The 144,179-nt window shown below is 42.4% G+C and overlaps 2 protein-coding genes, 2 non-coding genes and 2 pseudogenes across 7 annotated transcripts; 4 read left to right on the forward strand and 2 right to left on the reverse strand.

Annotated features, from left to right (window-relative positions):
- The first annotated feature begins 25,061 nt into the window (after nucleotides 1-25,061).
- LOC100415088 (DnaJ (Hsp40) homolog, subfamily C, member 19 pseudogene) lies at nucleotides 25,062-25,641 on the forward strand (annotated as a pseudogene).
- Nucleotides 25,642-29,842: 4,201 nt separating this feature from the next.
- Nucleotides 29,843-37,615, forward strand: GTF3C6 (general transcription factor IIIC subunit 6). Of its 2 annotated transcripts, XM_054254337.2 has the most exons (7): nucleotides 29,843-29,917; nucleotides 30,263-30,332; nucleotides 31,211-31,274; nucleotides 31,366-31,410; nucleotides 32,733-32,835; nucleotides 33,198-33,311; nucleotides 37,253-37,615. In XM_054254337.2, coding segments are annotated over exons 2-7 (609 nt in total). In that variant the 5' UTR covers nucleotides 29,843-29,917; nucleotides 30,263-30,330; the 3' UTR covers nucleotides 37,534-37,615. The 2 variants fall into 2 exon arrangements, with proteins under 2 accessions (XP_054110312.1, XP_002747047.1); XM_002747001.7 differs by lacking the exon at nucleotides 32,733-32,835 and having other exon boundaries at nucleotides 30,263-30,343.
- On the forward strand, nucleotides 33,954-34,054 carry LOC118153392 (small nucleolar RNA U13). The gene has a single exon (XR_004742630.1). It is a non-coding gene; the product is annotated as a small nucleolar RNA U13 (small nucleolar RNA).
- A 6,520-nt stretch (nucleotides 37,616-44,135) lies between the features above and the next one.
- Nucleotides 44,136-88,098, forward strand: RPF2 (ribosome production factor 2 homolog). Of its 3 annotated transcripts, none has more exons than XM_054254336.2 (10): nucleotides 44,136-45,286; nucleotides 47,098-47,230; nucleotides 50,644-50,681; nucleotides 53,751-53,790; nucleotides 59,079-59,160; nucleotides 61,638-61,714; nucleotides 68,186-68,285; nucleotides 75,877-75,979; nucleotides 83,760-83,904; nucleotides 84,746-88,098. In XM_054254336.2, the coding sequence occupies exons 2-10, from the start codon at nucleotides 47,174-47,176 to the stop codon at nucleotides 84,923-84,925; spliced, it is 822 nt and encodes a 273-aa protein (XP_054110311.1). In that variant the 5' UTR covers nucleotides 44,136-45,286; nucleotides 47,098-47,173; the 3' UTR covers nucleotides 84,926-88,098. The 3 variants fall into 3 exon arrangements, with proteins under 3 accessions (XP_054110311.1, XP_002747069.1, XP_078226086.1); XM_002747023.7 differs by having other exon boundaries at nucleotides 44,136-44,226; XM_078369960.1 differs by lacking the exon at nucleotides 50,644-50,681 and having other exon boundaries at nucleotides 44,136-44,226.
- LOC118153256 (U6 spliceosomal RNA) lies at nucleotides 68,418-68,523 on the reverse strand. The gene has a single exon (XR_004742513.1). It is a non-coding gene; the product is annotated as a U6 spliceosomal RNA (small nuclear RNA).
- A 22,304-nt stretch (nucleotides 88,099-110,402) lies between the features above and the next one.
- Nucleotides 110,403-111,057, reverse strand: LOC100386380 (glutathione S-transferase Mu 2 pseudogene; annotated as a pseudogene).
- Nucleotides 111,058-144,179: the final 33,122 nt, after the last annotated feature.

The raw sequence follows: 144,179 nt of genomic DNA on the forward strand, positions 1-144,179 counted from the left end.
ACCATGTTGCTCAGGTTGGTCTTGAACTCCTGAGCTCAAGTGACCCACCTGCCTCATCCTCTCAAAGTGCTGGGATTATAGGCATGAGTCACTGCACCCGACCACTTTGTGTTTTTTATTCACTAGCGAGATTGTCAGAAAAATAAGTAATACCAAAAATAAAATATCAATGGCACTTAAATTTTTGGACTTCAGGCAAAAATTTCAGTAATTCTCCAATTTCAGCTTCAACTTCGTGAATTACAAAATTAACTAAATTCCTCAAGTTTTATTCCTGGCCCTACCACTTACAAGCTCTTTGGACCTTGAATAAGTCCCTCAACCTCTCTGGGATCTAGCCTTTATAAAATGCAAGGAGTCATATTAAGTTGTCTTTAAAAAGTCCCTTTAGCACTAACATTCTATTGTAAGTTCCTTTTTATAAATAGGGAAATAGAAATTCTAATTTTAACTAACTTTGAAGAAGTCACATGATTAGAGAAAAGCCTAATTTTAAAAGAGTGAATTATTAGCTTCAAGTCAGTGAAAAATTAAAGAAAGAAAAAAAAAAAGATAAAAGAGTCAATTAATCATATCCAGACTGGATTCAGACACCAACAAGGAGCCCATTGTAGAAAACTGTCTTCAACTTCCTAGGCACACCTGCCCTCAAGGATCCATCCTTGAGTGATCTGTTGCCAAAGCTCATCTCACTCTATAAGGGGTGGGGGATGGAAGTGCTAAACCCTCTAGTTTGGTCTTAGGAATGCTTTCCATTTGTCAGAGGCTCACAAACCTCCTGGAGACAGGAGCAGGAAGGAAGAAGAGGCGGTGGAGTCAACACAGTCTCCACAGAGACTTGGGACAGGAGATGACTTGGCCAAAGGGTTGTTGCTACAATAGGCTTTGTGTTTCGTTATCCTTTCATTAACCACCCGAAAACTTTCTGGTGAGTGAGAAAACATGTTAGGCTCATTTGAATCCCTGCCTTTTTTATGTGATCTTAATTCTGGGGAAGCTGTACAAAGGACTGAGTTCTGATCCTCTGGCTCATCAGTATTTGGTAATGATCTTAGCTTTCTTGGTGCAGTTTGACCCCACAATAAGGAAATATCCTGGTTTGAAGTGTCCACTGCTCTAAAACAGAAAAAGAGAGAAAAAAAAAGGACAAAATCTATAGGTTGGGTTTTCTACAGTAAGATAAGATTTATAAAGAAATGTACTTTTTTTTCTGAGATGGAATCTTGCTCTGTCTTACCGGCTGGAGTGCAGTGGCACAATCTTGGCTCACTGCAACCTCCACCTCCGGGTTCAAATGATTCTCCTGCCTCAGCCTCCTGAGCAGCTGGGATTACAGGTATCTGCCACCATGCCCCGATAATTTTGGTATTTTTTTAGTAGAGATGGGGTTTCACCATGTTGGCTAGGGTGATCTTGAACTCCTGACTTCAAATGATCTGCCTGCCTTAGCCTCCCAAAGTACTGGGATCAGGTGTAAGCCACCATCCCCAGCCTGAGAAATGTACTATTTTGATGGAAAGTGGATACTTAAAATTTTGATAGGTCGGGCTTGGTGGCTCACGCCTGTAATCCCAGCACTTTGAGAGGAGGAGGTGGGCAGATCACGAGGTCAAGAGATTGAGACCATCCTGGCCAACATGATGAAACTCCATCTCTACTAAAAATACAAAAATTAGCTGGGCATGGTGGTGTGTGCCTGTAGTCCCAGCTACTTGGGAGGCTGAGGCAGGAGAATTGCTTGAACCCAGGAGGCAGAGGTTGCAGTGAGCTGAGATCAGGCCACTGCACTCCAGCCTGGCCCCTGGTGACAGAATGAGACTCTGTTTCAAAAAAAAAAATTCTGATAATGGCAAATATATACATTGGGCTTACACTGTGTCAGGCTCTGTTCCACGCACTTTAAATACATTGACTCAATGTTCACAACAACTTTAGGAGGTAATTATGCTGTTTTGCCCATTTTGTAGATGAGAAAACTGAGGCACAGGGAGATGAGTGTGATCAGATCATACATTTAGTAAGTGTAAGTTTTTGGTTAGATGAATCTAGGAAGTCTAGCTCCAGTGCCTATGCTCTTAACTGCTGATCAGCTACCCTCCTGAGCTTTATTTATTAGTCTTACCTTATATTTAGGGCAATGATGCTCAAACTTTAAAAAGCATCATAATTACTTGAAGCATTTGTTAAAAGTGTATATTTCCGGTCCATATACCAACCCTCCCTCCCCATTCCGATTCTAGTAGGTCTATGGTGTAACTGAATAATTCTTATTATTTTAATATTTTATTTTTATTTTTTATTTTATTTATTCATTTTTAAGACACAGGGTCTCTCTATGTTGCCCAGGCTAGAGTGCAGTGGCTATTCACAGGCGCAATCCCACTACTGATCAGCATAGGAGTTTTCACCTGCTCCATTTCCGACCTGGGCCGTTACACCCCTCCTTAGGCAACCTGGTGGTCCCCCACTTCCAGGAGGTCACCATACTGATGCCGAACTTAGTGCAGACACCTGATTGGCATAGCGCACTACAGCCCAAAACTCCTGGACACAAGTGATCCACCAGCCTCAGCCGCCTGAGTAGATGGGACTACACACATGCGCCACCGCGCCAGGCTATTTTTTATTTTAAGACAGGGTCTCACTTTGTCACCCAGGCTGGAGTGCAGTGGTATGATATTGGTTCACTGTAGCCTCAACTTACTGGATTCAAGTGATTCTCCCACCTCAGTCTCCCAAGTAGCTGGAACTACAGGTGTGCACCAACACACTTGGCTAAGTTTTGTATTTTTTTGTAGAGATGGAGTTGCATCATGTTGCCCAGCTGGTTTTGTACTCCTGAGCTCAAACAATCCCACCACCTTGGCTTCCCAAAGTGCTAGTATTATAGGCATAAGCCACCATAAAGGGCTGAATCTCTCTCTTTATATATATACACACACACACATATATATATATTTTTTTTTTAATTTAAATTTAAATTTTGTTTTGAGATGGAGTCTCGCTCTGTCTCAGGCTGGAGTGCAGTAGGGCAATCTCAGTTCACTGCAACCTCTGCCTCCCAGGTTCAAGCAATCCTGTCTCAGCCTCCTGGGTAGCTGGGATCACAGGCATGCACCACCACGCCTGGCTAGTTTTTGTATTTTTAGTAGAGATGGGGTTTCACCATGTCGGTCAGGCTGGTTTTGAACTCCTGACCTCGTGATCCACCCACCTTGGCCTCCAAAAGTGCATGAGCCACCGCCTGGCTGGGATCTATATTTTTAACAAGCATTTCAGTGATTATATTACAGGGTGTCTAGTACCTGAGAAATACTGATTTAGGCAAAGAGGGTTCTTTCTTGTAAGAGAAAAAAACTTTTCTTTGTAACTCACTTACTCAAGAAGTATTTATTAAGTACCCACTATAAACTTACAATTGTATTAATTGTAAAGTTGGTATGTGTAGACTGAAAAGAACTTGTGGACTAAACTGTTTGCAAAATACAAAGTAAAGCAGAGTGCACAGTGCCTCATGCCTGTAATCCCAGCAATTTGGGAGGACAAGACGGATGGACCACTTGAGGTCAGAAGTTCGAGACCAGTCTGGTACACATGATGAGATACTGTCCTTACTAAAAATACAAAAATTAACCAGGGGTGGTGTGTGTCTGCAGTCCCAGCTACTCGGGAGGCTGAGGCTCAAAAATCCCTTGATCCCAGGAGGAGGAGGTTGCAATGAGCCAAGATTGTGCCACTGCACTCCAGCCTGGGTGACAGAGGGAGACTCCATGTCAAAAATAAAAATAATAAATAAATAAAGCAGATTGTAATCTGAGCCTGAATACCAGATTGTTTACATCAGTGAGTTAATTAATGAGACAAAGCATCAGAGGAACATAACAAATGATGCTGGATTTGGAAGAAGAATCTTCTGCATGAACATCTGTTAGCACCAGCCCTTCCTTTGAGGCAATACTCAAGATGTATATGGAGTAATAGCAGAAAGTTAGCTTTTAGGGTCAGCGAGATCAGAATTAAAATTTAGACCTTATGGCTGAGTGCAGTGGCCCATGCCTGTAATCCCAACATTTTGGGAGGGCAAGGCCAGAGGATTGAGGAGTTTAAGACCAGCCTGGACAACATAGTGGGATCCTTGTATCTACAAAAAATTTTTAAAAATTAGCCAGGCATGGAGGCATGCACCTGTAATTCCAGCTACTTGGGAGGCTGAGACAGGAGGACTGCCTAAACCAGGAGTTCAAGGCTGAGTGAGCTGTGATCCTGCCACTGCACTCCAGCCTGGGCAACACATCAAGACCCTGTCTCAAAAAAAAAATTAGACTTTGTCACCTCTTGCCTATGTGAAGCCTTGGACAAGACATATTTGTCAGCCTCCATTCCTCCATCTGTAAACTGGGGATGGTAATAATCTACCCTCAGGTTCCCTGTAAGAACTAAAACAAAAAATGAAAATCAAGGATTTGACAAACTTCCTGATTTATGATAGTTACTTAACTGGTGGTCATTATTATTAGGTATCTTACTGGGAAAATAATGAGGTAAACCCACAGCCCCCCAAGATGAATAGGAAGAGACTGGAAGGCCAGGCAAGGTGACTCACCCTGTAATCCCAGAACTTTGGGATCGCTTGCATGTCATCCTCCCACCTCAGCCTCCTGAGTAGCTGGGACTACAAGCGAATGCCACCATGCTCAGTTAATTAAAAACATTTTTTTTTTGGTAGAGATGAGGTCATGGCATGTTGCCCAGAATGAGCTCAGACTCACTTGAGCAATCCTCCCACCTCAGCCTCCCAGTGTCTCAGTGTCCAGGTGTGAGCCAATGTGTCCAGCCTGAAAATTTTTTATTTGTAAAGACTGGAGCAGGCACTACTAGCTACCCTCCCTCTATTCATTGTCCCTTTATTTATTTATTTGTTTTGTAGAGATGAGGTTATTTATTTTTTTCTATCTGAGAGAGCAGCAATATTGCTAACTATAGAACTACATTTTCCAACCTCCTTCACAGCCCAGTGTTGGTCAATGGGACATATATGAAAGTCTACTGGATTCTCCTTTTTAAATTTAATTTCTTTTTCATTCTTTTTTTTTTTTTTTTTGAGACAGAATCTCACTCTGTCTCCCAGGCTGGAGTGCAGTGTTGCAATCTTCGCTCACTGCAACCCCCACCCCGCAGGGTTCAAGTGATTCTCCTGCCTCAGCCTCCCAAGTAGCTGGGATTACAGCATGCGCCACCATGCCTGGCTAGTTTTTGTATTTTTAGTAGAGACGGTTTCACCATGTTGGTCAGGCTGGTCTCCAACTCCTGACCTTAAGTGATCTGCCCATTTTAGCCTTCCAAAGTGCTGGGATTACAGGCGTGAGTTATTATGCCTGGCCTCTAATGGACTTTTTCTTTTCTTTTCTTTTGCGATGGAGTCTCGCTCTGTCTCCCAGGCTGGAGTGCAGTGGTACCAACTCTGCTCACAGCAACCTCCGCCTCCCAGGTTCAAGCAAAAACAATTCTCCAGCCGGGCGCGGTGGCTCAAGCCTGTAATCCCAGCACTTTGGGAGGCTGAGGCGGATGGATCACGAGGTCGGCAGATCGAGACCATCCTGGTTGGCATGGTAAAACCCCGTCTCTACTAGGAATTACAAAAAATTGGCTGGGCATGGTGGCGCGTGCCTGTGGTCCCAGCTACTCGGGAGGCTGAGGCAGGAGAATTGCCCGAACCCAGGGGGCGGAGGTTGCGGTGAGCCGAGATCGCGCCATTGCACTCCAGCCTGGGTAGCAAGAGGGAAACTCCGTCTCAAACAAAACAAAACAAAACAAAATAATTCTCCTACTTCAGCCTCCCAAGTAGCTGGGATTACAAGTGCATGCCCCGTGTAGATGCCCACCACACCCAGCTAATTTTTCTATTTTTAGTAGAGACAGGGCTTTGCCATGTTGGCCAGGCTGGTCTTGAACTCCTGACCTCAGGTGATCTGCCCTCCTCAGCCTCCCAAATGCTGGAATTATAGACATGAGCCACCATGCCAGGCCTGGACTTTCTATTTTATTTTCTCCTTACAGCTTACTTCTACTTCCCTGGCACAGGACATGGGCTGGGGTGCAGAGGCCATCTTTTGATCAGAAGAGACAATGAGCAGAACAGAAGACAGAAAACATAAGATACAAGAAGAAGAGACACTGGTGTCATGATGGAGGCACTGCCCCTTGAGACTACATACTCCAATTACCTGTGTGAGAAGATTAAACTCACGTGGTGAAAAAAAAGAAGAGAGAGACTTAATCACCAAAAACTGAGAAGCAAAAGTCGGGCTGGTGAAGAAAATGGCATTAGCAAAGGTCCAATGGCAAAAAGAATAATAAGGCAGGATGTAAAGTTTTAACAGATCATCTTGGTTGGAACAAAAGGGCCATTTGGTGGGAGAAAAGGAAGAGTGTGAGGTTGGATAAGGTGTGGTGGGTTCTGATACAAGTCAAACTGTCCTAACAAATGAAAACACGGGCAACACCCTAAGTACAACAGTTTTGTTCTTGTAACTTTTAATTCCTTTCTTGAAATGTGTTGGTAATAAAACATTAACTCAACAAGACCAAGCTATTTATTATTTTTTTATTTTTATTTTTGAGACAAGGTCTTGCTCTGCCGCCCAGGCTGGAGTGCAGTGGTGCAAACACAGCTCACTGTAGCCTGGGCTCAAGTGATCCTCCTGCCTCAGTCTCCCGAATAGCTGAGACCAGGAGCATATGTCACCATGTTCAGCTAATTTTTAATTTTTTGTAGAGATGGGGTTTTGCCATGTTGCCCAGCTGGTCTCAAACTCCTGGGCTCAAGCAATCCACTCCCGTTGGCCTCCCAAAGGGCTGGGATTATAGATGTCAGCTTTCGCACCCAGCCCTAGACCAAGCTATTTAAATAAGTCATATTTTTTGGACAGACTAAAGGGCAATGCCATCAAGATGACAAAGCAAATAAAATGGCATAGGCAATTGTCAGGGATGGAAGGGAATTTAGAGATATCTCTTTTAATTCAACCTGTCTTTGCCCAGATAAGAGGTTAAGAATCCTGGCAGTATAGGATCCTGTCTGAAGTTTTGACAATGCCAGACAAGGCTGCTGCCTTGTTTACTAACAGTTGATGGTATCTTTGTGTTTACAACTCTACCTGAACTGCACAATTGTTATTCTCTGAAGATCAATATGAAAAATATGAAACATATAAAAAATTAAATCAGCAAAAGACAAAGACACTATACACAGAAGATGGTGAAATTAAGGATGGGAAGTTTAGTCCTGGATTGGGGCAGTGGCTGAGAGAAACAGAGGAGAGATCAAGAGACATTCCAGTTGAGAAAGTATTACCTGTACTACATTTTCAGGGTAACTGCCTGAATAAGGAGGCCAATAAGAGAAAAGAAAAATAAAGATTTCCAACTGTGACTTCAGCATCAGAAGTGAAGGTTAAGTTTAGAAGTGGTGGTTGTTTAAGGGGAGAGGTGACAGAACATGTTTCATCAAAAAATAATTCTTGGCCAGTCACAGCAGGTCACACCTGTAATCCCAGCAATTTGAGAGGCTGAGGCAGGAGGATCACTTGAGTAAAGAAGTTCGAGATCAGCCTGGGCAACACAGTGAGACCCCATTTCTTAAAAAAAGAAAAAGAGTAATTCTTTAAAAAGTAATCATTTGAGGCCAGGTGCGGTGGCTCATGCCTATAATCCCAGCACTTTGGGAGGCCAAGACAGGACTTGGTCAAGAGATCAAGCCCATCCTGGACAACATGGTGAAACCCTGTCTCTACTAAAAATACAAAAATTAGCTGGGTGTGGTGTCACACGCCTGTAGTCCCAGCTACTCCGGAGGCTGAGGCAGGAAAATCGTCTGAACCTGGGAGGTGGAGGTTGCAGTGAGCCGAGATGATGCCACCACAGTCTAACCTGGGCAACAGAGCAAGACTCCGTCTCAAAAAAAAAAAGAAAAAGTAATCATTTTGCAAGATGAAGTAGTTCTGGAGATTGGTTGCACAACATGGCTATACGTAACATTAATGAACCATGTACTTAAAGTTGGCTAAGACTGTAAACTTTATTTTTAAAAAGAACTAAAAAGCGCCCTTTTTTTTTTTTTTTTTTTTTTTTAGACAGGATCTCACTCTGCCACCCAAGCTGGAGTGCAGTGGCACCATCTTGGCTCATTGCAGCCTCCCTCCTCCCAGGCTTAAGCACTCCTCCTGCCTCAGTCTCCTGAGTAGCTAGAACTACAAGCCTGCACCACCACGTCCAGCTAATTCTTATATATTTTTTTGTAGAGACAAGCTTTCACCAAGTGACCACACTGGCCTTAAACTCCTGATCTCAAGTGATCTGCCCACTTCTGCTTCTCAAAATACTGGGATTACAAGTGTGAGCCACCTTGCCTGGCCAGGCCATACTTTTTTTTTCCTTGACATGGAGTCTCACTCTGTCTTCCAGGCTGCAGTGAAGTGGTGTGGCCTCAGCTCACAGCAACCTCTGCCTCCCAGGTTCAAGCAGTTCTCCTGCCTCAGCCTCCTGAGTAGCTGGGCTGGGATTACAGGTGTGCACCCTGAAGCCTGGCTAATTTTTGTATTTTTAGTACAGATGAGATTTCACCATGTTGGCCAGCCTGGTCTCGAACTCCTATCCTCAAGTGATCTGCCCACCTCCCTCCCTAAGTGCTAGGATTATAGGCGTGAGCAGCCAAATCTATAATTTTTAAAGTAATTCTATTTGTTAATTTAAGCTCAATCTACTTTGAAACTATACAGGTTAAGTATCCCTTATATGAAATGCTTGCGATCAGAAGTGTTTAAGATTTCTGGCCAGGTGCAGTGGCTCATGCCTGTAATCCCATTTTGAGAGTCCAAAGTGTGTGGATCCCTTGAGCTCAGGAATTTGAGACCAGCCTGGCCAACATGGCGAAACCCCATGTTTACTAAAAATACAAACATTAGTTGGGGCTGGTAGTGTATACCTGTGGTCCCAGCTACTTGGGAGGCTGAGGCAGGAGAATCACTTGAATACGGGAGGCGGAGGTTGCAGTGAGCTGAGATTATGCCACCGCATTCCAGCCTGGGCAACAGAGTGAGAGCCTGTCTTTAAAAAAAAAGTATTCCAGATTTCTGATTTTTTTCAGATTATTGCATATGTATAATGAGATATCTTGGGGATGAGACCCAAGTCTAAACACGAAATTCATTTATGTTTCACATACAGTTTATACACATAGCCTGAAGGTAATTTTATACAATAGTTTAAATAACTTTGTGCATGAAATAAAGTTTTCTTTAAAAAAAAAAATTGAGATGGGATCTTGCTATGTTGCCCAGGCTGGTGTTGAACTCCTGGGTTCAAGTGATCCTCCGGCAACAGAATCCCAAAGCACTACACTGGGAAAACAGGCTTAAGACATATGCTGGTTGAAGCAAAATTTTTTTTCTTTTTTCTCCTTCTTCTCCTCTGAAACAAACAAACAGAAACAATTTTAAACATTCCAATCTAGGAACATGGGATACTTTTCTATTTATTTAGTTCTTTTTGTTGTTGTTTTTTAAGACAGAGTCTCTGTCACCCAGGCTGGAGTGCAGTGAAGTAATCTTGGCTCACTGCAATCTCTGCCTACTGGGTTCAAGCGAGTCTCATGCCTCAGCCTCCCAAGTAGCTGGGATGACAGGTGTGTGCCACCCAGCTAATTTTTATATTTTTAGTAGAGATGGGTTTTCACCATGTTGGTGAGTCTGGGCTGGAACTCCTGGCCTCAAGTGATTAACCTGCTTTGGCTTCCCAAAGTGCTGCAATTACAGGTATGAGACGCCATGTCTACACTGAAACCGAGTTTTGACTTTGACCCGTCACATGAGGTAAGGTGTGGAATTTTCCCTTGAAGCGTCACATTGGCACTCAAAAAGTTTTAGATTATGGAGCATTCTGGATTTTATATTTTTGGATTAGGGTTGCTTAATCTGTATCAGCTTTTCAGGTTTTAGGAACAGAGATTTACTCCTGCCATCTCAAGTAGCAGGAAGTCTCTCCCTATACATATTTTATCAAGAAATGAGGGTCTTGCTATCTTGCCCAGGCTGGTCTCAAACTCCTGAGCTCAAGTGATCCTACTGTCTTAGCCTTCCGAGTATCTGGAAAGAAGTCTATTTTGAGGATACACATGACAAGAAAGATGAGAATATCACAGGAACTTAAGGACAGCAATGTTTTAAATGAAAGTTGCCAGGAAATAAAAGAAAAAAAAAAAGAAGGATAGTAATGTGGTTAGAATGCAGTTGGGAACTAAAATAAACGTGGAAGTGGACAACAAATTCTACACACATGTACAGACTGTGTTAAGTGTCACTCTCAGCTGCGGCAGTCATGCAGTACTCCCCAGCCCCGAGGGCGTGTAGCACCATTTCTCTCTGTCTCTATGACTATGATATGACTAAGCTTCTGCTTAGTCATAATTCCAGTTTACTCATATCATAGTCTTTCTATAACCACTTACAACCACTTTCAGCTTCTCTCCCCACATTCCACAGACTGATTCTATCTGTATATTCAACTTCAAATTCCTTTTTTCTTTTCTTTCCTTCTTTTTTTGAGACAGAGTCTTACTCTGTCACCCAGGCTGGAGTGCAGCGGCATGATCACAGCTCACAGAATCCTTGACCTCCCAGGCTTAAGCAATCATCCCACTTTAGCCTCTTGAGTAACTGGGACTACAGCTGTGCCACCATGCCTGGCTAATTTTTAAATTTTTTTTGTAGAGACAGTGTCTCACTATGTTGCCCAGGCTAGTCTTGAACTGGTGGGCTCAAGCAATTCTCCTGCCTCGGCCTCCCTAAGTGCAGGATCACAGGCATGAACCACCATACCCAGCCCAAATTATTGAAAGAAAAAAAAAACTGGCTGGTCTTGGTGGCACATGCCTGTAATCCCAGCACTTTGAGAGGCCAAAGTGGGCAAATCACTTGAGACCAGGAGTTTGAGACCAGCCTGGCCAACGTGGTGAAACCCCGTCTCTACTAAAAATACAAAAAAAAAAAAATTAGCTGAGTGTAGTGGTACGTGCCTGTAATCCCAACTATTCGGGAGGCTGAGGCAGGAGAATCACTTGAACCTGGGAGGTGATGGTTGCAGTAAACCGAGATCCTGTCACTGCACTCCAGCCTGGATGACAGAGCGAGACTCTGTTCCCCCCGCCCACCAAAAAAAGAAAATAAAAAAGAACAAAATTTGTCTGGCTTAGTTCAGTTTTCAAAAAAAGAATTTTTTTTTTCCTGAGACAGAGACTTGCTCTGTTGCCAGGCTGGAGCACAGTGGTGCGATCTTAGCTCACTGCAACCTCCTACTCCCTGGTTCAAGTGATTCTCCTGCCTCAGCCTCCTAAGTAGCTGGGACTACAGGCACGCACCCCCACACCCAGCTAATTTTTGTATTTTTAGTAGAAATGGGGTTTCTCCATGTTGGCCAGGATGGTCTCGATCTCCTGACATCGTGATTCTCCCACCTTGGCCTCCCGAAGTGCTGGGATTACAGGCGTGAGCCATTGCACCCAACCTCAGTTTTCAAAATTAAATATGCATCAGAACCTGGTCAACACGGCAAAACCCGTCTCTACTAAAAATACAAAAACTATCTGGGCATGGTGGTGTGTGTCTGTAGTTCCAGCTACTTGAGAGGCTGAGGTGGGAGAATCACTTGAACACAGGAGGTGCATGCAGTAAGCTGTGATCACACCACTGCACACCAGCCTGGGTAACAGAGCAAGACCCTGTCTCAAAAAAAAAAAAAAAAAAAAAAAAGTGCAACAGAATCATCTGGAGAACTTAAATCATAAGTTGTAGAGACCCTTCCCAGCATTTCTGATTTAGTCATCTGGGGTACAGCTTGCTACTTTGCATTTCTAACAAAATCCCATGTAACGCTGACTACACTGATCTGGGGACCACACCTGAGAACCACTGGTCTGGTTAATCATCATTTTATCTGTTTGGACAGAGCAATTGGGGCAAGCTACCTCATGTTGTCAGTACCATATTTCTGAACTGACTCTCAGGCTCATAACTGGAGATTTTCTTCCTCCTCATTTAGGCAGTCACCCAAGTCTTATGGTTTATAACTGGAATGTCTCTGACCTCTCTATCTTCCTCAGTCACTGCCCTCTTCCAGGGTCTCATTTCCCCATACCTGGATCACAGAAAAGCTTCCTGTTCTAAACTTCCCCAGACACACCGCTTCCAAATTACCTTCCCACTAACAGTCCTCAAAGGCTTATGGTTTCCCTGAAATACATCAATCAGCCACCTTTGGGTATCACATTAAGTTAAATTGTGGAACACCTCTAAACTTTTGCTTTTGAGTCAATAATATCTATTTATTTTATTTTTATTTTTTGAGACAGAGTCTTGCTCTGTTGCCCAGGCTTGAGTGCAGTGGCACAATCTTGGCTCACTGCAACCTCTGCCTACCAGGTTCAAGCCATTCTCCTGCCTCAGCCTCTCAAGCATCTGGAATTACAGGTGCATGACACCATGCCCAGCTAATTTTTGTATTTTTAGTAGAGATGAGGTTTTGCCATGTAGGACAGCCTGGCCTTGAACTCCTGGCCTCAGGTGATCCGCCTGCCTCAGCCACCCAAAGTGCTGGGATTACAGGCATGAGCCACATGCCTGGCCTTAAGTCAATAATATTTAAATGTTTAAATTTGTTTTTCCATATTGACATATTTTTTTTCTTTTTTCTCTTTTTTTGGAGACAAGGTCTTGCTCTGTCACCAAGGCTGGAGTGCATGGGTGACATCACAGCTCACTGCAGCCTCAACGTCCCAGGCTCTAACTATCCTGCTGTTTCACCCTTCCAAGTATTTGGGACCACAGGTGTGCGCCACCACATCCAGCTAATTTTTAAATTTTTCATAGAGATGGAGGGGGAGTCTCACTATGCTGCCCAGGCTGGTTTTGAACTCCTGGGCTCAAGTGATCCTTCCACTTGGCCTCCCAAAGTGCTGTGATTACAGGCATTAGCCACCACACTTAGCCTTATATTTCCTTTCTACCATGATGACCTTTTACCCTTTCCCTTAAGGAACCCTATCTGAAATTCAGAACCATGTTTTAGGAAAAAGCTTCAACTTTTTTTTTTTTAATAAAGGTGACTCTGGAACTGAAACTTAAAAAAAATATTTTTGGCCAGGTGCAGTGGCTCACACTGTAATCCCAGCACTTTGGGAGGCCAAGGCAAGCGGATTACCTGAGATCAGGAGTTCGAGACAAGTCTGGACAACATGGTGAAACTGTCTTTACTAAAACTACAAAAATTAGCTGGGTGTGGTGGTGAGTGCCTGTAGTCCCAGCTATTTGATAGGAGAATCACTTGAACCCAGGAGGCAGAGGTTGCAGTGAGCTGACATAGTGCCACTGCCCTCCAGCCTGGGTGACAGAGTGAGACCCTGTCTCAAAAAGAAAAGAAAAGAAAAAGAAAAAGGTTATGCAGATTTTGCAGTCTTCTCCATCTATTTTTGGAGAAGATTTAATATAAAATGTTAATGGGTGCAGTGGCTCACACCTGTAGTCTCAATATTTTGGGAGACTGAGGCAAGTGGATCACTTGAGGTCAGGAGTTCAAGACCAGCCTGGCCAACATGGTGAAACCCCTTTCTCTACTAAAAATACAAAAATTAGCTCAATGTGGTGGTGGGGCCTGCATTCCCAGCTACTTAGGAGGCTGAAGAAGGAGAATCACTTAAACCCAGGAGGCAAAGGTTGCAGTGAGCTGAGATCATGTCACTGCACTCCAGCCTGGGCCACAAGAGCAAAACTCCATCTCAAAACAACAAAAACAAAAACAAAAAAACTCCACTCACTGCAACCTCCACCTCCAGGATTCAAGTGATTCTCCTGCCTCAGCCTCCCACGTAGCTGGGATTACAGGCATGTGCCACCACACCCAGCTAAATTTGTAGTTCAATAGAGACAGGGTTTTACCATGTTGGTCACACTGGTCTCAAACTCCTGACCTCAGGTGATCTGCCTGCCTCGGCCTCTTAAAGTGCTGGTATTACAGGCATGAGCCATTGTGCCAGCCAAGTGCTTTCTTTTGAATTCAAGTCCTTCAAAGACAGTACTTTTCTCTGATTTCTAACACTACATTACTTTCTAGCAAACTGGAATACTTTAGTGTGCTCTCAATATTTAATTGAATCCGATTATTGGCAACTGGTGTTTACTCCTACTATTATCTAGTACAGTGGTTCTCAAAGTGTGTTCCCTAGACCAGAGCATCAGAATCACCTAAGAACTTGTTAGAAAGGCATATTTTCTGCAGTGGCTCATGCTTGTAATCCCAGCACTTTGGAAGGTTAAGGCAGGCGTATTGCTTGGGCAACATAGTGAGACCCCTGTCTGGGCAACTAGTGAGACCTGAGCAACATAGTGAGACCCCTGTCTCTATTAAAAATACACAAACAAGGCTGGAGCGGTGGCTCACGCCTGTAATCCCAGCACTTTGGGAGGCCGAGGCGGGTAGATCACAAGGTCAGGAGATTGAGACCATCCTGGCCAACATGGTGAAACCCTGTCTCTACTAACAAAAATTAGCTGGGCGTGGTGGCACACGCCTGTAGTCCCAGCTACTTGGGAGGCTGAGGCAGGAGAATTGCTTGAACCCAGGAGGTGGAGGTTGCAGTGAGCAGAGATTGAGCCACTGCACTCCAGCCTGGTGTGTGGCAACAGAGCGAGATTCTGTCTAAAAAAAAAAAATACACACACACACACACACAAATAGCCAGGTATGGTGATGCATGGCTAGTCAGGAGGCTGAGGTGGAAGGATCACTTGAACCCAGGGGATGGAGGTTACAGTGAGCAGAGATTGCACCACTGCACTCTAGCCTGGGTGACAGAGTGAGACCCTGTCTCAAAAAAAAACCCTCCAAAACACGAAACATATTTTCTGTCTCATATCAGACCTGTTGGGAATCCATGAGGCCTATATGGGGTGCTAGAATGTAGGGATCTATGAGCCCCACATTGGGCACCAGAATGTAGGGAGCCAGCCCTACATCACCTGTGGGTACCCCAAGCTCGGTGGCAACAAAGGATTGAGAAAAAGACAGATTAAGAGAGACAGTGGGACCAGAGGGCCATCACTTATTACTTTGGAGGAAACAGTGAAGGCCCCAAACTCTGATCATCCACACTATTTATTGATTATAATTACTTTGATCTGTAGGGTGCAGGTGGAGTGATGGTGGAGTCAATCAGTGAGCCAGAACTGGTGTATCATTCTAAAGACTGATAACAGTGGCAGTTTGGGAGTTTCATAAAATAAGAACCTGTGGTTATCTTTAGCCTATTATCTATGTGCAGCTGATGGAACTCCGGCCTTACAAGAACCCTACAAGTCTGGCTACATCACAGTGCTATGAAGGGGTTTTATGTCCTTGAGCACAATGTTTATGGTAACAGAGTTGAGGTCACCCTCCACCGGAACATGAGGCATGGAGAGGACTTCCTCCTCAGAGGCCTCCTGTGGCCTTCCGCAGTTTGTTGTTCTTTGTTTATATGTTACTCATAACCAGTGTATGTAGGCACTCTGTAAGTCCTTTCTCCTTTGCTGTTTCCCAACAAGACCTGCTCAATCAGAAACTCTGGGGGTGGGGCTTGATCAGTCTACATTTTAATGAGCCCTTGAGATGATTCTGATGCAGCTGAAATTTGAGAACCACTGGATTAGCATTTATTTTTCAATCTAAAACAAAATAAGATAAATTTAAAAGCCCTTATTGTCCTTAAATGGACTATAAACTACTACATAAGTATAACATTTTGATTTTTTTTTTAAAGATGGGTTTCACCCTGATGGCCAGGCTGGTCTTGAACTCCTGACCTCAGGTGATCTACCCACCTCGGCCTCCCAAAGTGCTAGGATTACAGGCATGAGCCACTGTGCCTGGCCAAAATGTTGACTTTTTTTCTTTTTTAAAAATTATTTTTTGCTTTTATTTATCAGCCCTGCAGAAAAACAAAATGTTGATTTTTTAAGACAAAATGTTGGATTGGGTGAGATGGCTCATGCTTGTAATCCCAGTGCTTTGGGAGGCTGAGGCAGGAGGATTGCTGGATCACAGGAGCTCAAGACCAGCCTGGGCAGCATAGTGAGACTCCATCTCTATAAAAATGTTTTAAAAAGTAGCTCGGCATGATGGCATGAGCCTGTAGTCCCAGCGGAGGCGGTGGCAGGAAGATCGCTTGAGCCCAGGACATCAAGGCTTCAGTAAACTATGATTTTGTCTCTGTACTCTAGCCTGGGGGTCAAAGCAACACCCTGTCTCTGGAAAAAAAAAAAACAAAAAAACAAAAACAAAACTCAAAAACAAGGCAGAGGCAAGAGAATCACTTGAACCCATGAGGCAGAGGTTGCAGTGAGCCGAGATGGTGCCACTGCACTCTGGGCAACAGAGCAAGACTCTGTCTCAAAAAACAAACAAAAAAAGAAAATGTATTCTAAAAGAACAGATTAAACAATTTTTAATTCATTTGTCTCCTCCTAGTGGCAGGCTTTTAAATATAGAGCACAACACTGTACTTATTTCTCATAAATTATATTTCTAAAATATTTTTGTGATTCTTGTATTTTTGTTTGTTTGTTTTTTGTTTTTTCTTTTGAGACAGAGTCTTGCTTGTTGCCAGGCTGGTGTACAGTGGTGCCATCTTGGCTCACTGCAACTTCCAACTCCCTAGTTCAGGGGATTCTCCTGCCTCAGCCTCCCGAGTAGCTGAGATTACAGGCCTGCACCACCACACCCAGCTAATTTTTGTATTTGTAGTTGAGACAGGGTTTCACCATGTTAGTCAGGCTGATCTTGAACTCCTGAACTCCGGTGATCCACCTGCCTTGGCCTCCCAAAGTGCTGGGATTACTGGTGTGAGCCACGCCCAGCCCCTTACAGGATTTTGACGCCACCCAGGCGTTTGTCGTTCACACTCTCACTGCCACTCCCTTTCTTGCAATACCCCAGGAACCACACAAGATCTCCAGGATACAATAGCCCACTCTGCCACCAAATCTTTTTTCTTCTCTGAGACAGGGTCTCTGTGATCCAGGCTGGAGTGCAGTGGTGCAGTCACAAGTCACTGCAGCCTCAACCCCCTGGGCCCAGGTGATCCTCCCAGCTCAGTCTCCCAAGTACCTAGGACTACAGGCATGCACCACCATGCCCAGCTAATCTTTTGTAGAGGCAAGGTTTTCCCATGTTGCCCAGGCTAAACTCCAGGGCTCAACTGATCTGCCCGCCTCAGCCTTGTTAGGATTACAGGCATGAACTTCCGCACCCAGCCCCAAATCTCTTTTCAATGAGCACTTTGAGGCTTCAAGCTTACAGGTGAGAGCAAATCTTTTTGACTCTTTGGTTTTTGTTTTTAAGACACAGGGTCTCACTCTGTCACCCAGGCTAGAATACTGTGGTGGGATCATGCTGACTGCAGCCTTGAATTTCTAGACTCAAACGATCCTCCCACCTCAGCCTCCCTAAATAGCTGGGACTACAGGTGGGCACCACTTCTCCTGGTTACCTTTGACTTTTCTTTCTTTTTTTTTTTTTAAACAGAGTCTTGCTCTGTTGCCCAGGGAGTGCAGTGGCATGATCTTGGCTTACTACAACCTCCACCTTCAAGATTCAAGCAATTCTCCTGCCTCAGCCTCCAGAGTAGCTGGAATTACAGATGCCTGCCACTACACCCAGCTAATTTTTGTATTTCTTTAGTAGAGATGGGGTTTCACCATGTTGACCAGGATGGTCTGGAACTCCAGACCTTGTGATCCACCCGCCTCAGCCTCCCAAAGTGCTGGGATTGCAGGCATGACCACCACACCCGGCCACCTTAGACTCTTAAAACCAATATGATTTTTAAAAAAACCCAACATGATAAAGGCTGGGCATGGTGGCTCATGCCTGTAATCCCAGCACTTTGGGAGGCCGAGGCGGGCAGATCACTTGAGGCCAGGAGTTCAAGACCAGCCTGGCCAACCTCTACTAAAAATACAAAAATTAGCTGGGCATGGTGGTGCACACTTGTAATCCCAGCCATTTGGGAGGCTGAGGCAGAACTGCTTGAACGTTGTGGTGGAGGTTGGCAGTGAGCCGAGATTGCGCCACTGCACTCCAGCCTGGGTGACAGAGTGAGATTCCATCTCAAAACAAACAAACAAAAAACCCAACATGATAAGGTTTAAATTTTTCAAAGGCTTTTAGTGATCTGGCAGGATAATTTATGGAGACACAAATGCCCTATATTTTCCCCTTTATCCCTTCCAGGCAGGTAGGTAAGCAATTTGTATTCCTTTATCTGGAATATTTAAAGAATAGAAAGCTAGGCTGGTGGGGTGGCTCACGCCTGTAATCCCAGCATATAGGGGAGGCCAAGGCGGGTGGATCATGAGGTCAGGAGTTTAAGATCAGCCTGGCCAATATAGTGAAACCCCGCCTCTACTAAAAATACAAAAATTAGGTGAACATGGTGGCAGGTGCCTATAATCCCAGCTACTTGGGAGGCTGAGGCAGAAGAATCACTTGAACCTGGGAATGGAGGTTGCAGTGAGCCAAGATCTCGCCATTGTACTCCAGCCTGGGTGACAGACAAGACTCAGAAAGAAAGAATGAAAAGCAGTGGTTCATGCCTGTAATACCAGCACTTTGGGAGGCTGATGCAGTCGGATACTTGAGGTCAGGAGTTTGAGACCAATGTGGCCAATATAGTGAAAAACCGTCTCTACTAAAAAGACAAAAATTTGCTGAGCATGGTGGCTCATGCCTGTAATCCCAACTACTTGGGAGGCTGAGGGAGGAGAATCAGTTGAACCCAGGAGGCAGAGGTTGCAGTGAGTTGTGACTGTGCCATTGCACTCCAGCCTGGGTGACAGAACAAGACTCTGTCTCAAAGAAAATAAATAAATACAATTTAAAAAAATAATAAAGTAATAATAAAATAAAAATTGAAGAATTAACCAGGCATGGTGATGCATGCCTTTAGCCTCAGCTACCAGGGAATCTGAGGCAGCAGGAGGACTGCTTGAGCTCAGGAGCTCCAGTGAACTGTGATCACCCCACTGCACTACAGCTTGGGCAACAGAGTGAGACCCTGTATCTAAAACAAAAAATAAAAACTGCAGGAGGAAATGGAGATTTCCTTAGGCTGGGAAATAACTGATATGTCTCTTCTCTCCCAGCAGTGCCCTGAAGTCGTGCCAAGACCTAACCTAAGAGTCTAACCTCAGAAAGGCCAGACCTCTAAACTTCAGGGTTTCCAAACACAGCAGGGATTCCCACGCTTTACTGAAACATAATGTCTGAAATTGAAGGGTTTGTGTGGCTTCAAGAACCACGGGAATCTCAGTAGTAACCAATATGGATTAAAGACTGAAGAGGCCTCTTCAAATACTGTCTGATCTGGTGGCATAAAGGAGAGGAAATTGACTGAGATTAAATTTTCCTGCCAGCTTGATGTGATACAGGATCAGAGTCAAGCTTAGTTTAAGGAAAGTAAGGAAACATGGTTTTTCTTAAATATCCAAGTTTGTGGTTGCAATTCACACCCCAGGAAATACAGTGAGAAACAAAGCAAAAAGAGATGAAGAACATAGCAATGGACACGTTTACAGAACCAGGGTTATTGATCCTAATGTCATGAAAGTCTTGCCATAGGATGATGTGGCTGACCCAGTTTTATCAGATGTGTGGCTCCCTAGCTCTTTAACTCCCCTTCAACTCTGTTAAGGCTGAATGCTCAATCCCATTTTGCTGACTCTAACTAGCCTGATACAGAGGTTGGCATCTCTACCAGGTCAGTTAAGATTCTCCTGCTTCGGCCGGGCGCAGTGGCTCAAGCCTGTAATCCCAGCACTTTGGGAGGCCGAGGCGGGTGGATCACGAGGTCAAGAGATCGAGACCATCCTGGTCAACATGGTGAAACCCCGTCTCTACTAAAAATACAAAAAATTAGCTGGGCATGGTGGCGCGTGCCTGTAATCCCAGCTACTCAGGAGGCTGAGGCAAGAGAATTGCCTGAACCCAGGAGGCGGAGGTTGTGGTGAGCGGAGATCGCGCCATTGCACTCCAGCCTGGTTAACAAGAGCGAAACTCCGTTGCAAAAAAAAAAAAAAAAATTCTCCTGCTTTCCCAGAAAAGACAACAGAGTGTAGTTAGTCAGGTAAGTTCCCTAATTTTCTACGTGTCAGTTTTCTGAAGTGTACAATGGAAGTTAGACTAATGAGGGCTGATATTTAGCTTGTATGCACTGGCAAAAACATACCAGTTGTTAAATTAGAGACATTTTTCCATATCAGTCAGTAAAAAGAAACTGCTGCAAGCCTTTAGCTCACTCCAGGCCTCCCCAGGATCCAAGTTTCCCAGGACCCTACCCCAGCATGGCTGAGTGGTTGTGCCCTGCTAGTTAATTGTTAAATAATATTCTTGATAATTCATTAAATGTCATTCCTGATAATAATTACCTTTTGAGACTGTCATGAGGCTGATTACCTATATGTCACATTTTGTAGTTTATTTTTAAAGTTAACTGGCTTCCAAATTAACTTGCCTTGGGGAGGTCTTATGATTCATGGCAACATCCTGTCCCTAAGTCAAGAATCTGTGAGCTCTTCAAATTGTTGACATACTGATTAATGCATAACCTACTGACACTGAAAAGGACACTGACTTCTGATCATAAAGTTTTACTGATTGTCTTGCACATAGACATTTTAACCTGCATGTTGTAATCTGTAGCCAGTGACTGTAACTTCTGTATTATATGTACTCTCCAACAATTTTGGTGTAAAGAGTACTCTTCCCTTTTCCTTCCCTCCCTCTTCCTTCTTCCTTCCTTTTCAAAGGCTGTCCTTTGAAAAGCCTGTTCCAGTAACTAACTTGTAACAGACTTCAGAACACTCCTAACTCTGTAGGTGTGTCTTCCCAGTTCAGTCCTCACAATTTGGCTTCCAATAAACGTTTATCAAATTATTTCTGCCTCAGCAGCCTTAGTTTCAGTAGACAAGGCTTAAAGCGGGTTCAGATAAAGCAAGCTAATAACACTTGACCCTTATCAACTTTTCTTCCTCTCAGACATGGGTCCTCAAGCCATCTTTTTTGAGTCCATAGCCAAAGTACATTTCTATGCAGTCACCATGGTTCTAGCCCTGATCTAGCTTTCAAAGAGTTTTCCTTGATTACTCCAAGCTGATTTTCTCTTCTCTGTTCAGTTTAAAACTGTTTCTATTCTTCTTCTTTAAAAAAAAAAAAAAAAAGCCTGGGCTCAGTGGCTCACGCCTGTAATCCCAGCACTTTGGGAAGCTGAGGCGGGTGGATCACGAGGTCAGGAGTTCAGGACCAGCCTGGACAACATGGCAAAATCCTGTCTCTACTAAAAATACAAAAATTACGGTGGCTCAAGCCTGTAATACCAGCACTTTGGGAGGCTGAGGCGGGTGGATCACGAGGTCAAGAGATCGAGACCATCCTGGTCGACATGGTGAAACCCCGTCTCTACTAAAAATACAAAAAATTAGCTGGGCATGGTGGCGCGTGCCTGTAATCCCAGCTACTAAGGAGGCTGAGGCAGGAGAATTGCCTGAATCCAGGAGGCGGAGGTTGCGGTGAGCGGAGATCGCGCCATTGCACTCCAGCCTGGGTAACAAGAGTGAAACTCCATCTCAAAAAAAACAAAAACAAAAACAAACAAACAAACAAAAAATACAAAAATTAACTGGGCGTGGTAGTGCATGCCTATAGTCTCAGCTACTTGGGAGGCTGAGAATCGCTTGAACTCAGAAGGCAGAGGTTATAATGAGCCAAGACTGCACCATTGCACTCCAGCCTGGGTGACAGAGTGAGATTCCATCTCAAAAAAAAGGCCAAGATACATTCATATACCATAAAAATCACCCTTCAAAAATATAAATTTGTGGCCGGGCGTGGTGGCTCACACCTATAGTCCCAGCACTTTGGGAGGCCGAGGCGGGTGGATCATTAGGTCAAGAGATCGAGACCATCCTGTTCAACAAGGTGAAACACCATCTCTACTAAAAATCTAAAAATTAGCTGGGCATGGTGGCACATGCCTGCAGTCCCAGCTACTCGGGAAGCTGAGGCAGGAGAATCGCTTGAACCCAGGAGGTGGAGGTTGAGGTGAGCTGAGATCGTGCCATTGCACTCTAGCCTGGGTAACAAGAGCAAAACTCTGTCTCAAAAAAAAAATAAATAAATAAAAATATACATTTGTGTTTTTTTGGTATAGTAACAGAGCTGTGCAACTATCGTCATTAATTTCAGAACATTTTCATCACCCAAAAAGAACTCCAGGCTGCTCTACCTATGGAGTAGCCCTTCTTCATTCCTTTACTTTCTTAATAGACTTGCTTTCACTTTACTCTATGGACTCTCCCCAAATTTTTTCTTGTGTAAGGTCCAAGAATCCTCTCTTAGGGTCTGGATCAGGACCCCTTTCCAGTATGGTGTTCCTGGTGAACCATGAAGGGACTAAACTGAGGAGACCCCCCAACCCAAAGGAGATAGACTGAAGCACCAATTGGCTGACTTTGAAATCAATAATTCCTTTGAGCTTTACGACTTTTAAAAATTGAGTAAAGTCTACTCCTGTGAACTAACTTTGGAGCATTTGTTTCTCCCTACCTGTTTTCTCCAGAATTGGAAACTAGATAATCTTTTGTCATAACTCAAGAGTTAAGAGTGGCCCTCGTCATACTGATGCTTTCTGACTCAGCTCCTCTCTACCCTGAATACAAGAGACCCTAGCAGGCAGAAATATAATTGCCCCTATTCAGCCTGAAAAAGTTACAGAAAATGGATCTTCATCCCTCTACAACCCTTAGCATTAAGGGTTCCTTTGTAAAAGGGAGGGGTGAAATTTGTCAGAGGTGTTTGAACTAGAGCAACTCTATCTTATACAGGGCTGGTTAAAATAAGACAGACCTACTGGGCTGCATTCCCAGGAGGTTAGGTATTCTAAGTCACAGGATGAGATAGGAGGTGTGAAGTAAAGAAGCCGGATAAAACAGCGTGAAGTAAAGAAGCCGGCCAAAACCCACCAGAACTAAGATGGTGAGGAGATTGACCTCTGGTCCTCCTCAGTGCTCATTATATGCTAATTGTAATGTATTAGCATGCTAAAAGACACTCCCACTGGCACAATTGACAGTTTACAGATCCCATGGCAACTTCCAGAAATTACCTTATATTATCTAAATGGGGGAGGAACCCTCAGTTCTGGGAATTGTCCACCGTTTTCCTGGAAAACTCATAAATAATAAGCCATCCCTTGTTTAGCATATAATCAAAAAGTAACTGTATTATCAGCAGAGCAGCCATTCCTTTATTCATTTACTTTCTTAATAAACTTCCTTTTACTTAAAAAAAAAAAAAAAAAAGAAACTCCGTATCCAGTAGCAGTCACTCTTCATTTTGCCATCCTCCCAAGCCCTGGCAACCACTAATCTTCTCTCTCTCTCTCTTTAAAGATAGAGAAGAGCTATCCCTATGTTGCCCAGGCTGGTGTTAAACTCCTGGCCTCAAGGGACTCTCCTACCTTTGACTCCTAAAGTGCTGGAATTATAGGTGTAAGCTACCAGGCCCAACTATTTCTCTTTATAGGCTTGCCTATTCTGGAGAGTTCATGTAAATGGAACCATTCAGTATGTGGTCCTCTGTGTCTGACTTCCACTTAGCACACCATTTTTTTTTTTGTTTGTTTGTTTGTTTTGGCAGGGTCTTTCTCTATCAGCCAGGCTGGAGTGAAGTAAGAGGCACGATTGCAGCTCCTTCTAGCCTCGAGCTCCTGGGCTCAAGTGATCCTCCTACCTCAGCCCTGCAAGAACCTGGGACTACACACATGTGATACCGTGCCTAGGTAATTTTAAAAATTTTTTGTAGACACAAGGTCTCACTATATGGCCCAGGCTTCAAACTTCTGCCCTCAAGCAGTCCTCCCTCCTCAGCCTCCCAAAGTTTTGGGATTACAGGCATGAGCCACTGCACCTGGCTCCTTTTAATCTTTTTAAGAATTCTGTCATTAAGAGTAGATTGTATTAAGAATGGAGTCCCTCTGTTATATTGTGAAAATTCCTCCCAATCACCAAAAGACTTCTTTGTCTCCCTCTTTCAAAGCTGATGCTGATGGGTTGTTGTGCCTAATAAACTCCTGTTTTGAGTCTGAGAGAGGTTTTAAACTTTTAGCTTATTTTCACAGGTTTCAAGCTCTAGACCATGAAGTCATTATTACTATGATGTCTTCCTTCCTTCCAAGAGAATGATTTTCCAGTCTACGTGCCACATTATAATATTAAAATTATTGGCTGGGCGCAGTGGCTCACGCTTGTAATCCCATCACTTTGGGAGGCTGAGGCAGGTGGATCACCTGAAGTCAGGAGTTCAAGACCAGCCTGGTCAACATGGTGAAACCCTATCTCTACTAAAAGTATAAAAATTGGCTGGCATGGTGGCAGGTGCCTATAGACCCAACTACTTAGGAGACTGAGGCAAGAAAATCACTTGAACCCAGGAGGCAGAGGTTGCAGTGAGCAGGGATGGTGCCACTGCACTCCAGCCTAGGTAACAGAGTGAGACTGTCTCAAAAAAAAAAAAAAATTATTTCACAGATTTTATATACACATATTTTTGTAAACACACAGAATATCTTTGAAAGGATATACAAGAAACTAGTATAAATGGTTGGGGATGGGGTAAAAGGTTCACTTTTTGGCCAGACGCAGTAGCTCATGCCTGTAATCCCAGCACTTTGGGAGGCCGAGGTGGGTGGATCACTTGAGGTCAGGAGTTTGAGGCCGCCTGGCCAACATGGTGAAACCCTGTCTCTAATAAAAACACAAAAATGAGCTGGGCATGGTATCGTACACCTGTAATCCCAGCTACTCAGGAGGCTGAGGCACGAGAATTGCTTGAACCCGGTGGGGGGGCACAGGTTGCAGTGGGCTGAGACTGTGCCACTGCAATCCAGCCTGAGTGACAGAGCGAGACTCCATCTAAAAAAAAAAGGCCGTGCTCTGTCGTTAGTGCGTGCGGTCGCAGGTGCGTCGCTCTCTGCTCCAGGTGTCCGGGTGTCGGCCGCGATAGCTGCGCTGGGATGAGCCAGGCTCCCGGTGGAAGCAAGGGAACCCTGCCGCAGCAGCCATGGCCAGTACCATGGTAGCAGTTGGACTGACCATTGCAGCTGCAGGATTTGCAGGCCGTTATGTTTTGCAAGCCATGAAGCATATGGAGCCTCAAGTAAAACAAGTTTTTCAAAGTCTACCAAAATCTGCCTTCAGTGGTGGCTATTACAGAGGTGGGTTTGAACCCAAAATGACAAAGTGGGAAGCAGCATTAATACTAGGTGTAAGCCCTACTGCCAATAAAGGGAAAATAAGAGATGCTCATCGACGAATTATGCTTTTAAATCATCCTGACAAAGGAGTATCTCCTTATATTGCAGCCAAAATCAATGAAGCTAAAGATCTACTAGAAGGTCAAGCTAAAAAATGAAATAAATGTATCATGAATTTTAAGTACTTATTACTTTATGTATATGAGTATTAACTTTTTATAATAAAATGCCTCAGAGTTAAAAAAAAAAAAGGCTCGGGGGATGCGGGAGGGTGTTGCAAAAACATGCGCCCCTTTCCTTCTCTCTTTTAAAAAAATGTAAAAAAAGACTCACTTTTAACTGTGTATTCTTTTGTAACTCATTAAAAGTAAATAAAAATAATAATTACTTCATAAATACCGAACGATAATAACCTTTGCTAGAAGTATGATGCTTGTTTTATTTATTTATTTATTTATTTTTGAGTTTCGCTCTTGTTACCCAGGCAATGGCTCGATCTCGGCTCACCGCAACCTCCGCTTCCTGGGTTCAAGCAATTCTCCCGCCTCAGCCTCCCGAGTAGCTGGGACTACAGGCGCGCGCCACCACGACCAGCTAATTTTTGTATTTTTAGTAGAGACGGTGTTTCACCTTGTTGACCAGGATGGTCTCGATCTCTTGACCTCGTGATCCACCTGCCTCAGCCTCCCAAAGTGCTGGGATTAGAGGCGTGAGCCACCGCGCACGCCCTGAGGCTTATTTTAAAGGGACATCTTGAGTCATAACACACTAATCTTCCAAAATGCACATATTTTCATTCCTCTGTAGCAGGACAAGCTGCAGAATCTCCCGGACACCAGAGTTAAAGAAGGAAGTGGCTTTTATTCGGTCGGGAGTATTGGCAGACTTGCCTCCAAAGAAATGAGCTCCCTGACAAAGAAAATCCTAGCCCTTTTAAAGGCTGATAATTCTAGAAAGTACATGTGAGAGGGTTGTGATGGACGAAGTAGGTTTGGGGTACCTGACCAGGTTGGGGTTTGAGCAAGATTAAGCAAGAACAATGGAGGGTGTTTCTCCATACTATGCCTTCAATCTTTAGATCCAGTGCGATTAAGGGTGGTGCCCGGTCTGCTAGCCTTTACTTTTTTCTAACACGGTTTACAACCTAGCCTAGAATGCAAGATGAACTTGCACTAGGGAGGGATTACTTAAATTCCTTAGCCTCTGTACAACTCTTCTTCCTTTTTTTTTTTTTTGAGAGTCTCACTCTGTCACCCAGGCTGGAGTGCAATGGCATGATCTCAGTTCACTGCAACCTCCACCTCCTGGGTTCAAGTGATTCTCCTGCCTCAGTCTCCCCAGTAGCTGGGATTATAAACCCTTGCTACCACGCCTAGCTAATTTTTGTATTTTTAGTAGATAAGGGGTTTCACCATGTTGGTCAGGCTGGTCTCGAACTCCTGAGCTTGTGATCCACCCGCCTCAGCCTCCCAAAGTGCTGGGATTGCAGGCATGAGCCACTGAGCCTGGCTGCCTCTGTACAATTCTTAAATGGCCTTTACTTTTAGTTAACTAGTACTTATGTTATGCTTATTATTTAAACTAGTCTGTTCATTTTATTTTCCTTTGACATTTAAGCCTTTGCTTCTGCTGTTCCCTCAGCTTGGATTGTCCACTCTTCCCTATACTCCCCATATCTCCCCAAAGTCTGACAATTTATGTAATTTTTCAATTTACTAAGCATTTTTAGATATACAATTGAGTTTTTGCTTTCCAAGCAAAGAAGACACACTAAGTATAAATATTTTCTTTCTTTCTTTCTTTTTTGATACGGAGTCCTGCTCTGTCACCAGGCTGGAGCGCATTGGCGCAATCTCGGCTCACTGCAACCTCTGCCTCCCGGGTTCAAGCGATTCTTCTGCCTCAGCCTACCGAGTAGTTGGGACTACAGGCATGTGCCACCATGCTCGGCTAATTTTTGTATTTTTAGTAGAGACAGGGTTTCACCGTGTTGGCCAAGATGGTCTCAATCTCTTGAGCTCGTGATCTGCCCACCTTGGCCTCACAAAATGCTGGGATTACAGGCGTGAGCCACCGTGCCCATCCTAAGTATAAATATTTTCATCCTCATATAACAAGAAAACTGAGGTTGGAAAAGTTCACAATTATTAAGTTTCAGAGCTAGAATTCTAACATAATTCTCACAGGTCCAGTGTTCCTTCTACTTTTTTAAGCTACGAAATTCTATACATTTAATTAGGCAACTGGACGAAAATATACACAAAAGAGTGTTTACTACAGTGTTATTTACAATATCCACAAATTGTAAATAACCTATGTGTTAAAAAATTGAGGATCAAGTTATGGCACACTCATACAACAACCGTTGTGTAAAGACAGGTGCTGTGGCATGTACCTGTAGTCCCAGTTAGAAAGCAGAGGTAGGAGGCCCCCTTTGAGCCCAGGAGTTTGAGGGTACAGGGAGCTACGATGGCACCACTGCACTCCAGGCTGGGTGACAGAGCCAGACCCCGTCACAAAAAAAGAAAGGAAAGAAAAGACAGAGGAAAGAGAGAGAGAAGGAAAGAGACAAAGAAAGAGAAAGAAAGAGCATCATACTAAAATCAAGAGGAGACCTAAGATGAGGAGACCTAAAACCTAAGATGCTTAGGTCTCCTAAGCATATAAACCCATCTTCCCCTTGACTTCCACATTTCATTTCAATAGGAGAAGTAAAGGCTGGCAAACCGGTGCCACCTTAATCACCCTCCTATAAATCTCAGGCATGGTATGGAGGAATCTTTCAGGAAGGCATTGTTTTTACTTAAACAGGATCAAATCCCCACCCCAGGCCTACTCCATGGACCAAGACCCTTTCACATGTAATTTCTAACGTTGTAAACCCAAGACCCTTTCACGCATAATCTCTAGAGTTGTAAAGCTTTATAAGGGCAGGGTTTTTCTTTGTTAGATGAGCTTGGCTGTGAGGCAGCTATGCTGCCTTGCTCCCGGTCGGTCGAATAAATCACCCCTTCCTTTCCAGTTCTGAGAGCCGTTCCTGCTTTAAAAAGATTTATATAGGCCAGGCGTGGTGACTCACACCTGTAATGCACTTTGGGAGGCCAAGGCAGGTGGATCACGAGGTCAGGAGTTCAAGACCAGACTGGCCAACATGGTGAAACCCTGTCTCTACATTAAAAAAATAAAATAAAATAAAAAACATTTATACATTACTACTAATAATAGATTAAATGCACTTTTTTTTTTTGAGATGGAGTCTCACTGTTGCCTAGCCTGGAGTGCAGTGGTGCAATCTCGGCTCACTGCAACCTCTGCCTCCTGGGTTCAAGCGATTCTCTTGCCTCAGCCTCCCGAGTGGGTGCGCCCCACCACACCCAACTAATTTTTTGTATTTTTAGTAGAAACAGGGTTTCACCATATTAGCCAGGCTGGTCTAGAACCCTTGACCTAGTGATCTGCCCACCTTGGCCTCCCAAAGTTCTGAGATTACAGGCGTGAGTCACCGTGCCCAAACTAAATGCACTTCAAATTCTTACCATGTGCTGAATATTGGGCTACATTTATTTTACATGTATTATCTTATTTAATCCTTACAGTAACCAATCTGCCCAAAGCCTTGCTGTTAATAATGCCGCAGAACCTGACAGGTATTAAAATGCAGAGCTCACGATCTTAACCACTAGATCACGCTATCATTAAGTACGAAGACCGTTTCTTTCATAATCAGAAACATCTATGGGATACTTTAAGAAAATTCTGTTCAAACTTCTCTTGCCCAGGTCTCTGTATTTCCGTAACAAACTGTACCTCTTACAGTACTTGCTTGGGTTCATTTATACACCTCTAACAGATCCTATGCTCCTGCAGGCCTTAAATGTAAGCCCACTTTCTATTTTTCATAGGTCCTGGTGCAGTGCTTTTTACTGTGCAGGCGCTCATTACTTGTTAAACTGCATGTGCCTTTAACTTGGCTTGGGGGACGTTGAATAGAAGATCAGCGCTCACACAGTATTAAGAATTTCTTTCCAAGAAATGTACTCGCGTCAACACAAGGTCTCTCTGTCCATGATCCCCCCAAAACCATGGTTTCTTTGCTTTCACCTTGATCCCCTCTGCCCTGCCAGTCCTCCCCACCAGCGGGGCCGGGAGCCTAGCGACTCCCTAGGTCGCAGGTCCCCACCCTTGCGTGACCGAGCGGCCTCCGCGGCCGACGGCAGCCCACTCCCGCCTTTGCTCTCAGGCACTTAGCAAGGAGGCGGCCGTGGCTGGTCTCCGCTAGGTCTCCGCCGCCGCGGACGCCCGTAGCCACCCGCCCGCCGGAAGCCGACATCTCGGGTCCGGGCAGGAGCGGTTTGCGCGGCGAGGAGCAGAGCGGCAGGAACTCAGAGAGCTGCTCCGCATGGGAGCCGCTGCCCGTACTCAAGATGGCGGTTCCGGGCGGGCGTGGCCAGTGACTGGGAGGCGAGGCGGCGAGTGACTATGGCGGCTGTCGACCAGCGGAGTCTGGAGGACGAAGAGGAGGAGGAGGTAGTAAGCGCTACGCCGAAAGCCTGCACCGCGGTGGCGGTGATGCCTGTGCCGGCTGTGTGTGGGGAAGGGAGTCGGGGCGCTGCCGGCGGGAGGGAGGCCCCTTCGCGCCTCAGTGGCTTCTTGCTCCTGGGCGCGGGGAACCGGGCAGCGTGGGACCCCAGCCCTAATCGTCACCCCCTACTTAGAATGGGAAGTACTGGGAAGTTACCTTAGGTAGCGTCGCTTCCTCTTGTTGAAAACACGGTCCGGTTTTCACGAAGAGGGGATTTTTGGCTTCTTTTGCTAATTGCCTCCTCCTGCCCGCTCGCGTGCTACCATGTTAACCCCTCTTTCTTTCACCAGGAGCAGTTGGTTCTGGTGGAGTTATCAGGAATCATTGATTCAGACTTTCTTTCAAAATGTGAAAACAAATGTAAGATTTTGGTGAGTTTTCTAGACTTGGGGGATTGTTCCAGAGTTTCTTTAATGAATGGTAAAATACCTTTCCACAAGTATTGATACATTTATCTCACCTTACAAAGCAGTGAACTCTAAGAATAAGACGTACACTAAGTATAATAATTAATTCATATATAATTAAGTATAATGTAGAAGTCCAGGGGGGACTATGGGAGCAGATAGGAGAAAATGTCTAACTTTGCTTGCCTGTCTCAATGTGTGGCTGAAGAGAAACTTAAAGATTTGGAGGAGTTAACATTTTGGTATGGAACAGTATGTGTATTCCTGTCATCTCAGCGCTTTGGGAGGCCGAGGTGGGAGGATCACTTGAGCCAGGAGTTGGAGACCAGCCTGGCCAACATAGCGAGACCCCCCTCTCTACAATAATAATAAAAAATTAGCTGGGCATAGTGGCATGTGCCTGTGGTCCCTGCTGCTCAGGAGGCTGAGGTGGGAGGACTGCCCAAACCCTCGTGGTCAAGGCTGCAGTGAGCCATGACATGCCACTGCATTACAGCCTGGGCAACAGAGCAACACACTATCTCAAAAAATAGAGAGATGATGCATACATTAGATAGACTCTTTGCACTAATGTTGACAAAACTTCCTCTGTTCTTAGCTTACTCTTGAAGAGGATGTTGACTGAAATAGACCTTGTTACTTTACTATGAATTAAGGAGTCTTCAGGTTGCAGCTGCTATGATCAGAGCAGTTATAATTTATCCCGTACTTGGTAGGAGGAGATACTCTAGAGGTTCCCCAATTTTGGAGATTAGTTTCCTTGGTAGCAAGGTTACAATGTTGAAGTCTTTTTCTAATTATGTTTTTTAATGATCTTTTATTCTGTTGTAGGGCATTGACACTGAGAGGCCCATTTTGCAAGTGGACAGTTGTGTCTTTGCTGGGGAGTATGAAGGTAGGAGGATGTCAGATTGGTGGAACTCCTGTTATGGGCCTTTCAGAGATGGTAGCTCTTCTCAACAATTTGCCTTCATATTTTTCTGCAGACACTCTTGGGACCTGTGTTATATTTGAAGAAAATGTTGAACATGGTAAGTGATTGCTAGCCAGCCCTTTTTAATATGAACTATTTCAATCATACTTAAATACAATAAACATTAAATATCTCATGTATCCGTTGTCTAGCTATAGCATGTCCTACTATTTTGCCAAACTTGACTCAGATTATAGTTAAAAAAAAACATTCCAGGCTGGGTGAGTGAGCTCAATCCTATAATCCCAGCACTTTGGGAGGCTGAGGCAGGCAGATCACTTGAGGCCAGGAGTTCAAGACCAGCCTGGCCAACATGGCAAAACCCCATTTCTACTAAAAATACAAAAATTAGATGGGTATTGTGGTGTTTGCCTGTAGCCCTAGCTACTCGGGAGACTGAGGTATAGGAATTGCTTGAACCCGGGAGGTGGAGGTTGCAGTTAGCCAAGATCACACCAGTACATTCCAACCTGGGCAAGAGAGCTAGACTGTGTCTCAAAAACAAACAAACCCCATTCCAGATATATTTGAAGTCCTTCTGTATCCCTTTCCAAACTTATTTCTTTCCCTCTGTCTTCAGAGATGATCACTCTCCTGAATTTATCTTTTTTCTTTTTTTGAGACGGAGTCTCGCTCTGTTGCCCGGGCTAGGGTGCAGTGGCACAATCTTGGCTCACTACAACCTCTGCCTCCCAAGTTAAGGCAATTTTCCTAACTCAGCCTTCCCCAAGTAGCTGTGATTACAGGTGCCTGCCACCATGCCTGGCTAATTTTTATATTTTTGGTAGAGACAGGGTTTTACCATGTTGGCCAGGCTGGTCCCAAACTCCTGACCTCAAGCAATTCACCCACCTTGGCCTCTCAAAGTGCTGGGATTATAGGTGTGAGCCACCACTCCTGGCCAAGGAATAAAAAAAGGGCTACTTCATAGGCAGAGCAGCCTACTTTCTAAAGTGTGGTATCAGTTTATACTCACAGTAGCAATATATGGAAGTTGGTGCTTCATATCCTTGGCACAAGGGCCTCATCCTCCCTCCTGCCTAGGCATACAGTTTTCTGAAAGTTTCAACTCCAGGCAGCAGGTTGGCAGCAATTTATTTTTTCAGCCTTTCATGACTGAGAATGTTCCTACTCCATACTTTGGCTACAAGTAGTAAGTCTGACTTTAGTCCTTCATTTTGAGTGGTAGAATTTTAGATCCCAATACCCTATGGGGTACAATTCCTGGCCCCAATTTCCCACTTGAGGGATGAAGCCTGTTAGACCTACACGTAAATCCCACTCATAAATCTGTTTCTGTACCATGGAGATGTTTGTTACTTTTGAATCCAGTAGTGCTTTCAACTGTTTATATATATATACTTTTTTTTTTTTTTTGAGATGGAATTTTGGTCTTGTTGCCCAGGCTGGAGTACAGTGGTGCGATCTTGGCTCACTGCAACCTCTGCCTCCCAGGTTGAAGCGACTCTCCTGCCTCAGCCTGGTGAGTAGCTGAAATTATAGGCATATGCCACCACACCCAGCTAATTTTGTATTTTTAGTAGAGATGGGGTTTTTCCATGTTGGTCAGGCTGGTCTTGAACTCCCGACCTCAGGTGATCCGCCCACCTCAGCCTTCCAAAGTGCTGGCATTACAGGCATGAGACACCATGTAATGGTGTCTGTTAATGTATTTTATCTGTCATTTTTCTGTGCTTGGAGCAGAAGGCATTAGTTATACCTTGAATTTACTACACTATCTTGACAGGAAGTAGTTTAGTCTGACTCCCTGGAATTACTAAGGCTTCATCATTGTTTTATTTGATGTCGTAAGCAGTATACTAATGGAGTTCATTTCCGTTCTAGCTGATACAGAAGGCAGTAATAAAACAGTGCTAAAATATAAATGCCATACCATGAAGAAGCTCAGCATGACAAGAACTCTTCTGACAGAGAAGAAGGAAGGAGAAGAAAACATAGGTTAGTTTCATATTCTCTGAAAATAGGCGATCCAGTATTATCTTTAACAATGATACACTGATGCCAGGACAGTCCTTGTACTTTGCAGTAATAACTATACCTAATGTTTTCTTTTTTTTAAGACAGAATCTTGCTCTGTTGCCCAGGCTGGAGTGCACTGGGACACTCAGCTCACTGCAACCTCCTCCTGAGCAGCTGGGATTACAGGCACCCTCCATCATGCCCAGCTATTTTTTTTCAGCAACTGCATCTGCAATAATTTAATATTTTTTAGTAGAGATGGGGTTTCACTGTGTTGGCCAGGCTGGTCTCAAACTCCTGACCTCAAGTGATCCACCTACCTCAGCCTACAGAGTGCTGGGATTATAGGTGTGAGCCACTGTGGCTGGCCTTATAATTATGTTTAATATATTAAAATTGAGGGTTCTCCATGTGAAGTACCAAGCGTAGAGTTAAAATTCAGTTGAACTTAGATAAAATTGAGGGCACTGGGGACGTAGAAATCTTCATCTCCTTTGCATTGGAAAGAACTGAGGAGTTTTCAAAGAAGCTTGATATCTAAGCCCTTGGGAATTCAGCAGTTCTTCTGCTGTCTCACTCTCTTCCTTCCCCATCCCCCTCTTTAATTAAAAATTTCCTTGTATCTTTTTGTAGTTCATAAGTGTGGTGATGTGTTTACACTTATTTATAAGATGTGCCTCCCTCAAACCTTGTTATGATGTCAGCATATTACCTGTCTGACGTGTGGGGGGAAAAACTTCCTTGTAAGTGAAGTGAATATGATCACAATAGTTTGAATTCCCAAGTTGAAATCCCCTGGAAACTTTTTGCAGCTGCAATAGCCTTCCCCAAAAAAGGCTCACAGCTGGAAAAAGCTTTTTTTTTTTTGAGACAGTCTTGCTCTGTTGCCCAGTCTGGAGTACAGTGGAGCCATCTCAGCTCACTGCAACCTCCCACTCTGGGTGCAAGTGATTCTCCTGGCTCAGCCTCTGGAGTAGCTGAGATTATAGGCATGCACCACTATGCCCAGCTAATTTTTGTATTTTTGTTAGAGACAGGGTTTCACTATGTTGGCCATGCTGGTCTTGAACTCCTGACCTCAGATGATCCACCCACCTCGACCTCCCAAAGTGCTAGGATTACAGGCGTGAGCCACCACCCCTGGCCAAAAGCTGGCTTTAAATGTAGGAAAGACTTTAGGACCACAGTTGTGTTAGTCCTAAGTCTAGTTCTTTTTAAAATTTTTTATCTTATTTTTTTGAGATAGGGTCTCACCCCGTTACCCAGGCTGGAGTGTCGGGGCCTGATGTCATCTCAATGTGACCTCTGCCCTTCATCCCCCCACCTCAGCCTCCCCAGCAGCTGGGACCACAGGCGCGTTCCACCATGCCTGGCTATTTCTTTGTTTTTGGTTGTTGTTTTTTGTTTTTTTTGAGATGTTTTGTTCTTGTTGCCCAGGCTGGAGTGTAATGGCACAGTCTTGGCCCACTGAAACCTCTGCTTCCCGGGTTGAAGCGATTGTCCTACCTCAGCCTTCCTAGTAGCTGGGATTACAGGCATGCGCCACTATGCCCGGCTAATTTTGTATTTTTAGTAGAGACAGGGTTACTCCATGTTGGTCAGGCTGGTCTCAAACTCCCAACCTCAGATGATCTGCCTGCCTCGGCCTCCTAAAGTGTGAGCCCTGCACCTGGCCTTTTTTAAAAAATAGAGACAGAATACTATGTTGCCCAGCTGGTCTCCAACTCCTGGGCTTAAGCAATCCTTCTACCTCAGCCTCCCTAAGTGTTGGGATTACAGGCATGAGCCACTTCACCTGGACTTTTAGTCCAGTTCTCAGTTCTTTTTCTTTCTTTTCTTTTTTTTAATAGACATGGGGTTTCACCATGTTGGCCAGGCTGGTCTTGAACTCCTGACCTCAGGTGATCTACCTGCCTCGGCCTCCCAAAGTGCTGGAATTACAGGTGTAAGCCACTGTGCCTGGCCTGAGTCTAGTTCTTAATTTGCATCCACTTATTCTTCTTCACTCGCTGGTCACCACATACTCAAGACTTTTAGACTAGTGCTTTTTGCACCTGAAGCAGACCCATGGTTGTGGAGCTGAACAAATAATCATTTGATGGTTTAAAGGTTCACTGCTCAACAACATATTTGAAATTCTAGTAAATAAGATTTTCATGGTAAGTATAGCTTAACAATGAATAAACATTTAAAGGTACATTAATCTTATAAAATTAGTTACATGACCTATATACAACTATATAATAAAACTTTGTTCTTACCATGTGTATCCCCAAACTATGCCCTCTTTTAGGAACCTTGTAATAATTGTAAGAAGAAAGAAGTACTAGGTTCTAGAATAAACCTGAAAGGCTAACATGTATCACAAGCTTAGGTATTGTTGAGATATTCTTATTAAAGGAAGTTATGAGTTTCCTCCTCCGAGTTTTTAAAAATCTGATAGATCTTTGGGAATGTTTGGGTGTTTTGCTTAGTCAAAAAGTGAGCAACCAACAATTCAAGTCTGCATTAGTTATCTACTGCTGCATAACCAATTACCCCAAATGTAACATCTTTAAATGACAACAAAAAAAAAACCAGTATCTTACAGTTTCTTTGAATCAGGAATTTGGGAACAGTTTAGTTAGGTGGTTCCGGCTCTAGGTCTCTGATGAAGTTGAAGTCAAAATGTTATTTGGGCTGCAGTCATCTGAAGGCTTGAGTAATGCTGAAAATCTGATTATAAAATGGCTTATTCATATGGCTTAGGCTTATAAATTTGTTTTGCTTGTTGGCAGGTGGCTTCAGTTCCTCCTCGTAGGACTGTTGTCCTCCTCACAGGACTGTTCGAATGTCCTCCTGATATGGCAGTTGGCTTCTCTGAGATAAAGTATTCCATGAAAACAAGGTAGAAGCCACAATGTCTTTTATGAACTAGACTTAGAAGTTCTTGGCCACAGTCTTGGCCAGGCGCAGTGCCTCATGTGTGTAATCCCAGCACTTTCGGAGGCCGAGGTGGGTAGATCACCTGAGGTCAGGAGTTCAAGACTAGCCTGACCAACATGGTGAAACCATGTCTTTACTAAAAAATACAAAAAAATTAGCAGGGCATGGTTGTGGGCACCTGTAATTGCAGCTACTCGGGAAGCTGAGGAAGGAGAATTGCTTGAACCCAGGAGATAGAGGCTGCAGTGAACTGAGATCATACCATTGCACTCCACCCTGGGCGACAAGAGCAGAAAACTCTGTCTCAACAACAACAACAACAACAACAACAACAACAAGTCACAGTTTTGGTTGGGCACAGTGGCTCTCGCCTGTAATCCCAGCACTTTGGGAGACTAAGGCGGGCAAATCACTTGAGGTTAGGAATTCCAGACCAGCCTGGCCAACACGGTGAGACCCTGTCTCTACTAAAAATACAAAAAATTAGCCGGGTGTGGTGGCAGGCACCTGTAATCCCAGCTGCTTGAGAGGCTGTGGTGGGAGAATTGCTTGGACCTGGGAGGCAGAGGTTGCAGTGAGCTGAGATTGCGCCACTGCACTCCAGCCTGGGAGACACAGCAAGACTCTGTCTCAAAAAAAAAAAGTTGTGGGAAAGTACTAAATTTCTTTAAAGGCATGAGATGGCAGAAAGTGCTCAAATTGTTTCTCAGAATGAGCTGAGAACTGAACTCTGGAAAAAGGCATGGAATAGTCATAGAAGTTGGTAACTTGTAGTGATTTTGGTGGTACCTACCCAATAGGCGTTCCAAGGTCTCCAGATGAGATGGAAATTATATTTTATCAGTGGTTACAGATACCATGTTCCTTGGTGTATGTTGGGCTTTCAGTTTGACATGTATTCATAGGATAGAAATTTAAATTAAAGAAGAATATACTTTACTAACATTTTTTTTTAATGTGTCTTTTTTGGTTTATTCCTCACCCCTCAAAATTAGGTGGGGTGGAATGGCTGCAAATAAAGGATAATGATTTCTCCTACCGACCCAACATGATCTGTAGCTTTCTACATGAGAATGAAGACGAAGAAGTGGTAGCTTCAGCCCCAGATAAACCTTTGGAATTGGAAGAGGAAGAGATTCAAATGAAAGACAGTTCAAACCTGAGTTGTGAGCAGGAGAAACCACTGCACTTGGAAATAGAAGATTCTGGTACTCTTATTGATATACCTTCTGAGACAGAAGGTTCTATTTTTATGGAAACTCAAATCCTGCCTTAGAAATCAGTCCTAGATAAAACGTTTCTCATAATAACTTGTCAAGTACTTTTTAGAGTTCTTACATAAAAATAATTGCTGTGTAGCTTTCAGTCTTTTAATATTTTATTGCATTTTATTGGCTATACACACATATCCAGTCATAACACAACTTATTTTACCAGAACCATTTGGGACCAGACATGAACTGGATTTTTAAAATACAGTTTAGGCCGGGAGCAGTGGCTCACACCTGTAATCTCAGCACTTTGGGAGGCCAAGGTGGGAGGATCACTTGAGCCTAGGAGTTTGAGACCCACCTGGGTAACATAGGGAGGCATACAAAATATATATTTTTTTTTTTGAGAGACAGAGTCTCACTTTGTCACCAGGCTGGAGTGCAATGGCGTGATCTCGGGTCACTACAACCTCTACCTCCCAGGTTCAAGTGATTCTCCTGCTTCAGCCTCCTGAGTAGCTGGGATTACAGACATGCACCACCGCATCCAGTTAATTTTGTATTTTCTGTAGAGATGGAGATGGGCTTTCTCCATGTTGGTCAGGCTGGTCTTGAATTCCTGACCTCAGGTGATCCGTCCACCTTGGCCCCTCAAAGTGCTGGAATTGGAGGTGGGAGCCACTATGCCCAGCAAAATGAAATATTTTTAAATTACTTTAGGGACCCTTCTGAGTCCTTTAATTCAAGGTTTTATTAAGGTAAGTATATAAGTTTTCCTTTGATGCTGTTACAAATACTACTACAAACTCAGTAACTTAACACAGATGTATCATCTTGCAGTTTTGTAGGTCAGAGAGGTGACGTGATTTTTACCTGGGCTAAATTCAGGGTGCTGGCAGGAATGCCTTCCTTTATGAAGGTTTTGGGGCAGGGGGCAAATCCATTTCCTTGTTTATTTAGTTGTTGGCAGTTGAAGGATCAAAGTCTCCTTTTCTTGCTGTTAGCTGAGGGTCATTTCTATCTGCTGCAGGCTGCTTTCATTCCCTGGCTCATGGTCCCCTTTTCTTCAGAGCCTACAATAGTGGGTAGAGTCCCTCTTCCATTTTGAATCGTTCCTGTTACTTCTTCCGTCATCCCTCTCTCTGACTTAACCCTTCTGTCTTCTATATTTACTGTTAAATGTCTATTTGATTACTCTGGACCCTCTTGGATAATCTCCCTATTTTACAGTCTGTAATTTTTTTTTTTTTGAGATAGGGTCTCGCTCTGACACCCAGGCTGGAGTGCAGTGGCGTGACCACAGTTTACTGCAGTCTTACACTCTCAGGCTCAAGCAGTCCTCCCATCTCGGCCTCCTGAGTAGGTGGGACTACAGGAATGCACCACCATGCCTGGCTGGGTTTTTTTGAGATAAAGTGTTGCTGTTGGTGCCCAGGCTGGAGTGCAGCGGTACAATCTTGGCTCACCACAACCTCTGCCTCCTGAGTTCGAATAGCTGGAATTATAGGCATGTGCCACCATGCCCAGCTAATTTTGTATTTTTAGTAGAGTCAAGGTTTCTCCATGTTGGTCATACTGATCTCAAACTTCCTACCTCAGGTGATCTGCTTGTCCTGGCCTCCCAAAGTGGTGGGATTACAGGCATGAGCCACCACACCTGGCCACCTGGCTGTTTTTAAAAAATTTTTTTGAGAGATAGGGTCTCATTCTGTGGCCCAGGCTGATCCTGAACTCCTGGGCTTTAGTGATTCTCCTGTCTTGGCCTCTCAACGTGCTGGGATTAAAGGTGTGAACCACGGCGCCCTGACAAAGGAGTCTAACATTAATTCCATCTGCAAAGTCTCTTTTGCTAGGTCATTTAACATACACAGGCATAATACCAGGGATTAGGGCATGGAAATCTTTGTTGCCTGTTTTTAGTCTACCACAATAAGTATTTAATCTAGGAACAGAAAAAGAATTTTGAAGTGCTTAAGGATAAAGGAACAATTCCAAATATTCCAGGTGTAATTTTGCCCCTTTCCCATTCGAAAGTGGATTGGAATTCAGCTGTACTAGTCATTTTACTATGGCAGTAAACTAAATCTGTGCTAGTTTATGTTTTTTAAGTAAATTATTCACACCCTTTGATACTTTCTTACAGGTTGAGCTGTGTAAATTGCCAATATTTGATTGTTTCTGACTACAAAGAAAACAGGAATTTCCTATAGTTTAACCTACTGCTAGTAAGTTAAGACATACCTGACATTAATTACATCTCACAATTGATGATTTAACTATTTTACTTTCTTTTTTTTTTTCTTTTTCTCTGGAAGTCTTGGCTCTTCTGGGTGATTTAACTATTTTAATAGATTAGAGAGCTAATGTTCTGGGGTGAAGAATTTCTTTGTTTTTGTTTTTGAGACAGAGTCTTGCTCTGTTGCCAGGCTGGAGTGCAGTGGTGCGGTTTCAGCTCACTGCAACCTCCGCCTCCTGGGTTCAAGCAATTCTCCTCCCTCAGCCGCCCGAGTAGCTGGGACTACAGGTGCGTGTCACCACGTCCAGCTAATTTTGTATATTTAGAAGAGACAGGGTTTCACCATGTTGGCTAGGATGGTCTGGCCTCATGATCTACCCACCTCAGCTTCCTGAGGTGCTGGAATTTGAAGGCGTGAGCCACCGTGCCCAGCCCAATTTTTTTTTTAAACAAGTTCTGGCTCTATTACCCATGCTGTAGTGCAGTGGCACAATCTGGGCTCACTGTAACCTCTGCCTCCTGGGCCTAAGCCATCGTTGCATCTCAGCCTCCCTAGTAGCTGGGACTATAGGCATGTACCACCATGCCCGGCTTATTTTTGTATTTTTGTAGAGATGGGGTTTCACCATGTTGCCCAGGTTGCTCTTAAACTCGTGAGCTCAAGTGATCCCCCTGCCTCGACAACGTGCTGTAATTACAGGTGTGAGCCAGCATGCCTGCCCCAAAGAATTTTTTTCTTCAAAAAGTTTGTATTGGGAAATGACTTACCTTGATAAAAAGCAGTATTTTCTCTTTCTTTTCTTTTCTTTGACAGAGGTTTGCTCTGTTTGCAGTACAATGGTATACAATGTTTGGAGTACAATGGTGCATCTCAGCTCACTGCAACCTCCACTTCCTGGGTTCAAGCAATTCTACCTCAGCCTCCTAAGTAGCTGGGATCACAGGCATGCATCCATATGCCTGGCTAATTTTGTATTTTTAGTAGAGATGGGGTTACTCCATGTTGGTGAGGCTCGTCTTGAACTCCTGACCTCAGGTAATCTGCTCACCTCAGCCTCCCAAAGTGCTGGGATTACAGGCGTGAGCCACCGTGCCTGGCCAAAAGCATTTTCCAATCATAAGCATATATATTATGTCTTCCCAATTTCTATATGACTTTTTTATTTTCTTATTTTCACTCTTATTGTCCAGGCTGGAGTGCAGTGCCACTATCTCAGCTCACTGCAACCTCCACCTCCCAGGTTGAAGTGATTCTTATGCCTCAGTCTCCCAAGTAACTGGGATTACAAGCACATGTGACCATACCCAGCTAATTTATGAGACTTTTTTTTAAGTTTCAGCTTTTAATAAAAAGCTTATTGTTCTTCCCATATCTATGTTTAGGAGAGAATGCTAATTGCCTGACCCAATTATCTGTTCTCCCTTTTTGGCTTTGTGTCAGAATCCCAGAATTCACTCAGGTTAGCAATATGCTTAGCTTTCCTTGCAGATACATGTGGTCATATGACTAAGTTCTGGCATTGACATGGAATAAGAAATGCTGAGTTGTGGGGAAAAAAGAGGCAGAAAAAAACAAGTGCTGAGTGGTGCTTCTGGGAAGTTTCCTTAAACTTAAAGGCTTAAGAGGAAGCAGGTGGGCTTATCTGTTTCTGCTGAAACATAGATGTGGTAGCTAGAGCTCCAGCAGGATTCTTAGACTTCAAAGTAACCTTGGAAGCAGAAGCCATGAATGGCAGAGCAGCAATAGAGAAGACTGGATCCTGATATGTGAGATTACCCTGGACTGCTAAGAGTAAAGGGTTAATAAAACCCTTTTTCTTTCTCCCTGGTGAAATGACCTGAGTTTGCCTTTCAGCACTGTTTCTCTGGAAACCTACTAGGCAAGGTAATAATGGAATGTCAGCTATAATATTAGGCAGTATTGTTTATGATTAAAAATGAGCCCTTAGCTGGGCGCCACAGCTCATGCTTGTAATCCCAACACTTTGGGAGGCCAAGATGGGTGGATCACTTGAATCCAGGAGTTTGAGACCCAACCTGAGTGGCATGGCAAAACCCTGTCTCTATAAAAACACAAAATTAGCTGGGCATGGTGGTGTGTGTCTGTAGTCCCAGCTACTTAAGAGGCTGAGGCAGGAAGATTGCTTGAGCCTAGGAGGTGGAGAGTACAGTGAACTGAGATCACGCATGCCACTGTACTACAGGGAAAGACCCTGTCTCAAAAAAAAAAATAAATAAATAAAAAATAAAATAAATGAATTTGTGGTAATTTGTTACTATAGAAATAGGAAATTAATACCAAACCCTCTTACATTGCTCATGGGAACTTAAGTGGTACACGTGCTTTGGAAAACAGTTTAGCAGTGCCTCAAAACATTACACTTAAGAGTTAGCAGGCTGGGCACAGTAGCTCAGGCCTGTAATCCCAGCAACCCAGCCTCGACTAAAAATATAAAATTAGCCAGGCATGGTGGCATATGCCTGTAATCCCCGCTACTTGGGAGGCTGAGGCAGGAGAATCGTTTGAATCCTGAAGGTGGAGGTTGCCATGAGCCAAGATCAGGACATTGCACTCCAGCCTGGGCAACAAGAGCAGAAAACTCCGTCTCAGAAAAAAATAAAAATAAAAAAGTTGGCATATGACCCTGCAATTTGACTCCTAGAGAACTGAAAACATATGGCCACACAAAAACTTGTACACCAATATTCAAAGCAGTTAGCCGGGTGTGGTGGCATGGGCTTGTGGTCCCAGCTATTCAGGAGGCTGAGACACTAGAATTGCTTGAACCTAGGAGGCGGAGGTTACAGTGAGCTGAGATTGTGTGACTGCACTTCAGTGTGTGTGACAGAATGAGGCTGTCTCAGAAACAAAACAAAGCAAAACAAAACAAAAAAACAAAGCAGCATAATCCATAGTAGCCAAAAAATGTGAATCACTCAAATGTACTTCAGTTGGCCGGGCATGGTGGCTCACACCTGTAATCCTAGCACTTTGGGAGGCTGAGGCGGGTGGACTGCCTGAGCTCAGGAGTTCAAGACCAGCCTGGCAAACATGGTGAAACCCTGTCTCTACTAAAAAATATGACGATCATTAGCCAGGTGTGGTGGTACACGCCTGTAATCCCAGCTACTTGGGAGGTTTAGGCACAAGAATTGCTTGAACCTAGGAGGTGCTGAGGGTGCAGTGAGCCTAGATCACACCACTGCACTTCAGCCTGGACGACAGAACAAGACCATGTCTTAAAGAAAAAGTACCAAACTGATGAATGGATAAACAAAATGTATATCCATACAAAGGAATATTATTCAGTCCTAACAAAATGGAATTACCGATCCATGCTACAAGACGAATGAATGTTAAAAACAGTAAGTGAAAGAAGTCAGACACAAAAGGCCACACATTGCACAAATCCATTTATATATATATTCAGAATAGGCAAATCCATTGAACATAATGTAGATTATTGGTTGCCAAGGGCTGCCAGGAGGGGGCAGTGGGGTGTGGACTGCTGTGTGTGTGTGTCTAGGGGGTTCTTTTTGAGGTGATTAAATGTTCTGGAATTAGTGGTGATGTTTGCACATCTCTGTGAATACACCAAAAACCACTGAATTGTATACTTTAAAAGGGTAAATTTCATGGTATGTGAATTATGTGGTAACTTGAAAACTGAAGAAAAATCACGATCAGCAGTATATTTTTTATTCAAAGCAACCACAGGAGAAAGAAGTATATTTTAAATGCATCTTTTATGTACTAAAGCAACTGTTACACTGATCGCACAGTTGTCAACAGTGCCCATTTCACATTAATGTTTTTACTAATTATGTGAGTACCTACCATGCAATCAATCTTTCTAACGCCCTGGGAGTCCCTTAAGAATAAAATCTAGTTTCTGAATACCTGATTCCAGGTATACACACTAGCGTGTACATGAAACTGCGAGAGTCTTAGGTTACTTTTTTTTTTTTTTTTTGACACGGAGTCTCGAGCCGTCGCCCAGGCTGGAGTGCAGTGGCGTAGTCTCGGCTCACTGCAACCTCCGCCATCCCGGTTCAAGCAATTCTTCCTGCCTCAGCCTCCCGAGTAGCTGGGATTACAGGCGCCCGCCACCACGCCCCGCTAATGTTTGTATTTTTAGTAGAAACGGGGTTCACCATGTTGGCAAGGCTGGTTTCGAACTCCTGACCTCAGGTGATCCGCCCGCCTCGGCCTCCCAAAATCCTGGGATTACAGGCGTGAGCCACCACGTTCGGCCAGTGTTACTTAAAAGTGTTACCTCGCACTTGTAATTCCCGGGAAAGAACGGGGGCAAATATTTGTAGCCAAGGGAACAGGGCGCGATTCCAATCAAGATGGCCGCCAGCGTCTCTAGGCACCCTCGGCGTGGCCGTCCCTGGAAGTGGCGTCACGTGGAGCTTCCGGTTCCGCCTGTTCCGGCGCACGTAATCGCCAGGGGCACGTGCATTCACCCAGTTAAGCGTTGCAGGTAGCGGTAGCGATGGACGCTCTGGATCGAGTAGTGTGAGTGCGCCGGGTCTCCGCCCCGGGGAACGTTAGGGTGAAAGGGTCCTGTGATGGGGTGGTATTGCCTCGGCCTCTCACCCTTCCTGGGTCACCTGTCTTCTTGCCTGGTTGGGGTCCAATCGATCACCAGTCAGGGTCTTCCTCAGCGCGACCTGCTTGCCAGGGAACCGGGGAAGCTTTCAAGTGGGGACCGCGTGATGGGAGGTGGGATAGAAGCGTTGGCCGCTTTTATCCTAGCCAGTTGAGAAACGTCTGGCTTCCGAAGTGTGAGACAGATGGTAGAGTGAGGGGTTAAAAGCACAGCCCTCAGAATCCGACAGATCTGGGTGACAGTCGGCGCGTCCATTTAAAGCGCTGTGACTTTGAGTCATTAAATGTCTCTAAATCTCAGTTTACTCTGTAAAAGAGCCCTCATCATAGTCATACTTCATAGAGCTGTGAGGGTTAGTTTCGAGATTATATGTAGAGCTTTTGCTGCAGCACGTAGAAATGTTCATTGGTTTTCTTTTCCTTCCAACTTTGTACACTTAGGTTATCCTTGAATGATACCTGTTTTAAATTTGTTCAGGAATATTTATTGTGCTAAACAGCCCTGCTGTTATTTGCTGTGGTTTTCTTGCTATTTACCTAGGTCAACATATATCCAAAACGACAATTGTAGCCATTCATTCAGAGATTTTGCGCACCTGCCTCTAGCTGTTTGGACTAGAAAGAAAACTAGTTTACTAGGTATTGGGACTAGTTTACACTTTAACTGGGGACTAGACAGCTTATAAAATGTTAATTGCTATTTGCATTTGTTGCTGTTAAAAGATAGAAATAGTTTGTATCTTTATCAACCGGTAAATGATTAGAAACTTTATATGTGACATTATATCTGGAGGAGGATTTTTCGAATCTACATGGGAAACTAAAGTGTGTGTATTTTCTCTTTTTTTTCCCAAAGTGTCTATGGGACTGGACGAGGGAGGGTCATAATTATTTGAGAGGAGGAATTCTTCCAGTAGATGGCAGAGACTGTCTGAAAAGCAAGGTGCTCATTGTAGAGGAAGCAGAGGTGAAGCCCATTTTTTGAACAGAAGTGTATAAAAACATGCCACTCCTACTGTCACATCATAAAGTCAGAATAATGAATTTATTTTCCGTTCATATTTTACAGGGTAATTGGTCTAGATGAATTTTTAAATCTAGCTTTTTAAATTTTTTTTTAAATTTTTGAAACAGGGCATCTCTCTGTCACCCACGGTGGAGTGCAGTGGCCTGATCACAGCTTACTTCAGCCTTGGCCTCCCTGAGATCAAGCAATCCTACCTCAGCCTGCCAAGTAGCTCAGACTATAGGCGTACACCATCACAGCTAGTTATTGTATTTTTTTAGCTCAGACTATAGGCGTACACCATCACAGCTAGTTATTTTATTTTTTTGTAGAGATAGGGTTTTGTGATGTTCCCCAGGCTGGTCTCGAATTTATGGGCTCAAGCAATCTGCCCACCTTGGCCTCCTAAAGTGTTTGTATTGCAGGCTGTGAGCCACCACCCACCCCTAGCTCCTTTTAAAGATTGGCCTGTTTACTTGCTGTGTGATCTTGGGCACATTACCTGTCTGTTCAATTGCCTCATCTGTAAAGTGAACTCTTAGGATCGTGGTGATTAAGCCTTAATAGAGTGACTCCATGTAAACATCAACCTTATTATTCCCTATTGTTGGCATTGTTGACGTTCACAGCCATGATGTTGGAGTGTAACAGGTGTATACTTCCTGGCAGGCATTGTGGTCTTAAACCTGAAAGAAGGCTAAGCGGTCATTAGTCTTATGTTTAGTAAATGTCCACAGGTTGATCAGCAGTTGATGCTCAGTTCTTTGTATTAGGGTACAGGATGCAGTTAGTTTGAAGAAGAAAGAAGAGTAAAAATAGTGACAGTATTTACTTGATCCCTTTATTTTTTACTTAAAAAAGATTTGAAAAAGAACAGTAATAAAAGAACGGGAATAGAAAAATGAAAGCTTTTCTTTTTAAACTAACAAAACACTTATTTAACAGTAATAATGACATATCTTTTACTAATATCTCCCAAAAAAGTGAGCTTTTGGCCTGGCATTGTGGCTCACGCCTGTAATTCCAGCACTTTGGGAGGCTTAGGCAAGTGGATCACGTGAGGTAAGTAGTTAGAGACCAGCCTGGCCAACATGGTGAAACCCTGTCTTTACTAAAACTACAAAAATTACCTGGGTATGGTGGTATGTGCCTGTAATCCCAGCTACTTGGGAGGCTGAGGCAGGAGAATTGCTTGAACCCAGGGGACGGAGGTGGCAGTGAACCGAGACTGTGCCATCACTCTCCAGCCTGGGCAATAGAATGAGACTCTGTCTAAAAAAAAAAAAAGATTTTGTTTAAGGGTGGAATCCTAAATGAAAAATATGTTAGGCCAGGCGTGGTGGCTCATGCCTGTAATCCCAGCACTTTGGGAGGCCGAGGCGGGTGGATCACGAGGTCAAGAGATCGAGACCATCCTGGTCAACATGGTGAAACCCCGTCTCTACTAAAAATACAAAAAAAAATTAGCTGGGCACGGTGGCGCGTGCCTGTAATCCCAGCTACTCAGGAGGATGAGGCAGGAGAATTGCCTGAACCCAGGAGGCGGAGGCTGCGGTGAGCCGAGATGGCGCCATTGCACTCCAGCCTGGGTAACAAGAGCGAAACTCCGTCTCAAAAAAAAAAAAAAAAGAAAAGAAAAGAAAGAAAAATATGTTAATGTCTCATTTAAAAAAAAAAATCTCAGTTTTTAAGAATTTGGATATTCATTAAGTCATGGCTTTGCAATGTGAGGAAAATGTTTAAATAGTTATGAATTGTGCTTTTCTAAACAGAAAGCCCAAAACGAAAAGAGCCAAGAGATTCCTTGAGAAGAGAGAACCGAAACTCAATGAAAATATTAAAAATGCCATGCTGATCAAAGGGGGAAATGCAAATGCAACAGTGACACAAGTACTTAAAGATGTGGTAAGTATATATACTTAATCTTTAAAAGGTATTGAAGTCATTTTAGAATTTTCAGCATGCTGGGTTGGGCTGCCGGATAAATACATAGATAAACTTGCCTTAAGAACTACTAGTCTTAGAGAAGAGCTAAAGTTGAGGGGTTATTGACCTTTCGAGGCACCGACTACTAGTTTTTCTTAAAGCAACTAGTTTTCTTAGTAAATTTTGTTTTATTTTATTTAGTAACACAGGTGAGTCTGTTAGGGTAAAGGTCTTTCTTAGTACATATAAACTGTTTTCAGTTGCTAGAATTTGGCTTACATTTTAGGAAAAAAATTCATAAAGCAAAATAACTGCATATTGCTGTATATTTAGTCATTCAACACCACCAGTTACTGTGCTAGTGCTGCAAATTAATAGGTGAGACACAGTCCTTTCAGTGAGCTTAGAGAGATAGACGTGCATCGTGCTATACTGGAAGCATGGACAGGGTAGGATGGGAAACAGTTAAAATCACGTGGGGGACCTCTGCACAGGGAAGGTTCCCCCAGAGATAACACTTCAGCTTCATTTTGAAGGGGAAGTTGGAGGAAGAAGTGGGAGAGAAAGAGAAGACCCTCTGAGGCTGTGAAAGTTTATGCAAAAGGGAGTATGAAGGAGCATTGATGCATTTGGAGAACAGTAAATAATTGAGCATGGTTAAAGGATAGTGGGCTAGAAGAGGAGGCATGGGTCATATAGTAACATGGAGTTTGAATCAATCTGAAAGCTCCATGTAGTCATTGAAAGATATTAAGCAAGAGATACCATCAGTCCTTTTAATTGGCTTGATTAGAAAGGGTTGAGAGCAAATGTAGGAAACTAAGCCGTTGCTGCCAACCAGGTGAAGAGCATCTGGAGTCCAGTGGTGGCAATGAAAATGAGAAATGACCAGAAAGAATAGATGTTGAGGGTAGAAGAGTTGGGAACTAGTGAGAAGTGTGACTTACAGGATTTTGGAATGAGTGCCTGATGGGCAATAATGCCAATTAGAAAATGTATCAAGTGGGGGAGGTTTGGAGGGAAAGGTGAAAGGTTCAGTTTGGGACATGTAATTTAAGTAATGAAAATAAAAGCTTTGTTTTTTTCTACCTCTGTAGCCTAGTGTCTAGCCCAGTGTCTGGACCTAGTAGGTACTCAATAAATATGTAATCAACGAATGAAAGGCATAGTGTGTGGAGACATCTAGTAGGTTATTTGACTATTTAGGCCTTGAGTACAGCCAATAGATCTTTGAATTAAATTAATAAATCAAGTAATTGAATACATTTTGTTGTTGTTAATGAGATGGAGTCTCTCTCTGTCCCCCAGGCTGAAGTGCAATGGTGCCATCTTGTCTCACTATAACCTCGGCCTCCTGGGTTCAGGTGATTCTCCTGCCTCTGCCTCCCGAGTAGCTGGGACTACAGGCTCATGCCACCATGCCCAGCTAATTTCTGTGTTTTTTTTGAAGTAGAGATGGGGTTTCACCATGTTGGCCAGGCTGGTCACGAACTCCTGACCTGAAGTGATCCACCTGCCTCGGCCTCCCAAAGTTCTGGGATTACAGGCGTGAGCCACCACGCCTGGCCTTGAATTCATTTTTTTAAACTTAACTAAACTCTGTGCCTGATAAGCATAGTCAGTTCAGATGTCTGAATGTCTTATGTATGCCCATCCCTTTTTTGAAATGTTTGTCTCAGTGTCATTGTGTTGATGGGACACTGGCCCTCTCCTTTCACTATCCATCAGCAAAATGACCCTGCATCTTTAAGCTTTAAAAGCAGCACAATAAAGGCCAGGCCTGGTGGCTCATGCCTGTAATCCAAGCATTTTGGAGGCCAAGGCGGGCGGATCACCTGAGGTCGGGAGTTCAAGACCAGCCTGACCAACATGGTGAAACCCCGTCTTTAAAAATAAAAAATAAAAATAAAAATAAGAATAAATAAATAAATAAATAAATAAAAGCAGCACAATATTACAGATTACTACAATAATTAAAATTCATCATGATGACTCTGAGTTATCAAGAAGAGATAGCAATATTTATTACACAGAAATAGGGAAATAGTTGGCCAAGAATCATTGAAAGTTTTAGTACTTAAAAAGGTAGATTTTACTGTTGCATTTCCTTTGTTCACAAACTGATAGTTGATGAATGATCTCTGTACCTTATTTTTCATTGTTTTCCTCATTTACTCATTTCTCTAATGCAAGGTAGTACCTGATGATATCTTTGTTATTCTCTATGGTAAAGCAGTACTGACATACAAGTAGTAAATGATTATAGGCCAGGTGTGGTGGCTCACACCTGTAATCCCAGCACTTTGAGAGGCTGAGGTGGGAGGATTACTTAAATCTAGGATAACAGCCTGGACGACAAAGTGAGACCCTATCTCTATAGATTAAATTTTTAAATATAATAAAATACAGCCTGGTCAGCATAATGAAACCCCATCTCCACTCAAAATACAAAAATTAGCAGGGCACGGTGCATGTGTCTGTACATGAGAGGCTGAGATTGGAGGATCACCTGAGCCCGGGAGTTTGAGGCTGCATTAATCTTTAATCACACCATTGAGCTCCAGCCTGGGCGGCAGAGTGAGACCCTGTCTCAAGGAAAAAAAAAGAATAATTATTAGTGGATGGTTAGGAGTAGGAAATTAAAAAGAAGAATGTTGAATAATGGGCATTTTTTAAAGTGCTGTGTTTAAACTCTGGCTAGTATTCTGATTGTCATCATTGTGACTGTTTCTGAGTTTTCTTATCTCCACCCAACAGTGTTTCAGTCTGTCAGCCTTTCCTCATAGAATTTAGGTTTTGTGGTTTTGTCTGCTTTTTTTTTTTTCCAAGACAGGGTCTCACTTTGTCACCGGGGCGGGAGTGCAGTGGCGTGGTCACAGTTCACCACAGCCTTGACTTCCTGGGCTCAGATGATCCTCCCGCCTCAGCTTCCCAAGTATCTGGGACTACAGGCATGCATCACATCTGGCTAATTTTTGCAGTTTCTGTAGAGGCAAGGTTTTGCCATGTTTCGCAGGCTATTCTCGAACTCCTGGGCTCAAGCGATCTGCCTTGTCTTCCCAGTGTTGAGATTACAGGCGTGAGCCACTGCACCTGACATTGTTTCCCTAGAGAGAGAATGGACTAAGTCAAGTTTAAAGAAATGAAGGAAATTGTTTAAGTTTGATACACTATGGAAAGGGCATAGAAACCTTTATATTGAAAGTCTAATACGGGAATGCTAAGCTTATGTCACAAGTTATTGTAAGTGATCAGAAGGGAGCCAAGCAGAAGGCATCAGAACCAGATTCAGGGCCCAGAGCAATGTTGTAGAGTGACTGTTATGATGCTTATTTTTATTTCTGCTTTTCAGAATGTATTTTGTTTTGAAAACTATAAATTTTGTTTTACAGTATGCACTGAAAAAACCATACAGTGTACTGTATAAAAAGTAAGTCATGATTTCTTTTACTGTATTTTAAATGTTTTGTTTCATTATAAAAGTAACCACTTTATGGAAGATTTGGAAAACAATTTTTTTAAAGATACTAAAATTCCTTACAGTTTTTAATATTATAATTTTTTCTTTTGATCTTTTTTTCATTTATATTGAATGTCCTTGCATAGTTGTAACCGTAGCATATATATTGTATTTTGAAATAATTATAAATTTACAGAAAGGTGCAAAAATGACGAAGAATTTCTGTATACCCTTCACCTGGCTTCCCCTAATGTTGCATCTTGCATAACCATATGGAGTGATCAAAACTAAGAAATTAACACTGATTCACTCATGTTAATCAAATTACAGACATATGGTTAGCACCAGTTTTTCCTTTTTTTTGACATGGAGTTCTGTTGTCGCCCAGCTGGAGTGCAGTGGCATGATCTTGGCTCACTGCAGCCTTCATCTCCTGGGTTCAAGTGATTCTTCTGCCTTGGCCTCCCATGTAGCTGAGATTATAGGTGTGGGCAGCCATGCCTGGCTAATTTTTGTAATTTTTTAATTTGAGATGGCGTCTTGCTCTGTTGCCAGGCTGGAGTACAGTGGCCTGATCTCAGCTCACTGAAACCTCCAACTCCCTGGTTCAAGCAGTTCTCCTGCCTCAGCCTCCTGAGTAGCTGGGATTACAGCCACCGCATCCAGCTAATTTTTATATTTTTAGTAGAGATGGGATTTCACCGTATTGGCCAGGATAGTCTCCATCTCCTGACCTCGGGATCTGCCTGCCCTGACCTCCCAAAGTGCTGGGATTACAAATGTGAGCCACCACGCCCAGCCCAGTTTCTTTTCTTTTCTTTTTTTTTTTTATTGAGATGGAGTCTGGAACTATCACCCGGGCTGGAGTTGGCGTGATCTTGGCTCACTGCAACCTCCACCTCCCAGTTCACTCAATTCTCCTGCCTCATTGTCCCGAGTGGCTAGGATTACAGGCACACACCATCACACCCGGCTAATCTTTTTATATTTTTAGTAGAGATGGGGTTTCAGTATGTTGGCCAGACTGGTCTCAAAGTCCTAACCTCATGAACCATCTGCCTCAGCCTCCCAAAGTGCTGAGATCGTAGGTGTGAGCCACTGTGCCTGACCACTTTTTCTTTTAATACTCTTTTCTTTTCCAGGATCCCATGTTGCATTTAGTTTTCATGCCTCCTTAGCCTTCTCTAGTTTGTGACAGTTCCTTAGTCTTCCCTTGTCTTCGATGACCTTGACATTTTTGACAAGTACTTGTCAGTTATTTTGTAAATTATCCCTCAGTTTGGGTTTAACTTTTCTCATGAATTGATTGAGGTTATGCATGTTGTGAAGAACACTACAAAAATGTTGCACTTTCCTCATATATTCTTCTGGATTATAATCCCGTGTTCTTAATTTTGTTGCTTAAAATTTTCTACCTTTGGCAATTGGGAACTCTTTTTTTTTTTTTTGAGACAGAGTCCAGCCCAGGCTGGAGTGCAGTGGCGCAATCTCGGCTCACTGCAAACTCTGCCTCTTGGGTTCAAGTGGTTCTCCTGCCTCAGCTGGTTTCGAACTCCTGACCTCAGGTGATCCACTGGCCTTGGCCTTCCAAAGTGTTGGGATTACAGGTATGAGCCACCACACCCACCCGGGAATGCTTTTAGATTGGTTCCTGTGACCTTTCAACATGCCCCCCGTTTTTGAGTACTTCCTTACTTTCTGACACCACAAAATACTCTGGATTCATCTTGTCTTTCTCCTTACCACAGCCCTGGAATAAGCTAGTCATCCCTCAGTAACTGTGGGCGATGGGTTCCAGAAACCTCCCCTTAGATACTAAAATCTGGGTATGCACGTCTCTTACATAAAATAGCCTAGTGTTTGCATATAACTCATGCACGTCCTCCTGTATACTTCTTTTAAACATGTACTTCCCATAAAAGTAAGTCACGTATACTTTAAATCATTTCTCAATTACTTATAATATCTAATATAATGTAAATGCTGTGTAAATAGTTATAACGTGGTATTATCTGGTTTTTCTTGCTTTTTTTTCTCCTTTTCAAGGATACTATACTATCTTTTTATTTCTTAGTTAACTTTTTTTTTTGAGACAGGGTCTCACTGTCACCCAAAGTGGAGTGCAGTGGCATGATCATAGCTCACTGCAGCCTTAACCTCATGAGCTCTAAGTGATACTCTTGTCTCATGCTCCCAGGAAGCTGGGACTACATGTGCACGCCACCACACCTGGCTAATTTTTCTTTTTTGTTTTTGGTAAAGGTGGGATCTGGCTTTGTTGTCCAGGCTGGTGTTGAACTCTTGGCCTAAAGTAATCCTCCTATCTCAACCTCTGAAAATGCTGGGATTATAAGTATGAGCCACTGTGCCTGGCTAATTTTTATTTGAACACCATCTTTTTTTTTTTTTTTTTTTTGAGACAGAGTCTTGCTCTGTTGCCCAGGTTGGAGTGCAGTGGCGCTATCTTAGCTCACTGCAACCTCCAGTGCCTCCCAGGTTCAAGTGATTCTCCTGTCTCAGCTCCTGAGTACCTGGGACTACAGGTGCCCACCACCACCATGCCCAGTGGTATATACAAAACAAATACAAATTTTTGTTTTTTTTTAGTAGAGACTGAGTTTCACCATATTGGTCAGGCTGGTCTCGAACTCCTGACCTTGTGATTTGCCTGCCTCGGCCTCCTGAGGTGCTGGGCTCACACCTGTAATCCCGCACTTTCTTCGTCTGTCGAATACTGTCAGTCTGTGGTTGTTCAAATCCATGGTTGCAGTAGGATGCAGAATCCATACGGACAGAGGACTGTATTTTTCCACTAGAGTATAAACTCCATGAAAGCCAGCATCTTGTTTCATGTAGTAGTATGAGATCACTAGTTACTAGAATGGTGCCTGGCATATAATAGGCACTGAATAAATATTTGAATTTGTTATGAATTGAATGAATATTTTTTCAGTTTTTTTAATCTCAATACAAAATTACCTTATTAATTGTATATACTTGAGATTATTAAAATTACGGTCACTTTTTTGATATTCTTAGGAAAAATATTACAAGACCTTTTGAGGATCAGACATCACTGGTAAGTAAAAAAATATGATTTGAGAGAGCATATAAATAGTAATTATCCAGACTAATTCATTTGTACTCCAAATTTGTGATTTTTTAAAATTAAGTCATCCTATGTGAGGAAATTTTTATGTAAAATGGAGAGGAAATACTTTAAAAAATTTCCCTATAGATCTTTCATTTCACTATGGCTGGGAAGTGTGTTATTCATTGCCTGCATTGATAACATTTTTTATTGATAAAATTTAAAAAAATTGAATTGCATTTAGGCCGGTCAAGGTGGCTCACGGCTGTAATCTCAGCACTTTGGGAGGCCGAGGCGGGCAGATCATGAGGTCAGGAGTTCAAGACCAGCCATAACAACATGGTGAAATCCTGTCTGTACTAAAAAACAAAACAAAACAAAAATTTGCTGGGTGTGTTGGTGTCTGCCTGTAATCTCAGCTACTCAGGTGGCTGAGTCAAGAGAGTCGCCTGAACCTGGGAGGTGGAGGTTGCAGTAAGCCAAGAAAGCACTCCAGGCTGGGTGGAAAGCACCACTGCACTCCAGGCTGGGTGACAGAGCAAGGCTCTGTCTCAAAAAAAAAAAAAAAAATGAAATTTCATTTAAGTAACTTAATGAATTTTTAAAAGAAGTTTGCTATAGATCTATTTTTATAAAGCAACTTTGAGTTTTTAAAAATAGACTCTTCCTTCAGATATTTTTGCTTTTTTTTTTTTTAAGACTGGGTCTTGCTATGTTGCCCAGGCTGGTCTCAAACTTCTGGGCTCAAGCAATGCCTGTTTCCCAAGTAGATGGAACTGCAGGTGTCTACCACACCCAGCTTGGATACTTTTAAAACAAAGAACACTACCTGAATTATTGCTAACAGATGTCACTTGTTTCTCTAGAGTTAATCAAAAAAATTCTTGTTTGAGTATGTAGTCAACCAAAGCTTAATGAAAAAGACTAGGAAGTGAAATCAAAGGTTGTTTATAGTAAATGAGGAACGATGAATGGTCTTTCAGTGTGTGATGATATTGGTTTCTTTCTTAAGAAAATCATCAGGGGCTGGACACAGTAGCTCACGCCTGTAATCCCAGCTTTTTGGGAGGCCAAGACAGGAGGATCGCTTAAGCCCAGGAGTTCAAGACAGGCCTGCACAACATATTGAGACCCCATCTCTATTTATAAAATAAAAAATAAAAACAATATGATTATGTTTTCTTGATAGGAACCCATCATTTATTTTGAAATAAGGTCTGGCTCTGTCGCCTAGGCTGGAGTACATTGGAATGACCTCGGCTCATTGCAGTTTCCACCTCCCAGGCTCAAGCCGTTCTCCCACCTCAGAAGCAGGAACTGCAGGTGCACGGCATGATGCTTGGCTAATTTTTGTAGAGACAGGGCTTTGCCACGTTGTTGCCCAATCTGGTCTTAAATTCCTGAGCTCAAATGATCTGCCTGCCTTGACCTCCTAAAGTGCTGGGCTTATGGCTGTAATTATACCCAACCAGAAACCCATTATTTGTTGTTTTTTTCCTTTTTTTGTTTTTTTTGAGATGGAGTCTCACTCTGTTGCCCAGGCTGGAGTGCAATGTCGTGATCTCAACTGACTGCAACCTCCGCCTCCCAGGTTCAAGTGATTCTCCTGCCTTAGCCTCCTGAGTAGCTAGGATTACAGGCACGTACCACCATGCTCAGCTAATTGATTTGTATTTGTAGTAGAGATGGGGTTTCACTGTGTTAGCCAGGATGGTCTTGATCTCCTGACCTCATGATCCTCCCACCTGACTTTTTAATGTTCCTTTTCCTTTTAGTTATCAAATTTAAAAGAAAGAACTTTTGCATAAAATCTCAATGATTAATTCGATTAAATCAAATATCTTATTGTAACTAACTGCAGTGAAAATTAAGAAAAGTATTGATAAAATACATTTTGCTCAGTTTTTTCAAATTACTTTGTCTCATGTTTTTTATAATCATTTGTTGAAGAGATCACAAAAGTAAAAATGTGAGATTTATCTCAATTCTCTCTTACAGAAACCACTTAATCAAGGCCTGGTTTTGTCTTTTGATACCGTAATGCTTTTAGTTGCGCGACCACTTTGCGGTAGTGTTATGTAGTGAGTTCTCTGGCACTTTGAACTTTTTTAGTCTAGTGTTGATATGACAGCTTTTCCTGTACTTGAGGTTGTGACATTCCCTCTCTTTGATCTCCTACCTCCAGATACAGGATATATTTGTTAGCTCTATGAATCTTAGTCCTACAGAGCTAAAAATGGCTAGGGAAAGAGTGGTTGTGTTACAAATAGTGGTCAATTGTCTTTTTCCGACCCTCTCCACACATTTCTTTCACCACAGTCTTGGAGAAATGAGCTTTGCTGTTTTAGAACAGGGGTTGGCAAAAATATACTTCTTGCAGACCAAATTCCTCTGTGTGAGGCTTACAAGCTAAGAATGGTTTTTACATTTTTAAAGAGTTGGTTAGGCCAGGCTCAGTGGTTCATACCTCTAATCCCAAGCTTTGGTAGAATGAAGTAGGAGGATTGCTTGAGGCCAGGAGTTCTAGACCAGCCTAAGGTAACATAGTGAGATCCCATCTCTTAAAAAAATAAAAATAAAAAGATTGACAGGGCATGGTGGTGGGAGCCCAAGTACTAACTACCTGGGAGACCGAGGCAGGAGGATCACCTGAGCGAAGGAGTTTGAGGTTATAATGAGCTATGACTGTACCACTGCACTTTAGCCTGGGCAACAGAGTGAGACCCTGTCTCAATTAAAAAAAGAAGAGTTGGTTAACAACAAAAGGATGAGCCTGAAATATTTATTATATGGCTTTTTGCAGGTAGTTTGACTGCCCCTGCTCAAGAATTTTAAGAAATAAAAAGCAGATTTTGTGGAGAACGAGATAAGTTTATACACACACACACACACACACACACTAATTCACACACGTGTGTATGTATATAAAACACTCAAGTATATATGAAGGGTGTTTTATGGAAAGTTTTGGGATGTTAGTCATAACACGAGAATGTTTTTAAAATTTTAAGAAAATAATTTCATTGATTTAGACATACAAAAAAACGTGTGTGTGTGTACACACACGTTTTTTTTTTTTTTTTTTTTTTTTTTCAAATTGAGACAGGGTCTATGTCACATGGGCTTGAGTTCTATGGCACCATCTCAGCTCACTGCGACCTCTGCCTCCCTGGTTCAAGTAATCCTCCCACCTCAGTCTCCCAAGTAGCTGGGACCATAGGTGCATACCACCACACCCAATTTTTTTTTTTTTTTTTTTTTTTTTTTGGTAGAGACAGGATTTCGCCATGTTGCCCAGGCTGGTCTCCAGCTTCTGAGCTCAAGCGATCCACCACCTTAGCCTCCCGAAGTGCTGGGATGACAGGCATGAGCCATCATGCCTGGCCATAAAAAGTATTTTTTGAACACCTACTTTGTTTGGGACATTCTACAACATTGTACAGGGTGTTCACATATGACATCTCATGTGGCCTCTGCAGGTTTTTGCAAGAGGTGGTATTATCCTTAATGATACAGTTAATTCTCAAAAAAGATTATTTGTCCAGATACTTAGTGGCAGAGCCTGAATTCTTGGACTCTCTGACTCTGCATCCCTCATGCTGGTTGTGGACGGGTTAGGTGGGTAGTTGTTTGCCCTTTACACTTCTGTTTAGAGACTAGAATGAATGATAAACTAGGGGCCCATACCTCAGAGAGTCTTTTAAGCAGTAAAGAAAAGTTGAGGGTTATGAGTCTTTCATCTGTTATTTTTTTTTTAATATATATATTAATCTAAGAGGCTTTCCAGTTGACTTTTGGACTAAAACATGTTGATTCCAATTTTCTTGCTAAGAGTGATGATCTCAGTAAAGTGTCTAGGATGTGGAGACTATAGGCATAATGTAAAAAGAGCTGCCTAGGATTGGAACTCCACACTTACATTTTTTACTACTCTTAAATCTGTAATGGAGGTCCATACTTCTGAGAGCCAAATGGATAAAATCTCTCTCTCTCTCTTTTTTTTCCTAAGATGGTGCCGCCCTGTCACCCAGGTTGGAATGCAGTGGCGCCATCACGGCACACTGCGTGTAGCCTCAATCTCATGGGCTCAAGCAATCCTTCCTTCCCCCTCAGCCAAGTAGCTGGGACTATAGGTGCTCACCACCATACCTACTTAATATTTTGTAGTTTTTGTAGAGATGGGGTTTTACTATGTTGCTTAGGCTGGTCTCAAACTCCTGATCTCAGGCCATCCACCTACTCAGCCTTCCAAAGTGTTGGGATTACAGGCATGAGCCATTGCACCCAGCCAGATATCTTTTTTTTTTTTTTCTGAGATGGAGTCTAACTCTTGTTTCCTAGGCTGGAGTGCAATGGCATGATCTCGGCTCACTGAAACCTCTGCCTCCCAAGTTCAAGCAATTCTCCTGCCTCAGTCTCCTGAGTAGCTGGGATTATAGCCGTGTACCACCACACCCAGCTAATTTTTCCATTTTTAGTGGAGACAGGGTTTCACCATGTTGACCAGGCTGGTCTCAAACTCCTGACCTCAGGTAACCTCCGTGATCTGCCTGCCTCAGCCTCCCAAAGTGCTGGGATTACAGGCATGAGCCACCTTGCCCAGCCCCATGTGTATTTTAAATATATGCAATGACAGTAATGCTATCCTGTGAATAAAAGAGATTTGTTCAGCAAATGAAACACTTGGTGTACTATTCCAAAATGACAGCATAGCAAAATAAATGGTCTTATTTTATTTATTAACCTAATAGTATTTATGTATTCTTAGTCTTGAAATGTACATCTTTTCCCTAAGTACCCCAAATCAGAAAACTTGAAGTAAAAAGCTAGAAATACTTTTCCTCTGTATTTTCCTTTCTGGTTCATTAAGTTTTCATTAAATTCCACCAGAAAAAAAAAACTGGTATAGTTTTTTTTTTTTTGAGACAGAGTCTTACTCTGTCCCCCAGGCTGGAGTGTATTGTCACATTTGCAGCTCACTGCAACCTCTGACTCCTGGGTTCAAGCAATTCTCATGCCTCAGCCACTAGAGTAGCTGGGATTATAGGTGTGCACTGTCACACACAGCTGTCTTTTATATTTTTAGTGAAGATGGGGTCTTACCACGTTGGCCAGGCTGGTCTCAAACTCCTGACCTCAAGTAGTCCACCCACCTTGGCTTCCCAAGTGCTGGGATTACAGGTGTGAGCCACTGAGCCAGGCCTGAGTTTAAAGATAAGATTCTTAAAGTTCTTAAATGTATGCATTGGCTAAATCGGATTTATTTGGTTTTATAGGAATTCTTTTCAAAGAAGTCAGATTGTTCTTTATTCATGTTTGGCTCCCATAATAAGAAGCGGCCAAATAATCTAGTCATAGGTAAGTATAATTTACTTTTTAATGTTTTCACTAAGAGTCAACTGGTTAGCAGCAGTGAATTTGTACGGGTCTGCCGCAGCTTGGTTCTTGCCTCTTCAGAGAAAGAACTCATCCAAGAGGCATAGGCAGAGTGAGAGACTGAGGCAAGTTTTTTTTTTTTTTTTTTTTTGAGACAGAGTCTCACTCTGTCACCCAGGCTGGAGTGCAGTGGCATGATCTTGGCTTACTGCAACCTCCGTGAGGCAAGTATTTGAACAGGAGTGAAAGTTCATTAAAAAGTTTAGAGCAGGAGCTGGGCATGCGGATGCCTGTAGTGCCAGCTACTCAGGAAGCTGAGGCATGAGAATTGCTTGAACCTGGTAGGCAGAGGTTGCAGTGAGCCAAGATCCCACCACTGTACTCCAGCCTGGGTGACAGAGTGAGACCCTGTCTCGAGGAAAAGAAAAGTTAATAGAGCAGGAACAAAAGGAAGAGCGCCATGCAGGCAACCTGAGAGATTTCAGTATGCTATTTGGCCTTTGTGCCGTTAGGCATTATATGTTGGTATGCTTCAGAAGTTTGGTGTCTCTCGTCCCTTGATTTTTCTTTTTTTTTTTCTTTCCTTCTGAGACAGTCTTGCTCTGCTCCGTTGCCCAGACGAGTGCAATGGCTCAATCTCAGCTCATCGCAACCTCCACCTCCTGAGTTCAAGCAGTTCTCCTCAGCCTCCCGAGTAGCTGGGACTACAGGAGCCTGCCACCACACCCAACTAATTTTTGTATTTTTAGTAGATACAGGGTTTCACCATGTTGCCCAGGGTGCTCTCAAACTCCTGCCTCAAGTGACCCATCTGCCTTGGCCTCCCAAAGTGCTGAGATTACAGGTGTGAACCCGCATGCCTGGCCTCTTCTCTTGATTTTTCCTTGGGATGAGCAGTCTGCCTGCACAGTGGCCTGCCAGCACTTGGGAGGGGCCACATGTACAGTGTGTTACTGGAGTGGTATGGGTGCTCATATGAAGCATAGAGCAAGGTCATATACCTGTTAAAGTCTGCCATTTTGCCTCTTAGTTTGCATGTTTGAGCCCACTCACTCAACTCCTGAGATCTTATTGGGAAATTGCTGATCACTAGCCTCAGGTGTTTTCTATTTCTTGGGAGCCTGCCTTTCCCTGGCACTGGCTGCAACCAATTATTATTTTAGAGAGTTTAATAACTGATCATCACCTGGTGGTCGTCTGTCACCTGATGGTTGCCTGGCATTCCTGGTTGGGGTGGGGTGAGTGGGCAGCCTTTCCTGTCTTGCACGTCTACCTATCTGTTGTAACACGATCTGTGACTCAGATTAACTGATGGTGTAATCGATAAGCCGTAAACTACTTTGGTGGGGTCTTTTTGCTTTCACCTTGTGATACTAAAAAAAATTTTTAGATCAGGCTGGGCGTGGCTGGACACAGTGGCTCAAGCTTGTAATCCCAGCACTTTGGGAGGCCAAGGCTGACAGATCACCTGAGGTTGGGGGTTCAAGACCAGCGTGATCAACATGGAGAAACCCCATCTTTATTAAAAATACAAAATTAGCCAGGCATGTTAGTGCACACCTGTAATCCCAGTTACATGGGAGGCTGAGACAGGAGAATTGTTTGAACCTGGGAGGCGGAGGTTGCGGTGAGCTGATATCATGCCATTGCAATCTAGCCTGGGCGACAGGGCGAGACTTCATCTCAAAAAAAAAAATTCTTTTATCAGTCTGCAAGTAAATCATGGGGCATATAAATAAGACCCTGCCAATACAGTGAAGTGCCACAAGTAAGAAAGAATAATGAAAAGAGTCCTTAGTAATTCATGTTTTGGAATGCCATTGCCTTCTGTCTCGGTCAGAATTGACTTCTGGTTTGAACAGGAAGTGTGGCCTCTTCGGGCTCTCAGCATCCCTGCCTATTTAGTTGTAGATGCAGCACCATTACCTTGTGTTTGCATTGAGTGTCTCTGATCTCCCACACAGCATGGATCCATTCGAATTGGTGGAAAAAATTACCCTAACTTGCAGACTTTTCTTAATATGAAATATATATGTACTAAATCAATATTGGAGTTAGAAAAAAAAAAAAAACAAGGTGTATTGACCCACAAAAATTAACCCTTCTGTAATATCTATTGCATAAATAGATTTGAAAAAGAACCTTTGCCTCCGTGTATTGAGATTCAGCCTGGCATGCTCACTGGCTTAGGCAAGCCCTTTGCCTTCTGTGGGCTGTCATTGATTCTTCTATAAAATAAAGGGGTTGGGCTAAGTAATATCTAAGATCCTTTCCATGACTATCATACAATCAATAAGTAGAGTTGAAAATGTAAGAAAGTGGGATATGTTTGGGGGGGATGTAGGGAGAAAGAAAAGAGGCAGATAGTGGGGCATTTTGAACACACAGGTCATGTGGGTATATATGTAAGGTGGTTCTTTGGGAAAAAATACATGCTTAAAAATACATTTTCCTTCCAGGTCGTATGTATGACTACCATGTGCTGGATATGATTGAATTAGGTATTGAGAATTTTGTCTCTCTAAAAGACATTAAGGTAAGATACTGATCTTAGAAATGAAAATATTTTGTAATGCTTCTCTTGGCCAGTAGTGACATCTTGTGGTGAAGAGTACTGATAGAGTGTTGTAGATCTAGAGCTTTGTGTTTTTGTTTTTTTGCTTGTTTGGGGTTTGTATTTTTTTTGAAATGGAGTGTCACCCAGGCTGGCATGCAATGGTGTGATCTCAGCTCACTGCAGCCTCCACCTCCTGGGTTCAAGCAATTCTCCTGCCTTAGCCTCCTGACTAGCTGGGATTACAGGTGCCTGTCACCATACCCGGCTAATTTTTTTTTTTTTTTTTTTAAAGTAGAGACAGGGTTTCACCATGTTGGCCAGACTGGTCTCGAACTCCTGACCTTGTGATCTGCCCGCCTTGGCCTCCCAAAGTGCTGGGATTACAGGCATGAGCCACCACGCCTGGCCAAATTTTGTGTTTTTATTTTGATATGCTCTAGGATAAAAATACAATTTTAGGCTGGGTGTGGTAGCTCACGCCTGTAATCCCCACACTCTTTGGGAGGCTGAAGTGAGCAGATCACGAGGTCAAGAGATCGATACCATCCTGGCCAACATGGTGAAACCCTGTCTCTACTAAAAATACAAAAATTAGCTGGGAGCAGTGGTGCACACCTGTAGTCCCAGCTACTTGGGAGGCTGAGGTGGAAGAATTGCTTGAATCCGGGAGGCGGAGGTTGCAGTGAGCCAAGATTGCACCACTGTGTTCCAGCCTGGTGACAGAGCAAGATTCCATCTCAAAAAAAAAAAAAAATGCAAGTTTATTTTACCTTTCTTTTAAAAAGAGGAATATATTTATAGTGCATAGCAACATATGTTGACCTTGTGGCTGTTAGACTTCAGACTGTGGTTACTAATTCTTGTCTAGGCCATGGTTTAAAGTTTGTTTGTTTTCTTTTTTGCTTTTTTCATAGTTTGATTTTTATTTATTTATTTTTTTTAGACGGGGTCTCACTTTGTTACCCAGGCTGGAGAGCAATGGCATGAACATGGCTTACTTCAGCCTCAACCTCCTGGGCTCAAGCAATCCTCTCCCACCTCAGCCTCCTAAGTAGGGACTATAGGTACATGCCAGCACGTCTAGCTAATTTTTTTGTGTTTTTTTTTTTAGAGGCAGCATTTTGCTATGTTGCCCAAGCTGATCTCAAATTCCTGAGCTCAAGGGATCTCTCTGCCTGGTGTGAGCCAAAGCACCCAGAGACCTATAGTTTAAATGCTGTCCTCTTCCTCTGAATTATCACAGTACCTATTATTTTATGGAACCTTAGAAAAACCTGTAGAATTTTCAAATTGAACCCTGTTCTAAACCCAGGAATGTCTTTACTGATACTAAAGTATTTTGGTTACTAACCACCAAATGGCAGCTCAGTTCACCCTTGGGGAGTTGCGTCTTTGTGTTATCTTTGTTTTAATGGTATTACAAAATGGAAAGTAGTAAATAGTAGTAAAAATACTCTTAGAAAGGTGGGAATGGTATTCTAACTCAGCTCCTAGGTACAAACTCAGAACTCTGCTTCAGGCTTAATCTATCCCATCAAATACATTATTTCATCTAGACCTCACAGCAATTTGGATAAGCCCTAAATAATTTTCTTTTTTGTATAGATTTGGAGTTTGAGGCCCATATGTGAGAATCACACATATGGTCAGTATAACCAAGATTAGGACTCTAGGGCTTTGAGAGAACCGATATTTTTGTTTGTAATAAAAAGTTATGTAACTGCTCTCAGTTTATGGGTTTTTGAGGCTCATGGTCTAGTAGAAAGAATTACAGCAAAAATATATAATCACTCTTTTCTCAGCCTGACTTTAAGAAGAAAATGTGCTTTCCAAGTTGGGTAGAATTTCTGTACTAAGTAACTTTATCCTGTGAGTTTGAATAAAAGGTGTTTACCAGATCCCCATTTAGTGAGTCACTGCAGTGTTCTGCTCTACAGGCAGAGCAGTGGTCTGATACTGGATTTAGAGGCAGAACACTTGGATTTGAGGCCTGTCTTGGCTATTCAAGTGACATCTGGTGCTGTGACTTGTCAGTGGCTTCCTTGACCTTCAATTGCAATCACATATAAAATCACAACACCAAATGAGATAATATATGTGAAAATGCTTATCAGTAAAGATAATATTTTGTAAAGTACATAAACTGTGATGCTTGATTACAATGGAATTCCTCCTATTATTTTTCTTTCTTTTTTTTGAGACAGGGTCTCACTCTATCACCCTGGCTGGGAAACAGTAGTACAGTCTCAGTTCAGTACAGCCTTGACCTCCTGGGCTCAGGCAATCCTCCCACCTCAGCCTCCCAGGTAGCTGGGACTATAGGTGCATGCCACCTCGTCTAGCTAATTTTTTGTAAAGATAAGCTCTCACTATGTTGCCCAGACTGGTCTCAAACTCCTGAGCTCAAGAGATCCTTCTGCGTCAGCCTCCCAAAGTGCTGGGGTACCCAGCTGTCATATTATTGTAGTGTCTCTTTGGGGCCATCCAGAAATCCCTGGAGAAGACCAGCAAAACTCCATTTCACCTTTACCACCGCCACTAGCTCATCATCAGCTTAGTGGGAGTGGGAGGGAGTGCTAGCTGATGAGCACATGCCAGCCCCTTACCTCTCCAAAAAACTTCTTTTTTTTTGAGACGAAGTTTTCCTCTTGTTGCCCACATTGGAGTACAGTGGTACAGTCTCAGCTCACTGCAACCTCTGCCTCCCAGGTTCAGGCGATTCTCCTGCCTCAGCCTCCTGAGTACCTGGGACTGCAGGCGTGTACCACCGCGCCAGCTAATTTTTGTATTTTTAGTAGAAACAGGGTTTCACCATGATAGTGAGGCTGGTCTCGAACTCCTGACCTCAGGTGATCCTCATGCCCCGGCCTCCCAAAGTGTGGGGATTACAGGCATGAGCCACTGTGCCCTGTTGAGGCCTCATTTCTTAATAAAAAAAAGTTTTTGAAATATTGTATGATTAAAAAAATTTTTTTTATTTGTTATGAGACAGAGCCTTGCTCTGTTGCCCAGGACAGAGTGCAGTGGCATCACAGCTCAGTGGAGCCTTGATCTCCTGGACTCAAACAGTCCTCCTGCCTCAGCCCCCTGAGTAGCTGGGACTGTGGGTATGTACCACCACAGCTGGCTAATTTATAAATTTTTTGTAGAGATGGGGGTCTCACTATGTTGTCTAGCTAGAGTGTTGAACTCCTGGGGTCAAATGATCCTCCCAGCTTAGCCTTCCAAAGTGTTGGCATTATAGGTGTGAACCACCGTGCCAAACCAGCTCATCTGTTGTAGTCTCCTGCCTAGTTCAGGGTTTTCATGATGATGTGCATGTGACTAGTATATTTTAAAAATGGAATGGATTGAAAAATATCAGTGCTGTATGTATTAAGTATTGGGGTTTTTCTCTGGAGACAGGATCTTGCTTTGTTGCTCAGACCAAAAGTCATTCACCTTCCTCTGTAAATTACTCCTTCAGTTAAAGAATTTTTACTATTTCATTTATTCCTCTTTGGTGGCTTCTAAATCATCTTTTTAATCACATCACATTCTATTTGGTATAGAAAATCTAGAACTGGGGAAAATACATTTTTTTTTTTTTTGAGACTGAGTTTCGCTTGTTACCCAGGCTGGAGTGCAATGGTGTGATCTCGGCTCACTGCAACCTCCACCTCCTGGGTTCAAGTCTCCTGCCTCAGCCTCCTGAATAGCTGGGACTACAGGTGTGCACCACCATGCCCAGCTAATTTTTGTATTTTTAGTACAGATAGGGTTTCGCCACGTTGACCAGGATGGTCTCAATCTCTTGACTTCGTGATCCACCCGCCTCTGCCTCCCAAAGTGCTGGGATTATAGGCGTGAGCCACCTTGCCCGGCCTGGGAAAATACTTTTTATAGTAAGAATCTCAACCCTGCTGATGAGAATTGGCCTATACTTTCTATAGCTTATGTAAAATTTTATTGCCTCTCATGTGAATGTCTAGTTGGTAGTTTAATTTAGCATTCATTTTATTTTTATTTATATATATTTTTTGAGGGTCTTATTCTGTATCCCAGGCTGGAGTGTAGTGGCGTGAGCATGGCTCACAGCAGCCTGGACTTCCCTGGGCTCAGGTGATGCTTCCACCTTAACCTCCCAAGTAGCTGGGACCATAGGTGTGCACCACCATGCCTGGCTATTTGTGTGTTTTTTTTGTTGTTGTTTTTTGTTTGTTGTTTTTTGACGTAAGAGTCTCATCTGTCGCCCAGGCTGATGTGCAGTGGTGCAATCTCAACACTTTGCAACCTCCACCTCCCAGTTCAAGCAATCCTCCTGTCTCAACCTCCTGAATAGCAGGGACTACAGGCACACACCAACACACCTGGCTAATTTTTGTATTTTTTTAGTAGAAACAGGGTTTCACCATGTTGGCCAGGCTTGTCTCGAACTCCTGACCTCAAGTGATCAACCAGTCTCTGCCTCTGAAAGTGCTGGGATTACAGGTGTGAGCCACCGTGCCCAGCCCATAACCTTCATTTAAAAATACTTTTTATAGGTTATAGTGTTTTTTTTGGCATAGAAGTCTAGAAGCTTAAAAACATTTTATTTGTACCAATGTGCCTTTCATATATAAAAGGTATTTTCCTATAAAATAGGTATTTTCCTTTTATATGAAAGGCACAGTGGTACAAATAAATTATAATTTTTATTTATTTATTTGCTGAGATAAGGTTCTGCCCTGTCACCCAGGCGAGAGTACAGTGGCATGATCATGGCTCACTATAGCCTCCACTTCCTGGGCTCAGGAGATCCTCCCACCTCAAGTTCTAAGTGGCTGGGACCATGGGCACCCACCAACATGCCCAGCTAATTTTTAGAATTTTTTTTTGGCCAGGCGTGGTGGCTCACGCCTGTAATCCCAACATATTGGGAGGCTGAGGTGGGCAGATTACCTGAGGTTGAGAGTTCGAGACCAGCCTGACCAACATGGAGAAACCCTGTCTCTACTAAAAATACAAAATTAGCTGGGTGTGGTGGCACATGCGTGTAGTCCCAGCTACTCAGGCAGCTGAGGCAGAAGAATCACTTAAACCCGGGAGGTGGAGGTTGCGGTGAGCCGAGATCGCACCATTGCACTCCAACCTGGGCAACGAGAACAAAACTCCGTCTCAAAAAAAACAAGTTGTTTTGAAGAGGTAAGGTCTCACTATGTTGCCCAGGCTGGTCTTGAACTCACTTGTGACTTCAAGCTGTCTTCCCTCTTTGGCCTTCCAAAGTGCTGGGATTATAGGCATAAATCGTCACAGCTGGCCTTAAATTTATTTTGATTGGGATGCTGGCCATCAGAAGGCTATTTTTAATTTGTTGGTTGGTCCTGTTTTGTTTTGTTTTGTTTTGTTTTGTTTTTGGTTTTGCAAGTATAATGTTTAGTAGTATTCTTTGCATAGACTAATGTTAAAAAAATTAATTTATATGATTATTTTGCCGTCTTTTATTTGATAATGTAAATGAGTGGGATAAAGAATGGCTTTTTTAGTATAGCAGTCTAGAAGCTTAAAAATGTCATCTTAGCCAGACCCACAGCTGTCATCCCAGCTACTTGGAGAATGGCTTGGGCCCAGGAGTTTGAGTCCAGCCTAGGCAACACAATGAGACCCTATCTCTTAAAAAAAAAAAAAAAAAAAAAAAAAAAAAAAAAAAAGGCCGGGCGCGGTGGCTCAAGCCTGTAATCCCAGCACTTTGGGATGCCGAGACGGGTGGATCACAAGGTCAAGAGATCGAGACCATTCTGGTCAACATGGTAAACCCCATCTCTATTAAAAATACAAAAAAAATAGCTGGGCATGGTGGTGCGTGCCTGTAATCCCAGCTACTCGGGAGGCTGAGGCAGGAGAATTGCCTGAACCCAGGAGGTGGAGGTTGCGGTGAGCCGAGATCGCGCCATTGCACTCCAGCCTGGGTAACAAGAGCGAAACTCCGTCTCAAAAAAAAAAAAAAGAAACCCACCTCTGTTTTTACCTCTAATATCAGTATTCACAGACATAGTTTTAGGACAGTTAATAGAATGTGAAAATAAGTAAGTATTGACTACTTTGAAATCTGTATAGGCCAGGCAAAGTGGTTCGCACCTGTAATCTCAGCACTTTGGGAGGCCGAGGCAGGTGGATCATTTGAGGTCAGGAATTTGAGACCAGCCTTACCAGCATGGTGAAACCCAGTCTCTGTGAAAAATACAAAAAAAATTAGCAGGGCATGGTGGCGTGCACCTGTAGTCCCAGCTACTTGAGAGGCTGAGGCAGGAGAATCGCTTAAACCTGGGATGCGGAGGTTGTAGTGAGCTGAGATTGTGCCACTGCACTCTAGCCTTGGTGACAGAGTGAAACTGCCTCAAAATATAAATAAATGAATAAAATAAAATAAAATCAGTATATAAACAGTTTAGACTTTGGTAATTATATAATTGCAATTTTTTTTTTTTTTAGAACAGTAAATGCCCTGAGGGAACAAAACCCATGTTAATATTTGCTGGTGATGATTTTGATGTAACAGAAGATTATAGAAGACTAAAAAGTCTTCTTATTGGTAAGTATTTTAGTATTTATTATCTACAGTATAGCTCAGGAAGGCAGTCTCAGACTGTCACTGGTGGCACGTTGCTACTTTAGGTTTCTAACTTCTTTTTTCTCTTATTTTTAAAATAATATTTATATACTTAAAATAATGGAGTGCTTCACAAATTTGCATGCCATCCTTGTGCAGGGGCCATGCTAATCTCTCTGTATGGTTCCAGTTTTAGTATATGTGCTGCTGAAGCGAGCACAACTTCTTTTTTCTCCTTTTCTTGGACCTCTCTTTCTTTTTCCCCTTATCAGCAACAGGAAAGTACCTAATTATCTCAGGAGAATTAAAGGGGCTGTCGTACTGTGTAGATGATTATTTCTGGATGTAAATTAGTAACTGAGGTATTATTTATATAGTGTCTTATAAAATTCCTGCACCTATCTCCTGTCATTCCTAGCATGATTTCAAATTAAATTTAGAAGGTTGGGAGATTAAAATTTCAAGATTGTATGTATCACTGACTTCCAACTCAAAAATCTTTATTAGTTTTTCTGACTTGAATATACAAGGCCTTTCACAGTATATAGCCAATGTAACTTGCCTTCTTGATCTCCTATTTCCTTTTTTTTTTCCATTAAAAAAGGGTTTATTGCCAATATATTATTCGCATTTCTGTTGTCTATTCTGGTATCATTCTTATTTATCCAGTTTCTACCATTCATTTAAGTGTGAGATCAAGTTTCTTTTCCAGGAAGGCCTCAGTGACCTCTGCTCTGTTGCCTAGGCTGAAATGGCTCAATTTCAGCTCACTGCAATCTCCACCTCCCGGGTTCAAGCTGTTCTCCTGCCTCAGTCTCCCAAGTAGCTGAGATTATAGGTGCCCACCACCACGCCTGGCTAATCTTTTTTTTTTTTTTTTTAGTAGAGATGAGGTTTCGCCATGTTGGCCAGGTTGGTCTTAAAGTCCTGACCTCAGGTGATCCACCTACCTCGGCCTCCCAAAGTGCTGGGATTATAGGCATGAGCCGCAGCACCAGGCCCCGGCTCTTTTTTACTTCATTACCATCATCATCCTAAGTGCCACGCAGATAGTAGGCACTTCGTATACACTGCTTCATTCTGACAAGAACCTTGTGAGGTAGACATGGGTTATCTGTAGGACAGTGACGGTAATGAAGTAAAAGGAGCCATTCTTGGGATTTTAATTTTTAGAATTTATTTTCCTTATTAATAATAACTACTTTTAAAAAAAAGAAACTAAGAACCACTATTATCTGTTTAATCTTTACAAAAGTTCTTGAGTTCAGTGACATTCCCATTTTACAGATGGGAAAACAAACGAGGGCCCTGAGAGGTTAAATAAGAGCTATTCAGCAGGTAAGGCTGAGTTGAAACCCAAAGCTTCCAAAGCCTGAGCTTTTCTTCCCCTGCTGTCTATCTTGCCTCTGGTGAGCATAATCCCATGATCCCTTCTAGAGTCTTTTCCTCTAGGTTCTTATCCATATGTTCCATGAATTAAATTCACACATGAAAGACAGTGACCAATATTTCCTTCTCTCAATATTATATATCCCAAATTATCAAGGGTATTTTTTCTTTTTCTTTTTTTGAGATGGAGTGTCACTCTGTTGCCCTGGCATGATCTCAGTTCACCTCAACCTCCACCTCCCAGGTTCAAGTAATTCTCCTGCCTCAGCCTCCTTAGTACCTGGGACCACAGGTGCATGCCATCACACCCTGCTAAGTTTTTAAATTTTAGTAAAGACTGGGTTTCACCACATTGGCCAGACTGGTCTCGAATTCCTGACCTCAAGTGATCTGCCTGCCTCGGCCTGCCAAAGTGCTGAAATTATAGGCGTGAACCACCATGCCTGACCAAGGGTATTTTTTCAGCCAAAATATCAGCCAGATTTTCAACTAAGATTTCCATTACTTGCACTCCATTGACCTAGGTTTTCTGTCTTTTTCTCTTTCCCCCAGGTCTTCCATATAATTTTTTGTTGTCAGTGAGGTAGATACTTAAAATTTGTTGTAATAGAGAGAGGTTTTGTTTGCATTTGTTTAAATACTTTTTGTGTTTTAATAAGCCCTACCTTCTCATTGTTTTGTGCTTCCACTAGATGGCAGGAATGATCACATAATTCAGTGACGAGGGGAAGAGAGTGAACCCAAAAAGGAATCTGAACAGAAGCGGAAAGGTAGAAGAGGAATACATTCAGATTGTAGGGCACCAAGGGACCAAGGGAAGATGGGTTTTTAGTATAAATATGAAGTAAGACAGCTGCTCCTTAGTTTATGTTGTGTGTTTCAAATGAAATATCAGTAGGGAGCAAGAAATATATGAAGGACTTTTGTTTAGGAAGTTCCTTTTTTAGTGTGTGTATGCATAATTGACCAAAAAGAAAAGTTGACTTTTTTTTTTGAGATGGAGTTTCACTCTTGTTGCCCAGGCTGGAGTACAATGGCATGATCTCGGCTCACTGCAACCTCTGCCTTCTGGGTTCAAGCAATTCCCCTGGCTCAGCCTCGAGTAGCTGGGATTACAGGCATGTGCCACCACACCTGGCTAATTTTGTGTTTTTAGTAGAGACAGGGTTTCTCCATGTTGATCAGGCTGGTCTCAAACTCCTGACCTCAGGTGATCTGCCTGCCTCGGCCTCCCAAAGTGCTGGGATTTACAGGCGTGAGCACTGTGCTTGGCAGATGTTTTTTTTTTTTCATGTAAGATACCCATTTTACTCATTCTGAATTTTGTTTTCATCTGTTTTTTTGTTAGTTTTGACATAGGGTCTCATTCTGTTGATCAGGCTGGAGTATAGTGACATGATCATGGCTCACTGTAGCCTCAACTTCATAGTCTCAAGTGATCCTCCTACCTCATTCCCCTCAGTAGCTGGGACCACAGGTACATGTCACCATGCCCAGCTAATTCTTTTTATTTTTTGTAGATATGAGGTCTTGCTACATTGCTCAAGCAGTTCTCCAGCTTCAGTGTCCCAAAGTTGGAGGTGTGAGCCAATGTGCCTGGCCTATTCTTCCCTTATTATTTTTTTTTTTTTGAGATGGAGTCTTGCTATGTCACCAGGTTGGAGTATAGTGGTGCGATCTCGGCTCACCACAACCTCTGACTCCCTCTTTCAAGCGATTCTCCTGCCTCAGCCTCCTCAGTAGCTGGAATTACAGGCATGTGCCACTACGTCCAGCTGATTTTTGTCTTTTCAGTAGAGATAGGTTTTTACCATGTTGGCCAAGATGATCTCTATCTCCTGACCTCATGATCTGCCTGTGTTGGCCTCCCAAAATGCTAGGATTACAGGTGTGAGCCACTGCACCCAGCCCCTTTATTGCTTAAATGGTAGCATACTATATATGTAGTTTTTTTTTTTTTTAATTTGGAGTAGAGAAATTTTTAATTCTGATTTTCATTACACGATTGAGAACACCGAGGCCTGGACAGGTGAGCACCTTTTCTAAGGTCATGCATTTACCAAGTGGCATATTAACGTTTTGAACTTAGGTCTCTCCAAAATACATGCTTTATTTATTTATTTATTAAAAAAATTTTTTTTCCCCTTAATGCCACTAATAAGCCAACAGGCTTTTATTTTTTATTTATTTGTTTATTTTTTGAAATGGAGTCTCGCTCTGTTGCCCAGGGTGGAGTGCAGTGGTGCATTCTTGGCTCACTGCAACCTCTGAGTCAGCTGTTCAAGCAATTCGTCTGCCCTAGCCTCCTGAGTAGCTGGAATTACAGGTGTACACCACCATGCTTGTATACTTTCTGTATTTTTTGTAGAGACGGGGGTTTGTGGTGTTGGCCAGGTTGGTCTTGAACTCCTGGCCTTAGGTGCTCCACCGCCTTGGCCTCCCAAGTGCTGGGATTACAGGCGTGAGCCACTGCACTCGGCCATGCTTTTATTTATATAGTATTAGTATACTTTAGGTTCTCAGGTTCATAAAGAGTTATTTATAATACTTATTTCATGTTTGAAATCCTAACAGTGTATATACCACTTGGCATGAGATCTTTCCCAACTAGAAATGATCTTTCCCTCCCTGGAACTTCCAGAACAGTTTATACTGTTCTCCTTTTAATGTACTACTTTAAATTGCAGTTGTTTGTATATATTCATATCTACCTAGAATGTGTGGGACCCCTGGTGGAAAGATGCTGTATGTCATTTATCATAACGCATAATAGGTGCTCTGGTACTATTTGTCAAGTGAATGAATGCTTTCCAATGGTATTCATGTGTAAACCATAGTCTGTTGTTTTCTAGCCAGAAAATATCATGCTGTTAGACATACTTGCTTTTCAGTTACTAAGCACTACCATTTCTGCCCTCCCATTTTTCATTCATTACGTGTTTGTGTTACCTTGATGCATTGCAAACTTTAGTGCGGTTTCAGTTCGAACTTCAGTAAGATTTCAGTTTGGTGGTTAAGAGAAAATGTTGTAATAAAAGGATGACTACTTACAACTACTGGATACAGACTGAAAATTCTTCTATATTCATAGTCTTAGAAATTTTCACTTAATAAAGAGTACTTTTCTATGTGCTTATTGTGTTTCTAAAGTTTTCTCCCTTTGTATCATTCTAAAAAACTTATGGAAAAAGCACAGATGCCTTGAAAATGTTGCCTTATGAAAGTTGTTTTGCCGGGCATGGTGGCTCACTCCTGTAATCCCAGCACTTTGGGAGGCCAAGGCAGATGGAACATGAGGTCAGGAATTCGAGACCAGTCTGGTCAACATAGTGAAACTCCATCTCTACTAAGAGTACAAAAACTTAGCTGGGCTTGGTGACGGGCACCTGTAATCCCAGCTACTCAGGAGGCTGAGGCAGGAGAATTGCTGGAACCCAGGAGGTGGAGGTTGTAGTGAGCCGAGATTGTGCCATTGCATTCTAGTCCAGGGGACAGTGGGAGACCCTGTCTCAAAAAAAAAAAAAAGATTATTTCAGAGCAGACTGGAATGTATATATTTTGTTCCCCAGAATTGCTATGACTTCAGTAATGTCATACCAGTGAGTGGGCTTCATTAACTTGGCCACTGAAGGAGAGTCAGGCTTTGGCAAAATCATGGGAAAGCTCTTTATTGTGATATTTAGATTAAAATATCTTGAAAAGTACAAACTTGTTTTATAAAAATGTCTCAGGCCAGGCAGGGTAGCTCATGCCTGTAATCCCAGCACTTTGGGAGGCGAAGGCAGGAGGATTGCTTGAGCCCAGAAGTTTGAAACCAGCCTGGGCAACATAGTGAGACCCCATCTTTATATATGTATAAATATAGGTAATATATGTACATTTAAAAAAAATTAAAAATGTCCATTGGGGTTTTTTTGGTTTGGGGGAATAGTATAAATGTGCTTGTATACTTGTGTTTGTTTTGAAAATCACATTAATGCTGTGATTTTCTTTTGGTTAACCACAAGAAAGGAAAAGCAGATGACAAAAGATGTGTACATCTGTGCACATGGAGATAATCTTTATTTTACAGGCTAATGGGAAGAGGGAAGAAAAATGCTAGGTGGCTACAGAATGGGACCAGATAGAATTTCCTGCTTGCTACATCACCTGCCTTGGGTAGCTCTTCCTAAGCAAACTTGGATAAACTTTTTTTTTTGAGACGGAGTTTCGCTCTTGTTATCCAGGCTGGAGTGCAATGGCATGATCTTGGCTCACTGCAACCTCCGCCTCGTGGGTTCAGGCAGTTCTCCTGCCTCAGCCTCCTTAGTAGCTGGGATTACAGGCACGCGCCACCATGCCCTGCTAATTTTTTGTATTTTTAGTAGAGGCTGGGTTTCACCATGTTGACCAGGATGGTCTCGATCTCTTGACCTCGTGATCCACCCGCCTCAGCCTACCAAAGTGCTGGAATTACAGGCATGAGCCACCGCGCTCAGCCTTGGATAAAGTTTTATATAGAACTTTATCTTAGTTAAATGTTATTCATGAATTTACATTTAGCCTTTTGGAGGTTCGATTTTCTCAGCTGTAAAATTAGGATACCGCATTTATTTTCCAAACTTCTCTCATAGCCAAGTCCGTGTAGTATCCATAGCATGACGTTCATTGGAGATTTTCTTTTAATTGACTCCTCTTTTTATTTTGCGAGACAGGGTTTTGCTCTGTCGCCGTCACTGGAGTGCAGTGGTAGGATCAGTGATCCTCCCACCTGAGCCTCTCCAGTAGCTGGGAATATAGCCTGCCTAATTTTTTTGTACTTTCAGTGGAGATGGGGTTTGACCATGTTGCCCAGGCTGGACTCAAATTCCTGATTTTAAGCAATTCACCTACCTCAGTCTCCCAAAGTTCTGGGATTATAGGCATGAGCCACTGTGCCCGGCTGACTACTCTTTTATTTACTTATTTATTTTTAGAGAGTTTCTCTCTTGTTGCCCAGGCTGAGTGCAATGGTGCAATCTCAGCTTACCACAAGCTCCACCTCCCCAGTTCAACTGATTCTCCTGCCACAGCCACCCAAGTAGCTGGGATTACAGGCATGTGCTACCATGCCCAGCTAATTTTGTATTTTTAGTAGAGATGGGGTTTCTCCATGTTGATCATGCTGGCCTCAAACTCCCCACCTCAGGCAATCCCTGTGCCTTGGACTCCCAAAGTGCTAGAATTACAGGTGTGAGCCACCGCGCTCAGCCAACTATTTATTTTTATTTATTTATTTATTTTAGATGGAGTTTCGCTCTTGTTACCCAGGCTGGAGTGCAATGGCGCGATATCGGCTCACTGCAACCTCCGCCTCCTGGGTTCAGGCAATTCTCCTCCCTCAGCCTCCTGAGTAGCTGGGATTACAGGCATGCGCCACCATGCTAATTTTTTGTATTTTTAGTAGAGACTGGGTTTCACCATGTTGACCAGGATGGTCTTGATCTCTTAACCTCGTCATCCACCCGCCTTGGCCTCCCAAAGTGCTGGGATTACAGGCTTGAGCCACCACGCCCAGCTGTACTCTTTTTAAAGGGAAACCTTATGTCCCTATCGTAAATGGAGAATGGTACAGGATAAAAGAAATACATAGTAAATTATATCTGGCTTTGTGCCACCAGTGGTATGATTACCACTCTGTGAGAAAAGAGCCTATCACCAATCTCCAAGGTTCTTTTCTGGCATTAACAGTTGATAAAGTTTCTTATCCTTTGCTCATATAATCTATTTCATATTAGAATTTTTTTTCTTGGCCTTTCTCATAGAAAAAAAATTAAGGCTAATTTGATTTTAATAGCCAGTTCCAACAGCCGATTTTATAGAAATTTGCTGTCTTCATCTACCAGTAGATTAAAATTTTATGCTTTGATTTACATTTTTTTAAGGTTAATACCTGTAATGGATATGATTTTTTGCTGCTGAGCTGACTCAGAGGGAGAACTTCAAAACTGAGAACACTGAATGTCTCAGTGAACCGAACACAGAAATAAAGTCATGAGATTAAATGGTTAAGGGCGAGACCTTCAGACATTTTCCAAGAATCATTTTTTGTGCTATTTTTTTTAGATAAGTATTAGAGCAAAATGTTTAGAATGTAGTTCTTAGTAACCGAATTTTGCAAGTATGTTTTTTTGTTTTGTTTTAACAATTTAATATGTGTTTTTAGATTTCTTCAGAGGCCCCGCAGTATCAAATATCCGCCTGGCTGGATTAGAGTATGTTCTGCACTTCACTGCACTGAATGGGAAGATTTACTTTCGAAGCTATAAGTAAGTGCATTTCATAGCATATTTTCTTGATCCTCAAGGTTAGTGTTTAAAACACTGTGACTGTTTTATAGAGCCCAAACTTAGAATTGGCATCTGGCCGAAAGGATTTTGGAGAGTTGGCAGGATAGCAATTGCGGCAGCTCTGTGCTGATCCTCAGTCCTTTGCCTCTGAAGCCCTACTTTTCCAGGGCCCCAGAGCATCTGATGCTGCACTGTCTCTGAGCCATGTGCACTAACCCTTCCTAGCTTTATGCAGTATCTCTTTATTGTTCTGGTTGGATTTACAGCACTGAGCCACAAATCCTTGGCCAAAGCAGCTCTCAAAACTCTAAGTCTAAGAAACTGAGTCTAAAAGGAATAAGAAGATTCAGTGGCTAGATTCATTATATCCTCTGTCCCTAGCCTAGGCCTTCTACCCCTACCACAATATAAATATAAATCTTAACAAGCAGGCCGAGCACGGTGGCTCACACCTGTAATCTCAGGACTTCGGGAGGCTGAGGCAGGCAGATCACTTGAGGCCAGGAGTTCAAGACCAGCCTGGCCAACATGGTGAAACCCCTTCTTTACTGAAAAAAATACAAAAATTAGCCCAGCATGGTGGCACCTGCCTGCAGTTCCAACTGTTGAGAGGCTGAGGCGCAAAAATTGCTTGAACCTGGGAGGTGGAAGTTGCAGTAAGCCATGATTGTGCCACTGCACTCCAGCCTGAACAACAGAGTCTCACAAAAAAAATCGTAAGCAGATTCTATGTTTATTAAAGAGTTATTGGCATGCTTACAAATGTGCTTCTTGAGGTAAGTGTGTGACTTTTCTTTTTTTAGGTGTTGGTACTAACTGACAGCCCACAGTTTCCTAGAGAATACACTGACTCCCACACATTTCCTTTCTTTGTACATTGAGTTCAGATTTTGCTGTACATCTTGATCTATGGTGTGGCTGGTGTTGCAGTCTGAGAGCTGATAGCATGGTGTTGACAGTGTTTTCTGTACAGTAGTGCTGTTGTGCAGCTGTTTGCATCTAGCATTTCATACATGGTTTTTATTTTGTTTTCCTTCGCAATGAAATACATGACTGAAGGGCTTTATGTCCAATGAATGTCCATCCGAAGCTTAAATATTCCCTCTTGTCAGTTAATAATTTCTGTCTTGGGCTCAACTGTATTAAGTCAGAGACACTTAGTTCTTTTTCTCCATATGATTAATACCACCACTTCTGTTTTTCTCTTTTCCTCTCATTAAAAATTAAATAATAAGGCAAAATGCAATAAAATATCTAATGATTATAAGATGTAATTAGAGACTTTATAATTAGAGACTTTATAGTCATTTTAAGCTAGTTAAGATAGAAAGCCCTTCAAGTCTCCTGTTTGAGTTTCTCTATATGATTGGGGGCTTCTAAGTATGTATTATACTATTGAGTAGATAACTGTTATTTAGAGAACAAGAAATGAAAAATCACTAACAAAAATGTTTTTAGGCTGGGCATGATGGCTCATGTCTGTAATCCCAGCACTTTGGGAGGCTGAGGTGGGTGGATTGCTTGAGGCCAGGAGTTCACAACCAGCCTGGCCAACATAGCGAAATCAGTCTCTAATAAAAGTACAAAAATTAGCTGGACATGGTGGCACACACCTGTTGTCCTAGATACTCAGGAGGCTGAGGCAGGACAATTGATTGAGCCCAGGATGCAGAGGTTGCAGAGAACAGGCAGATCACTTGAGGTGAGGAGTTTGAGATGAGCTTGGCCAACATGAAGAAACCTTATCTCTACTAAAAAATAAAAAAATTCGCTGGGTGTGGTGGCACACACCTGTAATCCCAGCTACTTAGGAGGCTGAGGCATGAGAATTGCTTGAGCCTGGGAGGCAGAGGTTGCAGTGAGCTGAGATGATGCCACTGCATTCCAGCCTGGGCTATAGAGTGAGACTGTGTCTCAAAAAAACAAAAAAACCCAAAACTTACATTGGCTGGACACCTGTAATCCCAGCACTTTGAGAGGTCAAGGCGGGTGGATTGCTTGAGGCCAGGAGTTCGAGACCAGTCTGGCCAACAAAGCAAAGCCCTATCTCTACTAAAAATACAAAAATTAGCTGGGTGTGGTGGTGCATACCTGTAATCCCAGCTACTAAGGTGGCTGAGGCATTGAGACTCACTTGAACCCGAAAGGTGGAGGTTGCAGTGAGCCAAGTTCATGCTTGAGGTCAGGAGTTCAAGACCAGCCTGGCTAACACGGTGAAAATTCATCTCTACTAAAAATACAAAAAATTAGCCAGATGTATTGGCACATGCCTATAGCCCCAGCTGCTTGGTAGGCTGAGGCAGGAGAATCACTTGAACCCTGGAGGTGGAGGTTGTGGTGAACTGAGTTCACACCACTGTACTCCAGCCTGGGTGACAGAGCAAGACTCCTTCTCAAAACAAAAACAAAAACAAAAACAAAACAAAAACCACTTATGTTAAACTGAGGATACAATAGAGGTAAAAATATAATAAATTGTTGAGAGTGATAAATGAATAATAGCAATTGTCTAAAACTCTTCTGTGTTGAACATTTTCACAGAAAGTATTCACTTGTATCAGAACTTGTGTTTAGTGAAAAGGATTTATTTGTAAAGAAAGATACAGAGCAAATAAAACAAAATAGAGGATTAACAAGTCAGACTTTAGAACAAGAATAAACTGGCCTGGTGTGGTGGCTCATGCCTGTAATCCCAGCACTTTGGGAGGCCGAGGTGGATGGATCACCTGAGGTTAGGAGTTTGAGACAAGCCTGGCCAGCATGGTGAATCCCCATCTGTACTAAAAGTACAAAAATTAGCTGGGCATGGTGGCGGGTGCCCGTAATCTCAGCTACTTGGGAGGCTGAGGCAGTAGAACCTGGGAGGCGGAGGTTGCAGTGAGCAGAGATTGCACCACTGCCCTCCAGCCTGGGTGACAGAGCAAAAACACACACACACACACACACCAATAAACTAGCAGTGTGACTATAATACATAGATCCACCAAAAATCTGATTGCTAGAATCATCTTTTATAACAAAAAAAAGTTTGAATTTAAAATCAGAGACCCTAGTATATACTTTTCCATATGTGCCTTGTAATACTGGTTAGCTATTGATTTGAAGTAAAAAGTGGCCAATGTGATTGAGGGTGAGCTACTACTTGAAAGAATCACTAAACTTATGGATCAGGTTAGCTTCAAGAGGCTGTGCCACACTTGGGAAGCATTGAGGAAGGGAGGAAGGGGTGGTCCTGGGATTCAGCATCACCTCTCAGCCTACTGACCTGGCTCTGAACTGGGCTTAGCTACCCGACATGGACAGGTCACCACTTCTCAGGGTCTTCATTCTTTCCTCTGCGAACTGCAACAATAACATTTAGATGATTCTGAGGTCCCCCTGAGATTGGCAGTACTTCTTTGTAAGGGTGAAGAGGTACTCATAGATGGGGATATGGCAGAAAGTATGTCTGACTTAACTCAGCTCCCAAGGCATTCTTTGAGCTGTACTGTGGAACCCTTTCCCTCTCTCTTTCTGCAAATTAGCGCTTAAGCAATTTGCAAATGGTAATAGTTAATATTCACACACATTATTTGTGAAGATTAATGAGGCTTATAAAATGGTTTTGAGCATTTTGAATAAAAGGAACTCTAAACATGAAATTATATTAATATAACATTTAACATGATCTTTTGGGGGAATAAATCATAGTGTTATGATCATTGTTCTATATATTCTATAATTCCTTGACTGTTTATATCCCTTAGGAAATTTTATTCACTATAGGGTCAGAGCCATTAATGTGAAACAAAATCATTAGTAATGTCACATGTGCCTTTGCACAATGGTTAGGGCTTTATGGGGGAAAATATGTAAAACAGAAAGTGCTAGCATACTTTAAAAAGCAAACACAACATTCTAGTAAAGGAGTTTACTTAATGAAAACAGACTTTCAGCCAAAGAGAAATGTGTAAGAGGGAGGAAAATGAGGAAATTACAGTTTGAACAGTAGTAGTAATGTCACTCTTCCTCAAGAAATAGGCAAATAATATTTTAAAATATGTAGAAATTACCAGTTAGCATATCTACCAGCTTGAGCCCATCTGAGAGAGAAGGAACTAGATTCTGTTTGCAGATAACTAAAAGCTAGAAAATATTTCCTTAAATGAGTTTGATCTGCCAGTAAAGACACTCACTGAAATGATTAAAATAAGATCATCTACACAGACGAGTAGGGCATTGCAGCTTAATTCTTTAATAAAATAGCGACATAGGTAGTTGTACAGTTATTTAGAAATCTTAATTTTATGTACCACTCAAAAAATTATTCATTAGGACACTTGTGTAAATAAGGCACAATATTAAATTATTACATGCACCCTGAAGCTGTGTACATCTATGCATCAATTTTAAAAATTATTTTTAGTTAATTAAAAGGTGCGTTAGAGGAGTTTTGGTAGTGTATGGTAATACTTGGGTGACCTGAATCTATCAAACATGCCATGAGCTGTTTTGAATTGACAGGTTTTCTAACTAGCTGAAAATTAGCACTTTAAGTGGAAGAAAAAATTTATTTGAAAATTTAAATACGTATCCTTGATTTCTTTTTCCTTTTTTTTTTTTTGAGATGACATCTCACCCTCTTGCCCAGACTGGAGTATAATGGCCCAGTCTTGGCTCACTGCAGCTTCTGCCTCCCAGATTCAAGTGATTCTCCTGCCTCAGCCTCCCCAGTAGCTGGGACTACAGGCGTGGGCCACCACGCCTGGCTAATTTTTTGTATCTTTAGTAGAGATGATGTTTCACCATGTTGGCCAGGCTGGTCTCGAACTCCTGACCTTGTGATCCACCTGCCTTAGCCTCCCAAAGTGCTGGGATTATAGGTGTGAGCCACTGTACCCGGCCCGATTTCTTAACCAGTATACCAAACACATCTTTCTTTGATGACCTCTTTTAGTTCACTATTACACATATAATTTATTGGGAGACACTAAAAGTGTAGATGCAAATGCAGAAGTTCATGTGATATGACAGAATCAAATGGTCACTGCCTCCATATGCTTTTTTTTTTTTTTGAGATGGTCTTGCTCTGTCACCAAGGCTGGAGTGCAGAGTGCAGAGTGCAGTGGTGTGATCGGACTCCTGGGCTCAAGCAGTCCTCCCACCTCAGCCTCCTGAGTAGCTGGGACCATAGGCACACACTACTACTCCTGGCTAATTTTTTGTAGAGACAAGGTTTCTCCTTGTTGCCCAGTCTGGTCTCAAACCCTCGGGCCCAAGTAATTTCCCCACCGTGGCCCCCCCAAAATGTTGAGATTACAGGCATGAGCCATTACACCCAGCTTCTCATATGCTTTGAATTAGCTTCTAGAGAGGATGCCCTAATAACAGCCAACTTTAGCTTTTTTTTTTTTATTGAGACAGAGTTTCGCTCTTGTTACCCAGGCTGGAGTGCAATGGTGTGATCTCAGCTCACTGCAATCTCCGCCTCCTGGGTTCAGGCAATTCTCCTGCCTCAGTCTCCTGAGTAGCTGGGATTACAGGCGCATGCCACCATGCCCAGCTAATTTTTTGTATTTTTAGTAGAGATGGGGTTTCACCATGTTGACCAGGATGGTCTCCATCTCTTGACCTTGTGATCCACCCACCTCGGCCGGGTCTGACGTGGATACTCTGTCAGGTGTCATCTCCTGGAATCAGTAAGAAGAGAGAGGCAAAGGGCTCTCCTGTGAGCTGTCCTTTCTCTGTGCTTGTCCCCTTTAAGTGTCATACTAATATTCATTTTATGGCTGGGCCTGGTGGCTCACGCCTGTAATATCAGCACTTTGGGAGGCTGAGGCATTGGATTGCTTGAGGTCAAGAGTTTGAGACCAGCCTGGCCAGCATGGTGAAACCCTGTCTCTACCAAAAATATAAAAATTAGCTGCGTGTGGTGGTGCATTCCTGTAATCCCAGCTACTCAAGAGGCTAAGGAGGGAGAATCATTTGAACGTGGAAGGCGGAGATTGTACTAAACCAAGATCATGCCACAACACTCCATCAAGGGTGACAATAGAGTGAGACTCCATCTAAAAAAATATACATTCATTTTATCTTGTAGTGTTGCTAGAACTTTTTGTTGTTTAACTTTTCTGCTCTTCGTATACCCTAGGCTGGGTTTGTTTTTTTGTTGTTGTTTTGCTTTATTTAATTTGGTGTAAATTACAGGTTGAGCATCCCTAATCTGAACATCTGAAATCCAAACTGTTGCAAAATCTGAACCTTTTTGAGTTTCAACATGACACTCAAAGGAAATTCTCCAAAGCGTTTCCAATTTTGGAGTTTCAGATTAGGGATACTCAAGTGGTATAATGCAAATATTCCAAAACTCAAAAAAATCTGGAACACTTCTAGTCCTGAGCATTTTGGATAAGGGTTACTCAGCTTGTACTGTGTTTAATATAGCGTATCTATTACTCTAACTCTTCCTGTAGCCAGTTCATATGCTTCTCCGGGGTGATCTGGGCCCTAAGCTGCCTGCCTGTGATGTGCTTAGAGCCCTGAGGGCTGTTGATGGGGCTTTTGCACACTCATGTTGGCTGTTCTCTTGGGTATTCCTTAACAGTGCTTTCCTCTTCTGTTCATTCTCTTCTTTCGTGTCACCTGTTGCCTTTCTAGCACTCCAGCTTTTGTGTGGAAAGGCTAACCTCTTATAAACATTGTCATTCAGTCAACACTGTAGAGACTTAGCTACGGTAACACATTTGTATCTTCAGCTCATTCAGCTGTTCTTGTGGTACCATTCACAAAAGGAATTTGCAAGTCACCCTTCTTCCTCACTCTACCATCACTCTTTTTTTTTTTTTTGAAGATGGAGTCTTGCTCTGTCACCCATGCTGGAGTGTTAGTGGCGCGATCTTGGCTCACTACAACCTCCATCTCCTGGTTCAAGCAGTTCTCCTGCCTCAATCTCCTGAGTAGCTAGGATTACAGGCCTAGCTAATTTTTGCATTTTTAGTAGAAATGGGGTTTCACGATGTTGGCCAGGCTGGTCTTGAACTCCTGACCTCAGGTGATCTGTCCGCCTTGGCCTCCCAAAGTGCTGGGATTACAGGCGTGAGTCACTGCACCTGGCCTCTCCACCATCACTTTATCCTGCCTGTACTCCCCAGTTCCCCCACACCAGTGTTTCCAGATCCAAAGCTGTTTAGACATAGGGTATACAGAAAGTTGTGCTTTTGTTATTTTAAGATTTTAAAGCTCACTTCAATGTAAGGAAGTTAGTAAATGTCTGTGCTATGAGGAAAAGTTGATTCTGAATCGGTTGGTTTAACTCCTGCAGTCTTAGATAAGAACTTGTTACTCATATAAACATACAGTTTCAAAGAAAAAGCTGATTAAAATTATTTATACTTACATAAATCTATGAGTAAGATGAAGTCAAATGAAAGGATTTTGTTTCTGAGAAGAATTTTATGTCTCACTTGCTGTTTCTCAACAATATTGTATAATTTTATTTCTAATTTTTAAAAATAAACTGTCCTTTAACTCCATGGGAAAACAGTTTCTTAAAATTTGTTTGATATTTCTGTGACCCCGTAGCTCAGAAAGGGATAAAAGATTGATAAAAATAAGTGAACCAAAGCATACACTTGGCTTCAATGTATGAAGTATTTAAGTGAGTCTTTCTAAACATTTTATATCATTTGATGGAATTGTAAATCCCCTGAACAAAAAATATTTGGTGGGGAGGACTTTTATGAAAGTCAAAGCAACATTTCTTTTTTCCTATTTCCTGAAGGCTGCTGTTGAAAAAATCTGGTTGCCGAACACCACGGATTGAATTGGAAGAGATGGGACCCTCATTGGATCTGGTTCTGAGGAGGACACACCTGGCATCGGATGACCTTTATAAATTATCTATGAAAATGCCAAAGGCACTCAAGGTATATGACTTAGAGCTTGGTGCCATATTTATTTGTATATTCTACTAATCCTTTTTCTTTCCAAAAAGGATTTGTGGCATATTATACTAAAAGGCAAGACATACATAAAGAAATCAACAAAATAGGTTAAACTAGGGCTCTCAGAGCCAGGGAAAGGAGAGAGAACCAAATAAGCCAACAATAAGGGATAATAAAAAAGAGTTACAAAACCCGGGCATGAGGTTTGGCTGAGTGCTTTCTGATAGTCAAGACTGCTATTTTCAGCAAAAAAAAAAAAGAGTTGTTTGGGACACTGTGAAGACTGGGGATTTAGAGCACAGGGTATATAAACCATATGTGTATAAAATGTGTTTTGACTTTTTAAGTAGTTTTAAAAGACAAGTAGAAATGTAATCTCTAAAATGCCAGTAAAAATTGAAATGATAATCACAACTCCTTAAGCTAAATACAGGATATTTTTTTGATGTGTGTCAGTGGTTAGTGTAGTCTATAGTTTTTTTTTTTAAAATGTGACCTGGCAGTTTATCGGGGAATTATGCAGAATATCAGGCCCTACCCTAGACCTACTGAATTAGGATCTGTATTTTAGCAAGATCCCAAGTGATTTGTATGCACACTTAAGTTTTTTAAAAATTTATTTATTTTTATTTTTTTGGCTGGCATAACAAAATATGCACACTGAAGTTTGAGAAGAAAGGTGTACAACAAGGCTATACATTCTGTGTCATTGAAGGGGTAGGCACTAGTAGAAATTGCTACTAAGATAGTTGTTACAGACTAGGTTTTTACTGGCTCATTATAGTAGAAGGCCATTGAATATATACATATTCTTTTATCATAGCCAAAGAAGAAGAAAAATATCTCCCATGATACTTTTGGTACAACTTATGGAAGGATTCATATGCAGAAGCAAGACCTAAGCAAACTACAAACCAGGAAAATGAAGGGGTTGAAGAAGCGACCTGCAGAAAGGATAACAGAAGACCAGGAGAAAAAGTCAAAAAGAATTAAAAAAAATTGATGGAACTTAGCCAACCACTGCTGTTTCATTGTATTCTACTTGAGAATTGTTAAGTGCCAATCCATTCAGAGTTTCTTACAAGATCTTATTATATATTTTAATAACAGTAATTTTACTATATATTATTATGAACATAATATACTAGTATTAAGTGTAAAGCCTCTTACTTGAGACTTACACCCTGGTGTGCCATTTTCTCTTGTGATATCCCCTGCCCTTCACAAATTCTTCTTTCTCACTGGGTGGTTGAGGAGGCTCTCCAACCATTGGGATTTTTTTGAATTTCTGTCCTTAGCTAAAGAAAGCCACAGAAAGCAGAAATGACCCACAGGAGCTGTGTACACACTCTTAATATGAACTACCTAGAAAATTAACCTCCTCTCCCAACATAGATCTATAATCCCATTTTTATTTTTTACTTTTCTGTTATTTTGCCTGAAATCCTACCAGTTAACATTTGAGATTTTAAACTTTGTGTCTGAAAATATAGATCTCTGAGAGGGGTGTTTACTATCTAATTATTGATACATTACCCAGATTGTTTTAAGAGACTCTTCTACTTACTATCTAATTATTGATATATTACCCAGATTGTTTTAAGAGACTCTTCTACTAAGTAGAGCCCCACCCTGCTTCTCTGAGAGAAAGCCTGTGTTTTTTGGTTTGTTGTTTTTAAGAGATGGGGTCTTTTTCTGTCACCTAGGTAGAGTGTGGTGGCACAATCAGCTAATTGCTGCCTTGAATTCCTGGGCTCAGGTGATCCTTCCGCCTCACTGGAACCACAGGAACTACAGGTGTTAGTCCACTGTGCCTGGCTTGGTAGAAAGAAAGGTTTTTTTTTTTTTTTTTGGAGATAGGAGTCTTGCTCTTGTCACCCAGGCTGGAGTGTGGTGGCATGATCTCAGCTCACTGCAACCTCTGCCTCTTGGGTTCAAGCAATTCTCCTGCCTCAGCCTCCTGAGTAGCTGGGACTGCAGGCGCTTGCCATCATGCCTGGCTAACTTTCTGCATTTTTTACGTAGAGATGGGGTTTCACTGTGTTAGCCAGGATGATCTTGATTTCCTGACCTTGTGATCCACCCGCCACGGACTCCCAAAGTGCTGGGATTATAGGCATGAGGCACTGTACTCAGCCAGAGAGGTAGTTTTTATAGGGGTAGAAATGAAAAAGGAGGAAATAGGTTAGTTTTAAGGTGCAGGGCACTTTAGGGTACTGAGAAGCCCTAGGTAGCTAAAGGTTGCATGAAGAGCCTGGGTGTTTGCAGATGGTGTAGAAGCCAGCCAAAGCCTAACTACCTGTTCTGAAAGTTTCTTGAAGATAGGCCCTGTGCCTAGGAAAATAGATTTCTTCTTCCTCCTACTAGTGTCGCATACTTGTTTTTCCAGAATAGAGTGTTAAGTTCCTTGATTCAGTCCCTGACAAAGAATCTCCCTTATTCAAGTGCCAGTTATGTTGTAAAAGTACAGACACGCAAATCATAATTTGTTTCATGAAGTAGCAATGCTTTTATTTTTGTCGTTTTTTGAGACAAAGTCTTGCTCTGTGGCTCAGGCTGGAGTGCATTGGCATGATCTCAGTTCACTACAACCTCTACCTCCCAGATTCAAATGATTCTTCTGTCTCAAGCCTCCCCAGTAGCTGGGATTACAGGCGCCCACCACCATGCCTGGCTAATTTTTTGTGTTTTAGTAGAGGCAGGGTTTCACTTCAATTCCGTGTCAGAGAGCTCCTCCATGCCTGTGTGTGCATGCATTTATTTAAGCTTGCTTGGCTACAGAACAATGCTGGCATTAAACAAAAATTCAAGTCTCAGCTTTACCTCTACCCTTCCCCTTCTCTTGTGAACCCATTCCTTAGCTTTCCCTAGTCCTCTCCAGATGGCTGTTATCTCTTGCCAGAAAAATGAGGGTTGTATCTTTTATAGTTTTTGTTTGATTATACTTTTTTTAATTGAAGTGTTCTAGAGTACATGTGCAGAATGTGCAGGTTTGTTACATAGGTATACACATGCCATGGAGGTTCGCTGCATCCATCCCGCTGTCATCTACGTTAGATATTTCTCCTAATGTTATCCCTCCCCACCCCCTGCTATCCCTCCTCTAGCCTCCCACCCTTTGATGGGCCCCAGTGTGTGATGTTACCGTTCCTGTGTCCAGATGTTCTCATTGTTCAACACCCACTTATGAGTGACAACATGCAGTGTTTGGTTTTTGTTTGATTATACATTTAATCAAAGACCATACAGTCTTGTATCTGAATCAGGCATTTGTACTTTATATCTAAATGAGAAGAAAGGGCTAAAATAATTTATTTGCTGCCATCTGCAGGTAGATGGACAGTAGCTGGGGAGAAGCAGGGCCATGAAAAGAACATCAGGAATGATGGATGCATAGTCCTTCCCCAAAGCCTCACTCCTCACTGGTAGGAGGCAAAGCAGTGGGTCCTCCTCACCAGCTGCTTACAGGACCCTGCCATGCCTGGACCCCTCTATCAGGAAGACCTACCCCAGCACTTCTGGAAAATCAGCCAGTCAACCCAGAGACAGCCATGTTTTCTGTATGTGAGATGTCTCAAGGGTGTTTTTATCTGTTTTAGTCAGTAACCCTATTGTTTGAGAGTTAGCAATACATCTGTTTTCTAGGTCATTTCTATGTCTGATGATAGAGAATCTAATAAATATTGGAATGCTTTTGTTTTGCTAATAGTATTACTATATCTATTACTGAAGTTTAACAAAGACTTTTTGTTGAGAAGACTTGTAGTGTTGAACCATCTGTTAACTCTTGAGCCACCATTTATATCACGTTTTGTGGAAAGCACATCTTAATTTTCAGTTGTCCTTAATTTAGAATACAACGTACATAAATTAGAGACCATGTATTCATTTCAATGGAGGTGGTAAATTGCCTGTTTTAAGTTTTACTTAATGTTGTATTTTGATAGATGAGGAAAGCAGTTTGGTTTTTTTGTTTTGTTTTAAATACCAAACTTCTTATATATTTTTTCTTGAATATTAATACTATTACTAAGCTATTTATTATTTCATGGAATTTGTTTTTTTTGTTTTAAACTTAAGTGTTTTTTTTTTTTTGTTATTGAACATAATCCAAAGTAGAGATGTTATTACCTAATTCAAGAAAAGAAATGGGGAATAAAACTTAGCTTTAAGTCAGTTTTCATTTATCTGATTAGCTACTTACGATCTCTTTCCTTTATATTTTTAGCTATTTCAGGCTAAGAAAGGAAGGCTTTAAAATGGAAGAAGTTAAAACAACTAAACATTGCTAAGATCTGAACAACAAAGGAAGGTTTGCTTTTATTGAATTTCAGAAGTTGGTGCTTTGTCCACCATAAAATTAAGAGACAGTGAAAAAAAATACAGGCTTCATTATGTTCTTAATGCACTTTTACTTGGAAATAGTAACTGCGCTTAAGACAAATTCATCCTAGTGTACATACATTATGAAATTATTTAGAATACTGTTCCATATTGATTGAAAGAAGCTATTCTGAACAAGAAGATAAAATGGGCTTGCTGACTTAAGGTGCGTGCTAGCTGTGAGAAGAAAATTAGCTTGCTTGCATTTAGATGTTAATTGTTTGCGTCTCATACCAACAATTCGAGCTGCTCATTTAAAAACAGCAAGGATGTCATTGTGTTTCCTGTGTCATCCAGAGTGTGCCAGTTAGACTATGTTAGAAAGTTTTATTTTGCCATCATTGAATTGAAGCTATTCTGCACTCTTTTTCCATTTCAGAGCTCTTTGGGAAAAAGTTTTTATTTTGTTATTATTTTTTTGGAGACAGGGTCTCACTCTGTCACCCAGGCTGGAGTGCAGTGATGCGATCCTCGGCTCACTGCAACCTCTGCCTCCTGAGTTCAGGTGATTCTTGTGCCTCGGCCTCCCAAGTAGCTGGGATTACAGGCATGTGTACCATGCTTAGTTAATTTTTGTATTTTTAGTAGAGCCTGGGTTTCACCATGTTGGCCAGGCTGGTCTCAAAGTCCTGACCTCAGGTGATCCGCCTGCCTCAGCCTCCCAAAGTGCTGGGATTACAGGCGTGTGCCACTGCGCCCAGCTGAGAAAAAGTTTTTAAATACAGCATAAATACATTGTATTTTATTTATTAGAAACCAGGTGTCATTCTGTTGCACAGGCTGGGGTGCAGTGGTACAGTCATAGCTCACTGCAGCATCAGACTCTGGGCTCAAACGATCCCCTTGCCTCAGCTTCCCAAATACTTGGGACCACAGGCAGGTGCCACCACAGCTGGGCTAGTTTTTTTCTTTGTATTTTTTTGTAGAGACGGTGTTTCATTATGTTGCCCAGGCTGGTCTTGGACTCCTGGCCTCAAGCAGTCCTCCTGCTGCAGCTTTCCAGAGCATTGAGATTACAGGTGTGAGCCACAGTGCCCAGCCCATAAATGCATTTTGATTCTGTTCTTGTTCTTCCATTAAACTTGTCCTTCCTTCCCCAACCCATTTCACTTCCACTCCCATTTCTCTCACACACAAGGAATGAGAAAGTGGGTTCCAAACAGGGAGAAAATGCTAGTTTTGGTTTCATACAAGCTGAGCTTGTATGAAAGAAGGCAGATAAGGGAGAAATGGCAAAGTATCTAGAACTCAGCTGTTAGGGCTTTTGCCAAGCAAAGATCAATGCCCTGAGCTGTAAGTGCTTACAGGCTTGGGATTGATTCCTTAAACTGAAAACCAGACTTCTGAGGGCTCAGACAGAAGCAGAGTGGCAGATGTTGGCTCTGTGAAGCATGCCCTTTCACCCACCTGGAAACAGCTGCACAGGCACCATCTGTGGACACTACATCATCACTGATAGGAAAAGGCACCTGCAAGCAGAGTTAGAGCCGGGCTAAAGTTGAGCGTGTGTTCTGGTAACTCCCTATCCCTCTTACACACTGTACATGAGCTCTGAAAGAGATTCCTGAAAAGCAAAGCACAGCCTATATAATTTCTGCATTTGAAATAGAGTTTGAAGATTCACGTGTATCAGCTCGAGCAAACAGTTTATTTTCCCCTACCTGATTTCCCCTGAGTCACTTAACTGACAAAGCAAATGACATAGCGACTCAACTGATTAGAGAGAGTTTAGATGATACCACCTGCAACAGCACCTCCGGCTCAGACTTTCAGGGGTAGCTCTGGGTTTATGGCACTGAGAGAAAGAGCATGAGATACTGTCCCCATGAGGCCCCATTTCTTCCATTTGGATCCCCAGTCAAATGCCACAAATATGTTTTGAATTTTACCGCCAGCACCTTCCTCCATTAAGGGGGACCTTGGGGAAGGACTGGACAGAATCTTGAAAAATCCATCAATAAAGCTCAAGTGGCAGCATCACCATATAGGCGGGAGAGCATGTGGGAGTGGCAGACAGGGCAGTGTTGTGGAAAGGAGTGCGGCCTTAAAATAAACCACACATGGGGAAGCAAAACACCTGAAAAAAAAAAAAACAACCGACACAACCCTCTCCTGCTATTCTCTGAGAGCTCAGCTGAGATTTAAAAGGACAATTAAAAGATACAGCACATAAAACCATGGGCATCACCAATTAGTAATATGATTCTCTAAGGGGAGTAGGAAAATGTTTGCAGGCTCAAGAAAGGCAATCAGTGTGGCTTTGTTCTGTGTTAGTAGCAGTAGCAGTATGACAAAGAACTTCAAAAGGGAACCTAATAAGTCAACTGGTATAATACTGACTAATGAAATTCCCATGTTATCTCCATTCTTAGAAAATGAGAGGAGTAGCCATCATGAGTGAGAAGTGGGGCTCCCGAAAGTAATTTCATCCTAACCTCAAGGTGGGTGACATATGGCATGGAAAGTTCTTGGCCTCTTGAAATAACTTCGAGTCTCCATCCCCAACATGCGCATTCAGTTAATCTTGAAGGAACTGTGGGGACTTAGAATGAGGCAGAGAACTGGTGATAGATATCTTCTACTTTGACTCTGGAAAAATTATAAGAAGAATCATTAGGTAGGTAGTAAGAGCTCATGAGCTCTTACTCAGAATTGGAAATAGTCATTGCGAAGAGCCAGCCTGGGATCCCTTAAAGCTAAAAGTGTTAACAGATTTCCTTTTTTAAAACAGGTGCTTTCCTGGTAGCTAAAGCATTGAAGTCAAATCTAGATTCTAGATGAATCTCTAAATTTGTTTTACTTGGGAGAAAGAATTGTAACCAATAAATTCGTTGCCTGAGGCATACAGCAAGTCAGTAAACTGAGACACCAGATTGCAGCAGAGAAAGAAGAATCATAGAAATTTGAACCAGGAGACCAGGCATGGTGGCTCACACCTGTAATCCCAGCACTTTGGGAGGCCTAGGTGGACGGATCGCTTAAGCTCAGAAATTCAATAACAGCCTGCCCAACATGGTGAAATCCTATTTCTGCTAAAAATACAAAAATTAGCCGGGCCCGGTAGTGCAGCTATTCAGGAGGCTGAGGTAGGAGAATCGCTCCAACTCAGAAGGTGGAGGTTGCAGTGAGCTGAGATCACACCACTGCACTCCAGCCTGGGCGACAGAGTGAGACCCTGTCTCAAGAGAAAAAAAGAGAAAAAGAAATCTGAACAAGGAGTTGGGAAGAAACCTCAGATACAACTCAGAAATCTGAGGGTAGGAGTTTTTAGGGTTTTGGAGATTGTTAATTGATCAAAGAGTACATGGTAAAGTCATAGGACAGGGCGATGAAAATATTTCATGCTGATCTCCTTCCTCTGGTGGGATCTTCACACTGGTTGGCATCAGTTGTTTTGTTGCAATTCAGGGTCTGAAAAACATATTGTTTGTTTTTATTTTTTGAGATAGGGCTTGCTCTGTCACCCAGTATGATTATAGCTCACTGCAACGTCGAATTCCTTGGGCTCAAGCAGTCCTCCAAACTCAGCCTCCCAAATAGCTAGAACCACCAGAGCCAGCTAATTTTTAAATATTTTTGTAGGTAGATACGGAGTCGCGCTATGTTCCCCAAGCTGACTGAACTCTGCCTCAAGTAGTCCTCTCTCCTTGGCCTCCCAAAGTGCTGGGATTGGCAGGCTCTCACCACCACACCTGGTCCTGAAAAACATTTTAAATGATCCTTAAACAGAAGTGTTATGATTCCAGATCCTGTCTGAAGGAACAATGGGGATGCAAGTCAATTCTTAGTCTTATGATCCTGATGTCAGGGATGCAGATGGTCAGTATCTCCTGCTATGTGACTTAGCAACAAGGAAGTGGGCCAAAGTGAAGCCTGATTTATGCTAAATTATATACATTTCTGATCAGAACTTGGCATGCAATTCTTGTTAGCCATGTAGGAGCGGTTTCAGAATTATAAGTTGGGGCATACGTGTAGACTGAGTGGTCTTCAGAATGTCTGAAGAACAAAGAAAAGGCCAGAGGTTTTATTAAATAGGAGAAATGTTATATATTGCTCTTTGAGAAAGTTTGTTGGCACTAGTATGGGTTTGGGGAGCTGGCAAGCTGATTGGTGAGTGACAGCAGAGGGCAAAATGAGTCCTAGAATTGTAGCAACTTATCTCAGAAGCTATAGATAAAACTGGTTTCAGCTTACAACAAGCAGTTTCAGCAGCCAGACTTACAAATAAATGATATTCTTATATCATGTTTTATATCATGGTCATCTATAGCAGTGTTTTGTACCCCGGGTGCTTTTTCCACCTGGCTTCTCGACTCTGTTTTAGTTGGATCTGACAAGAATGACCCAGTTCTTTTCTTTTTTTTTGAGATAGAGTCTTGCTTTGTTGCCAGGCTGAAGTGCAATGGCGCAATCTCGGCTCACTGCAATCTCCGCCCCCTGGGTTCAAGCAATTCTCCTGCTTCAGCCTCCTGAGTAGCTGGGACTACAGGTGTGCGCCACTGCGCCCAGCTAATTTTTGTATTTTTTAATAGAGATGGGGTTTCACCATGTTGGCCAGGATGGTCTTGACCTCTTGACCTTGTGATCTGCCCGCCTTGGCCTCCCAAAGTGCTGGGATTACAGGCGTGAGCCACCATGCCCAGCCGACCCAGTTCTTATTGATCAACTTACACAGGACAAAACCATTCACTCCACATTTATCAAGCATTATTATGTTTCAGGCATTGGGATAGAATAACAACTGACACTGTATATGTTTACAATTAAGAAAGCATTTTCTCCTTTTTTTTTTTTTTTTTTTGAGACAGAGTCCTACTCTGTCGCTCCAGGCTGGAGTGCAGTGGTTCAGATCTCCGCTCACTGCAACCTCCGCCTCCTGAGTTTAGGTGATTCTCCTGCCTCAGCCTCCTGAGTAGCTAGGATTACAGGCACCCATCACCACGCCCAGCTAATTTTTGTATTTTTAGTAAAGACGGGGTTTCGCCATGTTGGCCAGGAACTCCTGAACTCAGGTGATCTGCCTGCCTCAGCCTCCCAAAGTGCTGGGATTACAGGCCTGAGCCACCATGCAAGGCCAAGCATTGTCTTTCAAATACAGGTAATACTGCTTCTGATTAAAACAAACACAAAAACAATTTTTTCTGATAATCAATGGGAAAGTTGCAAAGATGAAAATAAAAATCACCTGTAATCTCACTACCCAGAGATACTATTATTAACATTTTGCTGTATTTCTTACTACTTTTTAAAAAATGCATAGTTGAAGCTGGGTGGGGTGGTGCACCTATAGTCCCAGTGTAACTGTTCAACGGGTTCACTGTGCCGCTGCTTAGACAGAGCCGATTTATCAGTACACGGGAATTGCAGAGGAAGACTAACTTGAGCAGAACTGGCTGTGCAGGAGACCAGAGTTTTATTATTACCCAAATCAGTTTTCCTGAGCATTTGGGGATCAGACTTTTTAAAGATAATTTGGCGGGTAGGGGGCTTAGGAAGTGGGGAGTGTTGACTGGTCAAATTGGAGGTGGACTCCTAGGGGGTTGAAGTGAGTTTTTCTCGCTCTCCTCTGTTCCTGGGTGGGATGGCAGAACTGATTGAGCCAGATTACTGGTCTTGTGGTGTCAGCTGATCCATCCAGTGCAGGGTCTGTAAAATATCTCAAGTACTGATCTTAGGTTTTACAATAGTGATGTTAGCCCCAGAAGCGATTTGGGAAGGCTTAGACCAATTTCTAATCTTGTAGCTAATTTATTAGTCTCACAATGGCAAACTGGTCCCCAGGCAAGAAGGGGGTCCCCAGGCAAGAAGGGAGCTAATACCAATTTTGTTTTAGAGTCAAACCATGAACTGAATTCCTTCCCAAAGTTAGTTCAGCCTACACCCAGTGATGAACAAGGACAGCTTAAAGGTTAGAAGCAAGATGGCGTCAGGTCTGATTTTTTTCACTGTCATAATTTCCTCAGTTACAATTTTTGCAAAGGTGATTTCGCCACCTACTCAGGAGACTGGAGCAGGAGGGTCCCTTAATCCCAGGTGGCTGTAGTATGCTATAATCATGCCTGTGAATAGCCACTGTACTCCAGCCTGTGTAACATAGCAAGATCCTGTCTCTAAAAAAAAAAAAGTAGGACCAGGCTCAGCAGCTCACGCCTGTAATTTCAGGAGCATTGCTTGCGTCCGGAAGTTCAGGACTAGCCCGGGCAACATACAACTGAAGGGCATACAGTATGCCCTTTAAGTTTTTTTAAAGACGGGTTCTCACTCTCACCCAGGCTGGAGTACAGTGGCATGATCACAGCACACTGCAGCCTCAATCTCCCAGGCTTAGATGATCCGCCCACCTCAGCATTCCTAGTAGCTGGGACTGCAGGCACGTGCCACTGCCTGGCTAATTTTTTACAACACAGGTCTTGCCATGATGCCCAGGCTGGTCTTGAACTCCCGAGCCTCCTCCATTGCAATTCCCCTGTCTTGATAAATTGGCTCGTCTAGGCAGCCAGCAAGGTGAACTTGTTGGGCAGTTACACTGGGACTAGAGGCGCACCACCACACCCAGCTTAAAACTATGCATTTTTTTTAAGTGGTAAGAAATACAGCAAAATGTTAATAATGGTATCCTGTCTTTACAAAAAATTTAGAAAGTTAGCCAGCCATAGTGGTACATGCCTATATTCCTAGCTACTCTGGAGACTGAGGCAGAAGGATCACTGGAGTCCAGGAGTTTGAGGCTGCAGTAAACTATTTCGCCACTGCACTCCAGCCTAGGTGACAGAGCAATACACTGTCTCTAAAAAATATTTAAAATATATCTCTTAAAAAACCTAGAATTTAAAAATAAAACTATGGGGTCAGGCACAGTGGCTCATGCTTGTAATCCCAGTGCTTTGGGGGGCCAAGGCAGGCAGATCACTTGAGGTCAGGAGTTTGAGACCAGCCTGGCCAACATGGCAAAACCCCATCTGTACTAAAAATACAAAAATTAGTCAGGCATGGTGGCATGTGCCTGTAGTTCCAGCTACTTGGAAGGCTGAGGAAGGAGAATAGCTTGAACAATGGAGGCAACAGGAAGTGAGACTCTGTCACACTAAATAAATAAGTAACAAAACTGTGGTCTTATTTTGAGTTCTGCTGTTTTATTCTTAAATGGGTATACATATGTATGTATATATATCTAAAGCCTACATGTATGGAAGTGTTCATATGAGCAAAACATAATGAATTTTTACCAAGTGAACACACTTGCATAATCATTATTCAGATCAAGAAATAAAAATATCCTGAGTGAATTAATGTAAAGGAACAGAAAACCAAATGTCACACCTTCTCACTCGTAAGTGGGAGCTAATTCTGTGTGGCACTTAAGACATATTGCTGAGAATCCACTAAACTAGGAATTAGAAGATATGAGTTCTAGGTCCACATTTACCTCTTTAAGTTGTATAACATTGGACAAGATTACTTAATTCAAGTCTCTGCTTCCTCAACTGGACATTGTATAAAATAGCACCTGCACTATTCAGTTTATGGGATATTTATTTTTATTTTTTTTTGAGACGGGGTTTCACCATCGGCCAGGCTGGTCTTGAACTCCTGACCTGTGATCCATCTGCCTTGGCCTCCCAAAGTGCTGGCCATGGCACCTAGACAGTTTATGGGATATTTTAACTATCAACTGAAAATATCCTGTGAAAATAACTTTCCAAAAAAGATTGTGCTTATCATATTATTTACAGTGTCAGTAGGAAATGCCAATAATGCCCAACAATAGAATGACTAAAATAAATAACATATCTACATAATCAAATATTATGTAGCCATCAAAAATAGTGTTTAGAAAAATAACTAATGAATGACGCAAGAAACTGCTTACATATAACATTGATTTTAAAGAGCAGGGCAGGCCAGATGCAATGGCTCATGCCTGTAACTCCAGCACTTTGGGAGCCTGAAGCGGGAGGATCACTTGAGCCCAGGAGTTCATGACCAGCCTGGGCAACAGGCAAGACCTCTGTTGTAAAATATTAGCCAGGGGCGGTGGTACATGCCTGCAGTCCCAGCTACTAGGAATGCTGAGGTGGGAGGATCACCCAAGCTTGGGAGATTGAGGCTGCAGTGTGCTGTGATCATGCCACTGTACTCCAGCCTGGGCAAGAGCGAGAACCTGTCTTAAAAAAAAAAAAATAAAGGGCAGGGCACCTAGTTGTGAACCCTTGAGCAAGGGCTAATGATGGGAGCAGGTACAAGGGACTTCTGTGGGTCTTCACAATATTTGTATTTTTTTTTCCTTTCCAACTTAGATAATTGGGGTACATGTACAGGTTTGTTACCTGGGCATATTGCATGATGCTGAGGTTTGGAGTATGATTGATCCCATCACCTAGGTATTGAGCGCAGTACCCAACAATTTTTGAACTCTTCGCTTCCTTGATCCCTCCCCACTAGAAGTTGGTCCTCTGTGTCTACTGTTGCCATCGTTATGTCATTAAAATATCTGGAGACAACAGTTGCTGGAGAGGATGTGGAGAAATGGGAACACTTTTACATTGTTGGTGGGAGTGTAAATTAGTTCAACCATTGTGGAGGACAGTGTGGCGATTCCTCAAGGATCTAGAAACAAAAATTCCATTGGACCTGGTAATCCCATTACTGAGTATATACTTAAAGGATTATAAATCATTCTATTATAAAGACACGTGCACACACATGTTCACTGTGGCACTGTTTACAATAGCAAAGACCTGAAACCAACCCAAATGCCCATCAGTGAGAGACTAGACAAAGAAAATGTGGCACATAATACACCATGGAATACTATGCAGCCATAAAAAACGATGAGTTTGTGTCCTTTGTAGGGACATGGATGAATCTGGAAACCATCATTCTCAGCAAACTGACACAGAACAGAAAACCAAATACTGCATGTTCTCACTCATAGGCAGGTGTTGAACAATGAGAACACATGGGTACAGAGAGGGGAACATGACACACTGGGGTCTGTTGGTGGGTAGGGGGTAGGGGAGGGGACAGTGAGGGGGTGGGGAGTTTGGGGAGGGATAACACTGGGAGAAATGCCTGATGTAGGTGATGAGAGGATGGAGACAGCCAACTACCATGGCATGTGTGTACCTATGCAACTATCCTGCAAGATCTGCACATGTACCCCAGGACTTAAAGTACAATTAAAAAAAAACTATTAAGAGAATATAGCACACCAGGGAGACTACTATTATGACTATGAGGAGGGTAATACCAACAGTTTGGCAGAAGCTCCTTGGCCAAAGTCCCATGAACCCAACCAACTAAAATTGAATAGATCAAAGAATGAGCCAGATGAGGAAGCCATTTGTTTTAACCAAGCAGACTGTTTATTTTTTGCAACTGAGTCTCTGCAAACCCAATGTATCTATCCATGTACAACAAGAAGTGTTATCACCTGCACAGACTCCCCCGACTCAGCTAGTAGGAAATCTGGCATCCTGTGACTGTATTAAATGAAAGCAGGGAATGAGAACAAGTGGATCTTGAAGTGTAACCCTATAAAAGGGACCACTAGTACAATTTAAACAACAGTTACATTAGGGATGTTGCTAAATTTACCCACTAGATGGACTAAATAATCTCTTAGGTTATGTAAAGATTTGGATTTTGACAGGACAGATCCAACAGTTCATCAGATTACCTGCAGGAGCTGCTGACTATGCCAAGCGAAAAAGGAAAATAAAGTTCAGAGGGGTAAGAGTCTTATGACAGGCAGTCTTGTGCTGACACCTTGGGAAAAGCTATTTGCAGCATGAAGTTATCATCTTCTTTCCCTTTTGCAGTTTGAATGTCTCTGCTTATGGCATCAGGTGTTTTGGTGAACTCTATTTGGCCCACACATCAGGAATGACACTTGTTCCTTGAAATTTACAGTGAGTTTCAGCTTAGAGGGCTTTGGAAACAGAGCACTTCTTGTTCTTAGTTGGAGAGTTGTAACCATATATTGGAGGAAAAGAGAAGAATTCTAGAATCCAGTCTGTTCTACAAGAAGACAAGAAAAACTTGAAAACACCAGGCACAGTGGTTCACACCGGTAATCCCAGTGCTTTGGGAGGCCAAGGCAGGCATATCATGAGGTCAGGAGTTCAAGACCATCCTGGCCAACATGGTGAAACCCCGTCTCTATTAAAACACAAAAAATTAGCCAGGCGTGGTGGTGCATGCCTGTGATCCCAGCTACTCAGGAGGCTGAGGCAGGAGAATCTCTTGAACCCGGGAGGTGGAGGTTGCAGTGAGCCAAGATGATGCCAATGCACTCCATCCTGGTGACAGAACAAGACTCCATCTCAAAAAAAAATAATAAATAAAAATAAAAACTTGAAAATGAGCAGAGCTACAACCTAATAATAGGTATACTATAGCTTTTCTTCAGAAACAGTTTTTCTCTCTACAGTCACTCCCATTTCTACTAAAATTATCAAAGTAAGACAGATGTGTTTACAAAATCATGTTAGTCTCATCAAACTTGGCCTAATTATTTATATAAGAGCAGCAAGAATAGTGATTGACCACACAGACTTTTTCTGTTTCTTTTGCTGGAACATTTTTCTCTTCTTCTATAGCATTAACTGCTGCCAAGCTTTGCTGGAACTTTTGATAACTCTGAGAATGAACTTTTAAAAACCTCTTTAGGCTAGGAAGCTAAATCTAGGCATACTTTAGACTTAGCCTGCAGTACCTATAGATTCATTCTATATATCTTCTCATATATGACATCCCAGTCACAGCTTCAGTGATATAACCAGAATCTGCCTAAAGATAGATCCTCCAAAAGAACTCAGTTGTCGTCCATCCTCTCACCTCGGAGTTCCAACCAGGAGGATTTTATTTAACAAGAGGGAGAAGGAAAAATGGAAAGAGAAACCTGTTCACTGCCATGAGAAACCCACTGCCTTCATCCTGCCATGAATTTCCTGAGTTCTGGAGTCACCAGGTAAGAGTGCAGGCACATTTTTACTACTATATAACTTTGTGGCATATTAACTCAACAAAACTACATTTTTAATCGCCAATTTATTTTTATTTTTATTTTTGAGTTGGAGTCTCGCTCTGTCGCCCAGGCTGGAGTGCAGTGGCATGATCTCAGCTCACCACAACCTCCACCTCCTGGTTTCAAGTGATTCTCTGGCGTTGGCCTCCCAAAGTGCTGGGATTACAGGCATGAGCCACCACGGCTGGCTGAAGGTTCTGATTTCTCCGCATCATCACCAATGCTTGCTATTTTTCATTTCCCCCCATATAACGCAAGTCCACTTATGTATATTTTCTATTTTTATTATAGTTATCCTAATAGATGTAAAGTGGTACCTCATTATGGTTTCTGATTTGCATTTATCAGATGATTAACGGCACTGAGCATTGGAATCTATTCACTTTCTTGATGATGTACTTCGAAGGACTAAAGTTTTAGTTTTAATAAAGTCTAATTTACCCATTTTTTCTTTTCTTCTTTTTTTTTTTTGCTTAGGCTTTTGGTGTCATATCTAAGAAACCATTGCCTAGTCCAAGGTCATAAATACTTACTCCTGTCTTTCCTTTGAAGAGTTTTAGAGTTTTAGCTCTTAGATTTAAGTCTTTGATCTATTTTGAGTTAATTTTGCATTTTTTTTTAGGACAGAGTCTCGCTCTGTTGCCCAGGCTGGAGTGCAATGGGGCAGTCTCAGCTCACTGCAATCTCTGCCTCCTGGGTTCAAATGATTCTTCTGCCTCAGCCTCCTGAGTAGCTGGGATTATGGGTGTGCATCATCATGCCCAGCTAATTTTTGTAATTTTAGTAGAGATGAGGTTTTACCATATTGGCCAGGCTGGTCTCGAACTTCTGACCTTGTGATCCACCCTCCTCAGCCTTCCAAAGTGCTGGAATTATAGGTGCAAGTCACCCCGCCTGGCCTGAGTTCATTTTTGTATCTGGTGTGAGTTTGAAGGTCCATCTTCATCCTTTGCACACGGATATCCAGGGTCTTGGAGCCATTTTTTGAAAAGATTATTCTTTCCTAATTGAATAGTTGTGTGCTCTTGCCAAAAATCGATTGACAGTAAATGTGAGGACTTGTTTCTGGACTCTCAATTCTGTTCTGTTGATTGATATGTCTGCCCTTATGCCAGTACCACACTGTCTTGATTACTATAGGTCTGTAGTTAGTTTTAGAATTGGGAAATGTACATTCTACAGCTTTGTCCTTTTTAAAAACTGTTTTGACCATTCTGAGTCTCTTAAACTTCCATATGAGTTTTGGGATTAGCTTGCCAATTTTTGCAAAGAAATCAGCTGAGATTTTTGTTAGGAATTGTATTGAATCTATCGTTCAATTTGAAGAGTTTTTCCATCTTAACAATGTTAGGTGTTCTGCTCTATGAACATAAGAAATCTTTCCATTCATTAAAATCTTCAATTTCTATTTTTCTTTCTTCTTCTTTTTTAAAAAATTCCTGCACTGCGGTGTTAATCCTTCTTTTATTATTATTATTATACTTTAGGTTCTGGGGTACATGTGCATATCATGTAGGATTGTTGCATAGATGCATACATGGCAAGGTGGTTTGCTGCCTCCATCCCCCCGATCCCCTATATCTGGCATTTCTCCCCATGTTATCCCTTCCCAACCTCCCCACTCTCTGCTGTCCCTCCCTTAGTCTCCCCCAGCAGAGCCCAGTGTATGATGCTCCCCTTGCTGTGTCCATGTACTCTCATTGTTCAACACCCATCTGTGAGCGAGAAGATTTGGTTTTCTGTTCTTGTGTCAGTTTGCTGAGAATGATGGTTTCCAGATCCGTCCATGTCCCTACAAAGAACATGAACTCATCCTTTTTAATGACTGCATAGTATTCCATGGTGTATATGTACCACATTTTCTTTGTTCAGTCTGTCATTGATGGGTATTTGAGTTTGTTCCGGGTCTTTGCTATTGTAAACAGTGCCACAATGAACATACATGTGCATGTGTCTCTATAATAGAATGATTTATAATCCTTTGGGTATATACCCAGTAATGGGATTGCTGGGTCTGGAATTTCTGTTTCTAGATCCTTGAGGAATCGCCACACTGTCTTCCACAGTGGTTGAGCTAATTTATACTCCCCCCAACAGTGTAAAAGTGTTCCTTCTCCACATCCTCTCTAGCATCTGTTGTCTCCTGACTTTTATTTATTTATTTATTTATTTATTTAATTTACTTATTTTTTAAGAGATGGGGTTTCACCATGTTGGCCAGTTGGTCTTGAACTCCTGACTTCAGGTGATCCTCCTGCCTCGGCCTCCCAAAGTGCTGGATTACAGGCATGAGCCACTGTGCCTGGCCTGTCTCCTAACTTTTAAATGATCGCCATTCTAACTGGTGTGAGATAGTATCTCAATGTGGTTTTGATTTGCATTTCTCTGATGACCAGTGATGACGAGTGTTTTTTTCATGTTTGTTGGCCTTGTATATGTCTTCTTTTGAAAAGTGTCTGTTCATATCTTTTATCCAATTTGGAATGGGTTTGTTTGTTTTTTTCTTGTAAATCCACTTTAGTTCTTTGTAGACTCTGGTTATTAGGCCTTTGTCAGATGGGTAGATTGCAAAAATATTTTTCCATTCTGTTGGTTGCTGGTTCACTCTAGTGATTGTTTCTTTTGCTGTGCAGAAACTCTTAAGTTTAATTAGATCTCATTTGTCTCTTTTGGCTTTTGTTGCCATTCCGTCTGGTGTTTTAGTCATGAAGTTCTTGCCTGTGCCTATGTCCTGAATGGTATTGCCTAGGTTTTCTTCTAAGAGTTTTATGGCGTTAGGTCTTATGTTTAAATCTTTGATCCATCTGGAGTTAATTTTAGTGTAAGTTGTAAGGAAGGGGTCCAGTTTCAGCTTTCTGCAGATGGGTAGCCAGTTTCCCCAACACCATTTATTAAACAGGAAATACTTTCCCCATTGCTTGTTTTTTGTCATGTTTGTTGAAGATCAGATGGTTGTAGATGTGTGATGTTTCTTCCAAGGCCTCTGTTCAGTTCCACTGGTCTATATCTCTGTTTTGGTATCAATACCATGCTGTTTTAATTACTGTAGCTTTGTGGTATAGTTTGAAGTCAGGTAGCATGATGCCTCCAGCTTTGCTCTTTTTGCTTAGGATTGCCTTGGCTATGCGGGCTCTCTTTTGGTTCCATATAAAGTTTAAAGTGGTTTTTTCTAGTTCTGTGAAGAAGGTCAATGGTAGCTTGATGGGGATAGCATTGAATCTATAAATTACTTTGGGCAGTATGGCCGTTTTCATGATATTAATTCTTCCTAACCATGAGCATGGAATGTTTCTCCATCTGTTTATGTCCTCTCTTATTTCCTTGAGCAGTGGTTTATAGTTCTCCTTGAAGAGGTCCTTCATATCCTTTGTTAGTTGTATTCCTAGGTATTTTTGTAGCAATCATGAATGAGAGTTCACTCATGATTTGGCTGTTTGTCTGTTAATGGTATATAGGAATGCTTTTGATTTCTTCCCATTGATACTGTATCCTGAGACTTTTCTCAAGTTGCTTATCAGCTTAAGGAGATTTTGGGCTGAGACAATGGGATCTTCTAAATATACAATCATGGCATCTGCAAATAGAGAAAATTTGAATTCCTCTTTTCCTAATTTAATATCCTTTTTTTTCCTTGCTTGTCTGCTCTGGCTAGAACTTCCAATACTATATTGAATAGGATTAGTGAGAGAGGGCATCCTTGTGTAGTGCCAGTTTTCAAAGGGTTTGCTTCCAGTTTTTGCCCATTCAGTATGATATTGGCTGTGGGTTTTTCATAAATAGCTTTTATTATTTTGAGATATGTTCCATCAATACCTAGTTTATTAAGAGTTTTTGGCATAAAGGCTGTTGAATTTTGTTGAAGGCCTTCTCTACATCTATTGAGATGATCATGTGGCTTTTGTCTTTGGTTCTGTTTATGTGATGGATTATGTTTATAGATTTGAGTGTGTTGAACCAGCCTTGCATCCCCAGGATGAAGCCTACTTGATCGTGATGAATAAGCTTTTTGATGAGCTTTTGAATTTGGTTTGCCAGTATTTTATTGAAGATTTTTGTATTGATGTTCATCATGGATTTGGCCTGAAGTTTTATTTTTTAGTTGAGTCTCTGCCAGGTTTTGGTATCAGGATGATGCCGGTCTCATAAAATGAGTTAGGGGGGATTCCTTCTTTTTGTATTGTTTGAAATAGTTTCAGAAGGGATGGTACCAGCTCCTCCTTGGATGTCTGGTAGAATTTGGCTGTGAACCTGTCTTGAACTGGACTTTTTTGGTTGGTATATTGTTAATTGCTGCCTCAACTTCAGATCTTGTTATTGGTCTATTCAGGGATTCAACTTCTTCCTGGTTTAGTCTTGGGAGGGTGTAAGTGTCCAGGAATTTATCAATTTCTTCCAGATTTGTGAGTTTATGTGCAGAGAGTTTTTTGTAGTAATCTCTGATGGTGGTTTGTATTTCTGTGGCTTTGGTGGTGATATCCCCTTTATCTTTTTTTTTTTTTTTTGGGAGGAAGGGAGGAAGGCAGGAAGGGAGGGAAGGAGGAAGGGAGGAAGGAAGGAAGGGAGGAAGGGGGGAGGGAGGGAAGGAAAGGAAGGAATTCAAGCAATGAGAGAGACATTGCCGACCTGGATCTAGAGGTTTACAAGTTGATTTCTTTTTGTTTTTTTTTTTTTTTTTTTGAGTGAAGGAAAGAAGAAAAAAATGAGTAAAGGAGAGGAAGAAAGAGAAAGAGAAAGAGGGAGAGTGAGTGGAAATATTGCTTTATTCTTAAAAAAAAATGGGTATTAATAATGGCCAATCAATGTTTCATTTAAACCTATGAGTACTTGTGATGTGGTATAGACTAGAATGTTTATTTTGTGTATTTGAAGTGGAGAGCTCTATGAATATTTATTAAGTTTACTTGTTCCAGATCTGAGTTTGAGTTCTTGATATCCTTATTAATTTTCTGTCTCATTGTGTCTAAGCCTCTATGTATCTGGGTGTTAGGATCGTTAGCTCTTGTTGTTGCATTGATCCTTTTACCACTATATCTTTGTTGCTTTAAAATCTATTTTATCCGATATGAGAATTGCAACTCCTGCTTTTTATTTATTAATTTATTTATTTTTGCTCTCCATTTGGTTGGTAAATCTTTCTCCATCCCTTTGTTTGGGTCTTTGTGTATCCTTGCCTGTGAAACAGGTCTGGATGTAACATGCCGTTGGGTTTTGGCTGTGTCTTTTGATTGGGGGATTTAGTCGATTTAAATTTAGGGTTACTGCCATTTGATGTTAACTGACTGTTTTATCCATTCGTTGGTGTAAATTCTTCTTTATGTTGGTGCTCTTTACTTTTTGGTATATTTTTAGAAGGGCTGATACTGGTTGTTTCTTTCTGTGTGTAATGCTTCTTTCAGAAGGTCTTGTAAAGCAGGCCTGGTGATAATAAAATCTCTGAGTTCTTGCTTGTTCATAAAAGATTTTATTTTTCCTTCAGTTGTGAAGCTTAGTTTGGCAGGATATGAAATTCTGGGCTGAAAGTTCTGTTCTTTAAAGATGCTGAATATCGGCCCCCACTCTCTTCTGGCTTGTAGAGTTTCTGCTGAGAGATCTGCTGTAAGTTTGATTGGCTTGCCTTTGTGGGTAACCTGACCTTTCTCTCTGGCTGCCTTTAGTATTTTCTCCTTCGTTTCAGCCCTAGTGAATCTAACGATTATGTGCCTTGGGGTTGCTCTTCTTGAGGAATATCTTTGTGGTATTCTCTGTATTACCTGGGGTTGAATATTGACCTGCTTTGCTAGTTCAGGAAAATTTTCCTGAATAATATCCTCAAGGGTATTTTCCATCTTGGATTCATTCTCTCCGTTGCATTCAGGTACACCTATCAAACGTAAATTTGGTCTTTTTACATAGTCCCACATTTCTTGTAGACTTTGCTCATTCCTTTTTATCCTTTGTTCTCTAATCTTGTCTTCTTGTTTTCTTTCATTGAATTGGACTTTGACCTCTGATATCCTTTCTTCTGCTTGAACAATTCGAGTGTTTAAACCTGTGCATACTTCTCAGAGTTCCTGCATTGTATTCTTCAGTTCCATTAATTCACTTATATTCCTCTCTAAATTGTCTATTCTCAACAGGATTTCATCAAACCATTTTTCAAAGTTCTTAGTTTCTTTACGTTGGGCTACAACATGTTCTTTTAACTCACAGAAGTTTCTTATTATCCATTCCCTGAAGTGTGATTCTGTTATTGGGATGCGCTCATTCTCCATCAAGCCTTGTTCCATTGTTGATGTGGAACTGTGATCATCTTTAGAGGGAGAGGCGTTCTGATTTTGGGTATTCTCAGCCTTTTTATGCTGGTTTCTTCCCATCATTGTAAATTTATCCTCCTGTTGTCTTTGAAATTACCAACTTTCAGATTAGGTCTCTTGAGTGGATGTCCAAGTTGTTAGTTCCCAGGGCCAGAACAGCAGCGTTAAGACTGATGGTGCTTTTCTGCCCAGGATTCTCCTGTCTGGCTTCCTTCTTGTGTCCGAAATAGGCGACTCTGACTTCCTGGGGCTCCAAACCTCGGTCAGAAGGGGAACCAGCCTCATTTACTGTGCGCTGAGAGCTGCCGCACCGAGGTGCCATCACAGCAGCTGCGCCGGCCTCAGGTGTTGTGCTGGGGGCCCGTGTGAGTCCTCCAAACCTCGGTCTGAAGGGAAGCCAGCCCTGTTTGCTCTGCTCCAAGAGCTGCCGTGCCAAGGTGCCGGCGAAACTGCTGCGCCAGCCACAGGAGTAGTGCTGGCGACCCATGTGACTCCTCCACTGGGGATCTTCTGCTCTGTGAGAGATCTGAATTTGTCTGAAAGTGTGGCGTCCTCTAGTTCTCTGTGCTTTAACTGAGAGCTGCAATCCCGAGATGTTAGCAATCAGCCATCTTGGATCCTCCCTCCCCTTTATCATTTTTTATTGCATCTATTTGACTCTTCTCTCTTTTCTTTTTTGTTAGTCTGGCTAGTGGACTATCTTGTTGATTTTTTTTCAGAAAAGTAGCTCTTGGTTTTATTGATTTTTTGAAGGTTTTTTTGTGTCTCTATCTCCTTCAGTCCTGCTCTGATCTCAGTTATTTCTTGCCTTCTGCTAACTTTTGAGTTTTTTAAAATCTTGCTCCTCTAGTTCTTTCCATTTTGACCAGAGGGTATCGATTTTAGATCTTTCCTCTCTTCTTGTGTGGACATTTATTGCTATTCATTTCCCTCTAGACACTGTTTTAAATGTGTCCCAGAGATTCTGGTATATTGTGTCTTTGTTCTTATTGGTTTTGAAGAACATCTTTATTTCTGCATACATTTCATTATTTATCCAGTTGACATTCAGGAGCAAGTTGTTCAGTTGCCACATAGTTGTGCGGTTTTGAGTGAGTTTCTTAATCCTGAGTTCTAATTTGATTGCACTGTGGTTTTATAGACTGTTCATTATGATTTCTGTTCTTTTGCATTTGTTGAGGAGTGATTTACTTCCAATTATGTCGTCAATTTTAGAGTAAGTGTGATGCGATGCTGAGAAGAATGTATATTCTGTGGATTTGGGGTGGAGAGTTCTGTAGATGTCTATTAGGTCTGCTTTGTCAAGATCTGCATTCAAGTCCTGGATATTCTTGTTGATTTTCTGTTGCATTGATCTGTCTAATATTGACAGTGGAGTGTTAAAGTCTTCCACTATTATTGTGTGGGAATCTAAGTCTCTTTGTAGGTTGTTAAGAACTTGCTTTATGTATCTGGGTGCTCCTATATTGCATGTGTGTATATTTAGGATAATTAGCTCTTCTTGTTGGATTGATCCCTTTACCATTATATGTGCTCTTCTTTGTCTCTTTTGATCTTTGTTAATTTTGGAGTTGTTTTTATCAGAGACTAGGATTGCAATTCCTCCTTTTTTTTTGCTCTTTATTTGCTTGGTAAATCTTCTTCCATCCCTTTATTTTGAGTCTATGTGTGTCTTTGCACATGAAATGGGTCTCCTGAATACAGTACACCAATGGGTCTTGGCTTTTTATCCAATTTGCCAGTCTGTGTCTTTTGATTGGGGAGTTTAGGCCATTTACATTTAATGTTAATATTGTTATGTGTGAATTCCATCCTGCCGTTTTGTTACTGGCTTTTTTTTTTTTTTTGCTCATTAGTTGACTCAGTTACTTCATTCTGTCATCAGTCTTTACCATTTGGTACATTTTTGTAGTGGCTGGTCCTGGTTGTTCCTTTTCATATTTAGTGCTTCCTTCAGAAGCTCTTGTAAGGCAGGTCGGGTGGTGACAAAGTCTTTCAGTAGTTGCTTGTCCATAAAGGATTTTATTTCTCCTTCACTTATGAAGCTTAGTTTGGCTGGATGTGAGATTCTGGGTTGAAAGTTCTTTTCTTTAAGGATGTTGAATATTGGCCCCCACTCTCTTATAGCTTGTAGGGTTTCTGCTGAGAGATCCACTGCGAGTCTGATGGGCTTCTGTTTGTGGGTGACATGACCTTTCTTTCTGGCTGCCTTAGTATTTTTTCTTTCATTTCAACCCTGGTGAATCTGACGATTATGTGCCTTGGGGTTGCTCTTCTTGAAGAATATCTTTGTGGTGTTCTCTATATTTCCTGGATTTGAATATTGGCCTGCCTTTCTAGGTTTGGGAAGTTTTTCTGGATAATATCCTGGTGAGTGTTTTCCAGCTTGGATTCATTCTCCCTGTCACATTTAGCTACACCAATCAAACGTGGATTAGGTCTTTTCACCTAATCCCATATTTCTTGGAAGCTTTGTTCATTTCTTTTTATCTTTTTTTTCTCTCTAGTTTTGCCTTCTCTTTTTATTTGATTGAGTTGATCTTCAATATCCTTTCTTCTGCTTGATCGATTTGGCTATTGAAACTTGTGTACAATTTGCAAAGTTCTTGTGCTGTGTTTTTCAGCTCCATCAAGTTGTTTATATTCTTCTCTAAGCTGGTTATTCTAGTTAGCATTTCATTTAACTTTTTTCAAGGTTTTTACTTTGTTTGCATTGAGTTAGAACATGTTTCTTTAACTCAAAGAAGTTTGTTATTACCCACCTTCTGAAGCCTGCTTCTGTCAATTCATCAAACTCATTCTCCATCCTGTTTTGTTCCCTTGCTGGTGAGGAGTTGGCATTCTGGTCTTTGATGATTTTATCCTTTTTTTGCTGGTTTCTTCCCATCTGAGTGGATTTATCTAGCTTTGATCTCAGGGAACCGCTTGAGGATGGAGTCTGTCCCTTGTCTGCCTATAGAGGCACTGCTGGGCTGCCATGGACTCAGTCCAGCTGCTGTGTAGGCTTCCCGTTTCTTTTGTTTACATAGGGAGATTAGGCCCGCCTCTGTAATGGCAGATGCCCTTCCCCCACCAAGCTTGATCCTTCTGGGTTGAGCTTGAACTGATGTACTGGCTGTGAAATCCTCAAGCGAAAGGGCTTCAGCATGCTGGGCTTTGTGGGGCATGGACCTGCCTAGCCTATCACATGTCTCCCTTCTTTTAGTACCCTCTCTTTCCCGGGCAGGGGGTGGTAGCTCCAGCCAGCTAATACATCTTCTCCCAGCAGCCAATTGGTGCTGACAATCCTTGGCACCAGCTGGGGCTGTTATTCAACTTTGCCCAGGTAACTTGGGCTCTTTTCAGTCCAGTGAAGATCTCCTGGTCTGTGGGTTTCAGAGGCTTTGGGTGAAGTGCAGTATCCAGACTGGTGTGCCGGCGGGGCAGAGCCCCGATCCTTCAGTCAGATGCACTTCCTGGATGGAGCAGTGCCCCACCCTGCCTCAGTTTGCCCTCTTTGGGCTATACCACTGTCCAACTAGTTCCATTGAAATGAACCTGGTACCTTGTTTGGAGATGTGGAGATTACTCACTTTCTGCGTCTCTCTCACTGGGAGCTGAGCACCAGAGCTGTTTCTATTCGGCCATCTTGGCAGAATCCCCTAAAATTTTCAATTTCTTTCAATGATGTTTATAGGTTTCAGTGTACAAGCTTAGCACCTCTTTTGTTAAAGTAATTGCTGTGTATTTTTTCTTTTTGATGCTATCGTAAACAGAATTTTCTTTATTTCATTTTCATTTGCTTATTGATACTATCAAGAAATACAATTTATGTTTGTATATTGATCTTATATTCTGCAACCTTGTTGAACTTGTTTATTAGTTTGAATAGTTTTTTAGTGAAAATTAGAATTTTCTATATGCAAAATCACATAATCAACTAATAGAATACTTTTGTTTTTTCCTTTCCAAGCTGGATGCTTTTTATATCTGCTACTTGCCTAATTGCCTTGGCCGAAACCTCCTTTACAATGTTGAATGGAAGTTGGGAGAGCAGATGTCTTTGTCCTATTCATTTTATCTTGATGCTTCATCTGAAAAAGAATCAGTTCTTTTACCATTAAATACGCTGTTAACTGTGGGTTTTTTGTAGATGCCCTATATTAGATTGAAGAAATTCTCATCTATTCCCACTTTCTTGAGTGTTTTTTCATCATGAAAGGATGTTAAATTTTGTCAAATGCTTTTTCTGCATCTATTGAAATGATCCTGTGGATTTTGATACACACACACACACTCTCTCTCTCTGTCTCTTTCTATGTGTGTATGTGTGTGTGTGTTTGTGTGTATGGTTTAGGCTTTACTTGGATCAGGTATGTCTAAGGCAGGGACCATGCTGCAAGAACAGGGCCTGTGAACCTGTGAATGCTGCTCTTTCATGCAGTGCTGGGACCTCAGGGCTGAGCTCCACAGGCAAGGGGCCAGTGAAGCCCCTCAAAACAGAGACAACCACTAACAGGAAGGAAGGACAGGCTGGCTTTAGTGCAGAGAAGGGTAATGTTGGGAGGGGGACATTCATCAAGGAAAGTGGGTAGCTGAGGCTTTAAAGGGTTTGGATGGGACAGGGGTTTAGGGGAAGACTTTATTCAATAAAGTCTTGGGGATAAAGAAGGGAATAAACAGGAGAAAGGAACAAGAAGGCAGGTGCTGGGGTGCAGAGTTGAGCTGCTCTCCACAGCCCTGCAGTGGGCTGAATATGGGCAACTCACTCCCACCTCCTGGCCTACAAGGCACTACTTGTTGCCCCCGACAGCCATCTATGTGAACACAGGTCTTGGGAGGAAGTGGCTGGACTTCATATAGGTAGAGATCTTCTCCAAGCCCTCAAATCGGAAGATGAAGTCCTTCAGGTTTGGGAAGGCGTCCAAGTACTTAGGCTCAAATAATTGGTTTCCCTCAAGGACATCATAAGCGATGAAATCCACAAAGGTGATCTTGCCCCCAAGAAACCATGGCTGCTTCCCCAGAGACTGTGAGTGGAGCTTCAGCATTGCAGGAAGTACCTCCAGATATTCTGGCTTCAGTTTCTCAAAATCTGGGTTTAGCAGGTCTGGTCAGCTACATGCAGTTGTATATAAGCTGGTTCTCCAAAATGTCTTCCCAAATCTTCTCCTCTTCTGTCTCCCCACACAGATTGTGCTTGCAGGCAATGCAGTGCATGATGGCATTGCTCTGGGTGATCTTGTGAGCCCCATCAATCAAGTAGGGCAGATTGGGAAAGTCCGGGCCCAGCCTGAATTTTTCATTCAGCCACTGGCTTCTGTCATAGTCAGGAGCATCCCCCATCCTGTACTTCTTTTCCTTGTAGCTTGAGTCTGTATACTCCAGGAGCAGGCAGATGGCATGGGCCAGGCCGTGGATGTCTCAGTAACCCAGTGTCATAGGCATGGTGCTGGTTGGTGTGAATTCTGCAGTCAGGCCCATTTACTCTGTTAATATGGTGTGTTACACAATTGACTTTTGGATGTTAAGCCAATCTTGCATTCCTGAGATAAATTCCACTTGATTGTGCTGTATAATCCATTTTACATATTGCCAAATTCTACTTGCTTATATTTTTTTGAGGATTTTGCATCTTATTTGTAAGAGATAGTAGTCTGTAGATTTGTAAGAGATATTAGTCTATAGCTTTTTTTGTGTTGAATTTGGTTTAGGTATCAGGGTAATACCAGCCTCATAGAATGAGTTGGGAAATGTTCCCTTCTCTTCTATATTTTGAAAGAGTTTGTAAATCATTATTTATTCTTAAAAAATTGTGGTAAAATACACGAACATAAAAATTTCTATCTTAACCATTTTTAAGTATACAATTTAATAGTGATAAGTATATTCACATTCTTGTGCAACCAGCTTCCAGAATTTTTTTTTTTTGAGATGGAGTCTCTCTGTTGTTGCCCAGGCTGGAGTTCCATGGTGCAATCTCAGCTCACTGCAACCTCTGCCTCCCATGTTCAAGTGATTTTCCTACCAACAGCTTACAGAGTAGCTGGGATTACAAGTTTGTACCACTACACCCAGATAATTCTGTATTTTTAGTACAGATGAGGTTTTACCATGTTGGTCAAGCTGGTCTTGAACTACTGACCTCAGGTGATCCCCCCATCTCAGCCTCCCAAAGTTCTGGTATGATAGGCATGAGCCACTGCACCTGGCCACCTTATAATTTTTATTTCTGTGAGATCAATAGCAATGAATTCAATTCTGGATTTGATAATTGAGTCTTTTTTTCCTGGTCAGTCTTGCTAGGGTTTTGTCTATGTTGTTGGTATTTTTAAAGAACCAACTTTTGCTTTCATCGATTTTCTTTACTGTTTTTCTATTATCTATTTTATTAATATCTGCACTAATCCTTACTATTTCCTTCCTTCTGCTTGCTTTGGGTTTAGATTGTTCTTCGTTGTCTCTTTGTCCTTTTGGCTGTGTGCCTTCTTTAGCCTCATTAGAGTGAACTAGAGAGAGAGCAGAGACAAATGCATGTAAAATAGAAGACCTCTTGAGAATCCATTCACTAATGAATTGTTCCTTTGAGTCAAAACATTGCTGCCTATGGGTGACTTTTTTAAAAAAATGACATGGAGACCAGGCGTGGTGGCTCACGCCTGTAATCCTAGTACTTTGGGAGGCTGGGGCAGGTGGATCACCTGAGGTCAGGAGTTCGAGACCAGCCTGGCCAACGTGTTGAAACCTTGTCTCTACTAAAAATGCAAAACATTAGCTGGGCACCTGTAATCCCAGCTACTCGAGAGAGTGAGGCAGGAGAATCACTTGAACCTAGGAGGCGGACGTTTCAGTGAGCCGAGATTAGACTATTGCACTCCAGCCTGGGCAACAAGAGTGAACCTCCATCTCAAAAAAAAAAAAAAAGACATAGGAAATTTTCACCAGTGTTTTCCACATTAGCGTGAGTTAATTCCTCAGATACTTTTTTAAAGTCCAGTGTGATAGGTAAAAGCTGCCTAGTAGAATTAGAAGTTTTAAAAACAGGGGAAAAGGAAGAATAACTTTCCTGTTTTCTGACTGCTGAATAGTCAGGAAAAATTGCCAAACAGGAGACTGATGTTTAAAATTTGGGGACTTGCTGAAGTAGGGGATTGGGAGAGGGAAGGAAAACATAAGACGGGAGATGAGGAAGCTAAAAAAGGAAACGAATAGTTCTCACATATTACATCTTAATCAGCACAAAGTTAAGACATTTCTACCCACTGATTTAATTCCCTTCTGTGTTTTATACCATGCCATTGGTATTTTGTCAGCTATTTACTATTTTCATAGTGATGAATTTTCAGAATCTATGAGACATAAATCTGAGTTTTTAAAATCTGAATTTTCAAAGATAGAAAAGATGGAAAGTGAATATTTACATTAAAAACATACTTCTTACTACTGCAAACAAAGTTCAGTATAAGGATTCCTAGAACAGTTGGCATCTTTAGATATTAAATGATTCACTTTCCAAAAATACTTTGCAGACAGGCTTTGAGGAAAACAATGGACTCTTAAAATAAGGCACACATTTCCCTAGCAAGCAGACGCAGAAAGAAAGAATGAATAAATAAATCAATAAGGCACATTTATGATTATAAAGTGAGAAAAATAGGAAAACTAATATTTGGATTTATTTTAGGGTCAAAAGTTCTGATCTGATTCTTGAGACAGACAATGCTGTCCATATTTTATTCACTAATTTAAAACATGCAAACATTGTCTTTTTGCTCCCCTTAAATATGTTCAGAGGCCTAGAAACTTTGAGTGAAGAAACCACACAAAACTTTTAAAGTAGATTTTAGGCTGGGTGTGGTGGCTCAGGCCTGTAATCCCAGCACTTTGGGAGGTCAAGGTGGGTGGATCACTTGAGGTCAGGAGTTTGAGAACAGCCTGGCCAACATGGTGAAATCCCATCTTTACTAAAAATACAAAAATTAGCAGAGTGTGGTGGCATAGCCCTGTAGCCCCAGCTACTTGGGAAGCTGAGGGAAATGAATCACTTGAACCCGGGAGACAGAAGTTGCAGTGAGCCAAGATCTTGCGATTGCACTCCAGCCTGGGTGACAAAGCAAGACTCTGTTTCAAAAATAGATAAATAGATTTTATTAATAGAAGTAATATCCTTGTTATATCCTTATTTTGGATTACTCTGTTCTTTGCATAAACTTAGATGTTTTGAAATAATACTGCATTGTTCCAACAATCTGGCAGGCATGGACTTTTTTTCCTTTTCTTTTCTTTGAGACAGAGTCCCCCTCTGTTACCCAGGTTGGAGTGCAGTAGCATGATCTCAGCTCATGAAACCTCCACCTCCTGGGTTCAAATATTTCTCCTGCCTCAGTCTTCTGAGTAGCTGGGATTACAGGGCTATGCCACCATGCCTCACTAATTTTTGTATTTTTAATAGAGATGGGGTTTCACCATGTTGGCCAGGCTGGTCTTGAACTCCTGGCCTCAAGTGATCCACCCACCTTGGCCTCCCAAAGTGCTGGGATTATAGGCATGAGCCACCATGCCCACCTTGGGCATGGACTTTTTAGACAAGGGGATATTTATGGCCAGCCGAGGCAAAGCAGTCACTGCTCTGAGTCTCCCGGTTTCATCTTAGATGTAGAGACAATGACAGACTTTTCTCTCCTGGCTTGATATTAGAAACGTGGAGCAGATTTCAATTTCCGTATGGTAGTCCTCTGTTGAACAGTTCAGCATTTGTGATAAGCGGTGGTTGGAATAACCTTCCTCTTCATGAAGCTTTTTAAACAGCTTGGTTTATTGGGTTTTAGTTTTTGCTGTTGAATTATTACAAAGGGAACATATAAGGGTTTGAATGCTTTTGGATGTCTTCAGGTAATGAGCTGGTGGAGTTTGGAGTGGATGCACTGTGGTTGAGTGTAGGTGATAGAATTCTGACACATTATGTATAACAGATTATTTTCAATCTTCTCCCTCACCAGGCTATAACTGGAACCACTAACAAGCTAGGTTCTTAGAAGATCACCAAGGTGTTAAATGGCTTAAAGGAAGCAGGAGTGTGGTACCCCTGAGCCCCAGGGGTGTGTGTGGGTGGTGATTGTACCCAATTGCTACCCATTCCCCATCTAGAAAAGTCAGGCTTACTCTTTCTCCTTTCATTCAACACATAGTTAAAAATAAATTTAAATGGCCACTGTCAACACGGTGGCTCACGCCTGTAATCTCAGCACTTTGGAAGGCCAAGGCGGGCAGATCACTTAAGGTCAGGAGTTCAAGACCAGCCTGGCAAACATGGTGAAATCCCATTTCTACTAAAAATACAAAAATTAGCCGTGTATGGTGGCATGTGCCTGTAATCCCAGCTACTCAGGAGGCCGAGGCAGGAGAGTCGCTTGAACCCAGGAGGTGGAGGTTGCAGTGAGCCAAGATAGTGCCACTGCACTCCAGCCTGGGTGACACAGCAAGATTTCATCTAAATAAATAAATAATAAAATAAACTTAAGTGGCCAGGTGTGGTCTGGCCAGGCTCATGCCTGTAGTCCCAGCACTTTGGGAGGCTGAGGCAGGTGGATCCCTTGAGTCCAGGAGTTCAAGACCAGCCTTGCAATATGGTAAAATCCCATCTCTACAGAGAAATAAAAAAATTAGCCAGGCATGGTGGCGTGCACCTATAGTCCCACCTACTTGGGGGCTAACATGGAAGGATCACTTGAGCCCAGGTGGTCAAGGCTGCAGTGAGCCATGAGTGCACCACCACACTCAGCCTGAGCAACCCCGTCTAAATAAATAAATAATAAATTTAAGCCACAGGAAATACCAGATGACACACATTTCATTCACTCAGAAATTATTTATTGACGGTCTAGGATGTGCTAGGCCATTGGAACATAACTGTGAATAAGACAGGCATTAACCAGGCATGGTGGCTCATGCCTAAAATCCTAGCACTTTGGAGGCCAAGTTGGGTGGATTATAAGGTCAGGAGTTTGAGACCAGCCTGGCTAATATGGTGAAACCCTGTCTCTACTAAAAATATAACAATTAGCTGGTGTGGTGGCAGGCGCCTGTAGTCCCAGCTACTCAGGAGGCTGAGGCAGGAGAATTGCTTGAACCTGGGAGGTGGAGGTTGTAGTGAGCCAAGGTCGCACCACTGTACTCCAGCCTGGTGCCTGGTGATGGAGAAAGACTCTATCTCAAAAAAAAAGAATTGCTTGTACCTGGGAGGCGGAGGTTGCATTGAGCCAAGATCACACCACTGCACTCTAGCCTGGGTGACAGAGCAAGATTTGTCAAAAAAAAAAAAAAAACAAACCTAAAAAGACAAGGACAGGCATGTTTCTGCCCTCATGGGAGTTTAAGGTCTACTACTGGAAAAACAAAAGGAATGATGACATAAGTAAACAAACAAACTTATCACAAATCATGATAAAAATCTATAAAGAAACAAACCATGGCCGGGAATAAAGAATATCAGGGAGAGGGAGACACTTCTGTTCCACAGGATGGTCAGGAAGACTTCTCAAGAAATATGTGAGCTGAGACCTGTGGGACAAGAAAGAGCCAGTCACTTACAAAGCAGGCGGCACAGAACTCTAGTTAGAAGGAACAGTGCATTCAGAGCTCCAGAGCCTGGAATGGGGCTGACCTTCTAGAAAGGCCACTGTGACTGGAGGGCCATAAGCAAGGGAGAATGGCGAAAGAGTGAACCCTAGGTTAGCAGGGATTCAGCTCACACCCAACTCTCTTAAGCAACTGTGTTGGTTGGCTGAGGCTACCATAACAAAGTACCACAGACTGGGTGGCTTAAATGATAGAAATTTATTTTCTCATGGCTAAAGGCTGGAAGTCCAACATCAAGGTATTGGCAGGTTTGGTTTCAAGGCCTCTCTCCTTGGCTTACAGATGACCACCTTCTCTCAGTGTCTCCATGTTACAGGTGGTGGGTGTCTAGGTTCTTGGCATTCTGAACAAAGAATTTGACAAAATGCACAAACAAAACAAGGAAAGAATGATGCAATAAAAACAGATTTGGCTGTGCGGTGGCTCATGCTTGTGATCCCAGCACTTTGGGAGGCCGAGGTGGGTGAATCACGAGGTCAGGAGTCTGTAGACCAGCCTGTTCAATTTGGTGAAACCCCATTTCTACTAAAAAAAACCCCAAAAAACAAAAATTAGCCAGGCATGGTGGCATATGCCTGTAATCCCAGCTACTCCGGAGGCTGAGGCAGGAGAATTGCTTGAACCTGGGAGGCAGAGGTTGTGGTGAGTCCAGACTGTGCCACTGCATTCCATCCTGGGCGACAGAGTGAGACTTCATCTAAACAACAACAACAACAACAACAAAAATCCAAAGAACCCCAGAGATTTATTGCAAACAAAAGTACACTGCACACGGTAGGAGCAGGCCAAGTATAGGGACTCAAGAGCCTTGTTACAGAATTTTCTGGGGTTTAAATATCCTCTAGAGGTTTTCCATTGGCCACTTGGTGTACACCCCATGCAAATGAGAGAGTGGCTCACAGTCAGTCTGATTGGTTGCAGAAAGCAACCAATCAGAGGCTGAAGTGAGGTTACAAAGGTTACACCCTTTGCAAACGTCTGATTGGTTATGGAAAGCAACCAATCAGAAACTAAGGTGAAATTACACTTCTATGCAAAGGAGGACATGGCCCAATCAGTCTGAATGATTGTGATAAGCAACCAGTCAGAAGCTAAAGTGAAGTTACAAGTTATAATCTTCTGCAAACGTCTGATTGATTGTGGAAAGCAACCAATCAGAGGTACTTTCAATATTTCATCTCCCATGAATAAAAAGTGGGGGACAGTTTGCAAAGGGAGTAGCTTCCAGTCCTTTTGTTGTTTAGGTGTGGAAAGTTGGGGTTTTCCTTTTGATTTAGTTCTAGGAAATTAGTGTGAATTGGCCATCAGTTCCCCGCCTCCAGACCCTATTCTCCTGCCTCATCCACACGGTCTTTTCCCTGTGCCTGCATATCTCTGTTTTCTCTCTGTATGTTCTAATCTCTTTTTATAGGAATCCAGAAAATTTGGATTACACCCCACCCTAAAGACTCCCATTTAGCTCACTTCCTCGAAGGCCCTATATGCAATAACAGTCACATTCCGAGGTACTGAAAGTTAAGGTTTCAACATACGAATTTTTTTGTGGTGGTGGGGGACAGAATTCAGCCCATAGAGCAACTTTAAGGATTTTATTTTTATTTATTATTATTATTACAAAGACAGGGTCTCACTATGTTGCCCAGGCTGGTCTTGAACTCCTGGCCTCACGTGATCCTCCCATCTCAGCCTCTCAAAGCTGGGATTACAGGCATGAGCCACTACACCTGGTCTTTATTTTTAAAATTTAAAAATTTTTATTTTTACTTTAAAAAAAGTTTTTCTGAGTTATTTCACTTAGGATAACTTTAAGGATTTCAGATTTACTCTGAAAAGCAGTGGAAAATCATTGAAGGGTTTGAAGCAGAGACTGTATTGAAGGAGATGTGACAGACATTTCCAGATATCAATTCTTTTTTAATTTTAATATTTAATTTTTTGAGACAGAGTCTTGCTCTGTCGCCCAGGCTAGAGTGCAGTGGTGTGATCTTAGCTCATTGCAACCTCCACCTCCTGGGTTTAAGCGATTCTCCTGCCTCAGCTTCCTGAGTAGCTGGGACGATAGGCCCACACCACCACGCCTGGCTAATTTTTACATTTTTAGTAGAGACACATTTCAGCATGTTGGCCAGGCTGGTCTTGAGCTCTGACCTCAGGTGATCCATCCTCCCCGGCCTCCCAAAGTTCTGGGATTATAGGCGTGAGCCACTGTGCCCAGCCTCAATAAACATTTTCGGAGCTCCTATTCTGTGCTACGTTCTGTACTTTTGAGAGATTTATTTCCTGGTTTCTCAAATTTATCTTGGTGACTCCTTCCTGTGATGTCAGTTGTTTTCAACCTTTGTGCCTATAATTCACACTAAAAATATATTTCATATCATGATCGGAACACATGTGACTTGATTCAAAAAACTGAAAACAAAGATTCACAAAACAATAACCAAAGTATGTGCTGTATGCGTTGATATTTTCCATTCTATTCTTCTCCTTTAAAAAAAAAACTTCTGGTGACATCCACTGTCCACCAAACTTGCTTTCATTATCCATTGATGAGTCAAGACCCATAGTTTAAAAGTCAATCTGTGTTTTTTTGGCAATCTTTTTTTATCACCCAATGATAGCTCTTGTATAGTTGACTTATAAACATGTTTTGTGGATACATAGTAGGTGTATATATTTATGGGGTACATGAAGTGTTTTGATACAGGCATGCAATATGTAATAATCACATCATGGAATGGGCTATCCATCCCCTCAAGCAGTTATCTTTGTATCACAAACATTCCAATTACACTTTTTTAGTTATTTTTAAATGTACGATTAAGTTATTATTGACTATAGTCCCCTGTTGTGCTATCAAACAGTAGATCTTATTCATTTTATTTTTTTTGTACTCATTAACCCTCCCCGCTAGTTAATTTTTCATGCCAGCATCTCATCTCACCACCTGGACGATGAGCATGAGTCCCTGCCTTGCTCATCTCCATATCTGTAGTGCCTGGACCTGTGCCTGGCATATAGGGGATTGTATGCTCCTTGAAACCCAGAGTTGTATAGTGTGGCTCTTAGGGTCTCCTCAACACAGTAAACATGAGAAAGGCACCCTTCCCATTTGTCTAGGGTCAAGGTGGAAGTGGGGATGGTTCTTAGCTGTTTAGGCAAATAGGAAAATTTTGTCCCCAACAAATATTTCAGGCGCTGTCTGCATTTCTTTTCAACAATCCCCCTCTTTATAGGACTCTTAATATTATCATTATTATGTCAAATCTTAGATTTTTAGTATCTTTCTGAGTATTCAACACATGGACTAGTTGATCTGATTTAAGGTAACACGCACCTTAAAACGCTAGAGGATTGAGTTAGGGCAGAAGACTGTTTCTCTAATGAGGAAATTTTTAGACACCCAGGAAGAAAAGGCCATGGCAAGGTGATGGTAGGGTGATGGGGTAGGAGGACGTTTATTGGCAAGGTGGACCTTTTGGCCCCGATCACAACATCCTTGAGTCAGCCCATCTGCATCTGAGGCATTGGAGAGATGGAAGGCTGGGGAGACATGGGGCAGTTTCCTAGAACACATGGGCATGCACAAGCCAGTGTACAGGAAACAGAAAGCAACTTTACTTCTGGAACAAAGCTTATTCTTTAGTCTTGTTTTCTCTGGACATTCTGCCTCCATTTATTAACAGATATTTCTGCCTCCTGAGCATACCCACACTGTGGGCAAGAGACAGGAATCTTAGAGTTGGTATTCCTGGTTTCCATGGGCAGACCTGGTAGGTGGGCCACTTGCTTCCTGTCATTTTGGCTCGAGGGAGGATATGGATGCCCCTCGGAGAGCCACCATTTGTTGTTTGCAAAGAAATTGCTTTTCCAATAAAAAACTATTCCAACTGCCTGCTTTTTTTTTTTTTTTTTTGAGACAGTCTCACTCTGTCTCCCAGGCTGGAGTGCAGTGGCACAATCTCAGCTCACTGCACTCTCTGCCTCCCGGGTACAAGCAATTCTCCTGCCTCAGCCTCCTGAGTAGCTGGGACTACAGGTGTGTGCCATTTTGGCATTTTTTAGTAGAGACAGGGTTTCACCATGTTGGTCAGGATGGTCTCGATCTGTTGACCTCGTGATCCATCCACCTCGGCCTCCCAAAGTGCTGGGATTACAGGTGTGAGCCACCGCGCCTGGCCCTCCAACTGCCTGCTTTAATTAGGCAATCTGGAACAGGCTCCAGGATACACTATTAGGTGAAAAAAATAAGGTGCAGAGAGTGTGCACAGTGTGCTGCCACTAGGGGGAGAAGAAGGAAGACTATGTATTCATAAATTCATTTTGCACATACACAAAATATCTCTGGAAGTACACACAACAGACTAGAAATGTTTGATGAGAGCTGGGTGGTTTGAAGACAGGGATGAGAATACAGGGAGACAGCCTTCCTGTGGACAGTTGGCCCTCTGTATCTGCTGAATGTACTACATCATTTTATATAAGGAACTTGAGCATCTACAGGTTTTGTATCCTCAGGGGTTCCTGGAACCAATCCCCTGTGAATGGGAGGAACAACTGTACTTTTTTTTGCATTTTGAATTTTTTTTTTAATTTTTAATTTTATTTTTTTTTGCATTTTGAATTTTTTTTACCATATATATATGTTATAACTGATTCAAATAAATTATTTCCAACAAAAGTAATTAACATCATTCCTAAAAGTAATATTATATATATATAACATAGTTTATAATGTCTTTTGTTTTTTTCTTGAGATGGGGTTTCACTCTTGTTGCCCAAGCTGGAGTGCAATGGTATGATCTTGGCTCACTGCAGCCTCTGCTTCCCAGGTTCAAGCAATTCTCCTGCCTCAGCCTCCCAAGTAGCTGGGATTGCAGACATGTGCTACCATGCCCAGCTAATTTTTGTATTTTTAGTAGACACTGGGTTTTACCATGTTAACCAAGCTGGTCTCAAACTTCTGACCTCAGGTGATCCACCCACCTCGGCCTCTCAAAGTGCTGGGATTACAGGCATGAGCCACTGTGCCCACCCTGTAATATTACTTAACGTGAACCATTACATGTATGTATAAAACAAACAAAAGTAACAATAAGCAAAACTCCTACATATAATAGAAAAGAGACTGGAAAGGGATATACTACAAGGTTAATGGTGGTTTCTGTAACTCATCTTTTGGTCTTCATTCATTATTTTCCAAATTTTCTTTTGTTATGTTTTGTTGCATAATGGCTAACCATTATGAAACAAAATAGATGGCATAGGTGACTATACCATCTGAGTTTGTGTAAGTTCACTCTATGATGTCTACACAGTGACGAAATTGCCTAAACACATATTTTTTTTCAGAACATACTATAAACCAAAAGGTGTCTGAGACAGGTCTCAATCAATTTAGAGGTTTATTTTGCCAAGGTTAAGGACCATGGCCCATGGCACAGCCTCAAGAGGTCCTGAGAACATGTGTCCGAGGTGGTTTGGTTACAGCTTGATTTTATACATTTTAGAAAGAAGTTACAGGCAAAGACATAAATTGATACATGTAGGGTGTGATGGTTAATACTGAGTGTCAACTTGATTGGGTCGAAGGATGCAAATGTGTCTGTGAGGGTGTTGCCAGATTAACATTTGAGTCAGTGGGCTGGGAAAGGCAGACCCACCCTTAATCTGATGGGCATCATTTAATTAGCAGCCAGCATGGCTAGAATATAAAGCAGGCAGAAAAATGTGAAAAGAGAGACTGGCCTAGCCTCCCAGCCTACATCGTTTTCCTGTGCTGGATGCTTCCTGTCCTTGAACATCACACTCCAAGTTCTTCAGTTCTGGGACTTGGACTGGCTCTCCTTCCTCCTCAGCTTGCAGTTGGCCTATTGTGGGACCTCGTGAATGTGTGAGTTAATAAACTCCCATATATGCAGTAGCATATATATATATATATATATATATATATATATATATATATATGCTGTTAGTTCTGTCCCTCTAGAGAATCCTGACTAATACATAATGTATACATTGATTTATCCCAGAAAGGTGGAACATTTTGAAGCAGGGTGGGAAGTAGGGGCTTCCAGGTCATAAATGGATTCAGAGATTTCCTGATTGGTGATTAGTTGAAAGAGTTAAGCTCTGCCTGAAGAGTTAAAGTCTGCTTGGATTAAGGTAAGGGGGACGGGAGTTGTGGAAACCAAGGTTCTTCTCATGTAGATAAAGCCTTTAGGTAGCAAGCTTCAGAGGGAATACATGGTAAATGTCCCTTATTGGGCCTTAAAAGATATCAGAGTCTTAGTTAAATCTCTCCTGGATCAGGAAAAGACCCAGAAAGGGAAGAGGATTCTCTCCAGAATGTAAATTTCTCCCATATGAGACAGTTTTGCAGGGCCATTTCAAAATATGTCAAACAAATATAATTTGGGGTAAAATACTTTTATTTCCAGAGCCAGCTGGAGTTGATATTTTTTGCTACAAAGAATCTGTTCTGTCAGTCTTAAGATCTCTATTTTAACGTTAATGGTGATCAGTTGTGTGTAAACTGAGAGTGTATGAGGAGGCATGTCGAACACCGCCTTCTCATCATGGCCTGGACTAGCTATTTGGGTTTCCTTGGAAGCCCCTTGGCTGGGGAAGGGGGTCCATTCAGTCTGTTGGGGGACTTGGAATTTTAATTTTGGTTTACAGTATCCTTGTTGTTAAGTGACACATGACTGTATTCTATCTTTCTAGGTTGCAGTAACAGAACTGTCCAGAGGTGGACTAGCCTACCCACATGGTCTTGACCCCCTGGCGGGAAAAGGGTTAGTTGTGGACTAGAAGCCTGGCATAGTGGAGTGGTCCCACCTGCAATCCCAGGTATTCAGGAGGCTGAGGCAGGAGGATTGCTTGAGCCCAAGACTTCCAGATCAGCTTGGGCAACACAGACAGACCCCGTCTCTAAATAAACAAAATAAAAAAAGATCTGGACTACAGATGAAGCTGCAAGGCAGTGGGCAGAGTCAACCAAAGGGAAAGGAGGAAGGATTTCAGTTGCTTCCATCTGAGGCATTTTCTCCATCTTCACCACGCTGTTTATGTGCTGCGGGAGAGCCAGGTGAGCCGGTGAAGCTTTCCCATCTGCTGTGCTCTCATGCTTGGATCACCTCCCATGCTAAGTTCTCTCTAGTTGGTAGCTCATAATTTCACACTTAGCTTCTATATGACCTGTTGGCATCTTTTTTTTTTTTGAGACTGAGTCTCACTCTATTGCCCAGGCTGGAGTGCAGTGGTGCCATCTTGGCTCATTGCAACCCCCGGCTTATGGGTTCAAGCGATTCTCCTGCCTCAGCCACCTAAGTAGCTGAGATTACAGGCACACACCACCACACCCAGCTAATTTTTGTATTTTTAGTAGAGACATGGTTTCCCCATGTTGGCCAGGCTGTTCTCGAACTCCTGACATCAGGTAATTCACCTGCCTTGGCCTCCCAAAGTGCTGGGATTACAGGTGTGAGCCACTGCCCAGCTGGTAGTTTCCATTTTGATTCTCCATCTATAGATGTGTCCCCACCTGTGCTAAATGTCCTATTTTCTACCTCTTGTTTTAAAGTCCCCTACCTCCTGGGTGTCTTCTGGAGAGCACCCAGGTACATTAAACAGGTTTGAAGTAAGCACGTGGTTCCCCTGCCAAACCTGCTGCCTACCTTGTACTCCCCATCTCTGTTAATAGCACTACCACCCACCTAGTCGCCCGGCAGGATCTTGGCTTTTACCTTGGCTCTTTCCCCTCCGTCTCCCTCCCATTTTTCTGCCAGTTCTGCCATTTCTGCCCCTCCCTCAATACCCTCTGCCTATCATCCTTTACCTTTCCATCTCCCAGCCTTTAGCAGAATCTGTCATTTATAAATAAAAATCTGATCCAACAGCTCTCCTACTTAAGGACTCTCAGCTCTCCTCCTTAACAACACCATTCATGCGATAAAATCAAAATTTCTTGTGCGGTAGAAGAGAGTCTTCATAATATATTCGCAGCCTGCCTCTCTGGCTGCATTCTCTAACACAGCCTAAATTATACCAGCCTTCAGCTTCTTAATGTCCTCCAAACAAAATCTGTTCTTTACAACTCAGTACTTTGTACAACTCAGTACTTTTGAACACTGCTGTCTTTCATATTTAGTGCTCTCCTACTGACCTTTTCAAGGTTACCTCAAGGGTTTGAGGGGCAGTCTCTTGCCCCTTGTTTCCATCAGCAGACCTGGGCTATGTGGATGATGGTATGCATGATAAACCTTTGATTTGATTCTGTTCTTAATTTTCATCCTGCTCCACTCTACTCTTTGTAAAGGTTTAATAAATAAGCATGAATTCTTTCCTGGCATTAGGCTGCAATTGGAGCCAGAGGATTATATTACAGCTAAGAAGTGTCTGAACAAACAGGGGAGGGGGGTCAGAATTGTGCCGGAAGGAAAAATGCCTTTCAGGCTTTTGGAGATTTGCTGCCTCTGATCCTCTGGCTTTGATCTCCAGGACTCCATTACAATAAGGTATTAGCTTTAACCAGCTTGCTGTTTCTGAGCCAGGAAGGTAGGCTGAGGGGTCATGCTTAGAAAAGCAGTGAGACCCTGTCTTTACAAAAAATTTAAAAATTAGCCAAGGATGGTGGTGCATGACTGTAATCCCAGCTACTGAGGCTAGGCTGAGGTGGGAGGATCGCTTAAGCTCAGGAGTTGGAGGCTGTCGTGAGCTATGATCATGCCAGTGTACTCGAGCCTGGGGAAAAGAGGAAGACGCTATTTTTTGGAACAACAACAAAAACCAAGCAACAGTGAATTGCTGTCAGGCTCAGACACAACACAGCACTAGAAAACAGGTTCTTTTCCAGTAAGGACAAGAAGTAGGAGCATCAGGGGATGGATACCCAATTTTCCATGTTTGCGATTATTACGCATTTCATGCCTGCACCAAAATATCTCATGTACCCCATAAATATATACACCTACTGTGTACCCACAAAAATTAAAAATTACAAAAATCAAAGAAGTAGGAGCAGCCATGGCTGTGATCTAGAAGCAGGAGAGGAGGTACCCCCTGACCTTGACTGCAGTTAACCAGCTTCTCTGGAGCCACAGCCCCTGCTGGCTAGAGGAGACCCAGGCCCAGGACTTCCTGTGGGCAATTGCTATTGTCACACCTCCATAGGATGATCATCATGTGGGCTGAGTGGGGAAAGGTGAAGGATGGGAGCCATCACCTGAGAAATTAACAAGACAAGTGTGGTAAAGGGCATTGTTGGGATGAGATGCCCAGTTTCTAAGCACTCCCTGCCTCTTCCCCTGCACATGCACATGCATGCACACACATACACATTCACACATGTAGACATGGTCACAGGAATGCACCCCTTCCTTGGAGCCTTCTTCCAATCCTGTTTCATTGTCTGTTTCAGATTCAGATAGACAATTATAATATCCAGGATTATGATGTAGAGACATGGTTCAATTTACTATATAGCAGAGATGGGAGCAGAAAAAAAAAGAGTAGTATTAACATTTTTGAGGCCAAGATAGCCCTGTGGCAGCCAAAATACAGTGACATTCAAAGAATATGCCTCCTGGCCTAGCAAAGATTAACTGCCTCTCTTTCATTTCTAAACTTGCAAAGTCGCTGGATTAGTCCGTTTTCATGCTGCTGATAAAGACATACCTGAGACTGGGAAGAAAAAGAGGTTTAATTAGACTTGTAGTTCCACATGGCTAGGGAGGCCTTAGAATAATAGCAGAAGGCAAAAGGCACTTCTTACATGGTGGTGGCAAGAGAAAATGAGGAAGAAGCAAAAGCAGAAACCCCTGATAAACCCATCAGATCCCATGAGACTTATTCTCTATGACGAGAATGGCAAGGGAAAGACTGCCCCCCTCCCCAAGATTCAGTTACCTTCCCTGGGTCCCTCCCACAACACATGGGAATTCTGGGAGATGCAATTCAAGTGATATTTGGGTGAGGACACAGCTAAACCATATCATTTATCATCTCTCACCACCTCCATTTCCTCACCACAAACTCACTCATCACTTCTCAGGATAACTCCCTCCTCCACTCCTTCTCCAGGAAGATACCAATTCTCAGACAACATCCTCTCCCCTGGGGGAATGGCAATGCCATTCCCAGAACCAGGAAATCAGGAGGAAGGTAGTCTCTCAGGCAGCAGCTATGAAGCCTTGGAGTAATCTTTGCCTCTTTTGTGCATGTCCCCTTTACTGCCAGCTCAGCATGTGATGAGTTGCCAAGTCCCACCAAGTCCATCCCATAGGATCTCTCTAGCATCTGCCGACATCTTCACCCTCACAGCGGTCACAAAGCACCAAAGTGGGACTGAGAAAACTGCCCACCATCAACCCCCATCAACCCCAGCTCTCCAACCACCACCTTCTTCATGTCTATACGAGCTTCCTAAGGTTGTTATAGCAAAATACCACAGAGTGGCCTTAAACTGCAGAAACTGGCCAGGCACCATGACTCATACCTGTAATTCCAGCACTTTGGGAGGCTGAGGTTGGTGGATCACTTGAGGTCAGGAGTTCAAGACCAGCCTGGCCAACAAGGTGAAATCCCATCTCTACTAAAAAAAAAAAAAGACAAAATTAGCCAGGCATGATGGCCACACCTGTAATCTCAGCTACTTAGGAGGCTGAGGCAGAAGAATTACTTGAACCTGGGAGGTGGAGGTTGCAGTGAGCTGAGATCGCGCCATTGCACTCCAGCCTGGGCAACAAGAGGAAAACTCAGTCTTAAAAATAAAAAATAAAAAATAGAGGGGGGGACTCAAGATGGCGCTGTGAGAACAACCCAGGATTGGAGCCCGCGTTGAATTCGCAAACGGTGAGTCAGTGCTGCATTTCCAGACTGATCTTTGTTGCCCACAGAACGGGGAAACTCCCAAGTATAAAAAGACACGGGACGCCAGGCAGTAGGTCTGCCTGGCGAAGCCGGCAGCCGGGGCGGCGGCGGCCGGCCCTACCCAGCAATCCCCACAGGGCGCGCTTGTCCGGGTGCCTTGTTGAACCAGCAACCTGAGAATTGAGAGGGCTGGACTTGAGACTGAACGAGACTTGCACAGTAGCCCAGCCCAGGGGATTGCAGGGACAGATTGCTTGGGATACCCAGTGGGACGAACAAAACCGCGATTTCAAACTATCCCAGGCAGACGGTCCGAGACGCTCTGTGGGGGAGGGGCGTCCACCACTACGGAGGCAACCTGCCCCAACTGATATACACGCCCACTGCTGAGGCAGCCAGCCGTTGCCGAGGCAACCCGCCCCAACTGAGATACACGCCCACTGCTGACGCAGCCAGCCGTTGCCGAGGCAACCCGTCCCTACCGAGATACACGCCCACTGCTGACGCAGCCTGCCGTTGCTGAGGCAACACGCTACAACGAAGAGACTCCGCCGCAGGGCGTGGCGGAGACCACAGCAGAGCCGGCAGGAACAGCGCGAATCACACAACAGCAGGGCGGAGCCTCGGCAGCCAAACAGTGGCTAGTCTGCCTTTGAGCTGGGCAGGACACCTGATCGGACATCCAAAAATAAAGCCCAAACCCCTCAACACAGAGCATTTGAGAAAAAAAAAAAGGGTTGTTTAATGAGCTGTGTTGCAGCAGAATCAAACATAGCAGCCTAACAGCTCTGAATGAACAACAGAGTGCACAGCTCAGCAATTAAACCCCTATAAAGTACAAACTGTCTCCTCAAGCAGCTCCCTGACCCCTCTATATCCAAAAGACTGTCATTAGGCAGGCATCATCCTGGGACAAAGAGAGCAGAAAAAGAAACTGGTAGCATCCCTCGCTGTGCCACGGCTACTAGAGGTGCACCCCAGACAAGCAGGGTCTGGAGCGGACCTCAACAGTCGTACAGCGAAGGGGCTAGACTGGTAGAAGGAAAACCAAGCAACAGAAATACTTCATCATCAACATTCTGGGTGTCCACTCAGAGACCCAAACGAAAAGTCAGCAACTACGCAGACGACCAGCGGACAAATCCACAAAGATGGGAAGAAACCAGCGCAAAAAGGAGGAAAACACCCGAAACCAGAACACATCGCCTCCTAGAAAGGACCAAAACTCCTCACCAGCAAGGGAACAAAGCTGGACGGAGAATGACTGTGACGAAATGACGGAATTAGACTTCAGAAGATGGATAATGAGAAACTTTTGTGAGCTAAAAGATCATGTATTGAATCAATGCAAAGAAACTAAGAACCTTGAAAAAAGATTTGAAAAAAGATTCGAGGAAATGATAACAAGAATGGATACCTTAGAGAGGAATATGAATGAATTAAAGGAGCTGAAAAACACAATACGAGAACTTCGCGAAGCAAACGCAAGTTTCAATAGCCGAATTGACCAAGCAGAAGAAAGAATATCTGAAGTCGAAGACCAACTCAATGAAATAAAACGAGAAACCAAGATCAGAGAAAAAAGCGCAAAAAGGAATGAACAAAGTCTCCAAGAAATGTGGGACTATGTGAAAAGACCTAACCTACGTTTGATAGGTGTACCAGAAGGGGACGAAGAGAATGAATCCCAGCTGGAAAATACTCTTCAGGACATCATCCAGGAGAATTTCCCCCACCTAGCAAGACAGGCCAACACTCAATTGCAGGAAATACAGAGAACACCACAAAGATATTCCGCAAGAAGAGCAACCCCAAGGCACATAATTGTCAGATTCAACAGGGTTGAAATAAAGGAGAGAATACTAAGGGCAGCCAGAGAGAAAGGTCGGGTCACCCACAAAGGGAAGCCCATCAGACTCACAGCAGATCTCTCGGCAGAAACACTACAAGCCAGAAGAGAGTGGGGGCCAATATTCAACATTCTTAAAGAAAAGAACTTTCAACCCAGAATTTCATATCCAGCCAAATTGAGCTTCAGAAGTGAAGGAAGAATAAAATCCTTTGCGAACAAGCAAGTACTCAGAGATTTTGTCACCACCAGGCCTGCTTTACAAGAGCTCCTAAAAGAGGCACTACACATAGAAAGGATCAATCAGCCATTCCAAAATCACACTGAATGCTAAAGAGCTTCAACATAATGAAGAATCTACAACAACTAACAGGCAAAACAGCCACTTAGCATCAAAATGGCAGTATCAAATTCACACATAACAATATTAACCCTAAACGTAAATGGACTAAATGCACCAATCAAAAGACACAGACTGGCAAATTGGATAAAAATCCAAAACCCATCAGTGTGCTGTATCCAGGAAACCCATCTCACATGCAAGGATACACAAAGGCTCAAAATAAAGGGATGGAGGAAGATTTACCAAGCTAATGGAAAGCAAAAAAAAGCAGGAGTTGCAATTCTCATCTCTGATAAAATAGACTTTAAAGCAACAAAGATCAAAAGAGACAAAGAAGGCCATTACATAATGGTAAAAGGATCGATACAACAAGAAGAGCTAACGATCCTAAACATATATGGACCCAACACAGGAGCACCCAGATACATAAGGCAAGTTCTTAATGACTTACAGAAGGACTTAGACTCCCACACAATAATAGTGGGAGACTTTAACACTCCACTGTCAATACTAGACAGATCAACCAGACAGAAAATCAACAAGGATACCCAGGGCTTGAACTCAGACCTGGAGCAAGCAAACCTGGTGGACATTTACAGAACTCTCCACCCCAAATCCACAGAATACACATTCTTCTCAGCACCACATCACACCTACTCTAAAATTGACCACATAATTGGAAGTAAAGCACTGCTCAACAAATGCAAAACAACTGAAATCATAACAAACAGCCTCTCAGACCATAGTGCAATCAAGTTAGAACTCAGAATACAGAAACCGACCCAGAACAGCACAGCTTCATGGAAACTGAACAACTGGCTCTTGAATGTTGACTGGGTAAACAACGAAATGAAGGCAGAAATAAAGAAGTTCTTCGAAACCAATGAGAATGAAGACACAACGTGCCAGAACCTCTGGGACACATTTAAAGCAGTCTCTAGAGGAAAGTATATAGCAATAAGTGCCCATATGAGGAGAATGGAGAGATCCAAAATTGACACCCTATCGTCAAAATTGAAAGAGCTAGAGGAGCAAGATCAAAAAAACTCAAAACCCAGCAGAAGACAAGAAATTACTAAGATCAGAGCTGAGCTGAAGGAGATTGAGACACGAAAATCCCTTCAAAAAATCAATAAATCCAAGAGCTGGTTTTTTGAAAAGATCAACAAAATAGACAGACCACTAGCCAGATTGATTAAAAATAAAAGAGAGAACAACCAAATAGATGCAATAAAAAATGATAAAGGGGAAATCACCACAGATTCCACAGAAATTCAAACCATCATCAGAGAATATTACAAACAACTCTATGCACATAAACTAGTAAACCTGGAAGAAATGGATAAATTCCTGGACTCCTGTGTCCTCCCAAGCCTAAACCAGGAGGAAGCTGAAACTATGAATAGACCAATAACAAGGTCTGAAGTTGAGGCAGCAATTAACAGCCTACCTCACAAAAAAAGCCCAGGTCCAGATGGGTTCACAGCCGAATTCTACCAGACACACAAGGAGGAGCTGGTACCATTCCTTCTAAAACTATTTCAAACAATCCAAAAAGAGGGAATCCTTCCCAAATCATTTTATGAGACCAACATCATCCTGATTCCAAAACCCGGCAGAGACCCAACGAGAAAAGAAAACTTCAGGCCAATATCCATGATGAACATAGATGCAAAAATCTTCAATAAAATATTGGCAAGCCGATTGCAACAGCAAATCAAAAAACTTATTCATCATGATCAAGTAGGATTCATCCCAGGGATGCAAGGCTGGTTCAACATACGCAAGTCTATCAACGTAATTCACCACATAAACAGAACCAAAAACAAAAACCACATGATTATCTCAATTGACGCAGAGAAGGCATTTGACAAAATTCAACAGCCCTTTATGCTAAAAACCCTCAATAAACTCGGTATCGATGGAACGTATCTCAAAGTAATAAAAGCTATTTATGACAAACCAACAGCCAATATCATACTGAATGGGCAAAAACTGGAAGCATTCCCTTTGAAATCTGGTACTAGACAAGGATGCCCTCTCTCACCACTCCTATTCAATATAGTACTGGAAGTTGTAGCCAGAGCAATCAGGCAAGAAAAAGAAATAAAGGGTATTCAAATAGGAAAGGTGGAAGCCAAATTGTCTCTATTTGCAGACGACATGATAGTATACCTAGAAGACCCCATCGCCTCAGCCCAAAAACTCCTGAAACTGATAAACAACTTCAGCAAAGTCTCAGGATATGAAATCAATGTGCAAAAATCACAAGCATTCGTCTACACCAATAACAGACTTAAAGAAAGCCAAATCAAGAGCGAACTGCCATTCGCAATTGCTACAAAAAGAATAAAATACCTTGGAATACAACTCACAAGGAACGTAAGGGACCTCTTCAAGGAGAACTACAAACCACTGCTCAACGAAATCAGAGAGGACACAAACAGATGGAGAAACATTCCATGTTCATGGTTAGGAAGAATTAATATCATGAAAATGGCTATACTGCCCAAAGTAATTTACAGAATCAACGCTATCCCCATCAAGCTACCATTGACTTTCTTCACAGAACTGGAAAAAACCACCATGAACTTCATATGGAACCAAAAGAGAGCCCGCATAGCCAAGTCAATTCTAAGCAAAAAGAACACAGCGGGGGGCATCACACTACCGGATTTCAAACTATACTACAAGGCTACAGTAATCAAAACAGCATGGTACTGGTACCAAAACAGAGATATAGACCAATGGAACAAAACAGAGGCACCGGAGGCAACACAACATACATACAACTATACAATCTTTGATAAACCTGACAAAAACAAGCAATGGGGCAAGGATTCCATGTTTAACAAATGGTGTTGGGAAAACTGGCTAGCCATGTGCAGAAAGCAGAAACTGGACCCCTTCCTGACACCTTACACTAAAATTAACTCCAGATGGATTAAAGACTTAAACATAAGACCTGGCACCATAAAAACCCTAGAAGGAAATCTAGGCAAAACTATCCAGGACATAGGAGTAGGCAAGGACTTCATGAACAAAACACCAAGAGCATTGGCAACAAAAGCCAAAATAGACAAATGGGACCTAATGAAACTCCACAGCTTCTGCACGGCAAAAGAAACAGTCACTAGAGTGGATCGGCAACCAACAGAATGGGAAAAAATTTTCGCAGTCTACCCATCTGACAAAGGGCTGATATCCAGAATTTACAAACAACTCAAGCAGATTTACAGGAAAAAAACAAACAAGCCCATTCAAAAGTGGGCAAAGGATATGAACAGATACTTTACGAAAGAAGACATATATGAGGCCAACAATCATATGAAAAAATGCTCATCGTCACTGGTCATCAGAGAGATGCAAATCAAAACCACATTGAGATACCATCTCACGCCAGTTAGAATGGCGATCATTAAAAAATCTGGAGACAACAGATGCTGGAGAGGATGTGGAGAAAAAGGAACACTTTTACACTGTTGGTGGGAGTGTAAATTAGTTCAACCATTGTGGAAGACAGTGTGGCGATTCCTCAAGGCCTTAGAAATAGAAATTCCATTTGACCCAGCAATCCCATTACTGGGTATATATCCAAAAGACTATAAATCGTTCTACTATAAGGACACATGTACACGAATGTTCATTGCAGCACTGTTTACAATAGCAAAGACCTGGAACCAACCCAAATGCCCATTGATGATAGACTGGATTGGAAAAATGTGGCACATATACACCATGGAATATTATGCAGCAATCAGAAATGATGAGTTCGTGTCGTTTGTAGGGACATGGATGAATCTGGAAAACATCATCCTCAGCAAACTGACACAAGAACAGAAAATGAAACACCGCATATTCTCACTCATAGGTGGGTGATGAAAAATGAGAACACATGGACACAGGGAGGGGAGTACTAAACACTGGGGTCTATTGGGGGGAAAAGGGGAGGGCCAGTGGGAGGGGGAGGTGGGGAGGGATAGCCTGGGGAGAAATGCCAAATGTGGGTGAAGGGGAGAAGAAAAGCAAAGCACACTGCCATGTGTGTACCTATGCAACTGTCTTGCATGCTCTGCTCATGTACCCCAAAACCTATAATCCAATAAAAAATTAAAAAAAAAATAAAAAATAAAAATAAAAATAAAAAAAAAAATAAAAATAAATAAAAAAATAAAAAAAAAAAAATAAAATAAAAATAAAAAATAACCAGACATGATGACATGCACTTGTAGTCCCAGCTACTTGTGAGGCTGAGGTGGGAGGATGGCTTAGTCCAGGATGTGGAGGTTGCAGTGAGCTGAGATTATGCCCCTGCACTCCAGCCTGGACAGTGGAGCCAGACCATGTCTCAACAAACAAATAAATATTTTTTAAAATGCAGAAATTTGCTCTTTCCTAGTTCTGGAGGATAGCAGTTCTAAATGAAGGTGTTGGCAGGGCTGGTTCCTTCCTTCTGAGGAAGAACCTGTTCCCTGCCTCTCTCCCAGCTGCTGGTGGTTCCTGGCAACACTTGGCATTTTTTGATTCACAGATGCATCACTCTGACTCTGGCTCCGTCTTTATATGGCACCCTCCTTTGTGTGTGCATGTCTCTGTGTCTCTGATTTCTTCTAAAGATACCAGTCATTGGCTTTAGGGCCCATCCTAGACTAGAGCAACCTCATCTTAACTGATTACATCTTCAAAGACCTATTTCCAAATAAGGTCACATTCTGAGGTTCTGAGTGGTCATGAACCTTTGGAGACTCTCTTCAATTTAGTATAGTGTCTTTCCAGCTGTCACCTCACTCCTCTCACATGTTCTCCTTCCCTCTTGGGGACCTGAAGTCTGACTGCCTCCCTCCTTTGTGGGTCCTCTGTTGACCTCAGACTTTTTTTTTTTACATAGGGTCTCACCCTGTCATCCAGGCTGGAGCAGAGTATCACGATCTTGGTTCACTGGAACCTCTGCCTCCCAGGCTCCCAAGGACCTGGGATCACAAGTGTGCACCACTAAGCCTGGCTAATTTTTTTTGTATTTTTTTTGTGGAGACAGGGTTTTGCCACATTGCCCAGGCTGGTCTTGAATTCCTAGACTCAAGCAAATGCCCCTTCCCTTGGCCTCCCAGAGTATGGGAATTACAGGCATAAGCCACTGTGCCTGGCCAGGTATTCCTATCTAGCCTTGATTCACACAGCTGATGACCTGAATCTTATCACCTCTTCCTCTGACTTCCTATCCTCCATCTGCAGCCTGCCTCCCTCCATGAGGACACATAGGCTTCTGTCTAAAAGAAAAGAAACCACACTCCTGTGATACTAAGACCACAACAAAACCTCTGTCCTCTCCAGGCACAACTGAGCCCCCCATGCCCATCAGTGGTCTTTAATGAGGTTTGCAAAGGTTCCCTGCTCTCCCCAAGCCCCACCCGACGGAACCTCCTGACTCAGGAATTGACTCCTTACTTCATGGAAAAAATTGAGCTGCAGAGTTTCAAGGATCTGAACAACCTGCTCCTCCTTCCTTTTTACTTACACTTAGAACTAACCACACTCCTTTCTCCCAGATTGCAGGGCAAGCTGTCTCTTTGCACAGGCCAGCTGAGCCCCACAGCCCTTGGGGAGCTGCCACCAAGGCCCTTCAGCCCTCTCTTCTTTCTGGTTAATGCCATCTGGCTCGCTCTCTCTCTTTTCAAGCTAAGCTGCTTGGAAAATAGTCTCTGGTTTTTATGCCCTCCCTTCCCATTTACTCGAAAGTCACCTGCTTCATGGAGCCTCCCCAGACCCCTCAATGGGATGCAATCGCTCTTCCCTCTCTCCCCCACCTAAGTCCCAGTGCTCTGTTTGTTCTCTCAAGGTACCTGTACTGTTTGGTGTCATCATATCTATTGTGCCAAGCCTGTAGCAGGGCAAGGGCAGGGTCTCTGACCTTGCACATCATCACAGACATTCTACAAATATAGTTGAAAGACTCCAAAGTCGGCTGGTCCTGGGCCACACTGTGTTTGGCCAGGCCCAGCTTAGGTATCTGTTTTCCCCCATGCAGCTGGATGAATGAAGTGGGCCACAAGGGCTGAGAGATACAGCACCTTCATGGAACAAGTCAACAGATCCCAGGCTCCCAAGCTCTCCTCCCAGTGGATGCTGTGGGTGCTTTCAGTGAGTGGCAGCTGGTGACAGTTTGGGTAGGGAAGTGGGGAAGGGGTCTGAGAGAACAGCTCTCCCAGTGGTGCCAATAGTCTCATTACCTCCCCTCTGACCCGAGGCTTCCATATGTACAAGACAGTGCATGAGTCTGTGAATTTCACTTCATGTGTGGCTTTCTGAAACCAATCTTTGCCAGACCATACATACCTTCTGTACCTCCAAGGCATAGTGGTGGCTCGGTTCCTCTCCTCCACATCCAACCTCCTTTGTTATTCTCTGGGGCACACTTGCAATCTGCCAGGCTTTTGTGAGCTAGGTGCTTTGCATACCCCTTCATCCAGTCCTTATAGCCACCAAATCAAGAAGGTACTATTTCTCCCCCTCCCTTTTTTTTTTTGAGGCAGAATCTTGCTCTGTCCACCAGGCTGGAGTTCAGTGGCGTGATCTTGGCTCAAGCCTCTGTATCCTGAGCTCAAGCAATTGTCCTGCCTCAGCTTCCTGAGTAACTGGGATTATAGGTGCACACCACCATGCCTGGCTAATCTGTGTGTGTGTGTGTGTGTGTATACACACACACACACACACACTATATATATATATATATATATATATATATATATATATATATATATATACACACTTAGTAGAAACGGGGTTTCACCATGTTAGAGGCTGGTCTCCAGCTCCTTACCTCAGATCATCCACACGCCTCAGCCTCCCAAAGTGCTGGGATTACAGATGTGAGCCACTACACCCAGCCTATTTCTCCCTTTTTACAGAAAAATGAAGGCTCAAAGAGGTGAAAGTAACTTGCCCAGAGTCACACTGCTAGTGAGTGGCCGAACAGTCCCCAAGCCCTGGTCTCGATGATGCCAAAGCCCTTGCTGTAACCACTGCCCCAGCCTTTCTTTCCTTTTTTTTTTGGAGATGGAGTTTTTGCTCTTGTCACCCAGGCTGGAGTGCAATAGTGCAATCTCTGCTTGCCGCAACCTCCGCCTCCTGGGTTCAAGCAATTCTCCTGCCTCAGCCTCCTGAGTAGCTGTGATTATAGGCACTTGCCACCACGCCTGGCTAATTTTGTATTTTTAGTAGAGACTGTCTGGTCTTGAACTCCTAACCTGAGGTAATCCACCCTCCCTTGGCCTCCCAAAGTGCTAGGATTATAGGTGTGAGCCACTGTGCCCGGCCAAGCCTGTATTTCTCCAGCAAGATCAACCTTGATCTTAATTTTCACCTAATCTCGTGTAGAGTGGTTCCAGGGTGTGTTCACCAGATGTGAGTTGCGCCCACGACACAATTCCCCCTCTCCCTGTGCTGCTCACCCACTAGCTATCCCAAAATACTGAAGGTGTCAGTGGAGAAGGAGTGATTAAAAAGGGGGCATCATAAACAGCAACTCAAAATACTAAAAGAAAATATTTAAAAAGGGTTAACAGGGATGAGCTTTTGTTAGATTCCATCTAACTTGACTAAGGACAAGGGCTGTGTTCCATCTGTTTTCATATCTCTAGTGCTAATAATTATGTGCTGAGTGAAAGAATATACTTTCATTCCCGATCAAAATCTGCAAGCTCCTTTATCTGCCTTGGTGGTGAAAGATGTTGCAGCAGCAGTGGGCGCCAATCCTCATCTTGACTCTCCTCCCACTGCCTTATCGGGATATCATCTCCAATAGGAACAACCTGTAAGTGCAATGGAATAGGGAAGTCTTTGAATTCTCCTGTCAGAAGACTTGAAGATGAGTTTCGCAACCTTGATAAAGAAAGGTCTTTGTAAACATTTAATGTGATCACGTAGGTAAAACCTGGCACAACTTTATCAAAAAAGAAGTGTTTAGTAAAGTAACAAATATATTGACCTAGCTAATCCTCCAAAGTCACATCCAAATAAACGAAGCCAAGGGGGCGGCCAATAACTTTTGTGCCACTTAGGAGGCCATTGGACCTTGATGTCACTCATGTCACAATATGTGGCACGAGAAGAACACATTAGAACCTGAAAATCTGCTTTTCCTGAGGCTCTCATTGTGCTCAGAATCATACCTGGCTGCCTCCTCTGACCTTAGGACCTCTTCCATCTGGCTCCTGCCTCGGTTTGGATCTCATCTCAAACCCTTCCCTCTGCAGGCTCTTGGCGGGGGAGCAGACCAGCCCCTTTCACCTCAGGATCTCTGCAGGTGCTGTTCCTGTTCATCCTTCAGTCTCAGCTGAAGTGTCATCTCCTTCTCTGACTACCTAGCAGAATCCCTGTCATTTAGAAACAAAACCAAACAACCCATTGCATCCCCAAGAGTGCCCAACAAGCATGCTCAACAAATAGCTGTTGGATGAGTGCAGGAAGAAACTGGACCACTGCCAGCTTAGGCAGGGAAGGAGGGCCTTGTTTTTTTGTTTTGTTTTTTTTTTTTAGTCTAATATGTGCTTGGGGCTGTTTTTAAGGTGGTGCTCTGAAGGTTTTAAAAATTAGTGGTGATCTCACTAATCCCATAGAAACACAAATTTCCATCAGAGAATATTATAAACACCTTTATACAAATAAAATAGAAAATCTAGAGAAAATGGATAATTCCTGGACACGTACACCCTCCCAACACTAAACCAGGAAGAAGTTGAATCCCTGAATACACCAATAACAAGTTCTGAAATGGAGGTAATAATTAATAGCCTACCACCTAAAAAAAAAAAAAACAACAACCCAGAACCAGATGGATTCACAGCCAAATTCTACCAGAGATACAAAGAGGAATTGGTACCATTCCTTCTGAAACTATTCCAAACAATAGGAAAAGAGGGACTCCTCCTTAACTCATTTTATGAGGCCAGCATCATCCTGATAACAAAACAAAACCTGATACAATGACACAACAAAAAAGAAAATTTCAGGCCAATATCCCTGGTGACCATTGATGTGAAAATCCTCAATAAAATACCAGCAAACCGAATCCAGCAGCACATCAAAATGCTTATCCATTACGATCAGGTCAGCTTCATCCCTGGGATGCAAGGCTGGTTCAACATATGCAAATCAAGAAATGTAATCCATCACATCAGTAGAACCAATGACAAAAACCACATGATTATCTCAATAGATGCAAAAAGGACCTTCAGTGAAATTAACACCCCTTCTTGCTAAAAACTCTCAATAAACTAGGTATTGATGGAACACATCTCAAAATAATAAGAGCTATTTATGACAAACCCACAGCCAATATCATACTGAATGGGCAAAAGCTGGAAGCATTCCCTTTGAAAACCTGCACAAGGCAAGGATGCCCTCTCTCACCACTCCTATTCAACATAGTATTGGAAGTTCTGGCCAGAGCAATCAGGCAAGAGAAAGAAATAAAGGGTATTCAAATAGGAAGAGAGGAAGTCAAATTGTCTCTGCAGATGACATAATTATATATTTAGAAGACCCCATTATCTCAAAATCTTCTTAACCTGATAAGCAACTTCAGCAAAGTCTCAGGATGATACAAAAATCCATGTGCAAAAATGACAAGCATTCCTACACACCAATAACAGACAAACAGAGAGCCAAATCATGAGTGAACTCCCATTCACAATTGCTATAAAGAGAATAAAATACCTAGGAATACAACTTACAAGGGATACGAAGGACATCTTCAAGGAGAACTATAAACCACTGCTCAAGGAAATAAGAAAGAACACAAACAAATGGTAGAACATATCATGCTCACAGATAGAAAGAATCTATATCATAAAAATGGCCATATTGCCCAAAGTAATTTATAGATTCAATGCTATCCCCATCAAATTACCATTGACTTTCCTCACAGAATTAAAAAAATCTACTTTAAATTTCATATGGAACCAAAAAAGAGCCCGTATAGCCAAGGCAATCAATTCTAAGCAAAAAGAACAAAGCTGGAGGCATCATGCTACCTGACTTCAAAATATACTACAATAGCTGAAACAGCATGGTACTGGTACCAAAACAGATAGATAGACCAATGGAACAGAACAGGGGCCTCAGAAATAACACCACACATATACAACCATCTGATCTTTGTCAAACCTTACAAAAACAAGCAATGGGGAAAGGATTTCCTATTTAATAAATGGTGTTGGGAAAACTGGCTAGGCATAAGCAGAAAACTGAAACTGGACCCTTGCCTTATGCCTTATACAAAAATTAACTCAAGATGGATTAAAGACTTAAACATAAGGCCTAAAACCATAAAAACCCTAGAAGAAAATCTAGGCAATACCATTCAGGACACAGGCATGGGCAAAGACTTCATGACTAAAACACCAAAAGCAATAGCAACAAAGCCAAAATTGACAAATGGGATCTAATCAAACTAAAGAGCTTCTGCACAGCAAAAGAAACAATCATCAGAGTGAACAGACAACCTACAGAATGGGAGAAAATGTTTGCAATCTATTCTTCTGACAAAGGGCTGATATCCAGAATCTATAAGGAACTTAAACAAATTTGCAAGAGAAAAACAAACAACCCCGTCAAAAAGTCGAAGAAGGATATGAACAGACACTTCTCAAAATGAGACATTTATGGGGCCAACAAACATGTAAAAAAGCTCATCATCACTGGTCATTAGAGAAATGCAAATCAAAACCATATTGAGATACCATCTCACGCCAGTTAGAATGGCAATCATTAAAAAGTCAGGAAACAACAGATGCTGGAGAAGATGTGGAGAAATAGGAATGCTTTTACACTGTTGGTTGGAGTGTAAATTAGTTGAACCTTTGTGGAAGACAGTGTGGCGATTCCTCAAGGATCTAGAATCAGAAATGTCATTTGACCCAGCAATCCCATTACTGGGTATATACTCAAAAGATTATAAAGTACTTTACTATAAAGACACATGCACACGTATATTTCTTGCAGCACTATTCACAATAGCAAAGACTTGGAACTGACTCAAATGCCTATCGATGATAGACTGGATAAAGAAGAAAATGGGGTACATATACACCATTGAATACTATGCAGTCATGAAAAAGGATGAGTTCATGTCCTTTGCAGAGACATGGATGAAGCTGGAAACCATCATTCTCAGCAAACTAACAGAGGAACAGGAAACCAAACACCACATGTTCTCACTCATAAGTGGGAGTTGAACAATGAGAACACATGGACACAGGGTGGGGAACATCACACACAGTGGTCGCTTTGGGGGTGGGGACCTAGGGGAGGGATAGCATTAGGAGAAATACCTAAGGTAGATGACGGGTTGATGGGCACAGCAAACCATCATGGCATGTGTATACCTGGGTAACAAACCTGCACGTTCTGCACATGTATCCCAGAACTTAAAGTATAATAATAATAAAAAATTTGTGGTGGTCTGGAAGGTACTGCTTATTTATTTGTTTGTTTGAGAGAGAGTCTCACTCTGTTGTCCATGCTGGAGTGCAATGGTGTGATCCCTGCTCACCTCAACCTCCGCCGCCCAGATTTAAACGATTCTCATGCCTCAGCCTCCTGTAATCTCAGCTGAGATTATAGGCATGTGCCACCACACCCAGTTAATTTTTGTATTTTTAGCAGAGACGGGCTTTCACCACGTTGCCCAGGCTGGTTTTCAACTTCTGGACTGAAGTGATCTGCCTGTCTTGACCTCCAAAAGTGCTGGGATTACAGGCATGAGCCTCTGTGCCTGGACTGATTATCTTTTTAATAAAAGGGAAAAGAGAAAAAGAGCATTCTGCTTGTAAAGCTAGTAGAATACTGCTTGAAATATTTTTAGTAATCTCTGGATGCCATCCATTCTCTGATTCTGCCTGTTGATCTCATTCTGAGCACTAAATGTGCATCAGCTTGGCTTATGGTTTCTGCCACTGTTTTCTAGGTTTCTTGGCTTGTTGCTCTCTTGATTTCTAAGTTAACAAGGGAAGCCTCATTCCACAGCTTTTAAAAAATCCCAATTAAAATTATTCTGCAATAGCAATAGGAGTGATACAGTTTTTATCATGGTCCATCATAAAGTGTTGGTTGGTTTCAAAAAGAGGCCAGAAAGTAGCTGGGGCGGACACAGTGTGACCCCTCACCCAGAGATCATTAGCTGCCAGAACAGTCTCAGCAACAGAGCAGAGGCAGCAGCAGGTCTAGGGACTTGTGCAGAGCTGGGGTGTTGCCTCTGGGCATCATTAGGAGGAGCTGCTCTATAAGGGAGAAAGAAATGAGAAGGAAGCACAAACCGTTTCCAGGATAAAAAAAAGAGTTACAAAGAAAAGTAAATATTGACCATCGTATGAAAACTAATAGCATAGACCAGGGATATGAGGCTTTCTGTATTCACTCATTCATTCATTCTCTCCTCCATTTATTTATTCAATCAACAAATGAGCATTGAGCAGGCACCAAACTAAGTCCCAGATGATGGAAGGATAAATGGGTCTTGGTTCTTCACTTTGAATAGCTCACATTACATTACCAAATGATATGGTGTTTGTAAAAGTGGCTTGAAAATGGCACAACACTACAATGTGTTGGTTATTCTTTCAACATTTAACATGATGGATGGCATAGAACAGGTGCTCAAAAATGGCTGTTGAATGAATGAATAAGGAGCAGTAAGTGATAGGCACTGAAACAACATAGGCACTAAACAAGTTGTAATATGTGAGAACTGGAGACAGTCTGGGTTGAAAACTAAAAAGGGACCTGTGTGATTCAGTACAGCACTTAAACAGGGTTCCTTGATTATTTCCGAGACTAGGAATTTCGTGTTCTAAACCCTCCTTTTTGTATAACCACGTGACTGTGGTGACTTAATCTCTCTATGGTTGAGCAAAGGACTACAACCATATCATCAGACCATCTCCTTTGACATACTCTATGAAGTGGGCTTCATCCTAAAGTGTAAGAAAGAAAGGAGCTGGAGTTAGAAAAATGCACAATTGCCTTTCAACCATAAATCCACAGTAAGAAATGAAACAGATGAAACTGTTGAACAAACATTTCCTTTTCTGTGTAGGATGTCGTCATCACAAAAGAGAACTACTAGTTAAATTATAACCTTATGCCAGCACTTGCGTGAGCTTCTTTCTCCTGTTGACCTTCAGGAAGCTACAATGATGATCAGTATCTAACCTGGAAATTCATTACCTTGTCTACTTTTGAGACTTACTAGTTTCAAGAGACTGACAATAATTGTGCCAAATTAGCTCCCTCAAATTCTTGTATCATAAAAAGTAACCATAACCATTAGTGGGTATATATATGTATGTATATGTGTATATATATATGTGTGTGTGTGTGTATGTGTGTGTGTGTATGTATGTGTATATATATGATAAATAGAAAGTTTTCAAGGATTGTTTGACTATAAAAGCCCATATCACTCTTAATTTGTGCCAGGTCAGGGAAGAAAGCCCAGACTTAAATGTGGCCAGAAACCACAGTGCAGAAAGATTTAACAGTCCTCCCCACGTTTCAGAATGAGTTGGAAAGGAGTCAAAATTTAATCTTAAAATCTCACAAATGCTTTATGACTACAATTAGTGCTTAAAGCTATCAGGTGGTGTAGACATGCACTACTATTGTAGAAACTGAGCAGTACATCTAGGTTTCCCAGCAGAGAGATTACTTTGAGGGTAAACTTGTCATAAGTGGTAAGGACCTATTTTTCTTTCTTTTTAATTTTTTTTTATTTATTTTTTCAGACAGAGTCTCACTGTATCATGCAGGCTGGAGTGCAGTGGCACGATCTCAGCTCACTATGACCTCTGTCTCTGGAGTTCAAGAAATTCTCCTGTCTCAGTCTTCTGAATAGCTGAGATTACAGGTACATGCCCCCACGCCTGGCTAATTTTTGTATTTTTAGTAGAGATGTGTTGGCCAGGCTGGTTTTGAACTCCTGGCCTCAAGTGATACAACCACCTTGGCCTCCCAAAGTTCTGGGATTACAGGCATGAGCCACTATGCTTGGCCAGGATCTATTTTTTTATTAAAATAATTAAATATATTTCTTTCTTTCTCTCTCTTTCTCTCTGTCTTTCTTTCTTTTTGAGATGGTGTTTTGCTCTTATTTCCCAGGCTGGAGTGCAATGGTAAGATCTCAACTCACTGCAACCTCCTGGGTTCAATTCACTGCCTCCTGGGTTCAAGCAATTCTCCTGCCTCAGCCTCCTGCTGGGATTACAGGTGCCTGCCACCACACCCAGCTAATTTTTTTTTTAGTAGTGACGGGGTTTCAGGTTTTAGTTGGCCAGGCTGGTCTCGAACTCCTGATCTTAGGCGATTCACTAACCTCGGCCTCACAAAGTGCTGGAATTATAGGCATAAGCCACTGTGCCCTGCCGTTAAATATATTTCATTATATGATAAATAGAAATTGGAAGAGACAAGAAACAGATTCTCCCTTGGAGCCTCCAGAAGGAACCAGGCCTGCTACCATCTTAATTTTAGCCCAATAAGATTGACTTCAGACTGCTGATCTTCAAATCTGTTAGAGAATCAATTTGTGCTATTTTAAGCCAGTACATTGTGGGGATTTGTTACAGCAGTAACGGGAAACTAATACAATTCTCATTTCAAAATAGTTCCCAATATAGTGGCTGCAGTGGTTGGCACCTGTAATCCCAACACTTTGGGAGGCCATGGCAGGAGGATTGCTTGAGCATGGGAGTTCAAGACCATCCTGGCAGCCAACCTGGGCAACTAAAACCTGATAGTGAGATCTTGTCTGTTAAAAAAAAAAATCTTTAAGGAGAAGATCCAAGATGGCCCTTTTAGGAGCAGCTCAGGATTGCA

The sequence above is a fragment of the Callithrix jacchus genome, chromosome 4 (genome assembly GCF_049354715.1).
Source record: "Callithrix jacchus isolate 240 chromosome 4, calJac240_pri, whole genome shotgun sequence".
NCBI classification, from domain to species: domain Eukaryota; kingdom Metazoa; phylum Chordata; class Mammalia; order Primates; family Cebidae; genus Callithrix; species Callithrix jacchus.

Bases quoted from the DNA above. Each gene is read 5' to 3' on its own strand.
- GTF3C6 (XM_002747001.7), top strand. From the start codon at position 29,870: ATGGCGGCTGTCGACCAGCGGAGTCTGGAGGACGAAGAGGAGGAGGAG. The intron at 29,918-30,262 runs GTAGTAAGCGCT...TTCTTTCACCAG, and splicing joins AGGACGAAGAGGAGGAGGAG to GAGCAGTTGGTTCTGGTGGA. The intron at 31,275-31,365 runs GTAGGAGGATGT...ATTTTTCTGCAG, and splicing joins CTTTGCTGGGGAGTATGAAG to ACACTCTTGGGACCTGTGTT.
- RPF2 (XM_002747023.7), top strand. From the start codon at position 44,204: ATGGACGCTCTGGATCGAGTAGT. The intron at 47,231-50,643 runs GTAAGTATATAT...TTTGTTTTACAG, and splicing joins CACAAGTACTTAAAGATGTG to TATGCACTGAAAAAACCATA. The intron at 50,682-53,750 runs GTAAGTCATGAT...TGATATTCTTAG, and splicing joins TACAGTGTACTGTATAAAAA to GAAAAATATTACAAGACCTT.